Source organism: Cryptomeria japonica, chromosome 2, assembly GCF_030272615.1.
Source record: "Cryptomeria japonica chromosome 2, Sugi_1.0, whole genome shotgun sequence".
NCBI classification, from domain to species: domain Eukaryota; kingdom Viridiplantae; phylum Streptophyta; class Pinopsida; order Cupressales; family Cupressaceae; genus Cryptomeria; species Cryptomeria japonica.
Genome location: NC_081406.1, coordinates 57,237,201 through 57,381,379, shown reverse-complemented (window position 1 = coordinate 57,381,379; position 144,179 = coordinate 57,237,201). Strand labels below are relative to the sequence as shown.

Sequence of the window (144,179 nt, the reverse complement as noted above, 5' to 3'; positions counted from 1 at the left end):
ATGTTTGTCTCAGTTATTCTGGGTTTTCCCGGTTGTACTCTGTTTGAGGACCGGTGTCACTGTTTGTCTGTCAATGCACAGTGTCTGCAGACAAACCGGTTCAAAAGTGTGTTTTTATCTGTACTGATTCACCCCCCCTCTCAGTACTGGTTGGGTACTACTCGTTCATCATTATGTTATCAATTGGTATCGGAGTGTCCTCCAGGTCCTCTATATTATAAGCTTAACCGCTTGAGGTAAAGATCCTAGTCTAATGATGAAGAGGGAAGGTCCAAAGTTTAACAGAGAAAATTTCAGTATATGGAAAGACAGAATGAAGATATACATCAGAAGCAAGGGTGCTCAACACTGGAGCTATGTTGAGAATGCCTATGTTGCCCCTACCGGTACTCTGACAGAGGACCAGAAGAGAGAGATACAAGAGAATGGGCAAGTCATGGAAGCCCTAATTAGTAGTTTATCTGACATTGAGTTTATTGATGTCCAAGATAAGGAAAATCCCAAAGAGGTATGGGATACTCTTGAAAATATCTATGGCGGTGATGAGCATGTAAAACAAGCTAAGGAAGAAAGCCTTAGAGGGAAGTTTGAAGATATGTAGATGGTTGAAGGTGAGACCATTCAACAGTATGGAATAAGAATCAAAACCGTTGTTGGAGATATCAAGAGTGCAGGTGGTAAAATAGAAGATTCCACTGTGGTAAGAAAAGTCCTGAGATCCCTATTGTCGGTCTATGCAATAAGGGTTGCTGCTATTTAGAAGCTGAGATCAATAGACAAGACTAAGGTATCCCTAGACTCCATCATTGCAAAGTTGACAACCTATGAGCTAAATAGTTTTGATGGTAGTGTACAAAAGACTGAATCAGCTTTTAAAGCTTCTGCGATGCCATCCAGAAAAGGAAAAGAAGCTAGCACTAGTGGTGAACCAAGACAGAGCGAAGAAATGGATGATGAGGAGATTCTAATGGTATTTGAAGCTCTCCTTGCCAAGAAACTTCCTAAAGGAACCGGCAAATACAGAGGTAAGCTACCTTTGAAATGATTTTCCTATAACCGGATAGGACATATTGCTGTAAACTGTCCTAATGGCGACAACAAGGACAAACAGGAAAGGTTCAAGAAATTCAAAGGAGGAAACTGGAGAAACTGTTTTGTGACAGTTGATGAAGGTGTCACAGATGAGGAATCAGAGGATGAAGAAAATGAAGATATCGTGTTTGTTGCGGTCAAGGAAGATGTGTCAGACAAGAAGGCTCTTGTCTTCCGGTTCGATAACTTCAATGAGTGGATCATTGACAGTGGCTGTTCTCACCATATGACTGGTGACCGGAGCAAGTTTCTATCCTTGGAAGAGTATGATGGTGGTGTGGTTCGCTTTGGCAATGATGCACCATGCATGGTCAAAGGAAGAGGGTATATCTCTCTGAATGGAAAGAGTAGTGCTGACAATGTGTATTGGGTTGATGGTCTCAGACACAACCTTCTGAGTGTTGCCCAGCTGAATGACAATGGCCTCACTCTAGAATTCAAGAATGGAGTTTGCAGAATCAAAGGAAAGAATAGTGAATTGGTGGCCACCGGCATGCAGACCAAAGGTAACCTATTTCAACTAAATGCAAATATAAGTACATGTCTTATGGCTAAATTTGATGATAACTGGATATGGTATAGGAGACTCTGCCATGTAAACTTTGATAACATTGTGAAGGCTAGTAAGATCAAGGCAGTTAGAGGGTTGTCGGTGCTAAGCAAACCAGATAATACCTTCTATAGAGAGTGTCAATCGGGGAAAATGTCTTCCTCAACCTTTAAAGGTAAATCTTTCACTGTTGACAACTTGCTTGATCTTGTGCATACTAATTTGTGTGGTCATATGAAAACTAGAAGTGTGCAAGGTCATAGGTACTTCATGATTCTCACTGATGACTGCTCAAGAATGATGTGGGTCACATTCTTGAAAGACAAGTTTGAAGCCTTTGTAAAGTTCAAAGCTTTCAGAGCATTAGTGGAGAAGGAAAGCGGTAAAAGGATCAAGAGCCTAAGAACTGATCAAGGAGGGGAATTCACTTCCAGTGAATTCAACAAGTACTATGAAGAACATGGCATCAAGAGGCAATTGTCTGCCCCCCGGACTCCACAGCAGAATGGCCTAGCAGAGAGGAATAACCAGACTGTAGTTGAAGCTGTAGATAGGAAATTGGAAATCATCAAAGCAAATAGGAATTTGGCCTAGTTCAATCACGAAAACTAAAATGCAGTGACAAGAATCCTATAAACACTCAATAAAGACATGAAAACAAGACATCAATTCAAACGCAAACCATTGCAAACTTGAATGTCTCCTTCATGTGGCTCCATCGTCCTTCTTTCTCCTTCAAATAGCTCTATTTGTGGATCTCACCTACTAGTGCATAAGCATGATGTGAAAGCAAGTAGACAAGACGATAGTGCAAGAATACTAGAAGCGTGATTGATTCGACCAGGGACTTTGATTGAACAAATTCATCCAATTTATAGACAAATTGGAGAAAAGATCAGATTAGCATGAAAGTGATTCGAATAGAAATTCAAATCAGGAATAGCAAAATTATGACAAGTGTATGACAAATTGCTATGCAAGGATTTATGACAATTTATGACAATTTATAACAAATTGCTATGCAAAGATTTATGACAAGAATTTGAAATAGAAATAGACATTTAGGAATTTAGGAGAAATTAGAAAATTAGGTTAGAAATAATGACTTGGAAATTAGGAAATTGATGAAAATTAGGTAAATTAATTAATAATTTCTCTTTCATTAATTAATTTACAAAAATAGGAGGAATTAATTAGCCAATTAAATAAACATTTAATTGTGACAAGAAGACTTAGGATAAATAAATAAATCATTTATCCTAAAGAGAAAATGGAGACAAAATGACAAACAAGGTTAATTGAATAAATCATGAAACCCTAGAAGATAAATTAGAAATGCAAGGACGACAATTAGGTCTTGATGTAAGATTGATTTGATGTCGATTCGATCATGATTTTAACTTGATAAATGATTCATACTGATAAGTGATTTGATTGATAAATGCGCCAATTGACGAGGAACAATGACAAATTGATCCAAATTGACATGATTGAGAAGGACGACGATCGATGACAAATTGATCGCAAAATGACAAGATTGAAAATGACAATGATTGATGACAAATCAATCGCAAAACGACGATATTGAAAATGACCACGATCGATGACAAATCGATTGCAAGACGACAAGATTGAAAAGAGGACAACGATCGATGACAAATCGATCGCAAGTCGACAAGATTGAAAATAATAATGATCAATGACAAACCGATCGAAAGTTGACAAGATTGAAAAGAGGACAACGATCGATGACAAATCGATTGCAAAACGATAAGATTGATAAGAGGACAAAACCCTAGTTAGGATTGACGATGTCCAAAATGATGACAAATGAGCACGCACATTGATGCGACAGGATAAGATTGACCAAAATCATGACTGAAGATTGTTGTCGACAAGACCAAATTCGAAAGCGAGACAAATGAAGAATGCAGAAGAACGACTCGATGCTCGCAAATGATAAAGACCAAGTACGCAACATAGAAGAAATGTTAATGCGACGCAAAAACCCTAAAATAAGGCAATGCACAAAAGTTAAAGTATGACTCCGCAAGCGTTGACCAGTTTTAGATGTCTACATTTTGCCCCTCTTTGAGACAATGCGATTTCAAGCATTGTTTCAAAGAACAATAATGAAAATGCCCCAGACAATAACAATGACATATGCATGCCCCCTCGAGGAATTGACCGGAAACATCTAGAAAAGAGGCCAATTGATCGATAAGAATGATAGAACATGATAGAAGCAAACAGACTGACAATCGGAGACCAGATGCACGAAGGACAAGCAATTGAAGGTACAAAAGACCGTGACCAACATAAGATGGAGAGGGGGCACATCCGTCTATGCACTGACAAAGATCTATAAATGAGACAAAGAGAGTGAAAAGTGCTCATTTGCACTAGCCAAAGAGGAGGATTTGTTGCTCTGGAAAAGGACACTTGCAGAGAGATGGCGAACATTCCAATGGCAGATCACCTCGGGGAATGTGTACACACCTACAGACGACTGGACGATGCGGGAGCAGCGGTATGTATCTCAAAAACCCAGATTTTCAATTTCATGAATTTGACTTGCTTGCGGGACATTGTGGGGCCCACAGGGAATGCAGAAACTGACTTCTGTGCTTGCGTGAGCGCATCCTGCGCTTGTGTAGGGTATCCTGCACTTGTGTAGGGTACACAGGCGCAGGTTGTTGCTACACAGGTGCAGGACTTAGCACACAGGCGCAATTGTGCATTGGGAACCCTAATTTGGCCAAAAACAGCATGTGAATGATCCGAAAAGGGGGGATCAGAATAGGATAGGTCAAAATAGATGAGAGACACCCTGATTTGGACATGAAACAAGGAAATGTAGCCCGTAGGAGAAAATCCTAAAACTGACAAAATGTGCCCCAATTGTGATGCAGAGTCGACAATATCCATTGATCACGCGGGAGAACCGACCTGACTGCTTCATGTTACGACATAGACTTAGGAGCACAGACAGAGATACATTAGCAGGACTTGGAATATACTATATCACATTCATGCCCAAGATTAGGGCAAACACAGGACTACTAACCGCATTGGCAGAGCGATGGCATTCAGAGACTTCCTCCTTCCATCTGGCGACTGGAGAGGCGACTGTGACACTAGAGGATGTATGGCATATCCTCCACATTCCGATTCATGGAGAGATGATAGAGTATGACCCAGTAATAGGGAGAGATGCTTTGTGCAGATTATTTGAGTGCGACGCAGATGATCTGGATATCGTAGAGAGGGAGATTGGTTGGGAGACAATGGCATCAGAGTATGATCGACGATATGTGGTGATAGCAGTGGTGATAGCATGCCTACTAGCAGGGGACAGACGAGGACATGGATTCCCTATTGGATGGGGAAGAGTGATAGAGTGGATGGCGACAGAGGGGACTGTGTACACATGGGGACCATGCGTGCTTGCTATGCTATATTTTCAGTTGCATCAGATAGCATATCAGAGGGTTCAGACTTTGAGCTGTGGGGTCACACTGCTACAGGTATTGGCATTTGAGCACATAGCCATATGTCGACCGATCACAGAGAGACAGGTATTACCACACCGACCATATGTGTACAGTTATGGGGGAGCACTGAGACAGGGTCCTTTTGGATACATACTGTATTGGCGACATGAGCTAGACGGATTGAGAGAGTTCACATGGAGGCCATATCTTGATTGCCCTGGATGGTCAGATGATAGTAATGAGCTATCGTATTGCAGACAGGAGAGGTACCTGATTGGGCAACCAGTGAATCACCAGAGAGTGCTTGAGATGTACCTGCCAGAGAGAGTCAGACGACAATTTGGAGAGAGACAGGATGTACCTAGAAGGACTGCACACTTTGCCCGATCTCACAGAGAGATGAGTCAGTGGGGGAGAATGATTCAGCCACACATAGCATATGCCAACTTCACACAGCTACAGCAGAGACAGTGGGATTGGAGATCAGATGTGGTGGATGTCGGGATGACAGAGGAGTATGAGCGATGGTTTGCACGATGACGGCTAGTGCCATTGATAGATCCTGATATTCCGGTACCGAGGAGACAGGAGGACTTCCCACTCGTAGGAGAGGAGGGAGATGATGAGGATAGAGATGAGGATGAGGACGGGGAGGAGGATGAGGGGGATGACGAGGATGGAGATGATGAGAGGGATGACGATTATGAGCCAGATTCAGCCGATCAGGAGTCATTGCAGGATATACCCATAGAGCCGGAGACAGCTAGGATAGAGGAGATGGAGATGTGCAGGGCTACCATAGCGAGTCAGCATGATCATATTGCGACATTAGAGAGATAGAATGCCATCTTGAGAACAGAGCATGACCAGTTCAGAGCAGAGATAGCCAGACTTACAACGGCTCGAGATACAGCAATAGCCTAGGCACAGCGAGAAGAACAGAGAGTCACTGAGTATATTGGGTCGATTAGGGACGCCAGTGCACGTGAGATGGCACAGATGTTGGTAGAGACTGGAGAGGAGATACGCCATTGGAGGACACTATATGAGAGTGCAGTTCCACCAGAGCAGAAAGCATCATCATATCGGGCACGATCAAGGATAGAGAGCAGGGCATGCTCTCGGAGGTCAGTGAGCAGCATGGGGGTGAGTGGACCTATGAGACCACCACAGCCAGGACCTTGGACAAGAGGGACATCATCCTTGAGACATGGCAGGGATGAAGAGGATAGAGGGAGCACCCAGTGACAGAGGCACGTGCTCCTTAGGACAGAGACAGATGTAGTGTGACATTATGTAGTCAGCCTGCGGGCCATACTTAGGACAGACAGTCCAATTTTGTACTTCGATATTATTTGGTTATATGATATGATATGCATCGATATGATGGGATGCAATGTGTTATGACGTGTGTTTATTTTCCATGTATGGATGGCGTATGCACTGTTTATGTACCATTGTGGAACATGTATGGATATATATTTTATGTGTTTTTGATGCGTTGATAATATGAAATGGATAAAATGCTTGATATGATGCTCGATGTGATGTTTGATATAATGCAAATGTACTAACCAATGAATGTAGGATGCAGCATATGTGTTTGGGGAAATCGGAGCACTAGACCGAACTGACGGAAGAAATGTTAGTAAGAAGAAATGAGACAGAGGACGGTTAGAGACGAAGAAAAACTTGCTTTTAGTAATGCACTTTGTAGGTGAGAACCTTTATTTAATGTAGCAAAACGGATGCAGAGCATCATGGACCAGAGCTGAAACGCAACCCTTTTTGCAAAAGACAAACACATCGCAGACAAACAACAATCACAACAAAAAAAGAAAGGGACCATGAACCATCCCGGTCACTCTAAATCACTCAGTGACATCATCGAGCAACATAGGAACATGATCAAAGATAAATCAATAAATGATAAGACTCACTAATTTCATCAAGTCAAACAAACATTTTGATCTTCATTGTCAAAAGTTGAAACTGTTGATAGGACGATCATGCTGTATAAGACTCATGATAATGTGCCAAGGACGAATGATATTGATGTTGATTGATTGATATGACAATTTTAATCAGTTTGAATGTCTGGTTTGATTGAAAAAGTTCATTTGTGAATGCGTGATTTCATTAAAGCACAGTGTGTGATTGCACGTCGTTGGATGTATACTCAGTGATCTGGCTTATGCACCAAGAGGAATTTTTTTTTTGTTTTGCTTTTCGAGTGTGTACAATTTTTTTGTGTTCATTTTTTTCAGGACTTTATTTGACCTTTTAGGGATTTTGTTCAGGATATTATTTGATTTTTAGGGATTTTTTCAAGACATTATTTGATTTATAGGGATTTTTTCAGGACTTTATTTGATTTTTAGGGATTTTTTCAAGACATTTTTCAATTTTTTTGGATTATTTCAAGGCATTTTTTCAATTTTTTGGATTATTTCAGGACATTTTTCAGTTTTTTTTTGGATTATTGCATGACATTTTTCAATTTTTTTGGATTATTTCAGGGCATTTTTCAATTTTGTTGGATTTATTTCATTCGAAAGTTCCAGTGACTGATCATAACAAGGGGAATGCACCCAATGCACATCGGAAAGACATATATAGAGACTAGGACCGAAACATATGCACAAGAAACTGGAGTATGCAAAACAATGATGTTGACCAATCACAAGCCTGGAACAGAACATTGGGTGAGGACAAAGATAGACATGATAAACCTGCAGAGAAAAAGTACAGCTAGAGGTCGTGACAGATGATGGAGCAATGATCATTTTTACGCATGGCGCCTATTTGCCAGGTTTTCACCATGGTACTTGCCCAAAGCGCCTGTTTACCAGGTTTTCACTAAAGGGCGAATCATTTTTCTTGACTTTTTTTGTTCTTTTTCTTTGTTTTTCACTTTTTTCACTTTTTTTGTTTTTTTTTTTTGTTTTGATTTTTTTTTTTTTTTGAATTTTTTCAGGATCATACTTGAAGAAGTGCTAATAGAAAATTATGTCCAGTACTTACGAAGGTGCATGCTATTTACAGGATTTGACAAAGGTTCACCTTCTGGGGTGGCAAGCTGATATGCCCCCGAGCCATAGGCTGCAGTTACTATGAAAGGCCCAACCCAGTTAGGTTCAAACTTGCCTTTGATGACATCAGTAGTTTGTGCATTCTTGGGGTTTTCCTTTAAAACCAGATCTCCCACTTCGAAGTGTCGCCCTTTGACCTTCTTATTATAAGAGCGACGGAGACGGTTTTGATATGCTTGCAAATGTGTCAGGGTTGTCTGACGTTTCTCATCTAACATTTCAAGCTGATGCAACCGAGAGACTCTGTGTGTTTCATCATCAATCAGATGTTGCAAGGAAACACGCAAAGAAGGAATCTCCACTTCCAAAGGTGAAATGTCTTCTCCACCATACACCAAGGAATAAGGTGTTGCTCCAGTAGGTGTGTGGATAGAAGTGTGATAAGCCCATAATGTTGGATTCAACTGTACATGCCAATCTCAACCAGTGTCATTGACAACCTTTTTCAAGATCTTGATAATGGTCTTATTTGATGCTTCGGCTTGACCATTACCCTGCGGATAGTATGGACTAGAGAAATGGTGTTGGATATGAAACTTTTCATAGAGTTCCTTGACATCTTTATTCTTGAAGGGACGGCCATTATCTGTGACTATGGCAAGGGGAACCCCATATCGGCATATGATATAATTCAATAAGAATTTTGAAATTTTCACACCAGTGATATAGGTCATGGGGATAGCCTCGATCCACTTTTTAAAATACTCTGTGGCTGTAATGATGAACTTGTGGCCATTTGCAGATGTCGGGTGAATCTTGCCAATAAGATCTAATCCCCATCGAGAAAAGGGCCACGAAGATATGACAGAATGAAGCTCTTGGGTTGGTGCATGAATGTAATTCCCATGGATCTGGCATTTGTAGCACTTCTTAACAAAATCATGAACATCCTTCTCCAGAGTGGGCCAATAATACCCAGCACAAATCAACTTTTTGGCTAAGCTTAGACCATTGAAATGGCCCCCACATATACCATCGTGAACCTCGTGTAAAGCCGTTTGTGCTTCATCAGAATCCAAACACCTGAGGAGGATATGGTCAAAGGAACGATGGTAAAGAGTATTGGCAATGATGACATATTTGGCTATCTGTCGGATGAAGGCTCGGCGTTGGTTAGCGGAAAGATTAGGTGGTAAGGTTTGGGATTTCAAGTATTGATATACATCATTGTACCATGGGGAGTTAGGACCAACAAGAACGCACATCACATCTGCTGTTGGAATGTCAAAAGAAGGGCCAAGCAACTATTCGACCAAAAATTCACATTTGTCCATATTGTGGGGCATATTCAACATGGAAGCAATCGTAGCCATCGCATCTGCTGACTTGTTTTGAATTCTTGGAACTTGACTGAAATGGATAGCCATGAATTTTGTCTTCAAGAAATCTACCATATGCTTGTAGGGAATAAGCTTTTCATCTTTTGTTTTGTAGTCATCATTCACTTGACGGATGACTAACTGAGAATCTCCATAGACTTGTAAATGTGTGATGTTCCAGTGGACCGCTACTCAGAGTCCTGTGACCAAAGCTTCGTACTCTGCAATGTTATTGGTACAATGAAAAGTTATTCTGTAGGACTTGGGAATAGCATCACCTTGAGGGGTGACAAACAATATGCCTACTTTGGATCCAAACTTGGTATGGGATCCATCAAAGTATAACTTCATTCATTAGAAGATGTAAGAGCAAAGACTGATTCATCCGGAAAATCTATCAACATGGGATGATCATCATAAATAGGAGCCTCTGCAAGTTGATCCGCTATGACTTGTCCTTTTATTGCCTTTCGCTCCATGTATTCAATATCAAATTCACTGAGGATCATAACCCACTTAGCTAAACGACCCGTCAAAGCTACTCTGCTAAGTAAGTATTTCAAGGGATCAATTTTTGCAACCAGCAATGTTTGGTGATTTAACATATAGTGTCGGAGTTTCTATGTTGCAAAGACCACTGCTAAGCATGCCCATTCAATAGTTGAATAATTCAACTCATAGCCTACTAGTGTCCGGCTGATATAATAAATAGCTCGCTCTTTACCGTTCACATCCTGTTGGGCCAAGAGAACTCCTAGTGCCGTTTCAATTGCAGAAATATACAATATAAATGGCTTTCCTTCTATAGGAGGCATTAGAATAGGCGGCGACAGCAAATAGTCCTTGAGAGCTTGAAATGTTGATTGACATTGCTCAGTCCATTTAAAAGCGACTCCTTTATGCAATAAATGCTAGAATGGATGACATTTGTCTGCCAATTGAGCTATAAACCAGCGGATTGACTGTAGCTTTCCTTGCAAACTTCTTAATTGCTGGAGATTGGAAGGAGGAGGCATATCCATTATTGCTTTAACCTTGGCAGGGTCGACTTCAATGCCACTGTGAGAAACAATGTACCCTAGTAATTTGTCAGCTGTGAGACCGAAGACACACTTCTTTGGATTGAGTCTGAGCTTGTAGGTCTCCATTCGGTCAAAGATTGGGCCCAGGATGGCTAGATGACTATCTCTTGTGACAGATTTGCATAATAAGTCATCAACATAGTCTTCCATCAAAGTATGCATGAAATCATGGAAAATTGTCGTCATCGCTCTTTGATATGTTGCACCAGCATTTTTTAGACCAAAGGGCATCACATTCCAACAGTAGGTACCCCAAGCATAGGTGAATGCAGTCTTATGTTGATCTTCAGGAGCAATGCGAATTTGGTTATAGCCGGAGAAACCATCCATCAATGAGAGCATCTCATATCCAGCAGTCATGTCAACTATGATGTCTATATTTGGCAATGGAAAGTCATCTTTAGGGCATGCTTTATTGAGATCCCCAAAATCTGTACAGATTCTGATGCCCCCAGTTACTTTGCTAACTGGTACTAAACTTGAAATCCAGTCTACATAATCAATGGGTCTGATAAAGCCCACATCTAGTAATTTTTTCAGTTCTACCTTGACCAAGAGAGCCACCTGGGGATGCATCTTTCTGAGTTTCTGTTTGACATGCCTGGCATCTGCTTTTAATGGCAAGTGATGAAGGACTAATTCTGGGTCAAGGCCAGGCATATCTGTGTAGGACCATGCAAAACTGATCTTCTTCTCAAGAAAGAAATTGACAAAATCTATCTTTTCCTGTTTTGATAGAGACGCAGCAAAATGAATGACCTTAGGGTTGTCAGGTGTACCCAAATTGATTTCTTCGATCATTTCCACAAGCAATGTTGATTTATCCTGACTTGATAGGGGTATGTCCACTCTTCCACCTTTGGGTGCCTCAGAGAGGTTTTCACCCGCAGGTACGTCTTTTATTTTTACTTTTGTATGATCAGAGAGTGCCTTACGGTTTTCACTCAAAGACCTATCTTCTTGATTTTGTACTTTTTCTTTTCTTTTTTCATTTTGATGACTGGAAGATGGAGTTGACTCCCCAAAATATGCTGTGGAATGTAGATCAATAGCAAATCCTGCCTTATGATCACCTTGTGGTATGCCTTCCCGTAGTCCCAGGAATTCTGCAATTGCTTCGTCATTTTGAAAACAGTCCAATGTGAGTGGTTCTTGTTGGTCATGTTGGATAAGCTGGGGATAAATGAGAGGCATGTCATCATCGATTTTAAGGAGAGAGAGGGCCGAAATGGTAAAGATGTGAACATCCGTGGTATCACTGTCTGATCTGCTTGTATCTGATTCAGAGCTTGGGTCCCAGAATGACTCTATCCAAGCATTAGGACATGTTTTGGGAGGGGGAGTTATTTCATGTTTGTCTTCCATGGGCAAATCATCAGGGTCAAGGAAAACACTGTCAAGGGCATAGGAACTAGAGGAAAAAGAACTCCACTCCCATTCATTGGAATTAGTTTCGGGTCGGGTATCCTCAGGTGTTGTTTCATCATCAGAGTTACGCCCCTTTCTACACGTGGTCATTTTGGTAGACGAGGGTCCAATTCGCAATGGTACAAAACCTAACCCAAAAGTTGGAGGTCGCCTCTTGGGTATAATGGGTTCTAGCCTTCCTTTCTTGTCTGGGCCTAAGCCACTATAGCCATCATATCCTTTCTTCTGCAGCATAGTAAATCCTTTGCCGTACTGCTCCACTGGCAACCTGATAGGTGGTGTCTCAGTTGGATCCTTATAAAGCCAATCTATGACATCGTCGTCCAAGGTTTCTTTGTCAAGTTCACCCCATCTTGTAAATGTAGTGGGAGGCTGATATTGAATAACTACCTTAGGTTCCTTTTGCAACAAATGTGGTTTGCCATGTGATTTTGGAGATATTGGTAAATTCCCAATGAGGAATGTTTGAGCCATTGAATACTCTCTGCATCCTTGGTCCTGTATCTTCAATTTACCTTTGATGGCTTCTAACAACTCATTAGGATCCACATAACTATGTGAGTGAGCCTTTCTATTAACTGGGACTTGCTACTACGGGGAATCCTTTAGAGTAGCACAAAATTGAAATGGATTAGGATCTCCTGGAATTGTTATCTCAGTTCCATTATAAGGATATTTTAAACATTGATGATAAGTGGATGGAACTGCTTTCATTGCGTGGATCCACGGACGACCAAGAATCATATTGTAAGGGAGATCGAGGTCTAGGACCTGCAGGAAAGTGTTTTTTGTTACTGGACCAACTCTGATAGGCAATGTAATTATCCCTTTGGATGGGCGCTCAACATCATCATATGCTTTGATTGTTATTCTTCTAGAAGAATCAATATCCTTGTCTGTATAACCAAGACCAATGACCACTCTCAAGGTACAAATATTAAGACCCGCTCTGCCATCTATCAAGACTCGTCGGATTTTACAATTATGGACAAAGACTTCAAGATGTAAAGGATCATTATGAGGGAGCTTATCAGGTGAAATATCGTTATCAAAAAATGTAACGTGTTGGGAAACAGCTAGATGTCCTATTCGGGCTTGAAACTGGTCAACATCAATGTTTGTCGGGACAGTGGACTCAATTAAAGCTTTATCTAGGACTGCATGATGCATAGGGGACATTTTCAACAACTCAAGGATCGATATTTGTGCAGGTGTCTTTCCCAGATGATCTAGGAGATTATACTGACTTGCAGGAGTTGGCTTGGGAGGAACGGCAGGAGATCCTTTCAGGACTATTTTGGATCGACGAGTGGTGACTGCGCATGAAGGATCTTTTCCCTTTAGTCTTAGGGTGGAAACATACTCATTTGACGCTCGAAAACAATTGATGACATTGTTATAACCAGTATTTGCATAATTTGTTGTTTGAGTAGAGTTTGAAGAGGATGCTTTACCCTTGTCATGATCAAGCAAAGGAGTTTTGAAAATTGTATGACCAGTGTTAGAGGTCGCGTTGGGTGGATCTACCTCAATTACTTCTTGCTCTAACAAGTCTTGAATCATATGTTTCAATTGAAAACATGATGGAGTTTTATGCCCTTTTGACTAATGGTATTCACAATAGGCATTATCATTCCACCAATGTGGCTTTACCAATGGTTCTGCCTTGATATCTGGTAACTTGATAAATTTTGCTTGTATTAATTGTTTCATTACTGACTCAATAGGCTCTCCCAATGGCGTAAATTGTCGAGGAGGCCCATCCCTTGATCGGAAAGGTCTTTGTTGCTAGTTTTGTTGCTGACCTTGTTGTTGATTATATTGTTGAGTATATTGTGGAGGAAGTTGTTGGTATTGTGGCTGTTGAGTAACATTGCTCGCTGGTGTTTGATTTTGTTCCATAGTCGACATATTAGGAGCACTCAATTTCTTGATTGTGAACGGGGGTTGATTTGCATTCACTGCTCTTGCATCAACAACTCCATCATTAGTGACATTCTTGTTTTTGTACCAAAATCTATTTCAGTCCCCGGAATTGTTTGTGTTGTCACTGTCTTTGTTGAGCTTAATGATTCCTTTAGCTACAAGGGCAATTTCAATGTTCATCCCTTTCTTAATGAGTTTCTCAATAGTACTGGGACTTTTCAATTTGAGTTCATACATCATTTCTGGGACCAAATTTTGGATAAACAAGTTCACTTGTTGTTCTTCAGGTATATCTAGGGAAGAACGACTATACAAGCTTCTCCATCGTTGCAAGAAAGTCACAAATGGTTCACCTTGCTTTTGCTTGGTGTTGCATAAATCTGACATGGTCACGTCACTGTCAATGTTGAATGCGAAGTGAGATATAAACTTTTGAGCCAATTCCGACCAAGTCTTTATATTTCCTGGCATATGCGAATACCAATCCATGCCTTGTCCTGTGAGACTTCGTGCAAATAAGTGCATTAAATATGTTTCCTCATAACTCACTTCAGTACATGCCGCAAAAAATGCTCGAATGTGATCTTTTGGATTGCCATTCCCTTTATATTTGTCAAAATTAGGTGCCTCAAAATGCTTAGGGAAGGGAGGCATGTATAAGCTCTTGTCAAACGGATTAGGACATAAATCTTGATCGGTGTACAACTTCTTTGTTCCTTTGGTTTCTAATGCGTCGACTTGTTGTTGCAACTTCTCAAGTTGTTGCGCAATTGTGTCAGATTTTGGAGGTCCATCATTAATCTTGGTGGGTACTCTTTGTCGGTACATCGTGTTTCTGATCAGTTGTTGATGCTCTGAAATTGCCGTCTTTGGTGTCTCCGGCATATAATGTTCTCGGTACACCTCTTGTTGTTGTGGTTGTGCCATGCCTTGATATTGACCTTGTTGTTGTGCTTCTTGTGGTTGAATCATCGTTTGTAGCCTAGGTTGATATTGCAATTGAGGGTGTTGTTGATATTGCACAAACGTCAATTGCGGTTGTGAAGTATGATAGCTTGTTTGTCTTGGCACATATTGAGGCACATGTTGTTGTTGATGCTGATGAATCGGAATTTGCTGACTTTGTGCCAATTGTTGTTGTCGCGGTGTAAATCCCATCATTTGCAAAAAACTTTGTTTAGGTGGTTTTTGTTGTTTATCCTTAAGATGGGGTATAGCACTTGCATTAACTTGCTGTGTTGTTTGTCCAATCCATTGTGGTGGTTGCAAGTTTGCATTAACTTGTAATGGTGCAGAGGGCATTGCAACTTGTTGTCGAATGCGATATTGTTATTGTTGAGCATTGTTTGTTTGCACATTTGATTGTACCTTTTGTGTATTACTCAATTGTTGCAACATTTGTTGTTGGTGCAAACCACTATCTGTAGCTCTTTGTGTCGCCATGATCGAAGGATCTGTCACAATAGTCTGCATAACAGGTACGTGAGTGTTTGGCAAATATATTGAGCTTAGTGGGACATAGGAACTTTGTTGTATTGTGGAATTGTTTTGGAAATTGGTGAGATCAGGCATTCCAGTCGTGAAGCTTTCTTGCATCTTAGATTTTGATCCAATTTTATGCATGTGAGGAACCACTTCTTGTTGAGGGACAGCCATCAATATTTGTGTGGTCCTCATTTGATCTTGTGTTACAGGTGTTGTGTTAAATAATGGATTATTTATTGTCTCAAATGGTGACTTTTGAGGAATAGTCACTGTCAATGCCTTTGAAGCACATTTACTCATCAAGGTAGGTTGAGTTTCTTGTTGCACATGTTCTTCATTTAGATGCGGAGAGAAACTTAACAACTCACCGCCTTGTTGTTTTTGCACATTGATTTGTTCACTTCAGGAAGTCACATTACTCATCATGTCAAGATATTTTTGTGGGAACATCTTGAAGACCTTGTTCAAGAATTTATCCATCTTTTTCGTCAACTTTGGATCTTGAAGCAACATATCAACATCATCCGAGGTATCGGAATCTGATGAAGAATATGGTAAAATATTTGGATTTGTTTCTTGTTGAATGCCTTGATCTGAACCAAATCCTTGGGAAAGGGTTTGTTCCTCATATAATGTTTGAATTTCATGTTGCAGGTTCGGTTGATTCCAATCAAAAGGTGCATTTCCTCTTGGTGTTGGTGGAACACTCCCATGTCCTGGTTTCATGGGTACAAACACTAGTTCATATAAGGGAGGTGGTCCAAGTTGAACCATTCCATATGGTGGTAATGATGTGCTTGATGAACCTTCAATTTGTACTGTTTGACTAGTTTGAAACTGTGAATTTGATATGTTATCAATGGGTTGATACGTTGGTTCACCCATCTTCTTAGATTTTGACCTTGTCTCAACAGGCATGTCACTATGCAAATGCAATATTCTTGGAATTTTTCAAGGATAATGTATGATATGCAACTAAATGCAAAATAGATGAAAATGCAATCTATGGCAAAAATGCAACCTATGTTTTTGTTTGTTTTTCAAGATTTTGACAAACTTTTTGGAATGCAAATCTAAAAGAGACCCTTAGGCAATTAAAATGATGTCTAGACCACAAAGGACAAAAGGACCAAGTGACAAAAGGACAAAATGACAATGTCTCCCCTATATGCTTGGATACTAAGCTAGGTTTGACGAAATGACATTGATGACAAAAGACAAAAGTTTGATAAGGTCTAGACTTCTTAACAATGACTTAGGGTTTATCAAAGATTTGGATTACTCAAGTATGACAAAACCTAGTTTTGACACTATATGCAAAGGGACAATTACTATGCAAATGACCCTAATATGATATGATAATGACCTAAGCTTAATGAAGAGACCTAGGGTATGCACATGCAAATGTATGGCAATGTCAACCTAAGGCAAAACCTAAGGTTGAATTATGAAATGTTATTACTCTAATGCAAGAGGACACATGCAAATTGATGACCCTTATTGATATGCAAAGGAGTATGACCTAAGTGAAACCTAACCTTGCTAGTTGACAATGAATTTGCAAAATGCAAACCTAGGATGAACCTAAATCTAAGTGACATGAATGTTGAGACAAGATTTTGAAAAATGTTTGACAACTATGTTTGAAGGTTTTTGAAGTTTGTTGAATGCAATACTCTTGTGTTTAACCTTGTTTTGAATCAATTTGTCTTGTTTTTGAAATGAGACACAACTCAACTTTTGACAAGCAAAGAAGACAAGATACTTCAACTTAGACTCAAAACAATCATGCTCATTCACACATTTCTTATGGTAGGAAAGGACAGTAGGTACTTGAGAGGTAGACTCATTATGAGATTCAAGGAGAATACATAGATGCTTGACCCCACGGGCTCCCCTCCACGGCACTCACTTCTCAGGGCAGCCAAGCATCAGTCCCCATGGAAATCTCCCCATGGCGAACTTAGTATCTCTTCCAAGTATCTGAACTTGTCCTTCTCAAGCAACTAGAAGGATTTTTGGCCTCTAAATACAAGGTGTTTAGTCAGGATTTCTGTTAAGCGTTACTCCTTGGTGTCATGCAAGCGTGATTAAGACATTAAGCCCACCAAGATACCAAACAAATGTAGTCGTGCAAGCACGATTTAGACCTTAAGGCCCTACTTAGATGTTGATATGAGAAAGAGTCCAAGGGTCATCACTTCCCAAGTAACTACAATTCCCACGTAACCCTTCCTTCAAAGCTTTCGCCCATCACGTATTTATTTATAGTGAGTTAGAATACCAAGGTATTCTAGTTGTACTCACTTTGGGTCGTTCCCTTCTCACGATTGTCACTTGCTTGCAAAAGAAAGCAAATGGTCGGGAAGGCAGTCCCTCTAAAGGTAACAAACAATTCGAGCCATGAGAATGGTATCGAAGATCTGGATTTCTGATCACCCTAAGAAGGATGAGAGCATACTCTCCTACTCCAATGTCAAACTCGACAATCAAAGCAAACACACGTTCATTCCATCCTATTTAGCAATCATACTAGGTGCCTAATTATGAATTACAAACACAAAGTATAGTTGGAGAACAAGGCAACCTGCAAAACCACCAAGTCAGAAGTTTAATTTGCTTAGTCTTTGTCTAGCGAACCTGCATACAATGTGTTAGTAGTTTCATTTGTTGTCTTTGTCATGCGTAATGCCAAGGTGTTGCACAGAGAATCAATACCAAAAACCAAAAAGCAGAAACAGAATGCAAAACAAAGCAATTTGCAAGTAAAAACACTGCTTTTTACCTCTGTTTCTGGCCTTACATAGGTGTAGAATGTTTCACATAGGCGCGGAACTCAGTAACAAAGGCGCAGAATGCAGTAACACAGGTGCAGATCCCTTTGACATAGGAGCAGAAGTCCTTGACACATGCGCAGAATGCTTGAAACAGGCGCAGAACTCTCCTACACAGGTGCAGAAGTGCCCAGAAAGCCCTGCATTACCCTGTTTCTTGGGTTTTTCACCTGCAAATCAACTCAAAAGCACTAAAAAGCATGGTTAGGGGGTTAGTTCACATCGGGTTCACCAATTAATGTAGATAGGAAATTGGAAATCATCAAAGCAAATAGGAATTTGGCCTAGTTCAATCACGAAAACTAAAATGCAATGACAAGAATCCTAAAAACACTCAATAAAGACATGAAAACAAGACATCAATTCAAACGCAAACCATTGCAAACTTGAATGTCTCCTTCATGTGGCTCCATTGTCCTTCTTTCTCCTTCAAATAGCTCTATTTGTGGATCTCACCTACTAGTGCATAAGCATGATGTGAAAGCAAGTAGACAAGACGATAGCACAAGAATACTAGAAGCGTGATTGATTCGACCAAGGACTTTGATTGAAGAAATTCATCCAATTTATAGACAAATGGGAGAAAAGATCAGATTAGCATGAAAGTGATTCGAATAGAAATTCAAATCAGGAATAGCAAAATTATGACAAGTGTATGACAAATTGCTATGCAAGGATTTATGACAAGAATTTGAAATAGAAATAGACATTTAGGAATTTAGGAGAAATTAGAAAATTAGGTTAGAAATAATGACTTGGAAATTAGGAAATTGATGAAAATTAGGTAAATTAATTAATAATTTCTCATTCATTAATTAATTTACAAAAATAGGAGGAATTAATTAGCCAATTAAATAAACATTTAATTGTGACAAGAAGACTTAGGATAAATAAATAAATCATTTATCCTAAAGAGAAAATGGAGACAAAATGACAAACAAGGTTAAATGAATAAATCATGAAACCCTAGAAGATAAATTAGAAATGCAAGGACGACAATTAGGTCTTGATGTAAGATTGATTTGATGTCGATTCGGTCATGATTTTGACTTGATAAATGATTCATACTGATAAGTGATTTGATTGATAAATGCGCCAATTGACGAGGAACAATGACAAATTGATCCAAATTGACATGATTGAGAAGGATGACGATCGATGACAAATTGATCACAAAATGACAACGATTGATGACAAATCAATCCCAAAACGACGAGATTGAGAATGACCACGATCGATGACAAATCGATCGCAAGATGACAAGATTGAAAAGAGGACAACGATCGATGACAAATCGATCGCAAGTCGACAAGATTGAAAATAATAATGATCGATGACAAATCAATCGAAAGTCGACAAGATTGAAAAGAGGACAACGATCGATGACAAATCGATCGCAAAACGACAAGATTGATAAGAGGACAAAACCCTAATTAGGATTGACGATGTCCAAAATGATGACAAATGAGCACGCACATTGATGCGACAGGATAAGATTGACCAAAATCATGACTGAAGATTGTTGTCGACAAGACCAAATTCGAAAGCGAGACAAATGAAGAATGCAGAAGGACTTGATGCTCGCAAATGATAAAGACCAAGTACGCAACATAGAAGAAATGTTAATGCGACGCAAAAACCCTAAAATAAGGCAATGCGCAAAAGTTAAAGTATGACTCTCCAAGCGTTGACCAGTTTTAGATATCTACAGAAGCAGCTAGAACCATGTTGATTCAAGGAAAGGTAGCTCACACCTTTTGGAGAGAAGCAGTCTACACAATGAATCGGGTACTCATCAAGAAAGGTAAGGATAAAACTCCTTATGAGTATTGGACTGGTAAGACACCTGTGGTTAGCTACTTTAGAGTGTTTGGTAGCAAATGTTACATCAAGAGGAGTGAACACCAGTGCAAATTTGATGTGAAATGTGATGAGGTAATATTCCTAGGATATTCCACCAAGAGCAAAGCTCTCAAGTGTTTCAACAATAGGACTCAGAGAATTATGGAAAGCATCAATGTAAGAGTTGATGAAACCTCTGAGAAAACTGAGGAAACCGGCAGTGAGCAAGCAGTAAATGAACCGGTTGTCAGTCAACCAAGTACCAGTAACAGTGTTCCTACACCGGTAGATGTAGATGCTGATACTGTTGGAGATGAAGATGAAGAAGAAAAGCAAGAGGAATCTATTAAGACCATTCCTCGGTATGTCAAGCTGAATCATGATCCTAAGCAAATCATAGGAGATAAGGATGCAGGAATCCTTACAAGAAGAAAGGTCAGAGAAAACTCATGTATGATCTCTGAATTTGAGCCTAAATCATTCAAAAATGCTCATAAAGATGAAGACTGGATCAAGGCAATGGAAGAAGAACTTGACCAGATAGACAAAAATGGTACATGGTCTTTGGTACCCAGAACGGAGCATAAAAATGTCACTGGTACCAAATGGGTTTTCATAAATAAGTTGAATGAGGATGGCATAGTGATTAGGAACAAAGCCAGATTGGTGTGCAAAGGATATGCTCAAGAAGAAGGAGAAGACTATGGAGAAACCTTTGCTCTTGTAGCCAGATTGGAGGGAATCTGTATGCTTCTTGCATATGTAGCTTTTAAAGGTTTCAAAGTATATCAAATGGATGTAAAATCTGCATTCCTAAATGGTGTACTTGAAGAGGAGGTGTATATTGAGCAACCAGATGGGTTTGCCCTATCTGAAGACAGTAACATGGTATGTAGGCTACATAAAGTCTTATATGGTCTAAAGCAGGCACCTAGAGCATGGTATGAGCATCTGCATTCCCATCTTGTGAAGATTGGATTTGAGAGAACAAGTGAAGATAGCAATATCTACTTGAAGTCTGAAGGAGATCAGATCCTGATCTGTGAGGTATTTGTTGATGACATTATCTTTGGTGGAGATGACAAGATGAGTCATGAGTTTGCTGATGAGATGAAGAAAGAGTTTGAGATGTCACTCATAGGGGAGATTAAATTCTTCATTGGACTGCAAATCCAACAGATGAAAGATGGAATCTTTATCGCTCAGTCCAAGTATGTCAAAGAGGTGTTGAAGACCTTTGGCATGGAAGATAGCAAACCGGTTGGTACTCCGATGGTGACCGATTGTAAACTATCCAAAGAAGATGACTCAGCATTAGTCGATGAGAAGGAATACCGATCAATGATTGGTAAGTTGCATTATGTAGTGCATAGCAGACCGGATATTGCACATGCAGTTGGCATTACTGCAAGATTCTAGAAAAGCCCAAGAGAATCCCACTTGGTTGCAGTCAAGCGGATTCTTAGGTATCTGAAGGGAACTATTGACTATGGATTGTGGTATCCATATAGCAAGGATTTCAACTTGAAAGTATACACAAATGCTGATTGGGCAGGCAATATAGATGACCGGAAAAGCACAACCGGTGGTGCATTCTTTCTCGGTGGTAGACTGGTCTCATGGATGAGTAAGAAGCAGAGTTGTATCTCTCAGTCTACAGCGGAAGCAGAGTATGTTGCAGCTTTCATGAACTGCACTCAGACAATTTGGATGAAGCATGTATTAAATGGCTTCAAAGTTCCTGTATCTGAACCGGTACATATATTTTGTGACAATACTAGTGCAATTAATATCTCCAAGAATCCGGTTTTACATTCTAGAACCAAGCACTTTGAGCTTAAGTATCATTTCTTGAGGGAAAAGGTTCAGAACAAAGAGATTGCACTGGAACATGTTTCCAGTCAGGAGCAATTAGCAGACATATTCACCAAGCCTCTCCCAAAGGCTACATTTATGTACTTAAGAGGTGAATTAGGGGTGTTGCCCCTTCAGGAGGTAAACTAAAGGTATATGTTCCACATCAGTCAGGTATTGCATAGTCAAATTTTTCTTCAGGATTGATGTGTTGAAGGATGCTACTCCTTAGGGGGAGCAGCATAATGGAACAGGGAAGCTTGTGCCTCCACTTTGGCATTGTTGTCAAAGGGGGAGAAGATGTGAAGCGGAGAAGATATCTGCAGAAATTGGGGGAGAAGATGCGAAGCGGAGAAGATGCAAAGCGAAGAAGATATCTACAGAAATTGGGGGAGAAGATGTGAAGCGGAGAGATATCTTTGTATATTGCCATCAATGCCAAAGGGGCAGATTGTTGGCATTATGTGAACCGGTATGAGGACATAATAACATTGTATGTTGTCATTGATGTCAATATGCTAAAGAGGTGAGAACTGGCATATGTGAGAACCGGTATAACACTGTGAACCGGCATTTGTGCCAAAGTGAAGCGATATGTTTGTTCAAGGTGAACCGGCATATGGTTATGGGAACTGGCACATGGAAGCATTGTAGGACTACCGGTTGGTAGTCTCAACTTCAAGATTTCCGGTTGAAGTGCTTCAAGCCTATGTGGCTCAACCGGTGACTTTGTGTGATGAGTTTGCATGGTAACGAAGAACAGATCGTGTTGCCATGTAAGCCTTGTGCGCGTGAAGGATCTTGCATGAAGGAGATTGTTCTTATCTACCTCGAGAATGTGCGAAATCTGTAAAATAGTGATAATGTGTGATGGGTTATCAGCCGCCATGAAATCAGTGGAAATGGACGATGGAGAATGTCTTGAGATTGGATCAAGAACTGTTGCATTTAATGCAATGTGCTCGACGGTCAAGATTGAACCGTTTGAATTCCTTAACCTAACAGGTTTAGGGTTTAGGGTTTATGCTATCGACCTATCTGTTTTCCTATAAGGTCGATGTTGTGTCTCTTTCTGAGGTTGTTGGCAAAAGTTGTGTGTGTGTATCCAAGAGAAGGGATACGTGATTCTTGTGAGACCAAAAGGAGAGAAGTGATACCTGCAGAGTGTAAGTGCAGAAGGTGAAGAGGAGCTTAAGCGGATCGGCATTGGCATTGAGTGTTGTTACCAGATCATTGTAATACTTGTTGATCTCTAACCACTTCAACAGTTGAGAAATCCCTTAACAGGGTAGATTTAATAAGCTTGTTGTAAATCCTTTAACAGGGTGACTCAAAACCATTGAGTTCTTGAAATCCTCTAACAAGGTAACCTTTAACAGGGTTTAACCCTTAACCAGGTATTCTAGCCATCCCTTAAATGGGTGATCCCTAACAAGATCGGTTCCTAACAAGACCTATTGTATCAATCTTTAACCGAACAAGGCTTCTAACAGAGCAGACTTCTAAAGAGTTCAAAAACAAGCTTGTGGGTATTCATCCCCACCGTGGTTTTTCCCTGTTGGGTTTCCACGTGAAAAATATGTGTTATGTGTGATGTCTTCTTCATGTGATGCTTTGTTGTTTTCTGTCAAGCGGTGAATCTTGTTGATCTAGTTGCTCATATGTATATCTTTGATGGTAGATTACTTGTTCATGCATTCGGGTGAAAAGGAAATGAAGTGTTAAATTGTATGAGAAGATAAGTGTTAGCCGGTTTATGCTTGTCTCAGTTATTCTGGGTTTTGCCAGTTGTACTCTGTTTGAGGACCGGTGTCACTGTTTGTCTGACAATGCACAGTGTCTGCAGACAAACCAGTTCAAGAGTGTGTTTTTGTCTGTACTGATTCACCACCCCCCCCCTCTCAGTACCGGTTGGGTACTATTCGTTCATCATTTTGTTATCAATTACCACTATAAGCAGCCACTAACTCCCCATAGTGTGATTTTAAAATTCCTCCACCTATGGCGAGCCCTAGGGAGTGTCTAGCAACACTGTCAAAGTTTAACTTGAAGCAACCAGGGGAAGGTGGTATCCACTTAGTATTCATTCTTATCAAGCGCTTAGAATTATCAAAGGCTGCAAAAGAGCATAGGAGGTTCTATTGAAGAGCTACCTCAGTGTCACTAACAAAGGCATGGTTTAACAAGTGTAATAGAGATGTTCTCCAAAAGGAGCTTGAGGAAGGATCTGAGAAACTGCCTCAACGAGGGCTTCAACATCATAGAAGATCAGGTTATTCCTCTCCTTCCAACTAATCCAACCCAGGTGCGGTGGTATTTACCTCCATAGCTAGTGAATCGGGGGATTAGAAGTTGGACGCCACCATTCCTGCATCAGGTGAGTCAAATCATAATTCATGGTCCAATAAAGATTAAACTTCTGACAAACCATCCCCAAAAGGGCTCTAGCAAAAGCACAATGCAGGAATAAATGAGCAACATTTTCTTCATCCAAATTGCACATAACACATTTGTTAGGAAATTGGATACCTCTTTTGGAGAGGTTGTCTTGGGTAAGGATTTTGTTGTGAAGGGCAGTCCACCAAAAGAAATTGATTTTAGGGATTAGGTGGGGGTTCCATACCTGCCTCCACCAATCAAGAGAGTTGTTGTCTATAAGAAGACTGCGGTAAGCAATTTTAATTGACAAATCCCCACTCGGGTTCCACCTCCAAATGAATTTATCCTCCTGGGGGAAAAGGGGTAGTATGACCTTACCAAGCATGTTTTGCAACTCCTAAGCAAAAGGCCAAAGGGGGGGCTAGTTGTGACAACAGGCATAAATATCCTTCCAAGTGTTTGCAAAGAGATAGTTGCTAACTCACTAACCAAAGAAAGCAATAGCACAACCTTGTAATCTTCTGAGGGAAGGTATAGAAGTCAAAGGTTTATCTCCTAACCAACAGTCCTCCGAGAAGCAAATATTTCTTCCATTGCCAATGATAAGTATTGTACTTTATTTTTAATTATTAGTGTGATACACTCTTCAATCAAAATGTTTAAAATACATTATATTTCAATGATACGATTTTCTCCCACCGCACAACTATTAATTTTGATTAATTTTATTGACATTTCATAAATACCATGCTATAAACTATTATATATAATTATTACTACCTTAAACTAACATTTCCAACTATTATCTTATATAAACTATTAAATTTATTTTAAACTATATTTCAACTTAATTCTATAACTATTTACTCCTAATCCAATATTTTGAAAAGAGAAAAAGCTCTAGTTTGAAAAGATGCACTTGTCTTCTTAAGGGAATTTTAAGAAAGAAAAATACAAGTTTACCCTCCATCAACCATTCTTAGAATATGATTAATTTAAAGTGGCATGAACGCTATGCCTTGTGCCATTAGAGGACAAAATCAAAATGAGTCATAGGTAAAAACATAAAGCCTCAAATATCCATGTGTAAAATACAATAAATATTTGAATCATAATGTGTTCATGTACAAAGTATAATTTAGTTGTGAGCTCCAAGAAATTAAAAAAAGTCTAAGAAAGAATCTATGCTTATTAATTTACATGGCAAGCATTATAAGTAAATGCTCAAAAAAGGCTTTTATAATTGCAAATGGTGAGAACATGTTTTTGGGGGACCGAGATTCCATATAACAGAGACTTTGTAAGGTTGATGACCGCACTTTGAAATTTAGTAATGAGAACGTGTAACATCGAGATAATTTTTTGTGAATATAAATTATTTGGATCGAATCCCCACGATTAGATTTATTCATCTTGTCTTTTCACGATGACCACCGGGCATTTGGCATTGTGCGAACAGTAATCGCTTACGCTCCTTCCAAAAGCCCTGAAATCACACAATTAAGATATAAAATATCTTAGTTTTTTAAATAAGTGATGTATTGGATGAAATGTGTGATATGTTTGTTTATTTAAAGTAATGTTGGAATAATTAATTTAATTATTTGACATATCTAAATGTTGAATCGTTTTTAAAGTTTCACCTCTGAATCATTATTTAAAAATCAAAATGAAGAATCTAATTAAACAAAAGTTAGATTTGTGTTGCAATGTTAATAGAAAAACGTATTGTAAAATGAAAATTAAACTTTTAAATATGATAAAATTTAATTACTATATTTGAAAATGAATGCATTTAACTTTAAATTGATGAAAGACATTGGAATTTGCATAAATATAGCATTATTTTATTAATTTATGAAACAAATAATAAAAAAATTTAAAAAATAAGTATTTTATCTTTTATTAAATATTATTTTCTTATTCTTAATTTTTAAAATATTTTTTAAATTTTCATGAATCCTCAGTTTTCCTATCTTTAAAATTAATAGATGTAATATTTATTTTCTATTATTAATTATTTAATCACAATTTCTCATATTTTCTTTATTTCACCTATCCATATAAACTAAAATGGGTTCCAATATAATAAAAAATAAATTGCATTTCATAATGTTAGCTCACAACCCTTTTAATACAAAATAATGTCATTACTAAATGGGACAATGAATAGAATTAAAAAGTGATATGAAAATAATTGTTAATATAATCAAAAGCAATAGAGTTCAGAAGAGTCTATCGAGACAACAATTAATTATGAGACCAATAGCTTGCATCAAACTAACAAGACCAATCACAACTATTGTCAATATAGAATGATAGATAAGTAATTTTAATAATTTGAAACAAATGTTAGAAATAATATACGTTCAAAAATCTAATCAAATTATTTTTATTTTTCTCATTGGTTGATTTGTTACCAACTAATAGAACTTAATGAATGGATTAGTATTCTTGCCCCTGTAAGAACTAATAAGTGATAGTAAGAAGTATTAAAGGATGTATATCAATGTTACATTAGAAAAGTTAAATGTTAAAGGGTTTGTATAATTGATTATTAGAATTATGATCAAGATAAACTTTGATGATTTTAAGGTGTTCCAAGATGTGTTTAATGGTCAAATGAATGTTTTTAAATACACGACATAATGAATCATCCCACAGATGTCTAATATCCTATATCCAAATTACTATGACAAAAGAGTGAAAGTTGGCAATTTTAATTTTACATTTTTTTATTTTAGGTCAAATCGACACAATGTGGGTTCACTCTTGCACTTCATAGAAATATTGTAGGATAAGGAATATGAAATCTTAGAATGGAGAATAAATGAATGAAAATCATGGCTAGTAAATTGTGTGAATATACGAATTAAGTGTGGATATTGCAATAATAAGGATGAAGGTGTAGAAATGTATGTGAGAAGGAATGGGGATGGATAAGGATTGGGGAAGGAGCCACACCAACCAAAAGTTTCTCATTTCGCTATGTAATCCTATTATGACATTTTCTCAAAATGGACCCAAAACTAAATGGGGATTTGGCATGGATATGTATATTTCACCATTATAATATTCACTCAACCAAGGAAATAGGAAGACACATCCACAACTCTTCAATCACTCAAGGCAATATACACATTGTTCTTGTTCATAGGCTCTCTTGGATCATGCATAGAAACAACCTTAATGAGGGAAACGTCAACTCAACACCTTGCTTGTTACTTGGCATGCTTCATATGAGGTTTTAATGACCAAATTCAATCTTACAAACACTGTAATTAACTTGAAACACATCAACAATTACCCTTTTCCTTCATGGACTGCTCTAAGTTACAGAACTAGACAATCACTCACAACTTTCCTATAGGCCTTCAACACAAGACTGTGACAACACTTTTGGAATACCCTTCTTACGCCCTTAAAACATATCAAAAACTTAGTGAGGGGTCTTTGGAATATTTATCACAAACTGAATTGTGGCGTGTTCCTTTAGGCCTAATTAGGTTTGTTTCACCAAGGGTTTCATTGGAAATAAACATCCCTCGCACTCTCCTGTCTTACTAGCCCTTCAAACACAATTCATTAAGCCTACTCATTCTTACCAATTCACACTACACACTTCCCCACTTGTCTTTTTCAACTAAACCCTCACTATTACTGTATTTTACCAGTATGTGACCCCCTTTTGCAGTACCAAGGCATCATAAATTCCCACGAAAATCTCAGAGTTTAATTAAACCATTTGGAAATATAAAATAAACCAAACAATGAATCATTTCACCAATATATAGATCATTTCACTGGGGAATGTAGGAGTTGTGGGATTTTAAATGCTTACTGTTTACCTTTAACTGGGGTTTTGACAATTTTTACAAAAACCTTCATAAAATGCTCACAACTTGATGAAAATTCCTCAAACCAAAGCCAAAAGGAACTTAACACTTTATTCTATTGTTCCCAATCAATAACATTCTAATGGTTGTACCAGGTCGTTCAGTACCGAGACACGGCATGGAAAGATAAAATATAGAAAATTTGAATTCTTACATTGCATTCTTCACCACCACATACTGCTCTTCCTTTCAAACGGCCACATCAAGCATATTTAACCATGTTACAAGGCTTTCCAATTGTTTTTCCACCTTCCAACTACTCAACTACCTAATAACAACCCTTTACCTTGTTGGCATTATTGTCATTGATGTCAAGAGGTTGCAGAGAAGCAGGTAGCAAGTGTGCATAACACGAAAACAAGTGATGTGCATAACACGCAGGTTATGCTATACAACTACACAAATGTTGTAGGTTGCAGATGAAATGTGAGTGGGCTACATAGTGCAAGTTAGTATTGGTGTTGATCTATATATGTCACATAGTGTGATGGACCCATCGGGTTTGATCCAAGAGGACTGCAAACTTAGTATGGCGGTTTGACTAAACGACCTCAGTCACTTATTAGGGCATCGTGTTTTATTGGAAAGAGCATCTTGGATTCGAGGGGTCCCCATTTGTCCACGTGTTAGTGGCTCAATGGTTTGTTTATGTTGTGTTGTGTTCATGTGGGACCCGTCATGTATGTGCAGGCATCTCGCTACCCCGCGGTGAGTTGGAAGGTTGCCAAATGACCCTATGGGATAACGAAATAGAAGGAAAATGGTCTATCTTGCCATCCCGCATCGTGAAGGGTGAAAAGTGGTTATCTCACGAGTTAACACAAAAGGCTAGACGAAAGAGGTCTCCCGTTATCCCGCGTCGATGAAGACCAAAGAAGAAGGGTCGCGTGGGGTTAAGAAAAGATAATGTGGTTGCGTCCCCCGCTATCCTGCAACATGGATGACCAAAGCAAATTGGTCATGCAGGAGAAAAAGGTAAAGGGAGAGATGTCTCCCGCTATCCTGCACGAAGAGAAGCCGAAGTAAAATGAGCTCGCGGGGAAACAAGAGATGATGTAAGGGATGGCCCCTGCTATCCCGCACCATTCAAGATGGATGGGCGATGGTCACGCTGTTAGGCCCAATATGGAAAGCTAATGTATTGAGAGGGGAGGGGTGAATCAGTACTTCAAATCCTTTTATCAATAATATCTTTACTGTTATGCATAAACCAAAAACTGTTGTAACATAACATAAAGCTAAAACAAATAAATAACAATCATACATGATTCACTTCATAACACATATATTTTGGTTACGCAGAAACTCTTTGTTAGAGAGAAAAATTGCGGTGGGGATGGCACCCACAACTTCACTACTACAATAATAAAGATTGCTCGGTTAGAGCTACATGTTTAGCTATTTCTGATAGCTTACCCTATTAGGAGTCTCAAGATCTGTTAGATCTACCTTGCTAAAGGATTTTACAACACTTAATCTAAATGTTGCACCTGGTTAAAGGCTTTACAATTTATAGACTTGGTTAGAGTCTTTTACCCTGTTAAAGGTTTCTCTTACAACTTGAATATTACAATGAAATCATTACAAATGTCTGCAACTTTACATCTGGAATGTTATAGCAGATTCTATGTGCTCAAATAAGATTACCTTACTTATAGCATACCTCGGTAACCCATAAAGTAACTCGGTAAACCCTTCTATTTACTCTGTTCTTTGACTGTTCTCTGAAATCCTTCTCGGTGACCTTTGTGTCTCTGTAACAGTCATAACACTTAGTGCTTTCTCATGTATCACACATGTCTTGCTTCATACACCTCTGTATATCTCTGTCTGTCACACTTTTATCCTTAATCCATGCTATATTAATAGATCTCTTATGTCGGTGATCTGATTCATTGCTTCGATCTTACAAACATGATTTATCGAATGAATAACTAAACAAAATATTTCATTGGATAAATGACCTCGAAATCATACACAATCTTTAAGTGCAATTTCCAATGTGATAAAGGTTCTATGTTCCTTGATCTTGTAACACGTTTTCATATGTGTGTCCAGGTTCAATGAATCTGGTAACACGTTTCACTCGGTGTATCATCTTTGCTGGTCGGTAGACATGGAATGCTACTCGGTAGATAGCTCGGTGCATACTGGGCTCTGTGACTACTTTCTTCTATAACCGACTGTTTTGTGCATACCGACTGAATATTTCAGTAGTAGTAACCGACTAAAGTATATAGAATGACTTTGGATATAAAACTAATGACAACTTGATAAGTAGTAACAATCTCCCCTTTTGACATTAGTTGAGATGTTTGACAAAACTACTTTCAAAATCATAACTCAATAATCTACTTACTTACAAAATTTGACTAAACACACAGTATATACTTTAGTCAATGAAATAGTATATTCAAATATACTCCCCTTATCACTATTATGTACAAAAATCTGATTTTGTATGCTTGGTGATCAATTTTTTGTGATAACTGTTCGGTTCACTGCTCAGTTCTCTGTATTTGAATACTCTGTTTTGTTGGGTATATACTCCCCCTGTATACTACACTCCTTTTGTTTGATACTTTGATGCTTTGATACTATATCACTCCCCCTTTTTGACAAACATCAAAATTTAGTTACCATTCGGTGGTGGCAACTGGTCAAAAATGGATTTGTACTTTGTTCAGGCATCGGTGAGAGCGGCAGAGAGGGCATCTTTAACACTGTCCATGAGTGAATTCTGCGCTGTAATGTCAGCTAACAGTGAAATGAGTCCATCTAATGTGCTTCCCTCTTGTTGAGTGGATAAGGATGTAGCCTTGTTGATTTGTTCTTGGACGGAGGAAAGATGAGGAAGGAATAATGTCTGAAGTGTCATTATGTCCATCCTTATCTTGTGTTCTTCATTCCTTAGTTCCAATTGTTGAGCCATGAGTTGTTGTAGCTTGGTATAAAAATTCTGAATGGAATTAGGCTTAGTGGTCAACTTATTAGAGGGAACGGTGATCTCTTTCTCAATCACTTCAATTTTATTCTTGATATCTTTAATAAATAAAGAGAATGTACAGAGTTTCTGAAATAAATAAAGAATGTGCTTTAGTTGAGGGGTCAACTCAGCAATAAATTTGACAAGTTTAACTTTGCCAATAGCTATAGCCTTCTGTACCTCGTCAATCATCTTAGCAGTGAGCTCTTTGTCCTTTAATTTGCTCAAATATTCCGATGCATCTACTCCAAATGTCTCTATCTTGGTTAGGAGTTCATCCAGTTGTACATGGATGGTTGCATCTGTTGTCACTGTAGCTTCAGGTAGCATATCGGTTAAGAGTGCTTTCACCTTCTGAAGTACTTTATTTTTCTTTTGAATAGCCATTTGCTTCTCTTGTTCGGCTTTGACTTTGCATAGTTCACCGAAATCAATGAGTGCTTGCCCCTTTAATTTGGATATATCAACATTGGGCAACACTATTGGTTTTGACAAATCTACTTTGAAACTATGCTTTTTCATCTTCTTTTCTTTACCTTTCACCGATTGAACTAAGACAATGGCTTGTGAGGCTTGATGACCCTCGGTAGGTTGCTCGGTAGAGGCAACACTTTGGTCAGTTTCTTTAGCCTCAATAGTGTCCTTTGGCGTCTCTGTACTTGGTGTCTCGGTTGCAACAGTTTCAGTGCTAGAAGGTGCTTGTGAGGTCTGTTCTTGAGAAGTACCTTCTCCTGTTGTAGACTTGTGACCTTCGGTGCCTTGTTCTGTATCCTGAGGGGCCTCGGTTGAGACAGGTTGATTGACCGGAGGATAGGGTTGAACTTGTTCCAAAACTGATTCATTGGATACAAGTTGGGCATAAGCGTTCCCTTCTATCATTTCTTGTTCAGGTGCCTCTGTATCCATGATATCTTTATCTATTTGTATGGTGTCAGCAGGGTCTTTCTCGGTGACATCAGGATCTTACTCGGTGACATCAACTATTTCAACTGTAGCTTGCTCACCAGCATCCTTGATGCGAAAGATTTCCTGCCACTTTTCCTTGGTCTCTTTCTCCACTTCCAGATAAAGTCCATTCATCAATTTTAAAGCTTTTTGCTTGACTAGGAAGTTTTTGTGGTAGTTTGTCAGATTTTCTTTGATTTCATCTACCGACATGTCTGGAAAGAGATGTACCAGACTTCTTTCTCTAATTTGTTTTTCCGAGTCCATTGCATATTTCCACCTGTTATCAATATGCACATACAATTATTTTGGAAGAGAATTGGATACTTCCAATGGGACCAATCAAAATTTCAAAAGTGTGCAGATGACAGCTTCTTCTCTTTGTCTCTTTTCGGCATCATTTCTGGATTCATACTTAACATATCTGAATGATCCAAATCCACCATATGGCTTCAGATTAGCATAAAAAATTTCAACACTATGTACATTTACCTTCTTGCTCTTGACAATCTGAAATTTGCTTGCATCTTTAGATTCGGTGTCACTACTCTTTTGCCAAAATGAGTCTCCAAGTAGATTTCTTGGAAGTTTTTGTTACCTTGGGTGCGGCAACACTCTTTGTTTTCTTACTCGGTGAAGCTACAGATGCTCTTGTGTTAGGTCGCTTTGCTGGAGGAGTCGGTGAGGCCTTTGATGTATCTTGTTTCTTTCTTTTCAACACTTTTCCCTTAGGCAATTCGGTGCTCAGTGTTATAGCTGCCTCTTGGACTTCAGATTCCTCTTTGGTAATGGCTATAGTGCCTTTGACAGGTGTGGAGGAAGAATCTTCTCCAAATTTCTTGGTTAATGCCTTTATCATCTTTGTTGTCTTCCTTGTACCTTTGGGTACTACAATGCTCATTTTTACTTTTTCCTTCACTTCTTCACATGTTCCATACCTCAACTCGGTAGCATGCCTTGGTAATGTAAGAAATGCATCTATTTGTTGTTGTGTGAGGTCAAAATCAATCTCATAACCCATAGGTGGCAAAGATTGAGTTCTTGGTTCCACAACATTCACATAACAATAATCAATGTCCACTTCAAAACATATGTCATCTTTGTATTTCTCCACTAGCTTGGGTGGAATCCGGTACCTATTATGCATCCTTTCCTGAAACTTGCTGAAATAATCATCCATAATATCATTAAAATTATCACCTAGCTTCTTGATGAAGTCAGTGATCTTATGGGTGATTGGTCGATGTAGTTCCCAAACAACTTTACCGACTGATGGAAAGAATTTTTCAAAATAGAAAAACATGCATATTAACAGTGATCCAAACTTTAGTGTACTGGCCGAATTGTTCTTCTTTGGCTTCCTTATGGTGTTCAGATTCTCAAACAGGTTTTTCAGCAACACCTCACATAAATCAATTTTCATGCCTTTCTTCACAATTTTATATGCTAAGTCTATTGTTGCACAGGGTACACTGTTTTCCCTTGCCGATTGGAAGAAACAGTAACCTATTACTCTAATGGCAAACTTTAGTTCTGCATCAGTGACATTGTTCAATTTCAGTCCTCTGCAATCTGATTCTACTTCGGTTAAACTGATCAATTCCTTCTGTGATATCATTTTCTGAGCTTGAGCATGATCATAAATAGGGTAATCGGTGATCAAATGAATGATTTCCTTGGTGATCTTAAACGGTTGCTCTTCTAGCCACATGAAGTCATCATGAACTCTGCTCAGAACAAACTTGACCCACTGGGGTTTGAATACACGAGGATAGGTTAGGGCTTCAGTCAATCCCTTGATCTTAATGTGCTCATACTTGCTATCCATTTTACCATCGGTGCACAATTCATCATATGTGTCTTTGATTTCAACGTGACCTAGTTCTTCAACTCGACATTTGGTGAAGAATCTCACATCCTCGACTAATAAAACTCTATCCGGGATGAGTGAAAATGCAGTTTTGTCATCCGGTTCAAATGCAATTTTGGGAGTTAAAGAGTATTTCAGTGAGGGCTTTTCGATGTTCTCAACAACAACGAGATTTTGGATCTTAGGTGCCATTGCAGATTTCAGATAAGAGTTAACAAAAGATCCTTCAAGTTTGAAGATTTTCAAACGGCAGACGCTTCACACTTAGCAGATAATAACAACTTGATATGATCGGTAAACCAGCTTAACAATGCATTGAGATTGATGTAAATACCTTGAATTTTGCTTTCGTGGAGGTTTGATCGCCTTTGATTCGCATTGCTCTGTTCTCTTGAAAACTTGGTGAGTGAAAAATGACCGCGTAAATGCTTTAAGTACACAATATACCTTATCGGGCTCCGTGCAGGTTAGGTCAAAAACATTAAATGCACTCGGTTCCACTAAACCTTCTTTCCTTGCGCTTTAACCGAGTAACCAAACTTCCTTCATTTACCGACTTGACAAGCTTCCTGTATTCACCAACTTGAAAGTCTTCCTGTATAGTGCTCCAAAAGACTTTGATAGAATTTCAAACTTACGAATATATCTTAGCTATGCAAAATTTGAATTAAGTACATAACAAAATAGGAACTGTTAAGATTTGACCTTTGAGAGAATGCACTCCCTTCATACCTTTACCAATTAATTTGGAATAGGTGCACCTAACTCGGTAGGTAAGGTGCTTTCTTCATTAGACACAATTTCCTTCTTTTTCCAAATCATCTGTAATTTTTCTTTTATTTCCTCAGTGTCTCCTCTAGGTTGATCTCTGCAATCTCTAGCCAAGTGTCCAACTTTGTGACAATGAAAACATGTCATACCAAGATTTCTCCATGATCTTTGGTTGTTCATTCCAAACCTTATAAAGCAGTTGGAACTTATATGTCCATATCTTCCACAACATTCACACCATATCCTTGTATTGTAATCCCATGGTACTGCAGAATATTGTCGGTAAGGATCTGTGTGAGTTCAGTAACCTCTAGTATTTGCTCGGTGTGCAGACCACATATAGTTCTTTTGCTTAAGCCAACACTTCTCGGTACTATGACCATATCTATTGCAATTTTTACAAAACCCTTTGAATTTTGCCTTTTGATAATTGTTAACAGACTTTGTCCTACATTGGTTAAATGTGTGACCATATTTATTGCAATTGTAACAATAACCATTAGACTTAGTGACATTCGGTTGCTTACTTTTTCTGATTTGGCACATGTTAGCAGTATGACCTTGATTTCCACAATAGTTACAAATAGGCTTCTTTCTTTTGATGTGCTTCTTGTCTCCAACTTGCTTTGATGATTCCCCTCTCTCGGTTGTATGAACTCCCTTCTCCTTAGAGTCTTTTCCTTTGTAACCGAGTCCTGCTTCTTTGTTGGGTCTTCTTGTATTCAGCTGCTCATCCAACATCTTTGATGCTTCATAGCTCTTCTTCAGTGTTTCCTTGGATTTCTTTTATGTTTCAAGTTCATTGGTCAACCTTGATATTTCAAGTTTTAATGCTTGATTCTCATCATTTTTCAAATTTGCTTCATGATGTGCATAACCTAATTGGTCTGACAGATTTTGTTGAATCCCGGTTAAGTTATGATTTCATCATTCTTTTCAGATACTAATGCTTCAAGTTGTTGTTTTTCTCTTTCTAGATCTCTTACTTTATCCTCGACTGTCCTCAATGCATCAAGATTTTCAGTCATCTGTGTGCTGAAATGTTCATGTCCTCTTTTCATTGCTTTTAGCTGATCAATCAGTGCTTTGTTATTTTCTTTCAATACTCCAATCATTTCTTCAGTCTCTTCAGATATACTGTTCTCAGATGATGTCTCAATTTGTTCCACTAACTTCCTGAGAGTCCTGCAAATCATCAGATAATCTTCTTCTCACTTTCAATGATTTTTGCATTTGTCTTTGCATGTCTGCAATCACTTGATTAGCATGATCCAACTCTTCTTGTAGATACACAATTCTCCGAGATTGTTTATAGTCTTCCATTGATAAGATCTTTCTCTTTAGGTTGTTAAACCCTTTTTCCAAGACTCAAGCTCTAATACCAATTGTTAGGCCCAATATGGAAAGCTAATGTACTGAGAGGGGAGGGGTGAATCAGTACTTCAAATCCTTTTATCAATAATATCTTTACTGTTATGCATAAACCAAAAATTGTTGTAACATAACATAAAGCTAAAACAAATAAATAACAATCATACATGATTCACTCCATAACACATATATTTTGGTTACGCAAAAACTCTTGGTTAGAGAGAAAAACTACGATGGAGATGGCACCCACAACTTCACTACTGCAATAATAAAGATTGCTCGATTAGAGCTACATGTTTAGCTATTTCTAATAGCTTACCCTGTTAGGAGTATCAAGATCTGTTAGATCTACCTTGCTAAAGGATTTTACAACACTTAATCTAAATGTTGCACCTGGTTAAAGGCTTTACAATTTATAGACTTGGTTAGAGTCTTTTACCCTGTTAACGGTTTCTCTTACAACTTGAATATTACAATGAAATCATTACAAATATCTGCAACTTTACATCTAGAATGTTATAGCAGATTCTATGTGCTCAAATAAGATTACCTTGCTTATAGAATACCTCGGTAACCCATAAAGTAACTCAATAAACCCTTCTGTTTACTCTGTTCTTTGACTGTTCTCTGAAATCCTTATCGGTGACCTTTGTGTCTCTGTAACAATCATAACACTTAGTGCTTTCTCATGTATCACACATGTCTTGCTTCATACACCTCTGTATATCTCTGTCTGTCACACTTTTATCCTTAATCCATGCTGTATAAATAGATCTCTTATGTCGGTAACACGATTCATTGCTTCGATCTTACAAACATGATTTATCGAATGAATAACTATACAAAATATTTCATTGGATAAATGACCTCGAAATCATACACAATCTTTAAGTGCAATTTCCAATGTGATAACAGTTCTACGTTCCTCGATCTTGTAACACGTTTTCATGTGTGTCCAGGTTCAATGAATCTGGTAACACGTTTCACTCGATGTATCATCTTTGCTGGTCGATAGACATAGAATGATACTCGGTAGACAGCTCAGTGCATACTGGGCTCTGTGACTACTTTCTTCTATAACCGACTGTTCTGTGCATACCGACTGAATATTTCGGTAGTAGTAACCGACTAGAGTATATAGAATGACTTTGGATATAAAACTAATGACAACTTGATAAGTAGTAACACGCGCGGGATAAGACAATGAAGCAAGTGAAGGATCCCACTATCATGCAACCTACAGAAGGATGGAAAAAGGATCTTGCGAGGTAAGTTAAGGCAGAAAGATGATGCATCCCGCCAACCCGTATGAGTAAAATAGGTATATGAACGACAATGCAAGGCAAGTTAAAAGGCAAAGTGGCGTGCATCCCACCATCCCGCAACAACAAAGTTTAAGGTCATCATGACCATTAGAAGTGTTTTTGTTGACATGGTGGCAGTGCGATAAGCACAATTATCCACGTGGAGGTTGACCATGGTTGACCAAGTGACTTCGATGCTGATTAAGAATATTTTTTAAGGCATATGTGCATACCTATAGGCACAAAGGTTTACGTGGACGCTGATCGACTTTGACCATATAATCTCACGAAGGAAGTGAAGACATATGGCTCCCTGATTGTAAATGAGAACATGTAATGTGCAAAAGTCAGTGACGGTGGATCTTAGTATGGTAGATGTTGATCTTGTCTATGTAGGTCGATAGAGGATGGAGAATGCATTAATGGCGACCGAGTTGCAGATGGTTGATAGGCTCCAGGAAATCAACAGAGGGAAAATCAAATTTGTTAGACAGATTGGGGTTGCTAAAAATAGCAACTTAGTATAAAGAACTTTTAGAAAAACAGATAATAGTCATTTAATGCCGATGATTGATCCAAGAAAGAAATTCAATCTACTGCAGACCGAATCCTAGAAAGGCAAATGAATTAATTGCAATATTAAAGGGAAAAACATTCCTCGATGCAGAACTAATGGTACAGGACTATAAATGTGATTCGACATTGGTAGGTGTGAACATTGAGACTGAGAAAGAGGTGGAAATAGAAATATCTCACCTAGTCGACTGTGTGTTGTGTGTTGTATAAAGTTGTGTTGTTGCTAAGAGAATTAGAGAAATCTACAAAAGTGAAAAAGTTGGAACAGAGCATTCAGGAGAGTAATGTTGTAGCAGAGAGAAGAAGATAACGACAAAGGAAGGAGGAAAAACTTCAACAGGGAGAGAAAGTCATTCTCAAGCTATGAGAATTTTGTAAGTGTTACAAAACTCATTTGTAACAAGGCTTTATCATTTGCATTGTAAACTTGATCAATCACTGTAAAACTCTTAGTGGGTGCTCAGAGCAGGGGTAGGTGCTCCTTTGAGTAGGTGCTCCTTGGGTTGGTGCCCTAAAGTTCAAGGGTTGGTACTCCTTGGGTTGGTGCCCTAAACATTGTAAACTGTTATTTATTGTGAGGCTGGATTGGAGCAGTAGACTCCAGTAGCTATTCTCACTGAGGTTTTTCCCACATTGGGTTTTCCTCGTAAATCTGGTGTTGTGGTTTTTTTTTTTGTGTGTGTATATTCTTGATTAATTTGCAGTCTCAACACACATAGTTAAAATTTTAAAATACACTGATTCACCCCCCTCTCAATGTCCATTTGTGTTCTTCAGACCTTTCATATTCCTAATATGACAACTTTTCATTTTTGACAACTTGACAAATTTCTTGACAACATTGTACCATGGACCCAAAAAGGACTTCCCACTACATTGAATGACTACAAACCATTACAAAATGGTCCATGGGACCTTTATTTGACACAAAACAAAACATAATTTGAAAGTTTGCCTCATGAAGGCATGGCCTTGGGTGCTCGTGCATCAATTTCTATTATATATGGTGAAGAAGTAATCTTCAATTGTGCAAGTCCTTCATTTGTAGCTTGCGTCTGCAAGTCCGAAGTAATGATCTCCCTGGCCAGTGGCATAAACTTTGTAAATAGTTAAAATATATATTGTGTGATTAGAATCAACAAAATTTGATGATGAGGAAGCTTCCTAAGTTTGAGATCAGAGATGTGCACCAGATCAAAATGTGAAGACATGATGTGCTACCGGGATAGAGAAGGAAGAGTTAAGATGATGAGTTTGCCACCTTGGCAAACCGGTTGTGAGGAGAACCAGTCAAATGAAGATAAGGCTTTGCAGTTGTACACATGGAGTTACCGGGATGCAGATGGAAAGTGTTGTTGCCACAGATGCATAGCAGTTGGAGATGGATGGCATGAAGATATCATGCACATTACCGGTATGAAGGCTGAAACATGTCAACTGATAAACAAGGTGGATACTGGCATACAACTAAGTGAACAGAGAGACAAAAGTGAAGTGCTCTCAATTTGATGAAGATGCACATGGTGAGTCATCCAAGATAGCTGTTGAGGACCGACATGGTTGATGATCAGGCAAATGTGATAAACTGGCAAGACATAGAAGGCAATGGCAAGAAGGTTAACCGGTAGCACCGGTTAAGTTTTGGGTCGGTGATCCTGTCTGAACCAGCACAGAGGTCTAAGCTGATATGGATACTAATAGGGATGCCACGTGGAGTTGAAGTGGCAAGCATGCAGAGGCCGGTGAAGTATCGTGTCGGTGAGGTAGTTGGTGGTTGGTCAACATTAAATGTTGACTGCGACAATCACGGAGGATAGCAGAGGTTTGTGGCACGAGATCAAATGAACATCAGGGATCCAGGACAGACTGATTGAACAGATTGGAGTGGGTGAAGGAAACCGCATCATGCACCATGATTGACAAGACACAAAGCCAAAAATCATGTTGCAAACGGCTAAACATAGAAAGTTTACGTTGGAAGGACAAGATAATGGCGGTGTTGATTGATGAGCTACAATTCATCAATCAAGGAGATGAGATCCAATCAGATTTGATTGGATATGGTATGCCTCATTTGTTAGTGAAGAAACCCTAGCGCGCCAAGATTTAAATTTATGTTTTGGCGAGAAAACTTGGCTATAAATATGTAGACTAAAGGTTGAAGATGGGTGATGCTGGTTGGTGGAGTTGAGTGATCTCGAGCAAAGTAGAGAGCTGATAAGACTGAGAAGAGTCAAGTAACTGAGGATCTGAAGTAGAGAGCCAGCAAGAGTGGTTAAACTGATAAGAGGGTTTAATTGTGAGCTAAACCGGTAAAGCCCAAAGTAACTGCTAAACAATAAAAGAGAATAAGTGCAAAAGTGAATCGGTGGTGCTCAAACCAACAAGAGGATAGCACAGAGTGTGGCGGTTGTGAGTGTGTTGCAGAGAAGATCCGACGGGCATAGAACAGGGCAAAGCTGAACCGATAAGCAGAGCAACCGATATTCAAGTGCAGAACCTGTTAGATGAACAACTAGTAGGGCTTGAGTCGGCAAGTGAGCAGCAGAGACAGGATGAGGCAGCAGTGAATGAAACAAAGTGTGAACCGATAGAGAGGAGGCTGAGTGGAAGATAGAAGATACTACCGGTAAAGCTGAGGAGAAGGGAAACCGGTAGAGAGATTATTCATAAGTGGTTGCAGAACTCTTTTGTAACCAGGCTATTACTTTTCCATTTGATGATATTTATTGTAGATCACTAAGTTCGTGCTCAATTCAGGGGTTGTAGATCCTTTGGTTTGGTGCCCATAAACTAGCAAGGGTTGGTGCTCCTTGGGTTGGTGCCCTAAATCAATAGGGGTTGGTGCTCCTTGGGTTGGTGCCCTAAATCAATAGGGGTTGGTGCTCCTTGGGTTGGTGCCCTAAATCATTGTAACCCAGTGTTTTTATTGTGAGGATGGATTGGAGCAGTAGACTCTAACAACATTTCTCACCGAGGTTTTCTCATCTTGGGTTTTCCTCGTATATACCGGTGTTATGTGATGTGCCTTCGTGTGGTTGCATTGTGTTGTCTTGCTTTATCTTACTAGTAGGTTAACTTGCCATTAGGTTTGATAACCAGTAATCACTCTTAGTGTTAAGAGGTTAAGAAATTGGAAATCACTAATTCACCCCCCCCTCTCAGTAGCATCTTGTGTCCAACACTCCTCTCCCTCCATAGGGTGACAAAACTTGTTAGGATAACTGGTGGACAACTAAGAGGGGGGGGGCCTGAATCAATTGTCAAGAGATTATAAAAATTTAAGCACACAAAACCTTTTACAAAAATGCATAAACCAAATACTGGAATAGCAGATATAACAATTAAGTATAAACATAAATCACAGAACAATTACCAACCATCCATAACACAACACCATGATTTGTACGTGGAAAACCCAATAAAGGGAAAAACCACGATGGGAAGCCTACCCATAATCAGATAATACTTCTGCAGCAAGTATGTGATTACAGTAAGAGGGGTATGCACATACAGGAAGGCCAATAGCCTAGAGCACACTACTCATCACAAAAGGAGCCTCAGTGACTACAAAATAAATCCAGACTACAATCCAGAAAGATGAATGAACTACAAGAATAGCATCTCCTATGCCTGAGTACAGTTCCAGTTAAGCTCAATATCGGAGGTCTTAAACCTCTTTTACAAACCCAATTCGATCACCTATGATCAACAAAAACCTCTGCATATGATTACAACTTTATTCGCACGCAGATAATCCTATAACCTTAATCCTAGGATCTACAAAAAGATCTTACATTATATTTATACCAACCCGGGACCTAAACAATTAGGTCGGCCACCTAAAAGATAATACAATAGTTATGTTACATAATCCCGCAAACCAATGATAAACCAAGTCGGCCTAAGACCGAAACAACATAAACCAAACAATAAATCCAACTAGTGATGCATTGGGAGCATCAATCAACACGTTACATAAATCAGTCCATAACCTAACAGAATAACACCGGACCCAAAATAGGTCGCCATAAGCCAAATGAAACACCATGAACAATTGGAACACGAACATGATAACCATCAGCATCCTGATAACCTTCTAGAAGCCGCACCAACACCACTTATCGGATTCACCAAAAGATCTTCATCAAAGCGTTGCAGGTAGATCCCTTACTGGTAACCAAAAGGCTTACTAGAACATATGATAGCATCCAGATCATCAAATCCCAAACCAACCGAATGTCATACACAGCAGGAACACATGACTAACCAATCCAAACCAATTCCAACAGTCGGACCAAACCCAGAGACAAATCTCCAGATCAACATGATAATCCAACCACTCTACCAGAAGTTGGTAGACAACAAAATCGCTAGTGTTGACATCAATGACAAACATCAATGCAACACATAATCAATTCCTCCAAATAGCCAACAATCTCCCCCTTTGACATTGATGGCAACATTAGATGTGAAAAACATCCAAGTGCCAAGAAGTGTCAAACAAGTCTTCCCCAAAGGAAGACATCCAACAATCTCCCCAAAATGATATGACAATGAAGTTCTAAACCAATAGACCAAACTCCCCCTGTGAATGATATCCCAGTTAAGCTTTGTTTTTCACATAAATATCTCTCCCACTTTGACATCAATGTCATAAATCTAACATAAACATCAAAGAAAAGTCATAAAACCTCTGAACCACACAGCTGACTACTCCCCCTGAGTAGTATCTCCACCACATTAATCCGGAAATGAATAATAGCCCTGATAAATGCATATCGGACTGATGCCAATTAGCATCACTCAAGTCTCTACCAGAGGGGCAGAAACTCCCAATCTGTCTCTGAAGTACTCAAATTATTCCTTAGGCAAAGGTTTAGTGAAGATATCTGCAATCTGCTCTTTAGTGTTCACATAAACCAGTCTGACTTCTTTTGCTTCCACCTCCTTCAAAAAATTATACTTGATAAAAATGTGCTTAGTCTTATAATGAAATACCGGATTCTTTGATATGTCAATAGCAGCAGAGTTATCATAGTGAATAACTACCGGTTCGTTACAATCCACCCTTATATCCTTCAACATTTGCTTCATCCATATAACTTGTGTACAGTTAGTAGCTACAGCAACATACTCAGCTTCAACAAAAGATAAAGAAGTACATGTATGTTTCTTGTTGATCCATGAAACAAGTTTCTTTCCAAGAAAGAAAGCTCCGCCAGATGTGCTCTTTCAGTCATCAACATCTCTAGCCCAGTCAGCATCTGTTTATGCACATAGTGTAAAGTCATCATTTTTAGGATACCACAAACCATACTCAGTTGTTCCTTGCAAATACCTGAAAAATCCTTTTCACCGCACTCTCATGATTCTCTCGAGGATCACTCTCGTATCTTGATACAATACAAATTGCATTCATTATATCTGGTCTAGTCTGAGTCATATATATCAAACCTCCAATCATAGATTTATACCTTGTAGAATTTATCGAAGTTGATGCATCATTCTTTGTCAATTTCTTACTTGTAACCATAGGGGTACCAAACAGTTTGGAATTTTCCATACCAAATTTCTGTTGGTAGTGGGCTAGCGTCCCTCACGGGGATTCGCAACATGGTTTAACAACCTCATGTGGATTTTATAAGTCTATTGGTCATATCAGGCATTGACAGGTCAATCTTTTGGTGCAACGACAACCCTAGCTTGTAACAAGTGGTATCAGAGCTTGGTCACAGGTTCGAATCACGCAAGTCGCGATGAGTGACGCTGGGAGGGGGATTGTTGGCAGTGGGCCAGCATCCCTCGCGAGGATTCACGACATGGTTTAACAGCCTCCTGTAGATTCTATAAGTCTAGTGGTTGTATCAAGCATTGACAGGTCGATCTTTTGGTGCAACAACAACCCTAGCTTGTAACAATTTCTTCAACAACTCTCTAGCATACTTAGTTCGACAGATGAAAATACCTTTATCATTCTGAGTAATTTGCAAACCTAGGAAAAATTTCATCTCCCCAATCATAAACATCTCAAATTCATTCTTCATATTTTTAGAGAATTTCATATATAACTTATCCTCACCTCCAAATACGATATCATCAACAAAGACTTCAACAATCAATATGTCATCATCAGTAATCTTATAATATAAGTTAGTGTCAACATTACCTTTAGTGAAACCAAGCTTCAAAAGATATTTGTCCAATCTAGCATACCAAGCTCTAGGGGCTTGTTTTAATCCATATAAAGATTTTCTTAACTTGCAAACCATGCTTTTGTCATCTGAAAGTGAAAATCCAGCAGGTTGCTCAATGTAAACTTCCTCTTCAAGATCTCCATTAAAAATTGCACACTTACATCCATCTGATAAACCTTGCATTTCTTATGAGTAGCATAAACAAGAAATAATCTCACAGCTTCAAACCTAGCTACCGGAGCAAAAGTCTCATCATAATCAATTCCTTCCTTATGAGAATATCCTTTACATACCAATCTAGCCTTATTCCTCATAACTTGTCCATCATTATTCAATTTATTCCAAAAAACCCATTTAGTTCCAATAACATTCTTATTTTTAGGTCGGGGAACTAAAGTCCATGTGTTGTTCTTCTCAATCTGATCTAATTCCTCTTCCATAGCTTTCATCCAACATTCATCTTTACAAGCTTCAATAACTGATGTCAGTTCAACTTAAGAAATTAAACATACCTCATCAGTTGCCAACCTTCTTGTCATTACTCATTTGTTCTCGTCTCCAATGATCTGATCTTCTGAATGATTTAACCTTACATACCTAGGAGTCTTCTGACTTTATGTTCCTCTGCTCTGATCTTCAATTACTGTTGAATTTTTTTATATTGTCGAGGTAACTGGTTCAACATTCTATTCCAATACAAGTGCTACCGGTTCAGTTATGATCATCTCCACTACCGATTCTCTCTCATAAGTTCTGATTTGACCTTTGTACAACTCATCCACCTTGACATTAGCACTTTCCACAATTATCTGCAATCTTTTGTAATAACATCTATATACTTTGCTTTCATTAGATTAACCAAGAAATATCCCTTCATCACATCTAGGATCAAACTTTCCAATGGAATCATCTCTTTTGATATAGCATTTACTACCAAAGATTCTGAAATATTTAACTATGGGTGTATGACCAAACCATAACTCATAAGGTGTCTTATCGATGTCTCCTTTGATATGAACTCTGTTAAATGTGTATATCGTCATGCTCACAGCTTCTCTCCAATAGATATGAGGCAAATTAGTTTCCATCATCATAGTTTTGGCCGCATCCAAGATAGTTATGTTCTTTCTTTCTACAACACCATTCTGATGAGGTGTCTGGGGAGCAGACAATCGTCTCCTTATCCCATGCTTCTCACAATAACTGTTAAATTCATCGGGTGTGAATTCACCACCCTGATATGACCTTAAGCATTTAATCTTCAACCCTATCTTTGTCTCAACTTTAGCTTTAAAGATCTTAAACTTTTCAAAAGCTTCATATTTCTCCCTTAGAAAAGTAACCATCATTCTAGAATAGTCATCAATGATTAACATGAAATATCTATCACCCTGAAAACTCTTTATTCTAATAGGACCACACAAATCAATATGAATAAGATCAAGAACATCATTAAATTTGTCTTGTATACTCTTAAAAGAAGTTCTGACTTGCTTTCCCAATTGAAATTCCTTACATACCAGATTATAGGGCTTCACAATCTTAGGTATATCTCTAACAGCCTTAGTTGAACTTATCTTTACAATTCAATCAAAATTCACATGACACAACCTCTTATGCCATAAGCAACTCTCATCAACTTGTGCAATCAATCATGTCTTCTCACTGGAGTTCAAATGAAAGATGTTACCTTTAATCTGTGTGTACCGGTTGCAATCTCCAATCCAAATATGTTAATGATTTTGCATTTTTCATACTTGAACTGTAATTGAAATCCCTTATCCACCAACTATCCTACACTCAAAATATTATGCCTTAAACCTTCAACATAATAAACATTATCAGTGTTATGCTTACCATCCAATGATATAGTTCCTCTTCCTCTGATCATACATGCTTTGTCATCTCCAAATCTAACCATTCCACCATCAAATTCTTGCAAAGATAAAAAAATCTTTTTATCTCTAGTCATATGATGTGAACATCCACGGTCTATCACCCATTCATCCTTGTCTTCAATTTTAGAAGCAAGGGCCTTTTCCTCATTTTGAACAACAGGTGTCGAAGCATTTTCCTTGATAGCCAAAAATATTCATTCCTTTCCATTGCCAAATCCACTAGTTGAATCTTGTGCCGGTTCATCATCAGAATCAATCACACCTTCCTCATCCGCATAGTAACATGATTTGTCTTTGTTTCTCCTGTACTTATGCTTGTTCTGATAATCATGGTTAGGCCTAAAATATCTTCTAGCTTTTTCTTCAAATCTTGAATTCCTTTCAGGACATCTAGATGCAAAATGACCTATCTTATTACATGCAAAACATTTAAAAGGTGATTTTCCTTCATACTTACTTCTTGTCGGACCTTTAGGTACTATTTTAGCAAATAGGGCTTCAAGTTGTTCAAACTCATCATCTTTTTTCTTCCTTTCCTCCAGTTCCTTCACATATAAAGCTTTCCAATCACTCTTATCGATTGATGATGCAAATGTGTGAAAAACATATTCAATCTTTGCAGCTCCTTGAGGACCAAATTCTTCAAGCTCAAAAGTAGATAATTTTCCAACCAAAGTATCCCTATTAATAGAAGTGTTAGCCATTGTTCTCAGCTCATTTATTGCAATAGCCTTCATCTTGTAAGGCGGTGGCAAAGCTCTCAATACTTTATAAACAATCTCATCTTCGCTCAGAGATCCACCACAACACTGAATTCCCATAACAATTTCATTAACTCTTCCATAAAAGCAGTAATCCTTTAATCTTCTTCCATCTTCAGATTCTCATACCTTACCCGATAACCATCAAGTTTAGCAATTTTAACAGTAGGGTCACCTTCATTCAGAGCCTCCAACTTATCCCATATAGCCTTCGCAGATGATTGGTCAGTTAATCCCATAATTTGCCGATCAGAAAGTGCACTTAAGAGTGCTTCTCTAGCTCTACAATCATTCACAATATCCTTATCCAAGGTTGTCAGAGGAGGATTTCCAGATATCGGATTATGAGGAGTATAGCCTTTCTCTGTGACCTCCCAAATCTCTTTCCTAATACATCTCAAATGAGTTTCCATCTGAATCTTCCATACCCTTTAATTTGTCGAATCAAGCTTAGGGTTTCTCTCAAGAAAACAAATGTAGTTGAACTATTAGTTGCCATAGGATCTTCCTCAAGCGGTTAAGCTTCTGTAGAGAGGACCAAGCTCAGATACCAATTGTTAGGATAATTGGTGGACAATTGAGAGGGGGGAGGGGGTGAATTAGTTGTTAACAAATTATAAAACTTTAAGCACACAAAACCTTTTACCAGAATGCATAAACCAAATACCAGAATAGCAAATATAACAATTAAGCATAAACATAAATCACAAAACAATTACCAACCATCCATAACACATAAGACCATGATTTGTACGTGGAAAACTCGATAAAGGGAAAAACCACGGTGGGAAGCCTACCCACAGTCAGATAATACTTCTGCAGCAAGTATGTGATTACAATAAGAGGGGCGTACACATGCAGGAAAGCCAACAACCTAGAGCGCATTGCTCATCACAAAAGGAGCCTCACTGCCTACAAAATAAATCTAGACTACAATCCGGAAAGATGAATGAACTACAAGAATAGCATCTCCTATGCCTGAGTACAGTTCCGGTTAAGCTCAATACAGAAGATCTTAAACCTCTTTTACAAACCCAATTCGATCACCTGTGATAGACCAAAACCTCTACATATGATTACAACTTTATTCACACGCAAATAATCCTATAACCTTAATCCCACGATCTACAAAAAGATCTTACATTATATTTATACCAACCCGGGACCTAAACAATTAGGTCGGCCACCTAAAAGATAATACAATAGATCCATTACATAATCCCGCAAACCAATGATAAACCAAGTTGGCCTAAGACCGAAACAACATAAACCAAACAATAAATCCAACTGATGACGCATCGGGAGCATCAGCCAACACGTTACATAAACCGGTCCATAACCTAACAGAATAACACTGGACCCAAAATAGGTCGCCATAAGCCAAATGAAACACCATGAACAACTGGAACACGAACATGATAACCATCTGCATCTTAATAACCTTCTAGAAGCCGAACCAACACCACTTATCGGATTCACCAAAAGATCTTCATCAAAGCGTTGTCGGTAGAACCCTTATCGATAACCAAAAGGCTTACTAGAATATATGATAGCATCCAAATCATCAAATCTCGAACCAACTGAATGTTATACGCATCAGGAACACATGAATAACAAATCCAAACCAATTCCAACATCCAGACCAAACCCGGAGACAAATCTCTAGATCAACATGATAATCCAACCACTCTACCGGAAGCCGATAGACAACAAAACAGCTAGTGTTAACATCAATGACAAACATCAATGCAACACATAATCAATTCCTCCAAATAGCCAACAAAAATAATTTACTACAAACTCCTTAAGACTTCAAATTAGTTGTTTATTTTCTTTTCTGAAAAATATATTTCCTTGAAGTCGCCTTCTTATTTTCTATGCTATTGCATTGTCTTTATATAATGAATATGCGTGCAACAAATTCTCAACCATTTCCTAGTCTCACGCATAGCATATTATTGCATTATTTTTCCAATGCTTTTCTCTACCCTCTATTAGATTTTTTCAACCCCATTTTGTAGCATTTTCTCCTATTCTTGTAGTTATTTGTTGTGGATTGGAATAAAACTAGCTATAAATATAGGAGTTTGTTTTGCCATGAAAATAGCAATTCTTTTGACCTACGTTCATCACAATTTTATTAGTTGCAATAGCAATTAATACATACTATTTCATGTCATATGAGTATAAAAATAAATTATTTGTTGAACATCATAACAAGATAACTAATATTAATTTTGTTCTCACCTCGAATAACATGTTGCAAATTATTTTCTCAACATAATGGTAGCAAATATTAGCAAATACAATCTAATAATTATTATTCATATATTTTATCTAAAAACTAAATTAAATACTAATAATATATTTTAATTATATGCAACATAAAATGGTAAAATGGTATGGTAAGATATGAAAATGGAATATGTGAATGGGTGTTAAGGCATAATTAAAAGGCTAAAATATGGTATAAAATGGAACGTGAATGGATCTCATTAGAGACCAAGTCAACATTTGGCTTCTTACAAGAGGAAACACTTTGGGAAGCAAGCTCACAAGCCTTGGCATGACATCTTCATCAACATTCTCTCACACTATGATTTTACTTGTTATGACTTAAAGCTTGTGTGGATGAAGGTTGGGGATCACTCAACATAGGTTTCTTTCCTTCCTTTGTGGAAGGAGGAACGAAAGAGACCTCACTAGGTTGAGAGATACAAGATGTTGGGCATGTCTGTCTTTATCCTTTATAAGATTTAGGAGGTGGAGTTGTAGCACATATAGGAGGAATAAAAGCAGTGCTTGAAAAAGTCTAGGCCCAAGATGTGGAGGCAGAATATCCATATCCATAGGTGAAGAATCATTAGGTTTACTTAAGGCCAATATCCTTTTAGATTTGTACTTTTGATAGAATATAAAAAGGAAACCTTGATGAGGTTGCGAAGGTTGAGGTTTTTGAGGCCAAAAGCAATCAACGGAAAAAGTTTCCACATTTGGCTAAAGGCTAATAAAGACTATGATTAATCGTTATAACACATCCATTGTGAGGAAACTTCGAACACTTATGAATAGTAGAAGTTATAGCTTTCATAGAATTGAGTCAAGGGTGTCCCAACTTCACACAAAATTGGTCTGAGGTAGGGATAATGACAAAGGTAATATCTAAGCACTTAGTACCAACTTCCACAGGAAGGGTGATGGAACCTATAGTGGGACAAGTGAAATCATCATGCACCTTTAGAGAAATTCTTAATGTATATTTAATTGCACCAAGGTAGGAAGTAAGGGTAATTAAATCAAAAGTGATCTTTTCCACAATTGCAAGGTGTAAAGTGGAAAATTGGAGGCTTTAGCCAATTCACCACTTGAAAGGAGGGGGAATTTACTAAGCTCAATTTTCACTTGGGGAACTTTACATTCAAAAGAGGGGATGAATCTATTATATCCAATCCCAAAAGGATACAAGGACTGAATGCTAAGTAGATTAGTTGAAATTGGAATGTATTTGACCCTCTTTTGTAAGTTGAATAGGTAAAGTGCTGAAATTGAAGATGAAATAGGTAAAACAGTGAGCTAAAAATTTGGGATTCGGTCGTGCACGTGGATCTGAGAAGTTTGAGATGATTCGGAGCTGCTCTGCGAAATCGAACAAAAGTTGCAAGGACTGTGTGTCCGGACAGAGGCGCCCTCCTATCGGTCCTCCGAACTTTCCGTGCGTCAAAAAGGTTTTTTTCGTCTCTGCGAATAAAGCTTAATTCCAAAAGTACAGTTGCGCACCTGCTTCTTGTACATAGAAAGAAGAACAAAGGGGTTGGGAATAGGGGTTTGCCTAAGTCAAACCTCGGTTTGGAATCAACCTTGGATGAAATACTGCAATTATTTTGAATAAATGATGGAAAGATATACCTTCATATTTGCAATAGATGATGAAGATGATTTGCTTCTTAGATGTAATCACATATGTTATATGAAATGGCATGAACATGACAAAACCCTAATACACACACATGCTTGCAAATGTATGATGTTGTAGTGTCGTAAATTGTACGCACTTGCTAAAGCAGTACAATTTCACACCTAGTTTAGCACCCGCCTTGGCGCAGTTTGCATTTTGCATCGCATTTCTCCTTTAGCACTTAATTAATCAAATTAATTAGGTCTAAGGTCCTATTTCATCGTCCTCCACATCATAAAGTTGGGCCCTTTCATTAAAATGTGCCCCCTTTCATTTTATTCCTCCAATACATCATTTAATCAAAAACCCTAATTAAGTCCTATTTTGAACTTGGGGGCTTGATTTCGAGGGTCAAAACATCTCGAAATCACCTGTAACTTCGGAATTCTCCCTAAAATCATCATATTTGACGGCCCTGAAAATTTGGTGAAAAGTTGTCGGGACCATGGCGCCCGGAGTGCACACTGTCCCGGACATTTTTCCCGAAATTTTAGGAGCGCGATCCAATCATAAAATAAAGCTTAACCCCAAGAAATTGGCGGGAGATTCAATCTCTAGGTCGGCCAAAAGTTGAAAGTAAGACCTAGGGTTTCATACATAAGAGTTCTCTTTCTTCATTTGAAGGGATCGGAATTTTGTTTTCAGGAACCTCATATGCAGCGAAAGAACAGATCTTTGAAGACTTCAGCAACATTCAACATTCATCCATCAAGCATTCATCAATTTCATTCATCCACTTAGGGCTTTGAAGGCATTGAAGAGCAATAAGGGATCATCGACTGAAGATTGGCTTGTACCCCTCCCTTGGGGTTGGGTATGATTTCATGTTGTTTTCATGTCTTTGCATAAGTCTCATTATATCACTTGCATTCATGCTTTAGATCACTTTGCATCTTGATTTGGAGCATTTACATTATCATTTACAAGCAATTAGGGTTTACTTTCTAGGTTGCTCTAGTTTGCTTACTTGCATTTTAGGATCTTGCACACACACAAGGTCTGCACACACATTACTTTTACAATACAACTTGGCTATTCGTGGAGGTGGAAATCACCAAAGCGGGGGTTTGACTAAGGCAAAACCCTATATAGCCGCCCAAAACACCTTTTCAGATATAAGTGCAGATTTCGGGATTCAGACGACGCCGCAAGTTGCAGATCCGGAAGAAGCAGATGGAGACTGAACAACACACCAAGTTTCAGAACAAAAGACCAGGACAAGGGCGTGGGACGCCCTGGTCCCTGGGACAGAGGCGCTGGGCGCCCTGGTCCCCCTGTCAGACAGCAAGTTTTCGGCAGTTCGGACAGTTTTCCAGGTTGCAAAACAACAGTTTCAGGAGCAGTTTCAAGGGCAAAATCAAGACAGTGGCGCCCGCGCCCCGGTCCCGAACATTTCCACTCAAATTTTGACTCCGGGTACGCATTTGCATTCTTGTCTTGTCCTTGTGTTTACAGCTTTTCATAGTTTAAGTTCAATTTTGCAATCTTGTTATTAGTTCATACTTGCACTTTGGGGTTAGGGATTGAACTTGCATCATTTTATCTTTCAATTACAACAAAGGAATAGAAATCCTAATAGGTAGCCCGTGGCTCTCTCTTCCACAAAAAGAAGTAGCCAATTGTGTGATACCTCTAGGCTCTTTCGTATTCCACAATGTGTGTCAAAAGGTAGGATTAGGACATGTTAGCCTAGTCTCGCTTTTTTTCCCCTACACATTTTGGTGAACCCGACGTGAATCTTATTATTGCTTTCTCTTGCATTGCATTTGTTAGATCTAGATCTAGATTTAGTGTGTCTCATTTTCAAAAAAAAAAGAAAAAAAGAAAAAAAAAAAGAGTGTGTTTCTTTGTTTCTTTGTATTGTGTGTTTAAATTCTATGCAACTTTTATTTCAAAATGTCAGACTTTTATTTGCAAGATGTTCATGTTTATGATGATGTATGCAATTATGTTGATTATGAGTATAGCCAAGATGAATTAGATGAAGCTTTAGATGAGTTTTTGAATCTTAAACGTGTCAAACCTTCATTTTACCAAAGACTCATAAACCTTGTTACTATGCCATTTCGTTGTGATGAGAAAGATAAGTCGAATGGTTCCTCTCAAGGGTACATTCCTATCAACTCTTCCACTGAATCTAGTAACATGGTTGTTTTCAATAATCCCCTCTATGAGGAAATGTCTCCTTTTGAATCAAAAGATAAACCTTTTGATAGATATGATCATGCTTTGTTGGATGATGCTCTTGATGACTTTGTGGCTTTATCGAAATCTCTAAACAAGAACAAAACTTCTAAATTAGTTAACATGATAAACCTGAATGAGCATAATAAGCCTCTCTTTGAAGTCCAAGGTGCTTGTCCTTCTCCCACCTTTCAAGTTCCTAAATCACCTCTCCTTACTGTCCAAGGAGGGTATGGTCATGATTCCTTTCTTACTTCGAATAAACCTATCATCACTGTGCAAGGAAGAAAACCTATAAGTCCTTATAGTTATGCCAAGCAATTAACTAGAGAGAGTTATCATGCGGTTGCCCATACTTATCATACTAGAAATAATAGGCAGCCCAATCCTCCTCCTGTGACTCCGATTTCTCTTCCTAATCCTCAACCAACTCTTCCATAAGCTCCGCGTATTTCACAAGTTCTTGGCAAGGAATATAATCTCATAGAACAACTTAAAGCTACCCCTGCTAAGATATCCCTTTGGGATTTGATTCAAACTTCTTCTGCTCATCACGAGATGTTACAAGATGCCTTGAAAGATTTGAATGTTCCTCCACCAAATACATCTAGTAATATAGTGTCTTTGGTTAACTCTATGATGAATCCTAAAGCTCAAATTGTGTTTACTCAAGACGAGTTGCCTACTAGTGAAATTCAACATCAATATGATCCCTTGATGATTGTGGTTATCATAAATGATACTGCTATAAGACGAACACTGGTAGATAATGGCTCTGGCCTTAATGTGTGTAGCATTAATCTATTGCATAAGATGAACGTGGATACATCCCTTATTGAGCCTGACTCTCGTCCTATTCGAGGCTTTGACAATGTGGCTAAGAATTCATTAGGTATTATCACCTTACCCCTCACAGTGGGGCCTGTTACTTTGCCTACTCCTATCCATGTTATGTCGGGAAATCTAACATACAACTTGCTATTAGGGAGACCTTGGATTCATAGTATGCAAGCTGTCCCCTCTACATTGCATAGACAAGTTAAATTTATTTATAACAATAAGACATATACCTTGATAGGTGATACTAATTTCCAAGCTTGTTTACAAACATCTACTTCCAAAGGGGGTTCTTCTAAGCCTTCCTCGTCTAGTGATGACTCTTTAAACAAGACACCTATCGATGAATCCTCACCCTCTGATGATCAAAATTCTTTGGATGAGTCTGGAGCTCCTGAAGAAGATTCTTCTCGACTTGAATCTACACATAAGAAGGATTTTGATCCTAAGAAAGTTCTCGCAGAAGACGATTGGGGATCTCTTGATTTTAATCCCACCTTTGTAGGTGAATATAAGGTTCCTTCTAGAGAGCTTAAAGTTGAAAAGAAGGAAAAAGCTAAAAATCAATCAATCTTACCTGAACCTATGAGCAATAATTTCGTGGCTGCTTCTCAAACTTCTTCTCCTCACACTTCTAATTCTGAAGAATTTGATTCTTTGTCTTATGAAAAACCACCTTCTCTTTCTGAAATGGCTGATCGTTATGGTCGTGGTTTTCATATTCTAGCTAAGCATGGGTATAATGGAAATGGCTGTGGCACTCACGAACAAGGAATAAAGGTTCCTCTAGAGAATAATCTTTATGATATGATCTTTGGACTTGGTTATAATCCCTACAAGCGCACCAAAGCTTCTAAGAGACCATGTATTAGTGTTAATGTCATTTCTACATCTCTACCAATGCGACACCCTGAGTATATTGATGGGGATCCTTCGTGTGCCTGTGCTTTGGATGTCTTTCCTACCGATGATGCTTTAGCTGAGTTTTTAGGAGCATATGATACTCTTCCTCGTTATCATCACAATAGGGGATTTCCTTATTGTTTGAACACTGAAGCCTATTTTGGAAAAGAGACTGATAACGATGAGATTGTGAAAGAATTCCCTCAGTTAAAGGATACTCCTCAACAAAGTAATCTTCTTATAAGTGACACCATTGATGTTAAGATGGATCCTTGCAATGAAGAAAAAGCTATTAGAATTGGAAAATGTTTGGATGAAGAAGAACAAAGACAATATGCAGATTTATTGCAGGAATTCCCCGAGATCTTTGCTTGGACATATTCTGACATGCCTGGTATAGATCCTAAGATTGTTACTCATAATATTGTCTTAGTTCCCGATGTTAAGCCTGTGAAACAAAAGATTCGAAAAATGAATCCTAAGGTAGCTTTGCTTGTTAAGGCTGAGATTGAAAAATTATTGGAGGCTAGATTTATCCGCCCTATTGATTATTCCCCATGGATTTCAAATATTGTCGTTGTGGCTAAACCAGATAATAAAATAAAAATGTTTACTGACTTTTGAGATTTAAATAAAGCTTCTTTGAAAGATGATTTTCCCCTCCCAAACATTGACATGATAGTTGATTCTACAGCAGGACATGCTTTGTTATCCTTCATGGATGGTTTTTCAGGATACAATCAAATTTTCATTAATCATCAAGATCAATTCAAAACTGCTTTCACCACTCCTTGGGGTACGTTTTGTTGGGTAATGATGCCTTTCGGACTTAAAAACGCTGACGCAACTTATCAACGAGCGATGACCCTTATCTTTCATGATTACATGCATAAGATTTTAGAAGATTATGTTGATGATATTTTAGCCAAATCCATTCTCCGTATAGATCATATTAAGATCCTTCGTCAAATCTTTGAAAAAATTCGTAAATATCACATGCGCTTGAATCCCCGAAAATGTGTCTTTGGTGTGGATAGTGGAAAACTATTAAGATTCATAATTTCGCATCGTGGGATTGAGGTGGACACTAAGAAAATAGATGCTATTATCAACATGCCACCTCCTAGAAATGTGTCTCAACTCAAAAGCTTACAAGGAAAGATTCAGGCTATTCGTAGGTTCGTATCTCAACTTGCGGATCGTACTTTTCCTTTTACTCAACTTCTCAAAAAAAATATCACTTTTCAATGGAATGAAGATTGTCAGCAAGCATTTGAAGATTTAAAGGTATATTTGGCTAATCCTCCTATCCTTCAACCCGCCAAACCTTCTAAGCCCTTTCTTCTTTATATAGCTGCTTCCTCTCATGCTCTCGCAGCATTACTGGCACAATATGATAAAGAGGGTAAGGAGTGTCCGGTTTATTATATAAGTCGTACCTTACTCGATTATGAGACCCGATATTCTGCGATAGAAAGACAATGTTTGGCCTTGGTGTTTGCGACTCAGAAATTGAGACATTATCTTTTAAATTCAGAAGTCCACGTCATGGTAAAGTTTGATCCTCTGAAGCATCTTTTCTCTAAAACTGATTTATCAGGGCGCCTAGCTAAGTGGGTTATGATGTTAACCGAATTTGACCTTAAATTTGTTTCACAAAAAGCAATTAAAGGCCAAGCGTTGACCGATCACTTAGTTGAGGCCCCTTCACCTTTTTCCTTCCCTAACCTTGAGTCTTTTCCTGACGACTTCATTCTATGTACAGAGAAAGATGAAACTTGGGAGCTGTACTTTGATGGCTCTAAGTGTCATACGGGATCGGGGGCAAGTGTTGTTCTAATTTCTCCTACAAAGAAATCCATTCCCTTATCTTATCGTCTCAATTTCCTATGTACCAATAACATTGCCGAGTATGAGGCTCTTATAGCAGGAATAAAAGCAGCCTTGGCTTTGAATATAAAACACATACATATTTATGGAGATTCTCAATTAATTATAAGACAAGTAACAGGACCGTATCAAGCAAGACAAGACAAACTATCACAATATAAAGACCTTGCTATCTCTTTGTTACAAAATTTCGATTCTTATACCATGGGACCTGTTCCTCGAAAAAATAATCGACATGCGGACGCAATGGCATGTATGGCTTCTCTTGTATCTTTAGAGGACCCTGTGGTTGATCTTAAATTTGTTATTCACAACCTGATTTCTCCAGCTATTGTAGATGATTCTAGCCTAGTGACATGTTGCGACTTTATAGACTCAGATGAACGGTATTCGCATATCGTAAGATACTTGACCGATGGTACCTTTCCTGATTCCGCCAATAGAAATACTAGGGCTAGAATCCGCAAGTTGTCTGCTAGATATATCATTTTTTCTAATGTTCTTTACCGAAGGGGTTATAATGGTCTTCTCCTTCGTTGTCTTAACAAATCGGAAATCCCTGTTGCTCTTGAAGAGGCACATTCAGGTGCCTGTGGGGGGCATTTTGGAGGCAAATCCTTGGTTCAAAGATTGCTTCGTATGGGATATTATTGGCAAACTATGCAGAATGATTCTTTTTCATTTGTTAAGAAATGTCATCAATGTCAACAACACAATAATCTGATTCATGCTCCTGCCCAAGAACTCCGTTCTCAAGTAGCCTCTTGGCCTTTCTCTGCATGGGGGTTGGATCTCATCGGTAAAATCTCTCCTCCTTCATCTCAAGGACATACTTTCATTATAACCGCAATAGATTACTTTACAAAGTGGGTAGAAGTTGTTCCTCTTCGCTCTACTACTGTTGACATGATTTGTCGATTTCTTCTAGAAAACATTATTTCTCGATTCGGGATACCTTCTACTATAATCTCAGATAATGGGACATCATTTAAGAACAAAGACGTGAAGAAATTCCTCGAGAAATATCATATCAAACATCGATTTTCTACACCATACTATCCTCAATCAAATGGTCAAGCCGAATCATCCAATAAAATAATTGAACAAATTCTTCGCAAAACCGTGAATAAGCATGGTAAGGATTGGAGTACTCAGCTAATCTATGCTCTTTGGGCCTACCGAACGAGTGTACGAATTGCTACAGGAACTACCCCTTATAATCTTGTTTATGGTGCTAATGCTATTATGCCTTTAGAATTAGAGATTCCATCACTTAGAGTTTCTCTCAAAGGTATAGTAGATGATGACTCTTATAGAGAGCAAAGACTTCAACAGCTTGAGATGCTAGATGAACAGCGTATAAATGTTCTTGAGCATATTCAAGCGTATCACAAAACTCTACAACGAAGCTATAATGATAAGGTTATTCAACGTTCCTTCTCAGTAGGTGATTTAGTTCTCTATGAGAATCAGCGCAATGTGAATGTCTTACCTGAAGAAAAGGGAAAATTTAGTCCTAATTGGCTCGGACCGTATATTGTTATTGAAGATTATGGATCAAGTGCTTACAAAATAGTGGATGTAGACAGTACGCCTCTTAAAGAACCTATAAACGCTATGCACTTGCGTAGATACTATGCTTAATTCCTCATTCCTTATCATTCATCTATTTCCTTTTCAATTCTTCAAAATTGGATAATACGTTAGCATATCTTTGTTAGAGCAATTAAAATTAAATGATATGTTGTTTAATCTATATTGCTTTGTTCCTGACAAGCGTGTTTCTTTACTCTCTAGTTTGTCTTGAATTCATTTATGTAAATTGCAAAAGATTTACATTTTCATTATGTTGGCATATTATACAATGTTTTTATGTGTTAAGTTGAATTGTGTCATGTTGTGTTTAAATTCAAATTAAATCACATTAGTTATATGATTCTTAAGCTTAACACATATTTCTTCCCTATCATCAACGTAGTACTTGATCAAATATTTTAATTAAGTCACACATGTATCAATTTAATCATGGAGCATTGAGAAATCAATCACATGGAAATTAAATTCAGAACATACATGTAAATCTACCAAATGTGTTAGCCTTAATCAAAGCAAAACACACATTGTTTTAGGCTTTAAAGATAACACGTTTGAGACAAAGAAGCATGTATATATATATGTGTGTGTGTGTGTGTGTGTGTGTGTGTGGATCAATATACAAAGGTAGGTCACTATACATCCAAAATGTGACCTACCCTACATCATAAGATCATCTCCTATCCCTAGGGCTAGTGGCTGGAGAGTGACGACTAGATGCTCCCTCCTGATCTGGCCGTGAAGGTGGACCCATAGGTGTATAGCGTGATATAGATCGTGAGTGACTCCGAGAAGAACTCCTATGATCCCTATCCATAAGAATCGCGCGATACGAGGTAGCCTCAGCCTGAGCTGCTGTTAGATCACGCTGTGCCCGCTGAAGGTCCTCTGATAGAGCTCGCTCTCTCTCCCTCCATATTTCCACTTGTACTCAAAATGGGAAAAACAAATTATCATGCCGACCCGCGTTCCCTTGAGGTCTATAAGCAACCTGTGAGGAACTAGGGATCTGTGTCGTCATGGAAATATCTGTCACTGCTTGCTGGATCAAGGAACACCACTCCTGCACATTAGCTGTAGCAGTAGAACAGATTTTGTGTTAGTACCATTTTATATTATCAAAACATTAATCAATCAATATAAACCTACTATACCTGGATCTCCCTCACGCCAGTAAGGATCGTGATATGGTAGCATCTGTGACTGGGAACTACTAGGCTCCCCACGCTCGAATGATCTGTGCACGATGGGTACAGGTCCCCGTATCGCCTCGTGTTCCCCCTTTTGGGGAATAACGGGAGGATCTAAGGCTATGGTATCATCTCTTGAATGGTGAGGAGTTGCATCTGACTCCTCCTCATCATCTCTAATCTCCTCCTCGTCATCCTCGTCCTCATCCGCATCCTCGTTCTCCTCATCATCATCTCTATCTGTGTCATCCTCCTCTCCTTCCTCCTCCTCCTCGACACTAGGCCGATCTCCTATGGGCGGATCAGGACCTCCTACCTCCTCATGACCCTCTCTCTCCTCTGGCTCCTCCGATCTGGATCCCTAATCCTCATCTCGGTCTCCATGTCTCCATGGACCTGGATGGCCTGTCAGGTGATCTGGTGGAAAGATAGGCCCCGGGTATGTCCTCACAAACCAGGAAAGATACTTGCGCTATGCTCCGAGATCTGCGGCATAATCAATAACCACATCCTGGTCGGACCCCTCTATATCTGTGATCTCGATATCATCTATCGTAGGTCTCGCTACTGCTCTGGGTCTGGGAAGGACTCGTGAGTGTCGAGTGTAGATGGGTACATCGGCTGGAACACACTGCTCTAGCCCAAACTGCCTCCATACTCGGTCAAAATAGAATGGGACTATGATATGTGGATATCGTCCTCTCAGTAGGCGGTTCCTTTGTAAGCATGCTAGCTGTCTCTCCATCCCATCCCATCTGTGCATCCGCAGATATGGTCTCCATATAGTCACCTCAACTGTCAATCTATCAAATGTCAATTTCCAATACAGTAGATCCCCAAATCTCCACTCGCTAGTAAGTGGATAAGCAAATACCCTAGGTCGCTCGCTAGCCGCACTCATCGGATAGCCGACAGGCCTAGTGCATGTAAAGTGCTCAAATATCCACACCTGTAGAAGTGTGCATGTCATCAAGATGCAACCCTATCCAAAAACATATTCCTCGAGGTCCTGATAGAGATGTGCAAGCATACTCCGACCCCAGGCATATACTCTCCTATGTCTCTCCATAGCCCTGATGCACCATGTGAGACCCCCATGCATGTGCGTACCTCGCCCGTTAGGGCAGATAGCTAGTGCAATTATGGCAATCATAAGACGTCTCATGAGGGGCACCTCTCTTGTAGGATGTAAGAGCCAACTGACCATGATGCGACCTCTCGTTTCACTCGGCATGACTATCCCTATGCAGTATACCTGCTCCCTCTGATGATCCTCTGCTGACCGATCGGTCGCATATGTCACGGTAGCTCCTCTGATCGGTAGGCGAAGTATGCGGTACACATCCTCAAGTGTCACTGTCATCTCCCCTACTAAAAGCTGGAATGTGCATGTGTCAGGATCTCATCGCTCCATAAGCGACATCAGCATCGCAGGATGGAATCGAATGGCCAGCATAAGGATCATATACCACAAACCTACTATAGATAATGTGTCTCTCTCTGCCTGAGTCAGCCAGGGAATCTGATCTCGCAAACTGCGAAGAATCTGCCTCACCGTATGCTCTCTCATGTATGGGAGACCCTGCAATGCAGAAAACATCAATGTAATCAATAATCAATCATCACAATCATTTGTGCCAAAAGCAAAAACTGTCGAACATCGAAAGCTCACCCTCGCCAAGTCCTGATTAGGACCATGGCGCCCTGAGAGGACCATGGCGCCCCACAGGGACCATGGCGCCCTGAAAGGACCACGGCGCCCTTCAGGGACCATGGCGCCCTGGGTGGGACCCAGGGTCAGATTCCAGGGCCCGCATTCGATCACAGAAAATCAGAGTCAACGAAAATGCAGAAAATCAAAGTCAAAGTTTAGTCCACTCACCTCGTCCAGTGGCTCGTCGTCGATCACGGCTTCTCGCATGATCTCAATCCTCGTGGGACACTCCGGTCATCGTGAAGGCATGATGATGGCTATGTGGGCTTCGCTGCAATGAACAATACTCAGAAATCAACAAAGTGACAAATGCAATAGTCACTTTCAAGGTATATACTTTCATTCCTTTACCTTTACTTTCAAAACCCTAATTTTCCTCTATCACTCATTTCATCATAACTTGAGTTTGGGAGATGCGATTTTCGAACCGTTTGTTGTGTAGGAATAGTATTTTCGTTCCCTTACTCCCTTGATGTTCCAAAATGTGCTCTGATGAAACCTTTGTAGTGAACATCTCTCATCAATAATCGCTCACACAATTTGTCGTAAGTAAACATGCTACCCTGTTTCACCTCCCTAATAAGCAAGCCGCAACAGGGGGGCATATAGCTACTCGCAAATTTCATCGCTTTCCTTAATAAGCATTAGGTGATTTTGTGATCTAACGTGTGTTTTGTAGGGTGCGGTTCCTAACTGTGTACTACAAATACCGCTGGGGGCTTCGTTCGACAGACTTATAAATATATCCTTTTTCAAATAATGTTTACTTTCCTGTACTTTAGCTTGCATATGCACGTAGTACTCATATGACCGCTAAAGTGGGGGCTAAATGTAGCGTCGTAAATTGTACGCACTTGCTAAAGCAGTACAATTTCACACCTAGTTTAGCACCCGCCTTGGCGCAGTTTGCATTTTGCATCGCATTTCTCCTTTAGCACTTAATTAATCAAATTAATTAGGTCTAAGGTCCTATTTCATCGTCCTCCACATCATAAAGTTGGGCCCTTTCATTAAAGTGTGCCCCCTTTCATTTTATTCCTCCAATACATCATTTAATCAAAAACCCTAATTAAATCTTATTTTGAATTTGGGGGCTTGATTTCGAGGGTCAAAACATCTCGAAATCACCTGTAACTTCGGGATTCTCCCTAAAATCATCATATCTGACGGCCCTAAAAATTTGGTGAAAAGTTGTCGGGACCATGGCGCCCGGAGTGCACACGGTCCCGGACATTTTTCTCAAAATTTTAGGAGCGCGATCCAATCATAAAATAAAGCTTAACCCCAAGAAATTGGCGGGAGATTCAATCTCTAGGTCGGCCAAAAGTTGAAAGTAAGACCTAGGGTTTCATACATAAGAGTTCTCTTTCTTCATTTGAAGGGATCGAAATTTTGTTTTCAAGAACCTCATATGCAGCGAAAAAGCAAATCTTTGAAGACTTCAGCAACATTCAACATTCATCCATCAAGCATTCATCAATTTCATTCATCCACTTAGGGCTTTGAAGGCATTGAAGAGCAATAAGGGATCACCGACTGAAGATTGGCTTGTACCCCTCCCTTGGGGTTGGATATGATTTCATGTTGTTTTCATGTCTTTGCATAAGTCTCATTATATCACTTGCATTCATGCTTTAGATCACTTTGCATCTTGATTTGGAGCATTTACATTATCATTTACAAGCAATTAGGGTTTACTTTCTAGGTTGCTCTAGTTTGCTTACTTGCATTTTAGGACCTTGCACACACACAAAGTCTACACACACATTACTTTTACAATACAACTTGGCTATTCGTGGAGGTGGAAATCACCAAAGTGGGGGTTTGACTAAGGCAAAACCCTATATAGCCGCCCAAAACACCTTTTCAGATATAAGTGCAGATTTCAGGATTCAGATGACGCCGCAAGTTGCAGATCCAGAAGAAGCAGACGGAGACTGAACAACACACCAAGTTTCAGAACAAAAGACCAGGACAGGGGCGTGGGGCGCCCTGGTCCTGCCAGGACAGGGGTGCTGGGCGCCCTGGTCCCTGGGACAGAGGCGCTGGGCGCCCTGGTCCCCCTATCAGACAGCAAGTTTTCGGCAGTTCGGACAGTTTTCCAGGTTGCAAAACAACAGTTTCAGGAGCAATTTCAGGGGCAGAATCAGAACAGTGGCGCCCGCGCTCCGGTCCCGAACATTTCCACTCAGATTTTGACTCCGGGTACGCATTTGCATTCTTGTCTTGTCCTTGTGTTTACAGCTTTTCATAGTTTAAGTTCAATTCTGCAATCTTGTTATTAGTTCATACTTGCACTTTGGGGTTAGGGATTGAACTTGCATCATTTTATCTTTCAATTACAACAAAGGAATAGAAATCCTAATAGGTAGCCCGTGGCTCTCTCTTCCACAAAAAGAAGTAGTCAATTGTGTGATACCTCTAGGCTCTTTCGTATTCCACAATGTGTGTCAAAAGGTAGGATTAGGACATGTTAGCCTAGTCTCGCTTTTTTTCCCCTACATAGATGTAATGTTGCTCCAATGGATAGATGAAGAATATGCAACATTGAGAAATGCTAGATGATGAATGCTTGATGTAGTCTCCTTACCTTGTGATCATTATCGTGTTCTCACCTTATGATGATGGATTCTTATGCTCAATGGGAGAGGAAGACCTCCTTATATACTTGCCTATTGTCAAATATTGTTTAATTTTTTGACAAAGGCCGACATAGGGGATTCATTTCCTGCTCATATTTGAGATAGGTCCAAGGGAGAGGGGCTAAGATAGGTCCCCTTTAGGGGATCCCAAGGCCCCACGCCCTATTTTGGGGCAGGAACAAGGTGGCCATGCAAGGTACAAGGTGAAAAATGAAGTTTGATTGCATAAAAGAGGCATAAACAGGTCCCAATCAAGCATAGGGATGAGACCGATAAGGTGAGGACCCAAAATGTGGTCAAAATTGCAAGGGGTGCAATTTTAGGACGCTACACAGGGAAATAACAAGAAATTCTAAGAGTACTAGGCTATAAGAAAGGGATTCTTGCCTGCTCTTACCTTGGGATTCCTTTGGACAAGGGAGTGAGATCAAAAAAGTTGTGGGGTAATCTCTAAGAGGAGAATTCAAATAGAGCAACCTCTTGGAAAGGTCGGTGATTGTTATGCACGGGGCATATCACAATGTTGAAGGCAATCTTATCCACTATCCATATATATATAATGTCATGCCTCTCATTATTTGTAGGGGCTAACCAAAAGATAAATCATTCCTTGAGGAAATGTTTTTGGCAAGGCAATTAAGAAGAAGACAATATTGCACTCATTGTCTGGGATAAAGTTTGCAAATCCAAAGAATTAGGGGGTGTTGGCATTAGACAACAAAAAATTCAGAACATAATAATGGAAGCTAAACTATTATGGAGAATATTTCTTGAGCCACATCTCAATCGGGCTTGAATCCTGCAACAAAAATATTTAGAGGATAATGAGGATTCCAACATTTTGACCACTACAAATGCACCCGGGGCACAATAATTTGGAACTTTATGCAAGACTACAGATCCCTCATTTCAAACTATCGTAATTGGGACATACATGATGGAGCATTAACCATGTTTTGGGAAGATTCGTAGTGCGGTAATGCTTGCTAAAACAATATCTTGGAAATGGAAGTAACAGAAAAAATTCTCACCAAAAGCCACATTATATATATATATATATATATATATATATATATATTGCAAATCTAGACCATTTATCATTAGGTCATAAATCTAACTATAAAGATTATGTTGGTATTTTATTGCCCTAGAAGGCAAACCCCTTTATGTGTAGGTATTGTATTACATACTTTGTATCATAAATGGAGAATGTGATAGAGAGAAGAGGAAGTTATAAAATATGTATTGTAGGTTGTATCCCTTCATTTTGTTTGATGGAATAGAAGAAAGGACTAACGGTTCCATTGTGGGTGTAGCCCATATTAAGTGAACCACATATATCTGTGTTTGTGTTTTGTGTTATCTTTATATTTTATTTTTACATTTATGATATGGTATAATGTTTTTTAATCCCATTCCTAACAAAAAGATCCATTTGGAACCTAGAAGAACATCTTAAAGCATTATCTTGAGCATTAACACCATACATCATTAACTTAAATCAACACCTTAGACATAATTGCACATTTGCTTACTATTTTAGATTATTTGCACCAACAATTGAATCCACAACAATGGTTTGAACAAAGAAGAACATTTCTTGCCTAGCAAACTCCTAAACATTGTTTATCAACACTATCCATTTAAGTAGCAAATTCTAAACATCAAGACAAGCAAGTTCTAAACTTTTTTTTTTTGTGCAAATCATTTTAGACATAGGTTTCAAATTCACTAGCAGAGTTCAAAGTTGTAGTTATCATAGTCAATTTTGCATATGTGAAATTAAAGCAAAACATTAAATAGAAAATTGAATGACACTAATGCTTGTCTAATAATTTCTAGAACACTAATAAATTGGCAAATCAATTGACTATATTTATCACATTCTTATAATCAAGTTGAGAGCTAAGTGTCATTATTCCTATTTATTTAAATTTAAAAGTAAATAATATTATCAATCTAAACTTATTAATTATATGATTATTAATCATTTTGATTAAATATCTATATACTATATTTTTTTATTATTTATTTTTCTTTTTAAATTCAATATCACTATCCCTTATCTTAACCATTCTAAGTTTTGTTCGATTATAAAATTATTCCTCTTAATAGGCTATTTCTTAGAAATGATATTTTTCTTATGTGATGTTTTTTTATTGACTCTTATTCTATTAGTAGTGGTTCTCAAGAACTCATCCCTCGTGAATATAAATGGTCCACTTAGCACTTATTGCATCTAAATGACACTCACAAAAGTGAAGTATCAAGACTTTATAGTAAGTTGCTACTACTTCTACCCAAACGCATTTAATGAGATGATTCATAACAACTCATTCTTCATGAGTATGACATGAGTGGTCCACTTAGGACTTATTCAATCTAAATGACACTCACAAAAGTGAAGTATCAAGACATTATAACAAGTTATTAGTATTACTTTGACACAAATACATTTAATGAGCAATGGTTCGTAACAACTCATCCCTCATGAATTTGAATAGTCCACTTAAATGACACTTACTAAAGCAAAGCATCAAGACTTTTTGGTAAGTTACTGTAGCACTTTGACCTAAACACATTTAACTATAAAATTTCTCCAAACATCAAGTTTAGGTATCATAAAAAAATATATAATTAAATCCTAATAAAACATCAAATTGACCTGAACTAACCACCATATAAACTTTCCTAGTACAATGAAGGAAGAAAAATAAATAATGTAAGAATTTATGGCTGTGAATTTGTTTTGTTACTGTAAATCTGTACGTCATATTACAAATATGTTGGTATGTTTTGAAAGAAAAAAAGCTTTGGACCTACATCTTTGCCTAACATTAATCACGGACAGAGAAGACTTTCTAATAGTCTTTCATCTACTTGGAAGACGTAAATAAAATATAACAAAACAAAGGGAAGAATATCCCAACCTCTTAATGGCTCCATGACTACGGCTTCCTACCACGAGTAGATCCACCCGCATTTGGTTAACCGCCTCACATATCGCATACTTGGCTTCTCCTTCAACCACTTTACTCTCCACTGCAACCTGAAATTCAAACAAAAAAGGGGGAAAAAAATATCCTTAAGACCTGAGATTTCTCCAAGCACTGAAAATTTAACACAGACGAAATCGATTCCTCGTACATTTCTTTTCTCGCAAATTCCTTTGGCACGCGTTAAAATTTGCCTGGAATTGGTAGCCTCTCTTCTCTCCAGTATGTCCAAAACATGACCTGTAAATGCAACTGCAAAGCCCAAACAAAACTGAAAATTCTTAGGCAAAGGCAAAAGAAAACAAATACAGAGGACAAATACACATAAGAAAGCTAAAACTTTTACATTACCATGGCCTGTAAATGCAACTGCAAACCCCAAACAAAACAGAAAATTCTTAGGCAAAGGCAAAAGAAAACAAATACAGAGGACAAATACACATAAGAAAGCTAAAACTTTTACATTACCATGGCCTGTAAATGCAACTGCAAACCCCAAACAAAACTGAAAATTCTTAGGCAAAGGCAAAAGAAAACAAATACAGAGGACAAATACACATAAGAAAGCTAGAACTTTTACATTACCATGGCCTGTAAATGCACTGCAAACCCCAAACAAAACTGAAAATTCTTAGGCAAAGGCAAAAGAAAACAAATACAGAAGTTAAATACAAATAAAAGAGCTAAAACTTTTGCATTGCCATGGCCTAAAAATGCAACTGCAAACCCCAAACAAAACTGAAAAAGTTTCGGCAAAGGCAAACGAAAACAAATACAGAGCATAAATACACATAAGAGACCTGAAATATTTACATTACCATGACCTGTAAGTGGAGTATTTGCTCCAGCAGGGAGTTGTGCGTGCATGAGAATAAGTTTGTCAGAGGCTGGAGAATCCCCTGGAATTATGAGGTGATCCAGAGCCCACTCTAATGCGTACATGCTCTCCTCTGTTTCATCAACTGCTACCATAACTTTTCTTCCAATCTTTACTTCTTCCATTTCAGGCTGAGCGAAAAATTCTCGATTGTGTTGCAGAAGAACCCTTGACTAATGATCAGAATTTAAACGGCTTTAAATGTCGTTATGGATGTTTTATAATTCTGCTCATAGATTTGGTCATCGCTGTTTTTGTTTTAGAGAATATTCCGGAATGTGTTGATTAAAAAATTTATAGAAAAACTTTGAAAGTTTGTACCTGCCTTACCTACCCATTGGAAGCGAAGTTAACAAAGTAGGTAATGAAGTCATTTTTGTTGAATATGGTGAAGGGATTACTATGCATCTTATTAGTTTAATGATATTTGATTTTTTACTGGGTGAGTATCTGGTGAAAGGATTACTATGCATCTTATTAGTTTAATGATATTTGATTTTGGTCCACATAGGTGATGGCTATTAATCATATCATTATATTTAAGTAATGTCTATTTAGCAGGTTGATGTATCATTGAGTATGATCTGAAATATGAAATATTGATATCAAAGTCATATAGTGTATCAATCTAAAAGTAAACATCATTTTGATGTACATTTGATTGTTACTATTAATTTATTAAATTTAAAATTATATTATATTTTAATTTTTAATTAAGAAATGTGATCAAATGAACATTTAGCTGTAATTATTAATTTATTAAATTTAAAATTATATTACATTTTGAGTTTCACTTAATTAATCAATGTGATCAAAATTCATTTTGATGTGTACATTTAATTGTAATGATTAATTTATATAATTTAAAATTATATTATATTCTGAATTTTAATTAATCAATAAATGTGAACAAAATATATTAGAGTGTTGGAGAGACATTAGTACATTTAATTCATAATTTCTTGTTGAAGAATATAATATTTGAATTTTATAATTAGATTTTTTATTTTTAAATGTCTATGCTATAATTTTTATCTTTGTTTTCATGATTGCATGCTCATGGATTATTTAATTATTTACTTAGAATTTAATCCTAGATTTATTTTGTTACTTTTCACATCTTTTCATTATTTTGGTATATGACTCATTTTTATAGTGCATGTCTTAATGTAACTAATTGGATACTTTTCTAGGAGTATGGTTGGCTTGTGATTTTAATCTATCATCCTCTACTATAATTATTTATCAAGAAATATTAAGAATTCACCTATGTTTTTTGTAACATATTTTATTTTTTATTTTTTGGGATAATTTCTTGTGATGATATTGTTCTATTATATAACTTGATTGGATATGGATTTGTTGTGGAAGTGAAAGCATAAACTCATAATATAATAAATAGTATAGCACACATTAGTTGCAAATAAATATTGAAAAAAAATGTGATACAAAAATAAAATAACAAATAAGACACACATTTACATGGTAAAACCTTGATAATATGTCAAGGAAACATCTACTGAGCAAGGTATAAACGTTCTTATTGCTCAAAGAAAACTAATTATGATAATATGTCAAGGAAACATCTACTGAGAAAGGTATAAACATTCTTATTACTCGGAGAAAACTAATTATGATCTTCAGAAATGTTGCTATCATAGTTGTAATTGCAAATATAATTCAATTACTTTTGCTTCAAGGCAAAAGAAATATATGATATTCTCAAGATAACAACCACCATCAAATATAGAAAAAATCAGTTTTATTCCTTTAAAGAAATTAGGAATTTCCTCTTAAAGAAAAAAACTATTTTTCTAAAAGATAAGATCGTGTTTGTTTTTTTCTTAATATTATCTTGTTGTCATTATCCAACTTTCTCCACCTTGACAACAATTTACCTGATACCTACCCATACCCATTCATCACCTTTTCTGCAAGTCAAGAGAAGTCAAACTTCAACTCAACTTCTCTAGTAGTACTACTTTAGTAAACATATTAGCACAATTTTTTAGTGTATGAAATTTATCAAGAGTTACTCCACCTATATCGATACCTATCTTACAAAATGGTACTTAATTTCAATATGCTTGGTATTACTATGATAATGTGGATTTTTAGCCAAATGGATAACACTTTGACTATTGCAAAATATAGTCACTATGTCCTGAACTTTTCTAAACTCACCCAAAAATCCCTTGAAACAAATTGTATCTTTACATGCATGTGAGAAAACCATATACTCTACCTCAGGTGTGGATATAGCAATTGTTTCTGGAAGCTTTGGCATCTAACAAATAGGTCCTCCTACAAGGGTAAAGACATATGCTAAAGTAGATCTCCTTTTGTCTGAGTCACTTGCAAAATATGAATCAACATAACCACACATAAAATCACTACAAGTATTATAGGTGATACAATAATCACTTGTTCCTCTAATATACCAAACCACTCATTTCACCATTGCCTGATGTTCTTTAACTCAATTTGGCATGTATCAACTGACAACACCAATTGCATGTGAAACATTTGGTCTTGTACATACCATCACATACATTAAACTTCCTACTACATTAGCATACAACACATGAGACATATATAATTATTTTCTTCCTTATTAGTAGGACATAAATTTGAAGAAAGCTTAAAATGGGGAGCTAAAGGGATATGTGCCAGTTTCACATTTTTCATACTAAATCTTATGAGGATCTTCTCCACATATTTTGGTTGTGATAACCAAATCTTATCATGTACTCCCTATCTCTATGTATTTCTATGCCCAAAATTTTTTGTTGCTCCTAGATCCTTCATATCAAACATCCTAGCCAAATGAGCCTTTAACTTACTAATTTTAGTAATGATTTTTCTTGCTACAACCATATCATCAACATAACACCAAGGTAATGAATAAAATATTTTTCAAAATTTTAAAGTAAACACAATGATCATACTCACTTCTCGTAAAGGTTTGGCTCACCATGAAGGAATCAAACTTCTTTTACCATTACCTAGGTGACTACTCCAAGCTATACAATAACTTATTGATTTTGCAAGAAAATTTTCTATTGCAATCTTGAGCAAACCCTTTTGGTTGTTCGATGTGTGTGTGTGTGTGTCCCTATCCAAATCTCCATGTTAAAATATTGTTTTAACATCTAGTTGCTCTAAATCAAGATCAAGCAACATGCAACTATTCTAACACAGCCTGAATAGAAACAACCTTCACAATAGGTGAATTTTTTTTATGAAAATAAATACCTTCAGGTTCTGAGAATATCCTTTTTCTACCAATCTTGCCTTGTACCTTTCAATTTTATCATCAACACCCTTCTTCAATTTGTAGACCCATTTGCAACCAACAACTTTCCTACCCTTTGAAAGTTCTACCAAGTCTCATATTTTGTTCTTCTCTAAGGTGTCCATTTCTTATTTTATTGCTATTTTCAATTTAGTATTTTTAGTGCCATCCATCACTTCCTAATAATAACTTGGTTCCCCATCATTAAAAATCAAAGCAATTTATGAAACAAAATGATCATACCTTTTAGGAGGATTTCTGACTCGTGTAGATCTCCTTAGAGATGGTTGTGGTATTTTCATATTTTTGTAGCGTCCTAAAATTGCGACACTTGCAATTTCAACTGCATTTGGGTCTTCACGATGGCGGCGCAACACTGAACCTGAATGGAGACCCCGAAACTTGATTCATGACATCAAAAACTGCATTTTTCAGCACCCTGGCCTGATCCTCCTTGCACCCTGCTGCCCCTAGAAGTGGGACCATGGTGCCCAGCGCCCTGGTCCTTCAGGACTAGGGTGCCCAGTGCCCTGGTCCCCAGGACCATGGCGCCCAGCGCCCTGGTCCCTGGGTCCTATTTTAGGCCCGGTCTCTTTTGGACTTCGGGTCTTTATGTTTGCAAATTGAAAATTAACTTTCCTAGTCGGCCTAAGGTCGGGAAAATCAGTCTATTAACCCTAATTGGCAAGTATATAAACTACATTTGCCTCTCCCATTGGGTAAGAAGGATATATGATGGAAAAAGCGTGGAAACTATACTCAAGCATTCAAGCATTCAAGCATTCATTCCAAGTCTCCATTCAAGGCTAAGTGTTGCATTCAAGACAAGGATTCAACCATTGAAGAGGAGATCACTTACAACACATTACATGCTACAACATACAACATACAACAAACAACAACATCTATACCTTCGCACATAAGGATACAAACATCCTTACAACAAGGTATTAGTACTTGTTTTACATTACATACATTTACATTTACATCAATTTCTCATTTCTTGGTTAATTCCAAAACCGGGGTTTGACCTAAAGGCAAACCCCTAATCCCTAACCCCCCATTCGTCTTCGCTTTTCTATGTGTAGGTTGCAAGTACGCGGCTGAAATTGAAGATCTGGAATCCTCGTGCAGAGACGAACAGATCCCCCTTCGTTTCGCGGATTTTTCGGAGGACCGTGTGCACGTCGGGCGCCATCGTCCCGTCAACTTTTGCTCAAATTTGCAGGACAGCGCCGTATCGACATTTTACTGCTAATTCCAGGTCCACAGCTTCATCCTATATCCCTATCTCAGTTTATAAGCGAATCTTTGTCACTTTCTATGCATTCCTAGCTTAATTCTTCTATCAACATTCTTTACAAAAGAGGGTAGCCTTTCTTTCTTAACCCTTGAAACACATTTAGCATCCAATCTTGCATTGTGTGGGATTGGATCTTGTGGGTTTCAACCCCTCTTTTGAATGTAAAGTCTCTCCCTTAAGTGAAAACCATCAACCCTAGTGAATCTCCCTTCTCTCTCCTTGGAGTTGGAAGAGGGGAGAGCAACTAGGGTTCGATCGCGATTTTCCGCTTTACAATTTTCTTATATATTTTTTGCATCCACATCTTAATCTTTAGAAGCTTCTTCTTGCTCCCTATTTTCTAAATATGGATGAGTTTCCAACTGAAATTGTTGATATTGTGGTGCTTGTTCCTATTTCATATCAACTTCTACAATGTCTAATTTTGTTAGAGAAGATTCATCAAATACTACTTTTCAGCTAATGATGATTTTGTGGATAGTAGGATCTCACAATCTATATCCCTAAAATCTATCGCCATATAAATATATATATATATTTCTTAGATTTGGGCTCTAATTTAGAATTTTGATCCTTAGAAATACAAGTATATGCATCACAACAACAAAAAATTCAAATTCAAATAATCACAAGAGTGACCTATTCATAACTCTTTGAGAATCTTACAATTTGAAATGAATGAAAATGGATTCTAAGCCTAGAAGGTAAACTAGAAACTTATTCATTCGTCATTTTCAACATTCATTGAGGAATAACCAATTAGGTCCAACTTTAGCCTTTTAGGAGAATTGGGCACTGTGGTTGATTATTACCCTTTTGATTATTGATAATTGGATAATGATTTAGATGAGAAAATGCAAGAATAAGGTAAAATGCTAGGAAATTGACAAAAAAATAGCATAAATAGATAGCTATAGGGCTAGAAGTTAATTGAGGATTATAGAGATGGAAATGAGATGCATAGAGTAACCTATGATAGAAAGAAAAACTCAAAATGGCTAGATACTAAAGCTAGGTGCCATACTCCTGATAAGTGTCTAGGTGGAAATAGATGTCAGATATAGGCTCAAAAGCCTTCAAATTGCCTTCCCTCAAAGTTCCAATTCAAACAAATAGGACACTAGCACTGAGCACCATAGTCCAAGCCTTTTCTAGTAAAATTTTCTGGGAATCACTATCTATGTATGCTCAGTGCTCAGGTGTACCTTCAAAATTTATCGAAAAATTGTATTTGAATCTACAATGCACAAAAAATGAGGAAAATGTTGTTGGTTTGTCTAGGGCCTTGCCTAAGGGTATGTGTAGGATCATGGTGTGCCAAAACAGGCCCTTAAGTGGCAATGAAATTTCAGAAAAATCAAAGTTATGCAATTTGACATGAAAATTTGGATAAGTTGTGAACATTATTTTTAAAATATGTAAGAAGAGAATATATAGAAAATTGAATGTAGTTTCTAAGCTACTAGTTGTTTTTTGGAAAAAAAAAATCCTATTTGATGAAAATTTCAAATTTCAATGCAGTGGTACTAAAATTTTAGGAAAAAAATAAGAAGTAGACGTGTGTCTGACCACCCTAATCACAATCAAATCTTAATATTTTTTTATAATATTTATAATATAAGTATTAGACTCATGTCCGGATGTGACACATTTTTATTTTTTATTTTTTATGAATTAAATAATTATTTATGATTTTTTTACTACAACTTTTCAGAAATTCAAAAACTCCTACGTCTGACCACCTAAACTTGGTCAAAACCTTACGAAATTTTTATTTTTATTTTATTTTTCCCTATAGTAGACGAAGCATAGGATGTGATGCATGTTTCGGTTTCAAAAAATGTTATACCATTTGAAAGTTATGAGTGTTTTTCAACCAGTATATCAATCAGGACTATTGTCAGAATTCAATTAGAAAATAAATAGTAATTATTTACTAAAGTCAAAATAAGACAAGCCTTATATTGTTGGAAAGCTGGGAATGTCCTTAAAAAACCCTTTTCGTTTTATCAATTTTGGCTACAAAAAAAGTCGTCAGCCACCAGTGTAAAGTCTGAAAAATCAAGGAATATTGAAAAACACGTTTTTTCAGTTGACTTTCCAGGCTTGTTACTTCCAAGCCTAATACCAAAGCATTCCTGAGCCGAAATTTGAAAATTTGAGTACAAAAATCGAATATCGGATAAAATCAGATATTGTTCAAAAATTTGCGTTCCCTAAAGAATTTCCCTTTGTCGCCATTTATGAAGTAAACTGCCACATGGTAGAAATCATCGGATATCAGATTTTATTGGTCATATTTTAGAGAGAGAGAGAGAGAGAGACGAGGAGAGGGAGAGAGGGAGAGAGAGAGAGAGGGAGGGAGAGAGGGATAGAGAGAGAGAGAGAGAAGGAAGGAGAGGGGGAGAGAGAGAGAGAGACCATATGACCCCTAACGACACAATTTGGTGTCTTAAGGGGTCCTATGGTGTTGTTAGGGGTCATATGGTGTCTTGGGACCCATAACTATGACCCTTAATGATATTTATGTGATATGGTGTCCCATGAACCCTTATGACCTCTTAGGACACCATATTGGGTCGCTTTGGGTCATATTGTGGTCTATGACCCCTTAGGACACCATATGACCCCTAACGACATGATTTGGTGTCTTAAGGGGTCCTATGGTGTCCATAGGGGTCATATGATGTCTTGGGACACCATAGGACCCCTTAGGACACAATATGACCCCTTGGGACACAATATGACCCAAAGCGACCCAATATGGTGTCATTAGGGGTCATATGGTTTCCTAAGAGGTCATAAGGGTTCATGGGACACCATATGACCCCTAACGACACCATCAGACCCCTTAAGACACCAAATCATGTCATTAGGGGTCATATTGTGTCCTACAACCCCGTAAGACACAATATGACCCCTAATGACATGATTTGGTGTCTTAAGGGGTCCTATGATGTCGTTAGGGGTCATATGGTGTCTTGTGACACCATAGGACCCTTAAGACACCAAATCATGTCGTTAGGGGTCATATTTACACCATAGGACCCCTTAAGACACAAAATGACCCCTTAGGACACAACAATATGGTGTCATTAGGGTCATATGGTGTCCTAAGAGGTCATAAGGGTTCATGGGACACCATATGACCCCTAACGACACCATAGGACCCCTTAAGACACCAAATCATGTCGTTAGGGGTCATATTATGTCCTACGACCTCGTAAGACATGATATGACCCCTAATGTTATGATTTGGTGTCTTAAGGGGTCCTATGGTGTTGTTAGGGGTCATATGGTGTCTTGGGACACCATAGGACCCCTTAAGACATAATATGACCCCTTAGGACACAATATGACCCAAAGTGACCCAATATGGTGTCATTAGGGGTCATATGGTGTCCTAAGAGGTCATAAAGGTTCATGGGACACCATATGACCCCTATGGACACCATATGACCCCTAACGACACCATAGGACCCCTTAAGACACCAAATCATGTCATTAGGGGTCATATTGTGTCTTACGGGGTCGTAGGACACAATATGACCCCTAATGACATGATTTGGTGTCTTAAGGGGTCCTATGGTGTCGTTAGGGGTCATATGGTGTCCATAGGGGTCATATGGTGTCCCATGAACCCTTATGACCTCTTAGGACACCATATGACCCCTAATGACACCATATTGGGTCGCTTTGGGTCATATTGTGTCCTAAGGGGTCATATTATGTCTTAAGGGGTCCTATGGTGTCTTAAGGGGTCCTATGGTGTCTTAAGGGGTCTCTCTCTCTCTCTCTCTCTCTCTCTCTCTCTCTCTCTCTCTCTCTCTCTCTCTCTCTCTCTCTCTCTCTCTCTCTCTCTCTCTCTCTCTCCCCCTCTAAATATGACCAATAAAATCTGATATCTGATTTAATCGGATATCGGATTTTTGCCATGTGGCAGTTTAGTTCATAAATGGCGGCAACGGGAATTTTTTTGGGGGACCACATATTTTTGTACAAAAATTGGATATAGGATAAAATCCGATATCCGATTTTAGTGCTAAAAACCAAGAAAAAAAGGGTTTGTGGTCCATTCTGTAGGTTCCAACGGCCGACAATCTGGGTCCTATGTTTTCTGTCGAGGATCACGGGGTTTCAGACAACTAGAGACAAATTTGTGCTTTTGGGAGATTCTTAAAGTGAAAACTTACATTGTCAATCATGAAGGAGCATATGTGTGGAGGGAAATGGGGAGTAGTAGTCGTCGGAAGTCTAAACGCAAAAGAAAACTTTCAAATGACCAAGTTGAAGTGTATAGAGAAAGAGATAGAGAATGTCATAGGAGGAGAAGACAAGGTATGTTAAATATTGCTAATGTTATTTCAACTGAAGAGGAAATTGAAATTGAAAATGTGCCACAAGTTATTGAAAATGAAAATGTAAATTTTGAAAGTGAAAATATTGAAAATTTTGAAAATGTTGAAAGTGATAATGAAAATGCTCAATATGTGGAAAATTTTGACATAGGAGGTGAAAATGTGGAAAACTTTAACATTGAAGGTGGAATTGCCTCACCAAGTGAACCATATGTAACACCTAATTACTTTAGAAATGAAGACCCTCTCATGGATGAAAGACAAATTCCAAATCCAAGACCTTCAAGAACCCCAAAATGGTTATTTGAAATCGATGAGAACATTATTGCGAATCTTGAAGGCAAGAGGTCAACAATAACCGTTCGGTTGTGGGCTACAAAACTTTTCAACCAAAATTTTAGCAATAAGACATTGACCGAGCAATGCCAACTCTTTGTTCAATTTCTAAAGATGATAAAGATGAGACCATTGCTAAACAAATTGAAGATTTGTATGAACAAGAAGACGGAGAGAAATTCTATTATTGCAAAAATCTATTTGACGCTCTCAATTCTATTGGAAAGAATACCAAAGAAAGAGATAAGAGAGCCGCTCGAAGAGTGATTACAACCTCCTTAGTAAGCCATCAATTGAGGAAGGCTTGTCAAATGAGACAAACTTGTGTTGATTTTAACATAAACCATAAAACTTTGGATAGAGCACTTGCACGAAGACAAAGACTTGACGATCCACTTCAACAAGATACATGGGCATTTGGTGGGAGGCTTCCACGTGTTGATAGAAAGTTGACTGAAAATGTGAAGGAAGAGATTCAACAATTTTGGCACTCTAATTCTAGAGTGTCACCCAATGTAAAGGACGTTTTGAAATTAAGAATCGGCAACCGAGACCGCACACTACATCCCAAACATTTCTTGGAATCAAGCTAAACAATGTTGTACAATTTTTTTTGTGAATTACATCCAACTTTGCAAATATCACAAAGGGCCTTTGAATCTTTGAAACCATTTTATTGTGTTCCTCTTAAGATTCGCAATACCTGTTGTTGCAAGTACCATGTGGAGTTTTCAATGTACCATGAACTTTTATGTCATATTCATTCTATGATGCATACTAATGAGATGTTGCAGGAGTGTGGTGCAATGCTATTTCCGAGATCATCAAGAGACTTGCAAGATCTGTTTTTATGCCCTAGAGATGATGGTTGTTATTTCTATAGAAATGATTGTTTGAATGAGAAGTGCTCAGAATGCGGTGGGTTGTCAAAGTTTGTTTCATGTTTTCATGAGGGCAGCGAGCACGAGTTTGGAAATAATTATGTTGAGAAAAAAAGATACGAGACAGTGAAATATAATTTGAAGAGTGGAGGTGAAGGTTCTAGATGCGAATTAGTCTCAAGAGAAGTGAGTATTGCTGATTTTATTTTGGATTTTAAGGAAAATCTTTTCTACAAGTATGCAAGGCACACCCATAGGTCTCAGTGGTTGGATCAACAGTTCAGGATGTGTAAGAACTCTTTCCTGATTGGCACTATTGTATCGGTGGTTGATTTTGCAGAGAACTATACATTGCAACCACAGAATGAGGTACAATCTTAGTACTACAATTCAGTCCATATTGCTATTTTTGTTCACATTACATATAGACATGCTCCTGATAGTACAGAAGAGGACAGGAAGATAATCAAGGAGTATCATTTTTATATGAGTGATGATAGATCACACTCCTCCAAGTATGTGCAACATTCTTTCGAGAATTTTTTTGAGTTCTTGCATGAGAAAGATATTGCAATTGACCGACATATAATATGGTCAGATAACTGTATGGGTCAATTCAAGATTTCCCGTATGTTTTATTGGTTGAGTAGAATGCATGTGGAGAGGCGTATACCTCATATTTGGTGTTTTTTTGAGGTAGGGCATGGGAAGGGAGAGCATGATGGAGCAGGTGCATGTTTGAAGAGAGCTCTAGTTAAGGAGAAATTGAGGCTTTAAGGTGCAAATTTCTCTGATGCATGTTCTATTGTTGATTGGTGTAGTTCAACATTGTCACATGGAGGTACTCTTAATTCAGCAGTGAGCAGATTCTTTTGGTTGGTTGAGGAGGGAACAGTGGGAGATAGATTGGATTGTCAAACAATTAAAGATTCTTCAAAGATGCATTCATTTCTCAGCTCAGATGCAAGTACATGGACCATTTGGACATGAGCGTTGGCTTGTTTTTGTCAGAGTTGTCTTCAGTGTGATTGGGATCAGTGCAAGTCAAGTGAGTGGGTTGATACGTGGGTTCCCCACTATCTAACTCCTTTATCTCAAACAGTATCCTTGTCAAACGATGACATGGAAAGTTCACTTAAGTATGATCGTCTATCAAATCTTGTACAACCAAGACATGTTTTTGCAGTTGTTGCACTGCAAGGGAATGAAGAGAGATCAGAATATTGGTTGGCACGATGTGTACAGGGAAAACAAAAGCTAACACAACCAGTGACAAATGATGATGGGTTCACATATCCTAAAGGTTCAGTTGTTGTTGTGGGAACTTGGTTGCAAACATACATGATTAGAAAGAATGGCATACCTACATTTGAAGACTATGAGAGACACAAAACCATTATAATGTATTCACACCTTATTATAGCTACAAATTTCAAGTTGTTGAAGCATCAAGCAAAATCGAAGACCAAAGAGCTATGGACAGTGACTATTGTTGATCATGAAGCAATATTGGATACTCTTAAACAAAGAGATGACCCTTCAGGCACACTTGAGTAGTAGGTCTTTAATGGTGTCTTATTTTTTTATCATGCATTTCATTTCAAACAATGATCATTAAACCTTAATGTTCAAGTTTGTTAAGTGTATATTAAGGATGTGTTCAAAATGCAGGTCTATTGATGAACGTTTTTTTTGGGCAACGTGGTTTTTGCATGCACATAGCGAGTACACTCAATATAATTGGAAGGGACGTATTTTTGCAACACCACTTATGTTCATCCATGCAATTTATGTGTAGACTAACAATTCTTAAAAACACAGGTTCATGCTAGCTCATTCATCGTTGACAAGGCCCTCTCTTGGTGACGGTACATATTCCTTTGTGCATTAATGAGATTAAATTGTGGGTCTTTTTGTGTTTATTATCATGAAGATGATTCAAATGCATGTGGCCAGGACACATCTGCAGTGGATCAAATTATCATGACAGATGATCTATTGAATCAAACATTTGACATTGACTAGTCAAGGTGGTCATCAAACTTTCACTCAGGTAACCTTGTCTATTTTTATTCATTAATGGTTTATAAAATAAAGTTAGTTAGATTTTGGCAATTGAATAACATTCTTTCATTTTCAGATGCTGACATTAGATGCACCTAATATTCTCTCCACAATGGAGCATGGTGTTCTCTAGCAGTAGCATCTTTGATGCTTTTGACAGTAGTATGAGTCAGATTAGTAAATTTCTATTTTGATGCTTCCCACAGGGCTTTGCAACTTCACATTGTGAGTGTGCCCCTGTTACAAATGAATTGTACTTTAATCGACATAGATGGTCTATGATGGCTTTTTTGTAAGACTATATGGTTTTATTACATATATTGTACTTTAATCGACATATAACAATATCCAAGTGGTGGTTGGCATGAGCTTGAATATGGTAAGTTGTATGCATCTTGAAGTTGAATATGATATGTTGTATACATCTTGAAGTTGAACTTTGATTAGACTTTGTCAGCATTTGATGAATCATAAATGTCATTTCATTATTAATCTTGTGAGTGTGAGGTGTAGGAATAATAACTAATTGAGAACATCAATTCAAATCCATAATATAGAGGATACTAATTTATTTATTACAGTTTAGTGCAGAACTTATTTATTTTTTCTAATAATGAAATAGGTACAACTGTATTGAGATAAAATGAAGCTTTTCTCTCATATGAAGATGTCACATTGGCAAATTGGTCTATATTATAATACACAAGACGTAAGTAAAATCAAAACACTCTCGTCAAATCCTTCCAAATTCTATGTATGCTGGGAGAGGGAAGAGTGTGTGGCTTCGAGGTACAGTTTTGGACTTGAACCATATTGCATAAATCTCAAGGCTTCAACTTGATTATCATTAAATGTTTTTGATTGTTTACAAAATATCCTTTCATATCCCTTCATGGATGTCACATGCGTAGGGTATGACCCCGAGTGTTCGATCGAGTGGGGGGGCAAAATAGGAGCATGCGTAGGGTAATAATGCCTAACTGGACATGTCAGAGCTGACGGTTTGTCATCGTGACAAGCAGAACGAGAAATCGGCCACGCGACAACATTCCATTGAGTGAGACTGACGATTTTTTCGCCAACCGAAAAATTGTTGCCCTAATAAAACTGTAGGGAAACTTGAAAAACCGAGATAGGCTTTCGTAGGGACCCCTCTCGTGGCCCCGTAGGTTCAAACAGAATGTTCGTAGGTGCCACAGATTCCGAGTTAGGTCCCGTCAAAGTTTGACAATTTTGAGCACTTAGGGCACTCAAGGGACGACGCCAATAGGGTATGACCCCGAGTGTTCGATCGAGTGGGGGGGGGGAATAGGAGCATGTGTAGGGTAATAATGCCTAATTAGACATGTTGGAGCCAACGGTTCATCATCGCGATGAGCAGAACGATAAATCGGCCATGCGACAACATTCCATTGAGTGAGACTGACGATTTTTTCGCCAACCGAAAAATTGCTGCCCTAATAAAACCATAGGGTAACTTGAAAAACCGAGATAGGCTTTCGTAGGGACCCCTCTCATGGCCCCGTAGGTTCAAATAGATCATTCGCAGGTGCCACGGATTCCAAGTTAGGGCCCGTCAAAGTCTGACAATTTTGAGCACTTAGGGCGCTCAAGGGACGACACCGGTAGGGTATGACCTCGAGCGTTCGATCAAGTGTGGGGGGGGGGAAATAGGAGCATGCGTAGGGTAATAATGCCTAACTCGACATGTCAGAGCTGACGGTTCGTCATCGCGACGAGCAGAATGAGAAATCAGCCACGTGACAACATTCCATTGAATGAGACTGATGATTTTTTCGCTAACCGAAAAATTGCTGCCCTAATAAAACTATAGGGCAACTTGAAAAACCGAGATAGGATTTCGTAGGGACCCCTCTTATGGCCCCGTAGGTTCAAACAGAACATTCGTAGGTGCCATAGATTCCAAGTTAGGGCCCGTCAAAGTTTGATAATTTTGAGCACTTAGGGCGCTCAAGGGACGACGCCGGTAGGGTATGACCCCGAGCGTTCGATCGAGTGGGGGGAAAAATAGGAGCATGCATAGGGTAATAATTCCTAACTAGACATGTCGGAGTTGACGATTCGTCATCGTGACAAGTAGAACGAGAAATCGGCCACGCAACAACATTCCATTGAGTGAGACTGACGATTTTTTCGCCAACCAAAAAATTGTTGCCCTAATAAAACTATAGGGCAACTTGAAAAACCGAGATAGGCTTTCGTAGGGACCCCTCTCATGGCCCCGTAGGTTCAAATGGATCATTTGCAGGTGCCACAGATTCTGAGTTAGGGCCTGTCAAAGTTTGACAATTTTGAGCACTTAGGGCGCTCAAGGGACGACGCTGGTAGGGTATGACCCTGAGCATTCGATCGAGTGGGGGGGGAAAATAGGAGCATGCGTAGGGTAATAATGCCTAACTGGACATGTCAGAGCTGATGGTTTGTCATCGCGACAAGCAAAACGAGAAATTAGCCACGCGACAACATTCCATTGAGTGAGATTGACGATTTTTTCGCCAACCGAAAAATTGCTGCCCTAATAAAACCGTAGGACAACTTGAAAAACCGAGATAGGCTTTCGTAGGGACCCCTGTCGTGGCCCCGTAGGTTCAAACAGATCATTCGCAGGTGCCATGAATTTCGAGTTAGGGCCCGTCAAAGTTTGACAATTTTGAGCACTTAGGGCGCTCAAGGGACGACGTCGGTAGGGTATGACCCTGAGTGTTCAATCGAGTGGGGGGGGGGGAAATAGGAGCATGCGTAGGGTAATATTGCCTAACTAGACATGTCAGAGCTAATGGTTCGTCATCGCGATGAGCAGAACGAGAAATCGACCATGCGACAACATTCCATTGAGTGAGACTGACGATTTTTTCGCCAGCCGAAAAATTGTTGCCTTAATAAAACCGTAGGGCAACTTGAAAAACTGAGATAGGATTTCGTAGGGACCCCTCTCATGGCCCCGTGGGTTCAAATGGATCATTTGCAAGTGCCACGAATTCTGAGTTAGGGCCCGTCAAAGTTTGATAATTTTGAGCACTTAGGGCACTCAAGGGATGACGTCGGTAGGGTATGACCCCGAGCGTTCGATCGAGTGGGGGGGGGGGAAATAGGAGCATGCATAGGGTAATAATGCCTAACTGGACATGTCAGAGCCGACGGTTTGTCATCGCGACGAGTAGAACGAGAAATCAGTCACGCGACAACATTCCATTGAGTGAGACTGACGATTTTTTTGCCAACCGAAAAATTGTTGCCCTAATAAAATTCCGAGCGTTTGACTGAGGTGGGGGGCAAAATAGGACCATGCATAGGGTAATAATTAATTGTATCAAGTATTGTTCATTAAATGAATTGTATTGTATTGTTCATTAAATGAATTGTATTGTTCATGAAATGTATTGTTCATTGAATGAATTTTATTGTATTGTTGATTAAATGAATTTTATTGTATTGTTCATTAAATGAATTATATTGTTCATTATAAAAACAACACTTATGATGAAATGAAATGAAATGAATTGTTTGTTCATTAAATAGCCATTATTAACCATTGTTAATTATTGGAATGAAGATTAAAGATTTCCATGATAACACCATGCACAGATGAGCAACAATTTATATGATCGAATATCAACTTCTGTATATATAAAAATGTCAAATGATTACAAATGTATGTCCATACACAAATATGGCATAAATGCCAACTGAAACAAAATGTATGTCTAAATACGTGAATGTATGTATGTCCATATACAAAATATACATGCCAACTAGACATGTAAGCATCCCAAAACTATTTATAACATCCTAAGTTGCTGATGGATCATCAAAATCGATCCTCTTCGCCACATTGCTTGGCTCTGAAGGATCCTACACAAGAAAAACAAACCACGATTAATATTAGTTATATTATATAATTCACATTCGAAAAGTTAACATAAAAATGAACTATAGTTGAACTATTCATGTTTACCTCATCTCCACGTTTTCTCTTCAGCTTTGTAGGACTCTTGATGTATGTCTTCGATAGAGGAGGTATGTTTTGAATATTTTCATAAACAACCTACATATGTTCAGAAGCATGACATTGATACAAGTTAGCATATAATTGTCACTGATAATAACAAATTATATCTACTAATCAAAAAATAAAATAAACACTCATCTACTCGAGGCATCTCTTCTTCTTCTTCAGGTATACTGGGTGTAGTCATCAAGGATGTGAAGCTAAGGATTCTCTGTATATATACACAACAATTATATGCAACTATCAATCTATGTCTAGACATTTATAATCACTATAAGTTATTTAAACTATTCATTCAATCATATTTGCATTCAATTACCTTTCCCTTGTCTCCAACTGCACTACCAAATCCTAAATCACACTGCTCCGCACTCATGCTGCTTGTGCCCTACAAGAGTAAAATAAGATATACATGCAAGTTACTACATAATCTAATTAATACCAATATAAATGATGAGCATGTATGTACAATAAAATACAAATGAATAGGTGCAATAATATATGTACCATCAAGCTATCAAGGCCAAATGAAATGGCTGACAAGGTGCCCTCCTGAATCTATCTCAACTCATCCTTGGTCATCAACTGTTAAATAGACCATGTAAATAAAAATTAGTACTTAATATTATCTAATTTATAAATATTTAATTAAAATATAACATGAACTGTGAAAATACAAATCTTACCACTACATCATCAATGTATGATGACGGTGCCTCCTCGCCTCTAGCATGTGAAGACTCCCCAGGGTATCCTCCAATCCGTGTAATAACATCTGGTGCATCATGCATCTCATGCACCTCATAATCTGCACTATCCACAGGATGATCGATGGGCTGTCCTACTGGACCCAAGCATACGTGCCCACACATGACACAACTATGGGGCACGCGTGTGGAGCCAAGGATGACGTGTCAACGCCACCGGATGCACTGCTACCATCAACAGTAGGCTGAGCTACTGATGTGGCCTGAGAAACCAAAAGGCTACTCAAAGAGTGAATAGCCGATATGGTCTGTGAAGCCGCCTCACGAATGATATCAGGATGCTGCACTGCAGGTGGGGGATCAATAGGAGGAGGGGGGACATACGGGCCCTGGACTACTCTGAGTGCCCCAGGTCTATTTTGGGGCATACCTAAACCTACACCTTGGAAAGGTTGGATGTCAAAGTAGTTCACATGTTTGTGTAAAACAAACTCAGCATACAATTTTTTTATAAAATAGAAGGGGATATCAAGATTGTTGTTGGATGGTTTGTCGAAAACCATCCACCAACGATCCCAAATTTTTTTCACAATCCCATCATTTGTGCACCATTTAATAGAAAGTTTTGTTTTTTTGGGATCTACGGGTTGACCAGTACGGGGATTGACAAACAATGAGGCGATTTCGGCTTTGGATATCTCAAGATCCTTGATATCCTTATACAACAAGCCATCTGCATATTTTTCCCTCATAAAATCTCGCCACAAAAGGGCGGCATCATGCTCCTCAGTCATGGTTTCCATACTTTTTATGATCGACGTGAGAGGATCAAACATTGGGTTTAGACGAGGGATACTACGATATACTTCTGCAATCCCCCTCAATTCATTCAAATTTTGTGCAATCAAATCCTGAATTGAGGGGGGGTTTGGCAAATCAGGGTATGGCTGTTGCAGTTGTTGTTCGTCAGTGTTTTCATTGTTATCCCCCATTTTTAACCTAATTGAATGTAAACAATTAAATTTAGTTAACAAACTTAAACAATTAGGTATTTGATTTAAAAAAACCTAGTTTCCATAAAAAAAAACCATATTTTCAATGAAAATCAAATAAACATTAACAAAAAATACAAAAAATGAATGAAAATGATTCAAAACGATAAAATTCTTACCTCTGAATCTATCTTTTAGCAATTTTTTGTCAAAAAACCGGATATCGGATGGAGCAGATATCGGATTGTGATGAAATCGCATGGCCCGTGAGTTAAAAATGACTCACGAGCTGCCACTGTCAAAATATAAAAGTCTCAGAAAATCGGATATCCGATTTTTACACTTAAATTATTTTTAAATAACATATATAATATATTATATAATATAATAATATATTATTATATTATATAATACGTATTGTATTATATTATATATATTATAATATATAATATAATATAATATAATATAATACGTATTGTATTATATTATATTATATTATATTATATATTATATTATATTATATATAATATAATATAATATAATATAATATAATATAATATAATATAATATAATATAATATAATATAATATAATATATAATATAATATAATATTATATATAATATAATATAATATAATATAATATAATATAATATAATATAATATAATATAATATAATATAATATTATATATTATATTATATTATATTATATTATATTATATTATATTATATTATATTATATATTATATTATATTATATAATATAATATTATATATAATATAATATAATATAATATAATATAATATAATATAATATAATATAATATAATATAATATAATATAATATAATATAATATAATATAATATATAATATAATATAATATAATATTATATAATATAATATTATATAATATAATATTATATTATAATATCATATAATATTAGAATATAATATAGTATAATATGATATTATAATATAATATAATATAATATGATATTATAATATAATATAATATAATATAATATAATATGATATTATAATATAATATAATATTATAATATAATATAATATAATATTATAATATAATATTATATTATATTATAATATAATATTATATTATAATATAATATTATATTATAATATAATATTATATTATAATAATATATATAATATTATATTATATTATATTATATTATATATAATATTACATTATTATGTTATATATAATATAATATAATATTATATATAATATAATATAATATTACATTATTATATTATATATAATATAATATTATTATATAATATAATAATAGATTATATATTATATAATATATAACATATAATATATTTTTTAAATTAAAATTATAAATAACAATCGGATATCCGATTTGCATAGGTAATTACCAGGCCAAGGTGTATTGATACCCAGGCCAAGCAAAAAGTCAACACGGATTTTTCGTGTTTTTAGGCGAGTGAAGAAGGCTATTTTTTTCACATCGCCACTTTTTGGCCCCCCTTGATCCTGCACTAACCCCTAAGTTAAATCCCAAGTAGGTATTATCCTCCACTACAGCAATGATTAATTAGAAGAGAGCTTACCTTGTTAGAGAAGAGGCTAAATCTGAAGGAAATATTGAATTGAAGTGTTGAAATGAAATGATTATACCTTTGATTGACGATGCAATATTCTTTAGATAATTCGTCTAAGTGTTGATGCAATAACATGATAAATCATAACAAAATCCATCATGAAAACATATTTGAAGACACCTTGTACTCAGATCCACTCTTGAATGAAGAATATTTATTCTTGAATTGAAATGATAGCTTATGTAAGGATGTCCAAATGATTTAGAGATGATTCCTTATATCTAGGTTTCTCAATATATTTAATATTTTGGCTAACTTCTAATGGTCATATCCGAATTTTGAGACCAAATTCTATAATGTTAAGGCCAACAACCTCTCAAATATTTAGCAAACCAACGTTAGTCTATGTAGCTAACTTATAGTGACCCGACAAAATAGGCCCCACTTTAGTGGGAAGTGATATAATAGGGCCCTAGTACTAGATCTAGAATTTAAATTTGGATTGACAATATTTAAGTGTGGAATAAAAGTTCCTTGAGATTTAAGATAGGATAGAACCCAAATAAGCTTGAAATGAGATAGGAAAGGGCACACTAAAGTAGGGGCCCAAAAGGAGTATGAAATTGTAAGGGGTTATAATTTACAACACTATAGTTAGACCCCACTTTAGCGAGAGAATAATCTTACACTTGTACTCACAATAAAGTAGAAATGAAGAGATTCTAATAACAAGACAAACTCAGGATAGGATGCCACTAATTTTGACGGATGTGCAAAACCCCAAGCATCGGATCCTATCAATCCATGCAAAAACATTTAAAGAAAAAAATGTTAATACTAAATCAAACAAAAGGTTCCAAGTCAACTAGTTGAAGAGACTTCAATGTCAAAAATGTCTCAACCACTAATATAATTCGTGACATGTTATTGCAAGAGCACAATTGGACTTATAGAAATAAAAATGGTGTACACCAATTGATGAGATAAGAAGGCATGAATTCCACTAGCCAATGAGATAAGTTATATTGAGTGGTTCAAGTTAAAGAAGATTAAAAAGAAAAATCTTTGTTTGCTAGATAATCTAAAAATATGACTGCAAAACAGGTGTTGTAGTATGCACTGAAAACAAATATTACAAAATAAAACCTTTGTTTGCAAATTAATCTAAAAACATAACTGCAAAATGGATTTTGCAACATGCACCAAGCAAAAATTTGATATGAGACTACAAAATGGGTGTTGCAGTGACACCAAAGATATGATACTGCAGCACCCATGTTGCAGTATGCACTAAACACAAACAACAAGGATGTCTTATATGGCCCCCTTAACATGTCAACATATTCCCATGTTGATATATTAAGGAAGATAGAGATCTACATCAAGGATAAACGCCTTCACCACCAAGGAGACATCCTTAATAAAAATGCATGCATTTGAAGTTAGGAAGAATATAATATTTAAGCAAGGAAGAGATAGTTGTAAAAGAGATATCTCGCAACAAGTTTAAAGGGATCCTCATCAAGGATATGTGACTATCAAAGGGAGAGGAATATATATTTTTCTTTAGATATCTACCTCCATAAAATAGAGGATATATTTATAACAAATATGACATCTTGAACTAAAAAGGGGAAGGGGATCAATAATAACCACCTTCCCTATTGCTAGGAGAGAGATTACACTTTCTATCACCAAGGAGGGATCATTTATATATACATACGCTTTCAAGCAAGGAAGAGATCCTAATCAAGGATACACACCTCTAAGCAAGGATAAAATATTCACAAAGGACACACAATTCTATGTAAAAAAGGATATTATAAAATATGCAACTTAACATAGAGAAAATGGATCCTTAGGAAGGATAAATGATTGAAAAAATTGCTTCTCCCCTAGTATAGAGCCAAGAATCAATAGGCTATTATCTTGCTAGCCAAGTATGATTTATGCAAAATAGCCTAGGTCAAACATGTGGACCCTCCATCTTGGGTGCCATGGCCCATATGGGCAACATGGACCCATCTAGGTATCATGGTCCCACAAGTGTGCCATTTACCCATCTAGGCACCATGGTCCCACATGGCTGCCATGGTCCACATTAGTGCCATGGACCCATCTGGTTCCCATGGACCCCATAGGGGATCTCAGACAAGTCTTGAATTTACTGTTAAAGTTGTGAAATACAACCTCAAAAAACCCAATGAACACCGTTATGCAAATAACGTGTCACAACAATGGAAGATTCACACAAAACACAAAGATTGCTTTGAAAACCTAGAGCACAATAATGCAATAATAATAATCAGATTGGTTAAGGATTACGAACGGATCAATCCTTATAAAAGGAGATCAAAACCTAAAAACATAAACCCTAAAAGCAATTAATAATTAATAATGAATTAATTATTAATATTCTTAAGTTTAGCTTCCTAAATTTAGCTTAAGTGAAATAGAGAAAAGGTGACTTAATTATTAAATTAATATGATTTAATTAATTAAGTAAACTAATATCTTTTTCTCTAACATTTACTCTTCAAAGCTTGAAATTCATTTGTGGAATGGCCATACATTTGATGATACACACAAACAAAAGAGTTTTTTTGATTTTATTTACATTTTTCTCCTTCATTTAGGCAAAGAGAGATTAATCAATTTGTCTTGAATAAGGTCAAACAAAATACTCTCTTGTTTAGATGAAAAGTTAGGAGAGGAAAACATAGATGCACTAGACAATGGGGGAGAGTATGTCAACAAAGGAGGTTGGGAACCTAAACCTTATTTTTAAAAATTAATGTAGATTATGAGCCTCAATACTTTGTTGCACACATCACAAACCATATATATTGCATCCATGTTTACAATCAAATGTGGGTGTTTAAATGTTAGGAGAAGAGAGTTTACTCTTAGTTTCAATTGGGTTGAAGTCTAAAGAGCCCCAATCATCATCAAGACATGTGTTAGAAAAGGCATTTGGAATACTTTTAGATGAAGCTTGGATAAGTGAAACACAAGGATCCTTTGAGGCTTTATACCATATTGCAGATGAAATCATAGTGTTAAAGAAAGATATGCTTCCTAATTCTTCTTGAATACCATTATAGGGATTAGGATCAACCTTGATCATGTAAATTTCTTTGTCATTTATGAATTTGATTGTAAAGTGAAGGGGAGAAGGGGTTTCTTGCATAGCATGAATCCACAGTCTACTTAGAAGAAGAGTGTATGTGAGAGTATCAGGCATGACATAGATAGGCGTGGGCGAAGTCAAGAATTCTACCATATAGATAATATGATTATAACTAATGACTATCTACCAACATTATCAAAGCCACAAGTAGATAAATAATCAAGTAATGGAGGGAGGTATCCATATTGATCTTATTGTAAAGTAGGAAAGTGAACCACTTTGAAAGGTTGTCAAGCTCCTAGTGGACTCACTAACCTCCTCTCCACTTATAGAAAAACTTTGAAGTCCTTTTACCTCCAAGTCTACTCACTAGTATGAAAGAAAAACACAAAACCGGCTAATGCTAATAGACAAACGTATTTCAACCACATAACCTAAAAGTACCAGTCATAGAGACTATCTGGTAGACTCTGTGAGCTCTCTATCTAGGATGCATGTGCGAGATGAGGATGACATCATGACATGCTAGTGTCTCATATAGACGAGACACAAAGGTCATACCAAAATATACAAAAGTGACCAAACACTCGAGATTTACACACTAGACATCATAGAAATATGAAAAAGCAATGAACATGATTAAGCACACAAATAAAAGAGTAAGAATAAGAGAAAAATTACAAAGGTCCAATGGATGAAGCTTATAATTAATGCAACACTTCCCTTTGACAAACTTGCCAAAGTCAAACCCCCATTTTGGTGTTTCCACCTCCATGCACAACCAAGATTGATAAATTGACAAAAAATAATGATAAATGATAATATAATATATTGAAATATGATATGCTAAATAGAGATAAACAAATGAGAAGTATAAAAATTAAGAGCGAAGAAACTCCCTTTCAAATACTAGGAAACCAGAGGCCTACTGTAGTGAAGATGAACACAAGACCCTCGAAAGTGTGAAGCTACAATGATGGCGAGGACACAACAAACAAGATGTAGGAAAAATCAATTGAATGAGTGTTATAGAGCTTTTTGAGATCTTGAGAGCAATTAGAGAGTCGAGTAGAAGCAAAAATGAAGCAAAAAGGCAAGAAATAGAGCCCAGAAAGGAATCCCAATGTCAATGTGCATAGAAGGAGGCATTACATTGCTAGAATTAGTAGGTGTAACATCTCAACAACCTCCTTCGAATTGCATATTTGTGGGATGAACGTGCGACATGCATGTGTCCCATAATAAAATAGTCAATATAATCAAGAATTCTAGAGCAATTTCAATCGCATAATGATGCCTTAAAAAAATCAATCTATCATACAAAATTATGTAAGGTATCAGGTATTAATAGAGCTCACACATAAAGAGTAGGCACCCATGGTGTCCAAAACCATCTCCAACACCTAGGTGGTAAAGTGGTGTCCAAAAAACTAAAATATCATAAACAAGACATGTTAAGCATAGAACTTTCTAAAACTAATACCTACCTCTTCCACAACAATCAAATTGCCACATGCAAGACACATTCTACATAGCAACTACTAAATTCAAGAATAGGTATTTCTATTTGCACATAGCCACCTATCAAGAATGAACTCTTACACATTTCTAACATGAAGTAGAAACTTCCACAATTAACTCTTACAACTCATAAAACTATAATAGAATATTGTCATGGTTTGTCATAGAACTGACATAGAAACTTATCACACTTGCAACCCAAAATATAGGTCCTCCAAGGTGGGAGTTAAATTCCTAGAAAATAGGAACTTTGTCATAGTCCTCACCTGCCATGTACGATTCCACCTCACCAAGAGGTCCCACAAAGTAATATGACAAAATAAAAGCATAGGATATAATAAATATATATATGTATATGTTAAACACACCACACAACTAAGAGTGGGGTGAATCAGTTTGAACCTCTAAATACTTAATTTTTAATCTTTAAACTGTCAATCCACACTACATAATTTAATCAATTTAAATCATGAATGCACAACACACAATAAATACATAAACACAAGCTTTACCTGGAAAACACTAAGCAGGGAAAAACCATGGTGAGAATCACACTCACAATATGAATATAATTCATTCCAATGTTGCCTTTGGAACTCACTACTCTTGAGAGGACTTGTAGAACTAAGCTGCACAACCTTAGGGAAAGATACAAACATATGCCAAGAGAATTAATGTCTTTCAGTAGAGAAAGGAATATCTAAATTATAAAAAAATAGATATCATGATCATGAAATTGTTCTTAAACACTGTGTCAAGTGACTAAGATCATGGCAAAATATCTAACTTCAAACACTATCTCAGAATAGTCACACTAAAGATATCATCATCAAAGATCTTCATAACTGACTTTCACACATCTCCAACATAAAATCTACTTACAAATCATTCACATTCATTGCTTGTCAATTCACACACATCCCATGCATTCACTCACACATCCACACTCCTGTATATACAAAATTAATCATTCTAACCCTTAACTAGGTCAGCTACAGATAGAATAAACAATATTACATAAATTCGGCCACCTGAACCTAAATTATACATTATGGTCCACTCCAGGAGATAGAAAAGGCCCAAAAAAATCACAACACATCCTTTCCAAGTTGTTCCAATCAACCACACATGCTAACACATCCTCCAAGGTCCACATCAAATGAAACGTGTAGATGAACATTTAAGCATGTTAACCAACTGGCCTAAAACTATCCTCCAATGTAATTTACATAACGTGGATCTCCACACACCAAGGTGAGACCCAAAACACTAACCAAACTCATTCTCCAAGAAAACCTAGACCAAAAGAATATGATCCATGTAGGATACATCACCACAATCAACTGAAAATTGGACCGACAACATTGAACTTAGAACATCATAAATCTACTTTCCAATCAAATCAACACTAGAAAATTAAACCGTAACACTATAAAAACCACATCAATATGTCCTCTAAATGCAACACTTGAATTCACATATTCGGAAGCCACCAAGCATTCTTCGGACCAGTTCTGACAAACAACCTCAGTATTTAAAACAACAACAACCAACTCTATCATCTAAGCAATAGAGAACTGAAAACCTAATAGTGCAATATACACAAAACATAAATATTATATCTAGAGCCACAACATGTAATCTTCACATAATAGAGGAATGTAAGACATTCTTCCACTGAGAGCTTAAATATTGTTTCCTGCATATTGAAACTTCCACTACACCAACCTTTCAAAAACACCTCAACAACTTCACCAGAACACACAAAAATACCATAATACTCACTTTCGGACATAGTGACATTAATGACAACACAAGATACATTGACATCAATGACAACACAATGCAACAACTCAAGTTTCCAACATTATCCCCCTTTGTCATTGATGGCAACACCACCAATAACAAAGAGCACATGTAACTGATCTCTCTCCCAATTTGTATCTCTCCTCCCCTTTGACATCAAAGACAAAGGGCACTCTGTTAAACTCTCCATCTTTCTTAATGATAAGTTTTGTTAACTACAATACTCATTTCTCCCTCGAGAGCAACCATTATTCTATCCAGGAGCAAAAGAGGAACCCTAGAACTCCCCCTGGATGAATGCACCACCTAAATGCATCTAGTTTCAAAAATAATGTGCAATGACCCCCAACTTATATCGAAGATACTCAAAGGTATCCTTTTCCAACACCTTAGTAAAGATATTTGCAATCTAATCTTTAGTAGGTACATACTCCAATTGAAGTTCCTTCTCTGCAACCTTCTCTCTTAATAAATGATATTAGATTACAATATGTTTAGTCCTTGAGTGCATTACTGGATTCTTTTATATGTTAATATCACTTGTATTATCACACAAAATAGGAATTGCCTCATCATATACTACCTTGATATCTTCTACATTTTATTTCATCCACATGACTGGAGTGCAACAAGATGATGCTACAATCTATTATGCCTTTGCAGTAGATAATGATATTGAATCTTATTTCTTACTCAACCAAGATACCAATTTGTCTCCCAAGTAAAATGTGCCACCACTTGTACTTCTTGTATCATCTACACATCCAACCCAATCAACATCTATATATGTTTTTAGTGTGAAATCATTATCCTTCTTATATCAATACCATAATTCAGAGTCCCTTTCAAATATTTGAATATCCTCTTCACTTCTTGATCATGTGAATTCTTAGGACTAACTTGATATCTAGCCAACAAACAAATAACCTACATAATATCTAGTCTTGAAGTAGTCAAGTACAACAATCCTCCAATCATAGATCTATACCTTTTCTGATCAACATCCAGAGATCCATCATCCTTGCTTAACTTACAACTAGTATCCATGTGGGTGGAAACCGGTTTAGAATTCTCCATCTCAAACTTCTTTAACATCTCTTTGATATACTTGGTCTAAAAAATAAAAATGTCTTTTTCTAATTGAATAACTTGTAGACCAAGGAAGAATGACAACTCACCTATCATAGACATCTTAAATTCCTTTTGCATCTCCTCTGAAAACTTCCTACATACCCTATCATCTCCTTTGAATATGATATCATCAACATACACACAACAATAAAAAATTTCCCACCATCAATTTTGAAATAAAGATTACTATCTGTAGTACCTTTCCTAAAATTTTGCTGCAATAAATACCTATCCAATCTTGCATATCAAAGAGCTTTCTTGAGTCCATATAATGCCTTATTCAATCTTCAAACCATATCCAAATCTTCTTATAGCTTGAGCCCACCTGGTTGTTCAATGTGTACCTCTTCCTCAAGTTCTCCATTTAAGAATGTTGACTTGACATCCATCTGATATACCTTAAAGGTCTTGTAAGCTACAAATGTAAGAAACATCCTTATAGCTTCCATCCTTGCTACTAGAGAAAATATCTCCTCAAAATATATGCCTTCAACTTGTGAATAGGCTTTGTAGACCAATCTTACCTTGTTTATAGTGAGTTTTCTATCTTTATTCAGCTTGTTTTGAAACATCCACTTGGTTCCTATCACATTTTTATCTACCAATCTAGGTATTGATTCCCATGTCTGATTCTTTTTTATTCCACTCAACTATTATTCTATTGCTTTTATCCAAATCTCATCTTTACTAGCTTTTGCATAGGTGTTTAGCTCTACTTGAGATAGGAAATAATAATTTTATTGTTCACTGGATTCTCCAAGTCTTCTTCTTATCTAAACATGTTTTCTCTTCTCTCCAATAATATGATCTTTAAAGTGATTCTTCCACACATACTTTGTTGGTGTATTAGGAGCTAGTTTAGGTTCTTCTTCTTTTGTATTAGTCTCCTTTTCTAGATCAACTTTCTCGTTTGCAACATCTGGCATAATTAATATCTCAGTCTAAGGTTTAGATGCAATCTCAGTCTAATTCCATTCTTCATAAACTTTCACATTTTTACTTTCCACAATCTATTGTAGCCTCTTATTATAACACCAATGAGCCTTGCTATTTGTGGAATATCCTAAAAATATTCATCTTCTCTTGCATTGAACTCGCCTAGATCTTCTTCATCTCTCTTTTATGTAGGACTTGCTTCCAAATATTCTAAAGTACTTAACTATAGGAGTCTTCCATTCCAAAGTTCATAAGGTATCTTTGTGTGATTCGTGCTCTGAAATGTACCTTGTTAAGAAGATAAGAAGCAGTATGCACAACCTCTTTCCAACACGCATTAGGCAAGTTAGCATCTTTCAACATAGTTCTATCCATCTCAACAACAATCCTATTTTTCCTCTTGACTACACCATTCTGGTAAGGAATCCTTAGAGCAGAAAAAATCCTCCTAATACAATGTGAACTTCACAAAAATTGCAAAATTCATTTGATGTAAACTCTCCTCCTCTATTAGATCTTAGACATTCAATTCTACCATCTATTTGATTCTCAGCCATTGACTTGAATACTTTAAATCTATCTAATGCTTTAGAATTTTCTCTCAAGAAAGTAACCCATGTCATTATAGATTAATAATCAATAAGTAACATAAAATACCTTTATCCTCTTAATCCTCTTGTCCTTGTAGGTCCACACAAATCCATATAAATTAACTCCAAAGGTTGTGAAGTAGCCTACTCCTTGTTTATGAACTCTTTATTTTATTTCCCACTGAGATTCCCTGCACACAGTATCAACAAGTTTGATAATCCTCGGTAAATATCTCAAATCATCATTATAACTAATCTCCACCATATTATAAAAGTTGGTATGCTCAATTCTTTTGTGTTGCAACCAAAATTCACTTTTCAGTGCCAACAAACATCTACTTCCATTTTTATCCTTCACATAGTAAATGTTTCCATTAGTCCTAATACCTTTTGCAACAAGTCTTCTAGACCCTCCTTTTCTAATTTCACATCCAGTTCCATGCAATATGACCTTATAGCCTTTAATACACATATGACTTACACTCAACAGATTATGTCTCGGTACTCTAATATTATAAACATCATCAGTTTTATGCTTACCATCAATAGAGATACTTCCTTTCCCATAAATAGGTGCATCTTCCTCTCCTACAAACTTAACTTATCCACCATCATACTTCTCAAGATCAAAAAACTTACCTCTATCACCGATCATATGATTTGAACATTCAAAATCAATGATCCACACTTTTGATTCCACTTTTTCATGTATTGAAGTATTCACACTTACTAGTTTCTCAATGTTCTTTACATCTTTCAAACTTCCAAACCGCTCATTATTCTTTTCTTTTATAGCTAGGAACAAAGATTCTTCATTTGAGTCATCACCATCTTCTTCTTTAGATGAGTAGGTCTTCGTTGAACAAAAACTCTTCTTTTGCTTGTCTCTGTCATCTCTTCTCATATTTTTGTTATTCCCTCTATAGTTCTCCTTCCCTTTGTTATCATCATTAGGTCTTTCACCATAATCCTCTTTATACATACATCTAGAAGCACAATGACAAATTATTTCACAATTAAAATATTTTAGGGGTAACTTACCTTTGTGCTTTCGATTTCCTCTCTTCAATCTTCTCACAAAGTTTGCTTCATTCTTATCCATGGCTTCATTTTCTTCTGGTTCTTCTTCAAGCTTTTATGTAACTTTCCTTTCCTTATTCATTTTCTTCTGGTTCTTCTTCAAGCTTTTATGTCATCCAATTCAACAATCTCAAAGGTAGAGAGTGAACTAAGGAGCTGATCCACAGTGTACTTATTCATATCATGAATTTCCTCAATAACATACTTCTTAGGTTTATAGCTTTTGGGAAATGTTGCCATTATCTTCCTTACAACTTCACTTTCTTCTAGCATTCTACCAACACCTCTAAGAGAATTTACAATTTAATTCACTTGATGAATATAACCTTCAATATTTTCATCATCAGACATTCTCACATTCTCAAACTTGTGTTTTAGATTTGTAATCTTGGCTTGCTTTGTCTTTTCATCACCTTCAAATACACTACTCAAATCTTCCTAGATTATTTTAGTTGACTTTGCACTTGTAACTTTGCTAAATACTACATCATTCAAACAAGTGACAATTGCAACTACAACCTTTGCATTATTCTAATATGCTTTGATTTCATCTAGAGTTGTAGGACCATTCTGAGGAGAAGTATAGCCCTTAATGCTTTTCCTTAATTCAACTGGCAAAGTTGCTAAATGATATTCCATCCTTTCTTTCCAATAAGCATAATTTGTGTAATCAAACTTTGGAGCCTTGTAGGTGAAATACTATGCCATATTGGATTGTTCTCAAGCAGTTGAGTCAAAAAGAACCTCACTCTGATACCAATTGTTAAATACACCACAAGACTGAGAGGGGGGGGTGGGGTGAATTAGTCCAAACCTCTAAATACTTAATTTTTGATCTTTAAACTTTCAATCCACAACTAGATAATTAAATCAATAATAATTCATGAATGCACAATGCACAACAAACACAAGATTTACATGGAAAACCATAAGAAGGGAAAAACCACGGTGAGAATCACACTCACAATATGAATATAATTTATTATAATGTTTCCTCCAAAACTCATTACTCCTAAGAGGACTTGCAAAATTAAGGTGCACAACCTTAGGGAAAGATACAAATGACTTTCAGTATTGAAACACATTGTCTCATGACAAGATACAAAAAGTTGACAAGAGACTCACTATCTTCTAGTAGAGAAAGGACCTCCTAATAATTAAATTGTGGTATCATGACAAATATATTTGACTTCAAACACTATCTCAGAAACATGATCACATTAAAGATATCATCATCAAAGCTCTTCACAATTGACTTTCACACATCTCCAACATCAAATCTACTTGCAATAATTCACATCTACTACTTGTCAATTCACACACATCTCATCCATTCACTCACACATCCACACTCCTTTATATACAAGATTAATCATTGAAACCCTTAACTAGGTTGGCCACAGACAAAATAAATAATATTACATAAATTTGGCCACCTGGACCTAAAATATCCATTTTGATTCACCCTAAGAAATAACGAGGACCCAAAAACATCACAATACATCCTTTCCAAGTGATTCTAATGAAATGCACACAATAACACATCCTCCGAGGTCAACATCAAAAGAAACATGTAGATAATCAGTAAAGCACATTAACTAGTTGGCCCAAAACTATCCTCCAATGTAATTTACACAACGCGGATCTCTGCATACCATGTTGAGACCCAAAAAACTAACCAAAATCATCCCCCAAAGAAAACCTAGGCCAAAAGAATATGATCCAAGTAGGATACATCACCACAATCAACTAGAAACCAGAATAGTTGACAACACTGAACTTAGAATGTCATAAATTTACCCGCCAATCAAATTATCACACAAAAATTGAACTATAACACTGCACAAACCACATAAACATGTCCTCCAAATTGCAATTCTTGAATTCACATATCCGAAAGCCACCAAACATTCTTCATATCAGTTTTGATAGATGACCTCATTGTTAGGATCAACAACAACCAACTCAAACATCTAAGCAATAGAGAGCATGCAAACCTGATAGTGCAATATACACAAAGCATAAACATTATATCCAAAGCCACAACACATAATCTTCACATACCGAAGGAATGAAATACATGTTCTTCCACTACGACATTAAATACTCTTTCCTGCATAAATATTGTTTCCTACTATTGAAACATCCACTATACCAATCTTTCGAGAACAACTCAACATCTTCACCAAACCACACAACAATACCAAAACACTCACTTCTGGACCATGTACAACACATATTGACATTAATGACAACACAAGACAAGTTGATATCAATGACAATGTAGGACATCAACTCAAGTTTCCAACAGTATCAAATAATTAATTAAATCATTCTTAGGAATCTAAGATTAAGACACCTCAACAAAATAATCCACTCAACAAGAATAGAAGCCACAACTAAAAATCACAAAGAAAATGGTAAAGTTAAAACATCGTTCAACACTCAAGGCAAGAAGCACAAGCACAAGCTATGCATCCCCCGATACATAGTTGATAAACTATGTCAAGATCTAGCCATCTCTAGGCTATAAAGGAGAAGGGAATTACAATCATAATATCATTTTCCTTCATAATAACCAACATAAGATCATCATGTAATAGGTAGAATACATAAAGGTTGTTACAATAATAAGATTAGGGCTTAACCTAACACTTTATCAAAGGGGTTCTAAGCATCTTATGATTTTTTTAGGCATGTAATATTGAATAGAATGGCTTGGAAAATAACAAATGCACATAATGATATGGATGGGAGCCGTATAAATATAATATTGATCCTAATGGATAATAATGGAAGTCATAAGTTGACTAAAATGAAGAGAAATGAGTAAAATATATAATTAATTTATATGATCTAATACAATGATTTAAAACCCTCATTTAAGATTTAGTTGAGATTGAGTAATTTTGAGCCATTAAGTAATTAAAGATATAAATATGTTAAAACAAATGAGATGGGCTATCACTTACTAGAAAATTGATATGGTGTTGGATTTGAATGTTGCTTTTTTTTATAGAGATTTAAATATCTAAATATGTAATTAGATTAGTGATCAAATGCCTTTGATGATGGAATATTGAGCTTCTTAGATGTAGGTACAAGATTGTGCTCATGGTCTAATTTAACTAGGTGTTTTGCATCCTATGTGCACAATTTTGTCTTTAATAATTGTTTATCTTTCAAACTAGTTTATTAATGTGTGCAACTACATCTAAGACATCATGGTTCTAAAATAGTACCATTTAAGGCTTGTTGTGTATAGAGGCAAATCCATTCATTTTTCTTTGAATACGTGGACAGAAAAGCTATAAAAGGACAAGCAATTGCAGATCAACTGGCAGATGCTCCCATGATAGATGATGCTCCTCTACAGTCAGAATTTCCAGATGAGTCAATTCTAACAATATCACCTGCAAAGCCATGGCAATTATATTTTGACGGCTCATACACATAGCACGGGGCAGGAGCAGGTATACTCTTTATAACTCCCCAAGGCGATTCTATACCAAAGTCATACTGCTTATCATTTCCTTGCACTAACAATATAGCGGAATACGAGGCATTAACAACTGGGCTAAGAATTGCAGTTCAATGGAAGATCCAAGAACTTCGTGTTTTTGGGGATTCTCAACTTGTCATCCGTCAAGCAACTGATGATTATCAAACAAAAAACGAAAAGCTAATGCCTTACAAACAGCTGGTAGATGATCTGAAACAACACTTTGCAAAGATAGAGTTTGAGCAGATACCAAGAGAACAGAATCGCGCTGCTGATGCCATGGCTACTATTGCTTCGCTCATTGATCTACCGCAAAATGAGACCTGCTATGAGTTCTTGGTAGACAACCTGCTGATTCCATCATATGAGATCACCCCTACGGAAATGATATGTGTTGTTGGTCCTGAATCCCAGTTATATAGTCCCATATTCACATACCTTCGCGACAATATCTTACCTCCCGATCTATCGAACAATCAACGCCGCACTTTCATTCGCCAATCCTCTCGATACGTCATTTTAGCAGATATCCTATACCGACGAGGTCTAGATGGCACCCTTCTTAGATGTTTAGAGAGTGACGAAGCTCAGATTGCGTTACGAGAAGTGCACGAAGGGATATGTGGTCCGCATACTAGTGGTCCTACCTTGGCCAAGAAACTCATCAGGACTGGATATTACTGGCCTACTATGGAAAAAGATGCATATCAGTTTGTCAAGAAGTGTAAGCAGTGTCAAATTCATGGAGACCTTATACATGCACCAGCACAAGAACTACAACCACTTGCGTCTCCTTGGCCCTTTTGTCAGTGGGGACTTGATCTCATAGGCAAGATTCACCCTCCTTCTTCTAATGGACATAAATTCATTATCACAGCCACAGAGTATTTCACAAAGTGGATTGAAGTCGTGCCTCTCACACAAGTTACTGGGAAACAAATCACTACCTTCATCTTGAACTACATCATTTGCCGATACGGGATTCCTACTTCCATTATTATTGATAACGGGCATCCTTTCAAAAATCAGGATGTTCGTGAACTCTATGAGCGCTTCCATATCTCCCATCGTTTCTCCACACCATATTACCCCCAAGGTAATGGCCAAGCTGAGGCGTCTAATAAAACAATTCTCAAAATTCTTAAAAAGACAGTCGACGACGCTGGCCGTAACTGGCATATCCAACTCAATCCTGCACTCTGGGCCTATCGTACAAGTGTCCGCACACCTACAGGAGCTACACCCTACTCACTGGTCTACGGCGCTGAAGCCATCTTGCCTATTGAGGTCGAGCTACCTTCTTTACGGGTCTCCTTGAGAAACATAATCAACGATGAAGACTACAGGGTCTTTCGCTTACAAGAACTAGAACTGCTGGAGGAACGAAGGCACACTGCTTTTAATCATCTCAAGGCTTACCAACAACGAATGAGTCTCAGTTACAATCACAAAGTCAAGCCTCGCACATTTGAGGTAGGTGACTTAGTCCTCAGAGAGAACCCCAAGAATCAGCAAGACAGAGATAAGAAGGGCAAGTTCGAACCAAACTGGCTTGGTCCTTACATCATCACAGCAGTATATGGATCTGGGGCATATCAGCTCTCAACTACAGAAGGTGAACCCTTGGAGGATCCTATCAACAGCATGCACCTTCGCAGGTTCTACACATAGCTCGTTGGAATATCCTAATTCAAAAATACAAAAAAAAAATCAAAAAATTCAAAAATACAAAAAAATCAAAAAATTCAAAAATACAAAAAAATTATAAAACAAAAAAATCGTTACTTGGTGAAAACCTGGCAAACAGGCGCCTTGTGACACAAAAAAAATTGAAAAATCCAAAAAAGTAAAGAGAAATAATTTCGTCCAACGGTGAAAACCACTTCGGTGGCGCCCTGGGCAAGTACCATGGTGAGAACTGGGTCACCAGCGCCATGCGTAGAGACTTTGCTCCTCCCTCCTTCAGGATTCTCTTTCATCCTTTCACTTTGCACACACTCACAACCTATTCGTTCACAATAAACTTACCTTGTCCCATCATGGCTTGTTATTGATCTACCTAAGATTGGTTAGCCATCCATAACCCTCCCTTTTCACTCCCTTTCCATCCATAATAAATTAGATCCTATCTGTGACTACGGCCAATCCTACGTCTAGTAATGGGTGTGGAACTGAGAACATCACATGTTTCGAGGAGTACAGTTTCTTCCAGCTTTCTTCAGTCTATCCGCGCATAGTCCGCATTAAAGCAACATTTGCATCACAGATCTGCAATAAAGTTTTGTTTTCTCCGCAATAAAGTATCAGTTTTATGGATTCAGTCAGTTTTAGATGAGACACAGCAGCAACAATGGGCTTCAACAAATCAAATCTTTCAACAGACTCAGACAACATATGGTTCAGTGCTATCTATCCTTTTTGTGAAAGTGAACATTGTGACCACAATCAAATAAGACTTAAACAAGTGACAAGAGACACTAAAATTGAGGACTACAGTGGATGTTGGTGTCGAGTCTTGGTTTTCTTTTGATTTTATCTTTTGGTGACATGTCTTTTAGCTTTTCCAGGATGTCTTTGACTAGAGATTCTATCTCCAGGATGTCTTTGACTAGAAAGGCGAGGATGGGGTATCGTCACCTATCTGCATTTGCTGTCTGTGGATTGTCTCTTAGTAATGCTATGACTTGTCCAAGGATATGAGGACATTGTGAGTCTAGTATGAACTGGGGCATTCCTTGTTTGTGACTGTCTTATCTCCGTGCAAACAGGTACAATGACTTTCTGGGTCGAACAAATGCCTCGATTGTCATAACCTATTTTGCCATAAATAAGCTCAATGATGATAACGCACAAGAAGCTCTTTCACTTTCACATCTTCTGTCTTTCATCCCCCTTTCTTGATTGACTTCCATCATCCTTCTCGAGTCCGCGTAGCCCGCTGTCACATGACTGAGTATAATGACACACCAAAAATATTTGCATTTCATATAGTTACACCTGCATCACCACATATAAGCATTTCATACATACATATAGATATCATAAATGCATCACATCCTGCATACAACACATGTTAGCACATCTCACATTTTCATTATGTAAATAATCATTTGCAGTATCATATTCATTTGCATTGCATACATTCACATTTGCATCATGCATCATAAATACAACATAAAAGAACAAAAATATATTGCATTACATCATATAAGCATCCATTCAAATAAGAAACATCTCATCACATAAGGTACACATGCATATAGCTGCCGCAAAAATGGATCATCTCATATATATAATCAAAAGTGTCATGATACAATGATGTCAAAAGAATCATATGGCTACAAAATCACCCGCAGGTGTCTACAATACAAAAAAATGATACATATACTGATACAATGGAGAGCCCTCTATGGCTATGATGAACTCCCTCCCTCAGAGCTGCTTGGCCTCGACGGAGTCTGAGCTCTAGATGGTCCCGCTCCAGGATCCCCCTGTCTCTCTGGTGGTGGTGGAGGACCCATAACCCCACCGTTGGATGCCTGCCTCTTGCGACTCCCTCCCGTAGCCGTCGCTGTGCGCGACGATCTATGGAAGCTCCTCGCCCGCTGATCTGCTGGCACGACAGCATAGTACAGATCCCTCCAATAGGCGATCTCCTCTTCGGCTCGCAGCACATATGCGTAGCCTGCCCCTGCATCCTCTGCTGCCCGCCTCCCCGCCCTCAAAGCTGTCTCGGCCTCAGTATCTCTGGATGGCCTGGTCCCTCTCTCGCTCTGTGTCCCTGAGCCTGATCCTGAGGTGATCCCTCTCCCGCACCAAATCCTCAATCTCATCTGCCTGGCCCTGGCAGATCTCTCGCAGCCTCAACAGCTCATCCTCCTCAGGATCTCCGCCCTCAGCCTCTGCCTGTGGCTCCTCCTCTACAGGTGCCTGTCCCTGTGCCTCTGCCTGCACCTGTCTAGGTGCCTGAATAGGTACCTGTGCCTGTATCTGTCCCTGTCCCTGCACTTGTCCAGGTCCCTGTGCTGCTAGTACCTGTAGGGGTACTCCACCCCGATCCCTCACCACCACCTGGGCTGGTCTCTCCTATCCTCCCTCCCTCTGAGGTGCTACTCGCCTCTCCCCCACCACTCCTCTTCGCCTCCGTCTGCCCCTGCCTCCATCTCCTCCACCATCATCATCATCATCCCCCCCCACCTCTCCCTCCAGCAGCTCTCCCGGATCTGTCAATCTCGAAAAGGGATGCTCTGCCCAATACGCAGAGTACTCTGCGTCCATCCCGGCATCCTCTACCTCCGGCCACATGTCCCATGGTAATGGCATCATCTCCGCCAGTTGTGTCACGGCCTGATCATATGATAGCAGTGGCCCAAACTGTACCTGATCTCTAACTGTACGGGCATACATGCCTGAGCCTCGTGGCATCCGCTGAATCCTGCCAAACTGCCTGCATACCCTATCAACAAGCTGCCTCTCCAGAATATAGGGCGTCCGCCCAATCAGATACCTGCTCCTGAATGCATAGGGTAGCTCCAATGCGTCGTCATCCCACTCCTCGCACCCCAGGTACGGCCTCCAGATAACCATGTCTATGTCATCTATGACGCGCCTCCAATGCTCCAATCTACCAATCTGAGGCTGGGATGTGATCATGTCGTATAAATGCACGAAGCTCCGTCCCTGCCCTCTGCCTCTGAAATGGATCGACCGTGTGATGGGAAGGTGCTCATATGCCCACACCTGAAGGAGAGTAACGCCGCAGCCCAAGCCCACTGATCCGTGGTAAACAAACTGATGCAGCTCATAGTACAAATGGGCCAGGACACATGGCCCCCATGCATACCTAGTGTGCTCTATCATCAGTGTCTCCAATGCCCCTCCCCAGCCAACTGCCAATCCTCGTGTGGCTCTGTCCAGACATAAATACCCACTGATAGCTCCCCCAATAACAGCCGGCAATGCTAAACCTGTGGCGGTCATGGTATCCCAGGCCACGTGACCTGCTCGCATCTCCAAACCGGGATCCTGAAACACCCGTCTCAATGCCTCCCTGTCACCGTCACGATCGTATGGAATCAACTCTCCATCGATCGGGATATGCAGTATCCTGTACACATCCTCCAATGTCACTGTCATCTCACCCATCGGTAGGTGAAACGTGCACGTCTCAGAGTGCCATCTCTCAGCCAACGCAGTCAGCAACCCCATGTTTGCCCGAAACTCAGGCACAAATAGCACATGTGTAAGACCCATCTCCTCAATGGAAATCCTATCCTGGATCAACAACTCTGGTCGCAATCTCTGTGTCGACGGGAATCTCTCCCGTGACTCCAGCATAGGCAGATACTCCTGCAGTCAACCAATCAATCATATCAGTTATCGTGGCATTCACTGTTTATCACAAAATGCTACTTGCTACCTAAATGCATACGCTTACCTATCCTAGTGACACTCACTGTTCATCACAAAGTGTTGCTATCTATCCTAGTGACACTCACTGTTCATCACAAAGTGTTGCTATCTATCCTAGTGGTACTCACTGTTCATCACAAAGTACTACGTGTGTGACATTCCCTGTTCATCACAAAGTGTTACTCACATTCGCACTCCCTGTTCATCACAAAGTGCTGCCTATCTCGGTGCTCCCTGTTCATCACAAAGTGCCTTGATCTATCCTAGTCTTCCTAGAGGACCTGCTTGAGTGTATCCTCTCAGCAGCTTATCCAATCGACAGCGTATGTTCATCACAGAACTGCCGATTTGACCTAAAAGACTCAACCATGCATTTTGACACATAAACGCGCTTTAAACTCCTAAACGCGCTTATAGACTGCACAAACACGCTTCTGCAACACAGACGCGTTTTCTGAACACAAACGTGCCTATACCATGCACAAACGCGACCAGGGAACACAGACGTCCCTACATGACATAAACGCTCCTACAAAGCACAGACGCTTCTACATTTCACAGACGCGCCTAGAACTGACACAAACGCGGTTCCGCGTTTTTGCATATTTCAACTACCCTATTCCTAGCGCATTTATTGCTACTTAGCATGCATTAATGAAAAAACTCAAAATGCGTGAAAGTATGAGGAGGTTTTTGGGTACTTACCGGCTCTCCTGCATCGGTTGGTCGCTGGAATCGGCGAACACGGTCGAATCTATGAATGGAAGCCATCGCTGCTGACTGCTGCTGCTCTTTTCTCGCTCTGCACTGTGATCTTCTAAGGGTGTGGATGACAATGAGGATGTCTTTTGCCTGTGGTCTATCTTATAGCCTACCCTAGCCCTCGCCCTCATTTCCCGCGTCAGTATGCTTCATCCTGTGACTTTGTCACTCTATCCAGTCAGTCCATTCTAGCCTTTCTTTCTTATCGAGAGATTGTCTGCAATCTTTTCAGACATTTTCATCCAATCTCTCGAGGGGGCATATAATTCCCATCTTGGGGCAACTTTGTATCAGTTCATCTTATCTTTTTTGAAACAACGCGACAAGCCGCATTGTCTCAAAGAGGGGCAAAATGTAGACACTCAAAATTGTCATGTCTAATTAAATAAATATTTTATTTATTTAATTATCTAAGCCTAATTCCTCTATTAATTAAATAAATCTTTATTTATTTAATTAATTCATTTATCCTCTTCTAGCCTTATTTCTCATTTAAATAAATACATTTATTTATTTAAATTATCCTTTTCCTAAATTAAATAAATATTTTATTTATTTAATTGTCCTTCTTCTTCTATTAATTAAATAAATCTTTATTTATTTAATTAATTCATTAGCTTTTTCTACACATGACACATGTCATTCATCTCTTAATTCCTACACTACCTACCTCTTTCATTATTTTGGTATTTCTTATACCTACCCTCTAATCCTAGCCGACCTCTCTTTTTACACCTCTCAATCTTATCCCTCCATTTCATATTGTGTCTTCTATTTAAGGAGATGCTTTCTTCATTGTCAAACCCTAATGAAGCAACCCTAATGACTAATGACTGATTTTGGAGTACTTGGCTACACTACGATCCTACTTGCAACCACATTCCGTTCTTTATTGAGCTCTTGTGCATATAAAAATCTGAGGGCAAATATATCAAGCAAGATCAATGGAGATAGGAAGAATGGAGATCAAAACCCTATTGGACATGTGATAGTATAATCTTTGTGATTTTGAGTTATTTTGCATTGTCTTAGGTTATCTTCATATGTTATGGTGGATCTTTGTTCATTGTTAGGCTAGGGTTTTGGTGGTTGAATTCATTTAGCCTTTCAATATTGTTGTTTATTGTTATCCATTTTCACCATACACAGTAATCATACCCTGAGGTTGATCTAACAAGATTGAGATATAGAAATAAAGAATGCTAGACAATGAGTAAACTAAAGATGAATAAGTTGATACTATGCTATGTATTGACTCTTGTGATACAAGTGTTCAAATCTATGAATGAGAAATGCTGCTAATCAATAAAGAAACTAAACTAATCATATACACAATCCTAGATGTGCAATTCAAACTTTTGGCATGGACAATGATAGGTAATAGTCATAACATAAGATTATTGACCTTGAAAGAAGAATTTGAAAAGTAAAACTAGAGGTCTAGATTGTGGTCATGACCTAGTCTAGAGATGTGATTGTAGGTGCTATCCAATCTAGAGGCAATGATTTTAGGAAATGGGTTAGTAATATTTTGAAGTTGAGGATTTAGATTAAAAAAGTAATGGATTCAAAATTAGGATAAGAGTCAATGGACTCTTAGTTTGTTGGTGAAGTTGAATGGTTCTAAATGAGATCACCGGGGATTAAATCTTGTTGAGTGCAAGGCCCCCCAAGACCTGAAGGGGTGAGGTAGAGATTTTGCCGCACACAAATTTGGCAGAATGGAGACCCCTGAGTCCTTGTCTCTTAGTCGAAGAGGTTCATTCTATAGCTCGTGCACTTGTATAATAGATTGCTAAACAAATATGGGTTTGTCTAAAAACCCTCAAATAAAAAACAAACAAAAAAAGAATAAGTGAATACACCAAAAGAATCAAATAAATTTTTAATACTATACTACATTAATGACATCTACACAAAATGACAAAACATAAAAATAACATTATTAAATATAAAGCCCTCTCCTCCGCCCCTTAAAAACTAATAATATTTTTTTCTCTTCTAAACATTTATACACAAAGTATCAATTGAGTAACATGTGTAGACATAAATAGATAGAACATAATTCTTATATTTATTTAAGAAATAAAACTCTATCCATATTGCAAACACTAATGTGCTAATCTGCTGTAATTGAACTTTGTAATATTATTTTTCTTTTTCCAATTAAAAAAACTCTATCCATATAAATGGATAAAGAAAGAACCCAAAAATAAAATAACTGAACCACTCTTCACCTTTTTGTGGTTGAAAGTAGTTGAGTGTTAAATAAGTCTTCTCATCTTTGAAAAATATATAAAATTATCATAAATAAATAGTTACTCATAAAAGTCATGATATGGTTTTAAAACATTGAGTTAAAATGAAACATTAAAATTCTAAATCTATATTGATTGTGAAAATATCAAAGTGTTTGTCGCATGGGAAACCAGCAGAGTACATTATGTTAATGCAAGAGCCATTACCTCTTGTCGGACACAATGAAAAAAAAAAATCATGATGTGGGTCTCATGTGCTGCTGCAAAATCATCAATACACTCAATAAAAATAATCATTGGTAATCTTTATACATCTGAACAAAATCCAATTCGCCCACAAGTGAAAAAAGACTGCACGACAAAAGGCGTCAGTTTAAAATTTGAGAAACGTTTGCAGTCAAAGAGATCATCATGATTTGATAAATGAAAGTGTTTGTTAAAATCCCTAGTTGTCATATAGAAAGTCTATGCCCTTGATTTCCTTTGGGGCTGAACATGCCATTTAGAATGGGACACATTTTCCTTTTGAAAAATAGGGGAGTGACACAAGTTAATTTTTTATTATTCATTTCTCCGATCCTTTATGTTCATTTGTGTCAATGTGATGTGTAATGAAGAATAAATATCTTATTTTGTATTTAAATTCGATTGTGTATGTGATTTTTTAGCATCATCATTTCACATTATATTCTTGATTCATCATTAGGATGTTAGAGAGTCCAATAAGTGAATAGCTAGGTTTAAATAATTAATGAGCTTACATAAGTAAGTTGGAATTGAAATAATAATAATACTAAATAAATTTAAATATTATATGATATTAAATTTTAGAGGAAAATCATGTTGAAGATGTAGGGAATTGATTTGTTACACAATTAGAATTCTAACATCTACTCTAGGTGTCTTAGACTTTGCATATAGAATGTGTTTTCCCGTAGATTAGATCTACAATTATGGAATTTTTGTGGTACCTAGATTTGATTATATACTTATAAAAATGACTTGGAATAAAATGGTTTGACACAGATTGTTTGCCTTAGCCTTTTGATATCTAAACCTTGATAAGGACTAGTATTGTTTAGAAACACCATCGATGGATTTATTGAATCATGAGTGTCATGTTCTCCTCAATTAGAAACTTAGTTGGACTAATTTAATGACTTTAGAACAAGGTTTGAGGATACCAAACAACCATATAATGGACCTAGGATGATGCATGCCAATGCAATGATTTGAATGCATTTCTACAATGCTATCATAATACTCTATAATATTCTCTTCAATAAATCCTAAGATATTTTGGATGCTGTTTAAATGAATGAATGGATGTAGTTGTTTACAACAATCTAGCATAGAAATCATGAAAAACATGGGATAGGTAAACTCACAATGGCTAGTGAAAGGTTGGTGAAGTGTATATTTGAATTTTGAATTTTAAAAGTCGAAGGTTCAAATTTACGAATTTGGAGATGCCCTAGGTCAAGTCTAAACCTGTAGATATTATCTAGGGTGACAAATGGGGGATCTAGGGATCACGTGGCAACTTTTTGGGGAAGATTGGTGATGGGATCCAACTATGGTCATGATTTTGTTGGTGTGAATAGAGTATATTACCTAACTAGTTTACCAGATAGGTTTTATTTACAGTAGGTTAGTTAAATTTACTAAGGGAACTTTTTTTAGATTATTTAATTTGTGTCTCATGTCATATGATTGTGACACATGTCATAATATTGTGACCTCATCTTCTCACCTTGCCTACATAAGCAAGACCTCTCTTGTACATCATTCATCATTCATCTATACGATCATTGTACTATTTCACATCTGTAACCAATCAATTCATTTCTTTCTACTCTCTTATGGAAGACATTTATGGTCTCAATCAAAAGTACAATTTTTGGTCTTTTATTATACCTTCTATTTTGCTATGGATGTCTTAGGTGATGCTTTAACATGCCTTCTTTTGAGACATTTTGTGATTATTTAACTAGAAAGAAAGATAATCTTATCTAGTTAGATGCACTTCCCAAGAGTTAGGAATTTGTGGCCCAATCACACAAAAGAAAATGAAATAAAAAACCAAATAGTAAGGTAAAATATAATGATCCTCCCACCTCTTCTTAAGAGGATAAACCTAAGGAGGAAAACCCAACATATATATATATATATATATATATATATATATATATATATATATATATATATTGAAAAAAATAGGGGCATGATATAAATAGTTATAAGAAAATAGATTGGTGAGTTGAAACACCTTTTTTAGAAAAAAAAATACCTCTTTTCCTTTTGGGTAATCGTACGGATCTGTGTCGCAGTTTAGGATAATAGTAGCTGTTCTGGTCGGAACCCTTCCGGCCGGACTGACTTGGTGGCCACGTAGCGCTCGCATGGCAATGGATTTCCAGCTGGAAATGTTTCAGCCGGAACGGTTCCATCCTTTCAATACATTGCACTATTGAAAATTCTTAAATATTTTGAATAGTTCTGGCCGAAACCCTTCCGACCAGAACGGTTCTGCCCGAAACTGTCTATGTGGAATGCCAAGTGGCAGCCACATCAACAAAAATGATGATTTTCTGAAACTTGTCACTTTTGCAGTAAAGTTCAATAGGTAAATTAAACTTATTAAAAAAATAATTCCCTTTTGTAGAGATCAAAGTCACGATTCTACTCATATAATTTTTATAATGTTTTGATTATATTTAATATATAAAAAATTAAAAATACTACGACTAGGTATTCTTTTGTTCTATAATAGGCTGGTCTGAAAAAAATAAAAAAATCTAATCACTTCAAAAAAAATTGAAAAAAATATCGTTCACTAGAAGAGAGAGTCTTCTCCAAAAGGGTATTTTTAGTTTTTTGATTATCATAAATTGAATAGACAAATTATGGTGGGAGACAAAAACTATCAAATTCTAGCGTATTCGACTTCCAAATGCTGTAACAAAGAAAATATACATCAATTTTTTTTTCATCCACTATATATATGTCATCTATAATGAATATCAAAATCACAAAAAAAAAAGTTGATTTACATTTTCTTTTGAGGTGGGAACTAAACCCCCCGATTTTCAACGTTTTTCAACAATAAAAAATGGACTTTAAAGCTAAAAAAATCATATAAATTATTGACAATTTTTTTTAAAAAAAATAGTAGACTTAAACTTCAACAAATTTTATACATTTCATCAGTTTACATCATCTTCAAATTCAAAATGCTAGTGACACTTTTATGGTGATGAAATTGAACAGTTATTGTTGTGTTAACCTTTTCCTTTGTAAAAGTGTGACACAGGTTTATGCTTTTACCCTTCAATAATGTCTTTTGGTTCATTAAGATTATTCTACACCATCATCATCCACATAGTCAATGACAACTGAATTGGTTGATGGTGTTGATAAGATGAAAAGTAAGGCACTCTTTGCATCTATAAGTCTTAAGTAAGTGAGATGACTTCTTGATTTTGGAGCTTCACAACATATGAATTCATCGAAGGATATATTCTCTTCATTTGAGCCTTGAAGCTTCACATACATCTTTTATCATTTAAATGAATGATTATAATGGGAGAAGACACATTTCATCATGTAATTTATGTTCCATCCTTGTCAACCAATCTCCTTTTCATATTTCTTCCTAATAATGATGCAACTCATTTGATTGGTATCTATAAGATCATACATCTAATGTGGATAATATTTTTGAGGATAATTTTGGTAGCTTGAATATTGGTTTTGTTGAGAGTTGGATTGCATTTTTCATATCCTTCACATCATATGAATTCTTTAGAGTTTAATGTTGTTTCATCTTCTAGCGATTTGATCTACTAGGATCATTATACTCTTTCATATTTAGCTTTGTGGAATGACTACGTGACGTGTTTTAATTTTTTTCATGAATATCATATTATAGTTTTGGAGGACACACATGGGGATATGCACTTCCTCTTTGATGAAAGTTACAACACACTTATTATTGTACATCATCATTAGCTATAGAGATTGTTCTTCATGAGTTTCCATGTGGTATTTATTTACCATCTACTTTGATTGAGATCACATCTTCTATTTGTTTTGAAACATTTTCCTGCACAGAGACACTTGAGCAACTTTTAGAGGAACCTATCATGATACTCATTTTTTAATCTCTTTTCTTTAAAGATTTGGAGTTTCTTCTACATACACCATTGTCCTTATTTCTTCCCAAGGGGATAAATGTTGTTTGTTGATCTTGGACACTCTTTAACATTCATGTTTGTGATTTATTATTAGAATATGCACTACTTTATTATTGGGGGATCTATAGTCTAACTCTTTCTCTACTATTGGGGGTTATTGATTTTATATTTGTGATGGATATTGTACATAGGGGGTCTTGTTGAATCTTTCCTTCCTTTCTTAAACATGTTTATTTTTATACATTCTCTCTTTTGGATAGGGTTTTTCATATTGGTTTTTCTCCTTTACTCTATTTGTGAGAAATATTTTGTACATGGGTACCTAACATGGCCCAGTACCTAGGACCCATAATTGCATCCATGCATTTTTTAATTTCCTAAATTAGACTTAAGGGGGTTGTTGGTGTGAATGAGGCATAACTTACCCTACTAATTTATTTCCTAGGTCCTCACACTAGTTTAGTTTACTTAGGGAACTTTTAGGTTATTTAAATGTTTTCTCAAGTCACATGATTGTGACATGTTATAATATTGTGATACTCCATCTTCTCACCTTTCTTATATAAGTAATTTCATTCTTTTATATCATGCATCATTGATCCATTTGATAGTTGTATCATACTATATCCATAATCAAGCAATTCCTTTCTCACTACTTTCTTATGGAAGGTTATTTATGGTTTACATATGTTTTTGTAACTTGAGTCTTTGTGTGAATTAAAAATATAATTTTAATTCATTAAAAAATTCCCTTAGATTGTAGAACTTCTATTGCATTAGGGACACCTTATTGAAAATTGACCTATAGTATAAGGGAAAAGGACATGGGTATGCAAGTTTCACAATTGCATTTCCCCCCTCTTTAACATGCATGGAAAATGTCGACAATATGAAGGAATTGATTATGTGTTGCATTGATGTTTTGTCATTGATGGTAACACCGACTATTTTGGTTGTTTACCGGTTTCCAGTTGGTTCCGGTAGATTGTTTGTATTACGATATTGATCTGGTATGCTTTGGTTGGTAGAATTGGTTTGGATTGGTTATTCACGTGTTCTGATGCATATCACATTTAGCTGGTATTGACTTGATACTATCTTATGTTCTAGTAAGCCTGATTTGTAGGTCCGGTAAGGGTTTCACCGATAGAGCTTTATTGAATATCTTTGATGTAATACATAAGTGGTGTTGGTGCAACTTCTAGAAGGGATTTGGGATGTTGGTGGTGATTGTGTTTGTTCCTCGACTGATTGGTGTCATTTCTTTGGCGTGTGTGGATCTAATTTCAATCTGGTGCTATCTAGGTTATGGACTGGTTTCATGTAACATGTTGGTGGATCCTTCGATGCGCTTCCGACATGTTTTATTGATTGGATGATGTTTGTTTGGCCTTAGGCCGACATGTCCTATGATTTTATTTTAGGATTATGTATTGGATCTATTGAATTATCATTTGGGTGGCTGACCTAATCGGTTAGGTCCCGGGTTGGTATAAATATATGTAAGATCTCATTGTAGATCATGGGAAAGGAGAGAATAATGTAATAATCATTTGTGCAAAGGATTTGGTTGATCATAGGTGATCGATTTGGGTTTTTGTAAGAGGTTTTAGATCTCCAGTATTGAGCTTAACCAGAACTGTAATATAACATGTTTGATGCTATCATAGGCAGTTCTTCCTTCCGGATTGCTGTCCAAATATTTTGAGGTGGTTGAATTCTCTGTAGTTAGTGAGACTCCATTGCGATGAGCTATGCGCTCTAGGTAGTGTGCCTTCCTACATGTGCATGCCCCTTATTGTAATATTTATTCATCTAATCAGTAGATAGATATTGTGGGTCTCGAATCCCACTGTGGTTTTTCCTCTTTGAGGTTTTCCACATATAAATATATGATGTTATGGTGTTCATCTTTGTGGTTGCATTGTTGCTTATTGTTATATGCTTTTATGTTTACCGGTTGTTGAGTTGTTGTATTAATAAGGTTAAATTTCTCCAATTTGGTAGAATACTGATTCAACCCCCCTTCTTAGTGTTATTGGATTCCAACAAAAAACTACTAGGTGGATTCATGTCAAAATAAGAAAAGTTATCAACACGAATATTAAATATCTTTTAAATACTTAAAAGGTATATATGTGCCTATTAACCATTCTTATTTATACACCTTATAATTAGTAATCATATAAAACTTGGAGAAGAAAAAAGCATGCAATGAGTATCATCTATCATATATTTAAAATATGCACTAACTACAACTTGCTCTAAAAAATAACTATCCTTGAAAAGCTATTTTTAAAAATGGAGAAGGGTAAAATATTATGTCTAATATAGCAAATGGTAGGGATCTTACTAAGAGGACACCTAAGATGCCAAAATAGAGAACATGATAAAGGCTATAAATACATGAAAAAATAATCTAATTAAAAATAATAATGAAGGTCTATTTGATACTAGAGAATAATTATAATATCATAAATGTATCATTGCAATCACACTCATGAATAATCTTAGTGATAATATATGTCCCACCTCCAATTCAGAGGATAGAAGAAAAATATATTATTATAGGTGATATTTTCCCCTAAGGCATTAAAACATAGTAAAATATTGTCATGTAAGAAGAAAAACAAGATATAATTATGAAATCACATGTGTAATGAGAAAAAGGTGATATGTCCACCTAATGGTTTCTATAGTGAAGGTAGTTGCTATGTCAAAAACAACCATAGATTACACAATAAGAGGTATGTACGCATATAAAACATATAAAAGATATGGGCAATACAAGGACCATAACTATAATGAATTGATCATAGTTCCACAAATCCTCCTCTAGTACCTTCCTCCATGTTCTTAAATTAACTCTACTTGTGGCACATAGTGCTCATGCATATACGTGGAACACTATATTCATAACTATACATACAATGTTAGGATTCCCAAAGATACTGAGACGGGTTGGGGGGGGGTGAATCGGTATCTCGCCAGTTAATGGATTTTCAGAACTTATTAAATGAATTGCATCTCAAAACAGTATACCAGTAAACAAGAATTAATGCAGTAAATAAGAACAACAACCACAACATAGAAAGTACACCATAACACAATATTTTTAACGAGGAAATCCGATGTGGGAAAAACCTCGGTGGGATTTGTGACCCACAATATTCACTCACTGGCCAATAAGTGAATATTACTGATACAATAGGGGCCTGCATATGCAGGAAGGCCAACTGCCTAAAGCTCATTGCTTAAATACAAAAAGAGAAGTCTCACTGACTTACAAAAATGGATTAAGTAAATCCAATATCATGTATTGCTTCGGATCAACATATGCTATGCCAGGTTTAATACTGGTTTAAGCTCATACAATAATCATAAACCTTATTCCACAATCTGCCTTAATTTTCGCACATATTATCTACATCGCATATTCCTATATCAGATGTTCTATAAGATCTCATACTTATATATGAGCCTTATTACAATTTGCCTTGGCGGCTTACAAAAAGATTTTACAAATAAATACAAAATACTTGATAGACAAAATCTTGTCAGCCAGAGTGCCGGTGAACACCTTTTTGTTGCTAGTGAACTGTATGCCGATGTAGAGTCCGCCGATGTCGGTGCCTGTTGGTGCCATAGGATTGTAAGGTTGCCATCAATGACAATACCTTCAATCACCTACAATTTCTTGTTGGAGTGTGCATTTGCCAACAATCTCCCCCTTTTGCATTGATGGCAACACTCATGAGAAAAAGCCAAAAGTGTATCCAAAACTATTGTCCAAAACTATCTTACAAAAACTGTCAAAACTGTGTGCTCCCCTTGAGCAGATGATCTCTCTTATCCTTATTTCTTTTTCTCATCCTCTACTACTCCCCCTTTGGCGTCAATGACAAAGGCTGTCATGCAATGTCAATTGAGTGTAGTTTGTGTCTTGATCCTTGTTGGTTACAATCTGATAAAGTTCCGCTAAAGCAACATTCAGACTTTTGTAGAATCTTTCATTGTCCTTCAGTGCTGCTTTAGTCCTTTGAATTGTACCGGTGAGAAAGTGCATTTGTTCTTCCAGTGTCTTAAGTCCTGGAACAAGAGCCTCAAAAATCTCTTTTCTTAAAGAGATGAGGATATCCAGTTTAGGACTTAGTCTGCACTTCAGTTCTTATGCCTTAAATTTTAACCTTTCCTTGTCTTTCTCAAGTTTTTTCTATTTTCTCTTCAAATCCTGCAATTTCCTATTCTATTACCGATATTGAATCCGATGAACCTATCAAGTTGTCAGCAATATCGTTGATTTCCTTTTGAGCTATGCTGATCTCTTTATCTATATCTTTTGTCAAAATGTTTGTTTTGCATATATTTCTGTACAATTTCTTGAAGTCCAAAATTGTCTTGCCTAGTACCGGTAATAAGGTATCCATATGTTCCTTATTCTTCTTGACTGTCTCCTCAAAGAATTTTTCCTTCTCTTTATTCTTTTTCTCTTTGAATATCTCCTCATTGATTTGATCAATTGTTAGTAGGTTGCCGGTTATGTACTTAGACAATGTGTCTAATTGGCTCAACGAATATTTATTCTCTATATTACACTTAGGTGCTATCAATTTCAAAATTGGTAAAGTGTCATCTATAGCATTATATGCTAGTGCATTACAGTCTGTTATTTTCTTGATAGAATCTAGTAATACCTCTGTCACATTGGTTGGTCTAAATTCAGTCATAGAGGTTTCAGATGACTGTCCAAATACCTTCACAATTTGTAATCCATCGGTGGTAGTAATAGCTTTTCTTTCCTCTTTCTCTGGAGGGTCAGTTTGTGTCTGCATTTCCACTACCAAAGGTTTAGGTTTAATAGATGTAGCCGGTGGCACTGTCTATGTATGTACCTGTGAATCTTGTTGCTCTACCTATTTCTCTGTGTGTGTCTCTGCCAGTTTCTGTGATGGTGCCTCTGTACTGTCTACTGTCGGTGACTCAATAGGTTTTTCAGTCTCATTGGTTGCCGGTTGCCTAGTAGATACATCAGTATGTACACCTGTGGTATCTACCTTTCCTGTATCTAGGGTATCATTTGATGTTTCAGTTTGTTGCTCATTCCCAAATTCAATGTCTTCAACTGTATCTTCAACATTTGTCTCAATTGATGTGTTTTCTACCAGTGGCTCAGTTGCCACATCTCTTTTCTCACTTGATTCCTTATCAACCACAATGTTTACTTCCTGTGTGTCGATATTCATTGTGTACAACACTTCTGAATCAGGATTTTTATCTTCATGTGTTGTCTCCATACTCTCTGTTGTCGGTGGAGTATCAGCAGTTTGTGCCAGTGGAGTATCAGAGGAAGGTGGGGGTAAGTTGTCTGTCACCTTTATGCTCGAAGGTCCACCTACCTTGTCTTTCCCCTTATCCTTTTCCTTTTCTTTTTGATAGACTTTAAAATTCTTTGGTCTCTTAAGCTCTTCTTGTTTCTCTTTTTCAACAAAGAATATTTCCCACTTGTCTGCAGTTTCTTCTGATATTTCATTTACTCTGTCAGTTAAGTGAAGACTTAACTCATCTGTCGGTAAAGAAGTGATTTAACTTCTCACCATCAACCGAGGGTAAATTAGCATGTTTTTCAATTTGTTGCCATACCCCCAAAGGCTTATTTCTCAGTTAGATGAAGAACCTCCTGCTGGTGGAGTGATACTCTGTTCTACCGGTGAAGGAATAGCTCCACTAACACTTTGATCCAACTTTATAATCCATTGCTTTGAGAATTCTTACTTTACTTCTTCAACCTTTTCTATACCTTTCAAACTGGGTCCTTTGTTATTTGCTAGTGATGCCTTCTACAAAATTTTGCAATATGTCCAATTTTGTTACAAGCATAACAAGTCACATTGTTTTTCGGAATAGCTTTTCCATATCCTATGCCGGTATGTGTTTTGCATTGATTAGATAAGTGTCCAAATCTTCCACAAACATAACATCTTATATTCATTCTGCAATTTTCTAAATTATGTTGAAGTTTGTTGCATTTAGAACATTGACCGGTGGGTGTATTGTTGTTTTGATAGTTTCTAGATCTACACTGATTTTCTCTATGACCATACTTGTTATAGTTAAAGAATTTTCCATTAAATTTATAAGCATTAGGTTGTCTTACTGGTTTGCTGTGATCATGTTTGTTTGCAGTGCCAGAGCTTTCACCAACTTCAAAGCCAATTCCATTAGTGTCTCCATTAGGTTTCTGATTTTTCAGCATGTCATCAAGTTCTTCTAAACTTTTCTTGAATTTCTCCTTGTGTTGATTTGCAGTAGCCAACTCATTTTCCAAGAAATTCTTCTATCTCATGAGTTCAGTTTTATCATGTTCCAAGTGAATCATATCTTTTTTTAACATATCATTCTCATGACTGAGTCTTATATTTTCATTTGCAACATCATTGATTCTTCTAGCCAAGTCATCTTCATTCTTCTTTCTATTTTTAGCATCTTTACAAAATCTCATGGTCATGTCTTGCATCTCATTTCTCAAAGACATATTCTCTTGTTTCAGTTTGCTTACCAGATCATTAAGAGTCTCTTTTTCATCATCATCACTCTGTATCTTCTCATGAAGTTCTCTTCTTTTGTTCCTAGCAATAGTAAGATTCTCCTGAAGTCCTCAAATGATTTCCTGTGCAACCTTCAAATCATCTTCAAGTTTCATATTTTTTAACTTTTTTGCATCATAATATGCAAGAGATCTTTCCAGTTTCTTTCTCAGATTATCCATCTATACTAGTGTCAGAATCTTCCTCAAGTTGTTAGGCTTTTGAAAATAGAGGACCAGGCTCCGATACCAATTGTTAGGATTCCCAAAGATATTGAGAGGGGGGGGGGGGTGAATCAGTATCTTGCCGATTAATGAAATTTCTGAACTTATTAAATGAATTGCATCTCAAAATAGTATACAGATAAACATGAATTAATGTAGTAAATAAGAACAACAACCACAACATAGAAAGCACACCATAACACAATATTTTTAACGAGGAAACCTGGTGTGTAAAAAACCTCGGTGGGATTTGTGACCCACAATATTCACTCACTGGCCAATAAGTGAATATTACTAATACAATAGGAGCCTGCACATGTAGGAAGGCCAACTGCCTAAAGCTCATTTCTTAAATACAAAAAGAGAAGTCTCACTGACTTACAAAAATGGATTAAGTAAATCCAATATCATGTACTGCTTTGGATCAGCATCTGCTATGCCAAGTTCCGTACCGGTTTAAGCTCATGCAATAATAATAAACCTTATTCCATAATCTGCCTTAATTTTCGCACATATTATCTATCTCGCATATTCCTATATCAGATGCTCTATAAGATCTCATACTTATATATGAGCCTTATTACAATTCGCCTTGTTGACTTACAAAAAGATTTTACAAATAAATACAAAATACAATAGACAAAATCTTGTCGGCCAGAGTGCTGGTGAACATCTTTTCACTACCGGTGAACTGTATGCCGATGTAGAGTCTGTCGGTGTAGGTGCTTGCTAGTGCCATAGGATTGTAAGGTTGCCATCAATGACAATACCTTCAATCACCTACAATTTCTCATTGGAGTGTGCATTTGCCAACATACAATTCTGACATGTAATTGCGCAACATTGTACTTATACACATCTTGTGGTCCTACACATGGAGAAATGAACAACTAGATCATATTATGTAAGATATGAAACATCCAGGGCCACATGTTATGCTTTCATGTATATGCACACTTGTGGTGTATGCTATTTCTAGAAAATGTATGCCATGTGATGCAGATTATCTCTTATGCTTCTTGCAGTGTTGATTTCCCTTGAGCATGTTGTTGTCCTCGATTTTCGCATGGCTAAAATCATGAGGCAACCCTATGAAAATTGTCCATTTCGTACCTCATGTCCTTCGAGAAAGGTTGATCGACTTCATCGGTTAGTTTCTTTTTACTTTTCGTCATTTGTTTTTCGTCATTTTTAAGTTATTAGATTTCGCAGTTTTTCTTGCAGGTCGGACTTTAAAGTCTGATCTGCAGGGTGCTTCTAGGTTAAAATTGCACATCAAACTTCAAAGTCTGATGTGTAGTGTTTTAAGAGTCTTTCCTATAGATCGGACTTTAAAGTCCAACCTGCAAGGAAATCTTCCCTGCACATCAGACATTGAAGGTTCGATGTGTAGTGTTTTAAGAGTCTTTCCTACAGATCAAACTTTAAAGTCCGACCTACAGGGAAATCTTCCTTGCACATCAGACTTTAAAGTATGATATGCGGTATTGTTAGTAGAAAGATGCACGTCAGACTTTAAAGTCTAACTTTCAAGAAGTTTTTTCATTAATGTCTTTTTTAAAGGTTATTCATTGGTTTTTTGGTTTGTTTAATCTCATTTTTAGCTAGTTAAGTTGCTTCTCTCGTGCTCTTCGGCTCTCTTTTCACGATTTTCTCCTGATCATGTTGCCAATTTCTTCTTCTTGCCAATCGACATTTTTGAGGTAGGGTTTGTTGACTTTTGGGTTTTTCTTTTTAATTTGCATGCTCTTTTTGTTTCAGTTAGGTTTTTTTGGTTTTTCTTCTAGGTTTGTTGTAGAAATTAGGGCACATCGGATTTTAAAGTCTAATGCCCTAATTTATTCCTCCTTCCTCTCTTTCTGCCCTCACGTGATGGGTTTCAAACCCTGACATGCAAGGTGTACATGATTTTTTCCCCCTTCCTACATGTCGGATTTTAAAATCCGACATGCAGGAGATGTTCTTCCCTGCTAATTGGTCAGGTTTTAAAACCCAACATGTTAGCAAAAAGTGTTTTGTTTCGCCCAACATATCAAAATTTAAAGTTCGATATGTTCACACTGAGTCTTATCCAGCCGACATGTCGGGTTTTAAAACTTGACATGTCAATTGTTTCTCTCCCACCTGCACATCAGACTTTAAAGTTTGATGTGCATATTAATTTTACATATTATTACTGCATATCAGACTTTAAAGTCCGATATGCAAATATCAATCTTCCCACCTGCACATCGGACTATAAAGTCCGATGTGCAAGTTTTGACTTCTAATGGACAGGTCGGACTTTTTTCTCCGACCTGCCAATTTTCGACAATATTTTTCCCAAGTCCATTTTAGCTCCGGATTCTTGGTCCAGTTGATGAAATTTGGTTTTTTGATGATGATGATTGTCAAAAAAGATAATCCTCAGTGTTGGATGCAGTACTTTACAAATGTCAAAGCCCTCTCAAGACAAATCAAAGCCTTCCTCAAGTCAATTAGAATTCTCACCAAACAAACCATCGGTAAAAAAGATGAAGTACAAGTATGATAAATACTTGAACATGTATCCAAAAAGCTCAGTTGACTCCAATATAAAGGAGATAAAGGATATAGAAATTGGTCATGTGAATATGCAAGAATTCATTGATCAAGTTGAGAAAGCTCCTTCACACTTGTCGAACTTGATCAAATCAGAGTGGCACAAATATGCTTCCTTGCCAGTGGCAACTCATGATCCAGACTTTGTACTTGCAGTGGCAGATCATTTTGATCCAAATACAAGACAAGTAAAATATGCTAACCAAAATATTGTTATGACATTAGACAATGTTTTCTTCAACAGTGTATTCAAGGGCTCTCCAGTTGAGGAAGTAGCTGGCATTACTTAGGAAAGTGTTCAAGAATATTTTGAGAAACATGAAGCAAAGTGTAGGAAAATGATTAATATAGTTTTTCTCTTCTGCTAGGAATTCCACCACTTCAAGATGGCCAAAATATTTTCATAGAAGTGACTTCAATGAGGAATATAATGATATGGTTACCATGTTGGCACGAGTAAAAGGACCAAAAGATTCTCATTATTTTCAAAATTGGATGTGTTATTATATGAATATAATCAGGAAATGAGCTACCGAGATAGATTGGGGTGAGAAGATCAGTGATGCACTTTATGCACAATTGAAAGAGGTCAAAATAACACTAACATTTTACATGACCTCATACCTTATATATGTAGCCACCTCCATGAGGCAATATCCACGCTTGTCTACAAATGGTGACAGGAGATTAGTGCATGTTTCGAATTATTATGATCAACTCACAATCAATAATCAAGGAAGTCATTTCTGAAGAGTCAATGATGCATTCTTTGCTATATGGAAATGTATGTTTGATAAGGACTTACAAAAGAAGAGACTTTCAGAGGAAGCATACAATAAGGTTTCTCATTTTGGATGTGTCTTTCTCCAGTTCCCCATATTCACTTACATCCGCATAGGATGTTTCACAGGAAAACCCTTCATTTTACCAAGATATCCATCTGATAAAGTTATACTCATGAAGTTATGTCGGCAATTGATTTATGTACATGAAAAGAAGTCACTGGCTCATAAGACTCTCTTAAAGTTTCCAAAATCTATTGGCTGATATTCAGTTATGACCAATCCCAAGGCCAAGAATATGGAAGAAAAGATGCAATGGAATACTATGAGGAGATTCAAAGCCCAAAATAATTTTAATTTTTGCGGAATGGAGAATAAACTCAAAATAAGTTACACTCATGTATTTAGGTTTGAAGATGTATGGGCTGATTGTTAGGATGAAGTGGATGCGAGGAAAATGGATTTTAGTTGCCTTACATTGGAGCAAATTGAAAATATGGATTTGGCCAAAATCCCGATGACCATGGAGGATACTAATGACATAGTAGATCCATTCTATTTTGAACGAAAGATTGTTGATTTCCCAATACCACCTGTTCAATGGTCAAAAAAGGAAAATAAATCCATTACTCAAAGAATTGCTCCTATTTTGGCCAATACTAATGTATGGTTATTAAAGAAGAAGATCAAGATGAAACAACTTCCTGCCAGTTCTGGTGATGATGATAATAGTGATGGTCCAGTTGGTAAAACGACTACAATTGAAATGAGGACCAAAAGCAAAGTAGATGTGCAAGCACCACAATCAATCCCTTCAATGCAATCTAAGGGAAAAGGACCTAAAATTAAATTCACAATCAAAGGGTCGACAAAAGGTGAATCTTCTTCAACAGTACAAGAAACACTACCAAAGGAGTCAGAACAACAATCTTTTGAAGAAATTGAGAAAGAAAAAGAATGAGAAGAAGGAAAGATTCCTCGTGAAGAAGAAATATAGGTTGAAGGATCAACTCACCAAAGGGAGAGCACTACTCCCACCATTTAACAAGTATCAAATCATACACAGGTTATCATTCATTCTATTTAATCTAATTTAGATCAAGAAGATGAGGAATATAATGATGAAGAGTTGAATATAGAAATACCACAATCAGAGGGTGCTCAACAGTATTTTACATTGTCTAATTTCTCCAGTTTGGATGATATTCCTTCATCCACTATTGAATCCTCAATTTTGGATTTTATTGAAGCTATGGAGCAAGCATTTGCAGAACAATAGATGGTGCCTTTACCTTCCAGAACAATCATAGCCGAATTTATACTCCATGTCAGTATTGTAGTTACCACTAGTGCACCATCCACTCTTCCATCCATAGTTGTTACAAAGGAGGCATCAATAGAAACTACTATTGCTACATCAGTTGGAATATCACTGGACACAACAACCTTGATACCAATGATTTCATCCACAACTGCCGCAACTTCAAGTCACAATGCTCCTCAAATACCGGTTGATACTTAGTAGGAGGCCACAAATCCATTCACTAACACAAAATTACCACCATGGATGGATGTAGTAGGACCTAAAAGAAAGAAACGGGTAATTTCACTAGATGAATTTTATTTTGAACAGTTGGCTCCTCCCAAATCCAAAAGTACTAAAAATCCAAAGACTCTTTCTCGGGTACTAGTGGATCTGACTACCAAAAGGAAATATGTTGAGGTTATGGTACCATCTTCAGACAAGAATAAGGATAATATACAACCTGGGGATTATACTATATAGACTCTAGAGCTTGGAGTGGAGACACATGAAAGTGTCAAGTTAGACTCCCAAACTGATTTCAATTCTATGGTGTGAAGATTTTATCAAGAAAGAGATGAAAAGAATGAATGAAAGCAGAAATGCAAGCAGTTGACTAGTGTGCTCCTCAAAGTCACACAGTCTTCCCAGGAAATCAAGCCAATTGTTTCCTCAATGGATACCGAGGCTCTCAAGAAGGTAGAATAGGTGGGCATCAAGGGCCAAGTAGTGGATGAGTGTATTTCTCAATTGAAATCAGAAGGTTCCCATCATTTAGATTCAATGATTAAGTTGTTGAATGATTTTGAATTTATCCAAAGTCAAATGCAAGGTGTTAAAACTTCTTTATCTTAAGAGGTCGAGGATATTGAAAAAAGTGTAGCTCTTTGGAGTAAAATGGAGGATTTCAGAATTGATGTTCTTGTGGAGAATAAGGTAATTCCAACAAGAGAGAAATATATCCAGATTTTGTCATTATTGTCTCATAAGAAAGAAACAATAAGGTCAATGATTATGGAGCTGGATCAAGAAAAGAAGGAAGGTGATGATGACATTGATCTTATCTCATCAAGAATAGCTGATATTCCTTTCTATTTGTATGATGATAATCAAAACCTTGTGACCAGTAATGCCATCATACAAAAATTTCTTTCCTTAATGGATCATTGTACATAATAGGATTTCTCATTGAATGCATTTGATAAACTGCTAGAAATACAAGTCAGTTTTGAAGTCCTTGCATCAATGTTGAAAGATGGAAAAAAAAATACATAAAGGCTAAAGATGCAGTTTCCCGTGTTTGCATCATCACCAACTCTACCCCAATACCGGATAAAACTGAGAAGGAAGCAATTTTGGTCAAGTTCGAGGAATTTTAGAAGATTCAATGAGGAGGAGAAAAATGAATAAGGAGTCCCCTTTTGATGCTTTCTTTTCATGTAGTTGCATTGTTAGATGCTGCAATTTTTCTTGCAGCTGCATATTTTCTTTCTGCTATAGTTATATTCAAGTGGGACTATGCAGTTGAATTAGTCAACTGTGCCCACATTTTTCTCAACTCTTTTTCTATATAAAAGGGGACCCTAATTTGTAAATATTTATCTTTGATATGCTTAGCAAAACTCTATCGAAATTTTGTGCCAACTAAGACTGTGCTTTTTGTTGTAAAATTCGATTCAAGGAAATAAAGATAGCAATTAGCTTATTTCCAAACTTTGTGTTGAATAGAAGATTGTGATTGTGATTGGGATTTTTCTTATGTTTAATTCTCAGTCATTCCTTACGTTCTTGAATCTTTTGGTAAAAATTGTGAAAGTTAATGAAAGAGCTTTCTAATTTTGGAAATAGACTTTGTGTTGTTTACATATTTGGGAAATTTTCTGATGTTAAGTAATTAGTAGTAGGATTTGTGCTATTACTTGTAGTTTAAGGAATTGGGAATTTATACTTGAAGACTTTGAGCTGCAAGTTAAATTTCTTATCATTTGTAATCTTTAAATACCTTAGTTAGAATTAAATTCAAGAAAGACTTTGTGCTTCTCAATTGTAAGGTTTGGTGTTATTTTTTCATCTCTTTAATTATCACATGTGATAGGGAATTGTAACAATTGGAGGGAAAATACATAAAATCTGAAAAAAGAGAGTTATATGCCCGAAACTTACCCACGAATTTTAGTTTCTTGTTAATTAGAGAAGAAATTTCAAAGGGAACCTCCATTTGCTGAGAGGAGAGATTAATTTCTCAACATAGCTGTGTGTGAATCATATATTTTATCATTGGTATGCTAGTGACAAAATATTCACCCAATAGTTATTTGGCAACTCTTTGGGTTGTAGTACGCTTTTCGTTTTAATACCCATATTGCTGATTGTTTCAAGGTTCTAATCTGGCTGATCCAAGTTATACTTGTGGACAATGAGCATGAAGTATTGTTGATCCTACTTTTGAGTTTTTACAGCAACATAATTTTCCCTTTGTGACACCTCCACCAACACGAATTCCTTTGCAGCAAACACAAAGTTTTCCTCCTACTGCACAATGGTCTCCCATACCAAGTGAGGTGTCAAGTTTGCAAGTTTTAGTTGTTCCACTTGCAAATCATTTTGTAATACTGTCATATAATCCGTCAAGCATGGTTGTTGCTGGTCCTTGGGGTACTTCTTTTGGTCCTTTGAGCCTAATGACACCTTTACATGAACTTCCAAAATGCACCAGAAAAAAATTGCCTAAGTTTTTGGGAGATGGTGCTCAACACCATGATTAGCACATCACTTCTTTTTATATTGCATATGGTGTTCTTAGTGTTGAACATGAAGATGTTTCTGTAAGATTGTTCATTGAAACTTTGCAAGGCGTAGCTGCTAATTGGTTCTATCATCTTCCGAATAATTGTATTACAAATTGGGCAAGCCTTAGAACACTATTTGAGGCAAGGTTCAAGTCTGCTAAAGATCATGATCATGCACTTCTAGTGCAACTAACGCAAATAAAAAAAGAACCACAAGAGCCTATGCAAAAATTTGTGGCAAAGTTCAATAAATTACACAATCGCATTGATGCCGCTTCGCAACCCACTGCTGGAAATTTGAAATGTTTCTTTATTAATGCTCAATTGCCAGAAGTGAGTTTTCTTTTGCGTAGGGATAATCCTGTAGATTTGGTTGCTGCAAAACAGATGGCCATATCAGTTGAAGATGATCTTATCCTTGCTGGTAAGATAAGAAAGGATCCTAACAAGGTTAGGAATAATAAAATTTATGATTCATCATTTCCTTCAACAAATTTTGTTGATCCCATGATTCAAAAGCTAGCAAATGAGTTGTTATCACATACGAAGCAAATCTACTCACACAGAAATACTTCTTATCATGATTTTCCAAGAAGGACTTATCCAAATAACGCTTCCAATTATGTTGCACATAATCAGAACAAGTTACCTCCTACTCCAGAGAGACTTGCCTTGGAAGCACCGCCTCAAAATTCAGCTACAGGTTATTATAAAGCTGAACATAATGATCTTCCTCCATTTGTTGACGAAGATGCCAATTTTCTTCAAGGAGATGATGAAAAATTGACTGGAGACTCTAATATCAGGTATATGCATTACAAAGAAGATGATTTGCCAGATGCACATGATGGATATGTCTTTGCAATGTTCACCCATTTGTAAGCACAAGCAACACAACCGTCTATCAATGCGAAAAGTGATGATTATAGAGAAGTCAAAGATTCTTAATGCTTTCCAGTTACTATTGCTAAGCATGGAACTCCTTTACCAAATTCATTGAAAGATAACTCCATCCTGAAAGACAATGTGGAGGATAAAAGTGTAAGTGCTCCTTTGACTACTGCAAATTTTTCCGCACCTGTCAATTCTTCTACACCTTGCATCAAAGATCAGTGCACCTAATGTTTTAAGTTCTCAAAATGAGAACCTTACTCAATCTTTGATGAATTCTTTTCAGTCATTTGATATTTTAGATCATGTTAGGAAGACTAAAGTACAAATGTCCAAGGTAGAATATTTGAGATCCAATTTGGATCAATTTGATAGTTTGATCAAATTTGTGAAAGAAAAAGATATTTCCCCAAGTGATCTTCCTAAGTCTAATAAATCCCAAAATAACTTAGTGAGTTCTCCTTCTCTTGTAGAAAAGATAGAACCATTTTATATCTCCTTGTTGATTAATGGTTACATGCTAAGTAATTGTGTAATTGATTCCGGAGCATCTGATAATATTATGCCAACAAAAGTTGCCAACACTCTTGGTTTAAATTTAACTAAGACGTTTGGTAGATGTTTTTCCATGGATAATAACCAAGTATCTTTAATAGATCAGATTAAGGATGCACAATTTGCTTTTGCCACATTTCCAGACAAGAAGATCAAGATGACAGTATTGGCCGCCGATGTGCCGACTTCCTACAATATACTATTGGGAAGAAATTTTTGTAGAGATTTGGGAGGAGAGTTAAACATGGATATGACTGAAGCTCGTATTCCTATCAAGGGAGATATCCAAAAGTTGCTTAAGAAAAAGAATCACAATACACCGTTGTGAAATCTAATGATCAATAGGCTCAAATTCTCTTTGAGTCATAAGGTATGGGTAACTATTTTCTATATGTTGATGATGAGTTTGAAGTTGTTCTTGAAAATGGGGATGTCATTTCATGTGATGAGGATTCAAGTGATTGTGAAAGCATTGTTGCCTAATCCGTAGGATCCTCAACTTCACAAGAAAAAACTCCCAGTTTTGATACTGTCAGTATTGGTGGTCCAAATGAGGTTTGGACATTAGAGTTTGATGGTAGTTGTTCTTCCACCAGATTAGGAGTCAATATTGTATTGATATCTCCTGATGGTAAAAAATTTCCATTTTCCTTCAAGTTACAATTCGCCAACACTAATAATACTACTGAGTATGAATCTCTTCTTTTGGGGATGAATGTGGCTCAAAAGAAAGGGAATAAGAATTTGCATGCTCAGGGTGATGCTGAATTGATTGTTTGGCAGGTTAGAAATATCTACCAAACAAAAAGCGATAAGCTAAGGCATTATTGTAATCTTGTGTGGGATTCAATTGAGGCATTTGATGCCTTTGATTTGTCTGTTGTTTCATGAGAATTTAATGATAGAGCAGATTCTTTAGCAGTGTTCACAACTTCTTTGGTTCAGCATAAGGATTTTTCAGGATCAATGTATATTATTGAAATGATTTTTCGACCGAGTGTTCCTGATAATTCTAACAATTGACAAGTCTTTAATGATGATCATCATGTAATCAATTTCTTGTAGGCTGCTGATAACTTTGATGACCTATATTTTGATGGTAGTCAATATCCTTCAAAGGATGCCATTGAAAGTGTTGATGAAAAAACTGGCGAAAAATTTCTATAATTGAAAGGCAATAAGATTCCTAAGGGTCTTGTTTCTCTTGAAAAGTTGTTTGATAAGCATGGTCGTTATGTTAAAAGGCAACATAAATCAACTGCTAGCTCAATGGAATATGAGCAAGTGAATATCGGGATTGAAATCAATTCAAAGATGATCAACATTGGAAAATGTTGTTCACATGAAGAAAGGTAGAAATTCATTGCATTATTGCAGCAATATATTGATGTCTTGGCCTACTCATATGATGAATTGAAGTCTTTCCATCCTGAAGAGCTTCATCATGACATTCGTTGAAGACAGGTGTTTCTCCTTTTCATCAAAAGAAAAGGCAATATAAACCGAAGATTTTCGACACCATCTTTGCTGAAATTTAAAAAATGTTAAAGTCAAGGATAATCTTCCCTATTCATTACTCCACTTGGATAGCTAATATTGTGCCTGTGCGCAAGAATAATGGTGAGATATAGATGTGTTGATTTCCAGAATTTGAACCAGGCATCCTTGAAAGATAATTACCCTTTACCTATCATGGATCACGTATTACAAGTTGTTACTGGATTCGAGATGATGTCTATGTTGGACGGATTTTTGGGTTACAATCAAGTGGAGGTTCTTGAACAAGATCAACATAAGACCGCATTTACCACGCCTTGGGGTACTTTTGCATATCATAGGATGCCTTTTGGGTTGATAAATGCAGGAGGGACTTTCCAACGTGCAATGGACTTGGCTTTCCAAAGTTTCCTTGGTAAGTTCATTGTAGTCTATTTGGATGATCTGACTGTTTATTCTAAGAAGCGTCAAGATCATTTCTATCATTTGTAGCAAGTGTTGGAGAAATGTCCCCAACATGGAATTTCCCTTAATCCCAAGAAATTTGTTTTTGGGGTAACTGAAGGTAAGCTGCTTGGGCATATTGTTTCAAAATAAGGTATCAAAATTGATACTGAAAGGGTAAAAGCCATTCATAATCTTTCTTTGCCAACTAGTAAAACTGCTATGCATTCTTTCTTCGATAAAGTAAATGTTTTGCGAAGGTTTATTCCAGACTTTTCTGAACAGACTCATCACATAGTTGACATAATGAAAGGTAATTCTCTTTTCAAGTGGACTCATGAAGGAAAGAAAGTTTTCCATGAAATTAAAGAAGTCATGGCAAATACCCCAGTTTTGGTATGCCCTGATTATACCAAAGAGTTTATCATGTATAGTTATGCATCATATCATACTTGCTCGGCTATACTGATGCCGAAGAATAATGAGGGTGTAGAATCACCCATTGCATTCATGAGTTACCCTTTAAAGGCTCATGAATTGAAATACTCAGAAATGGAGAAGTAGACCTTTGCTGTGGTAAAAGCGGTAAAACATTTTAGATTCTATATTCTAAATTCACATGTCATTGCACTTGTTCTTGATGCTATTATCAAGACAATTCTCACACAACAAGAGTTTGGAACTAAAAGGGGCAAATGGATTGCTAAGATTCAGGAATATGACATGAAAATTAAGCCTACTAAGTTGGTTTGTGGAAAAGGTTTGTGTCAGTTGATAGCTGATAGAAAATTAGTTGATGAAGTGGTGTTGGAAAATGAAGGTATGAATCAAGATCTTCCCAAGGTTCTGTTTGTTAGCACCACTGATGAGTGGTATTCTGACTTGGCATATCTCTTAACATATGGAGATGTCCTGGGCACTTGTCACGCAATGAAAGGCAGAACCTAAATCTTAAAGCAATGAATTTGTCTTATGGGACAATGGTTTGTATAAGAAGGGTTTAGATGGAAATTTCTTGCGTTGCGTTGACAAGCAACATCAAGTAAGGTTACTTCAATATTTTCATGATCTTTCTTGTGGTGGACACTTTTCTGCCCCTATCACTTCACACAAAATTTTGCGTGCAAGATACTATTGGCCAACATTGTTTAAAGATACATACAGTTGATAGTTTTGATACTTAATGTAAGTACAGATCCAATAGCCAACAAGATGAGAGGTGGGGGGGGGTGAATCATACAAACTTAATCATCCATAAAAACATCAGATTCAACATCGGTAACATATATATCAATCATATAACCAAAACTGTCAAACATGCAAACTTAAAAGCATATGAACAATATAAACCTCATAACACCAGATTTAACGTGGAAACCCAAATAGGGAAAAACCATTGTGGGATTTCGGACCCACTAAGAAATATACTCTTCTAGAGTATGCTCAGTTAAAAGCAAATCCTGTTAAAGATTACAAACACATTGCTAGATGTGACCCGGTTAAGGGATTTCCCTCAGATTTGTTAGGATCTTCACTTTGTTAGAAGTGACCTTGTTAAAGGATTTCAAACACTCAATAAGAATGTCACCTTGCTAGAGGATTTACATATAAGACTGTTAAGTCCACTCGGTTAAGAGATTTTCTGCTACTTCTCAAACTAACAGTAATAAAAATATGTCTGCAACTTCACATCTAAAAATGCTAAAGCATATTCCTATTTGCTCAATACAATTTAGACATAGAACTAATCTTGTCTATTTGCTGGGCATCTATACTCTGTTATCAAAACAGGTCTTCAAGCTTCTATGCTCGGTAATCACTATGTAGCATCCCTGTACATACACTTGCCCTCATACATTGTTTATCAACAGTTTCCTATTTATAAGAAATCTTCTAACCACTTAATCTCCTTGATCACATTTCCCATGATCAATCATAGCCATCAAATCTTCAATCTTGTCCAGGTTCAATGTATCCTTTGATCTGAAAATGTTTTACCCCACCTTGGAATTTGCATGTTCACCTTGGAACTTGTGTTAGGGTATTGCGGTTCAATCTGAGCTGTAGATCTTCCTGCCGACCTTTCTTTACCATAGATTCTTTAACAATCTTCATACACGGCTTACCAATCATTTAATTCACTCTAGCTCATCAGCTTCCTTCATTAAATATCACATGTAAACATTTAATGCATTCTGTTATAGCTCGGTTGTAACTCGGTAAATACTAAACTTCACTCGGTAGACATTTTGCCTTCATTAACCGATAGCGAAAACCTTAGGGTTTACCGACTAGGTTCCTTAGGGTTTACTGACTAGGTTCTTTGCTCGGTAACATAGTATAGTATTAACCTTTCAAACAATAGCATATGTAGGATATCAAAACAATCTAAACATCATGATCTCATCATTGTCTGACTCGGTAATAGTTTCCCATTGAATAACTTATCCCCTCATTCATCATATTCCTTATGTGTCTTTTACCAACATCTTTATACTCATCAAATCATACTTCTTAAGATATGGCAACATCATACTGAATTAGAAAATCAATTTCTTGACATCAATGACAAAATAATAATATTAAGACAGTAATCATCCTTAATTAGTTATATCCATAGTCATCAACAACCTTCTCAATATCCTTATTGAAATGCCAACAATCTCTCATTGTAATTAGAATGCCAACCTTCTTCTTGTCTATTATAATGCCAACAACAGTTGGGTTCACAAATGTGAGCAATGTCAGTAGTTTGTTGGTAAGCCTAAGCTAGCTGCACTTCCTCTTAAGCAAGCTGTAATTGAAGAACCTTTCCAACAGTGGGGATTCGATTTCATTGGACCTGTCAATCCAACATCTAGTGCAGGTCACATGTATATTCTCACAACAACAAATTACTTCACCAAGTGGGTGGAGGCAATTCCAACTAAACAAGCTATTTCAACAATAGTTTGTCAATTTTTGAAGGAGAACATTGTTTCAAGGTTTGGTGTTCCTCATAAGATAGTAACTAATAATGCTTCATGTTTTTCATCTTATGAGATCATTGACTTTTGTTTCAATTATGGTATTACCCTTTCACACTCATCTAACTATTATCCGTAAGGAAATGGCCAGACTAAGTCAAGCAATAAGAACCTTGTTACAATTATCAAAAAGCTTATTGATGAGAGACAAGAAACTTGGCACAAAGCTCTCTATGATGCGCTATGGGCGGATCGTATAACTCCTAAGAGAGCAATTGGCATGTCACCTTTCCAACTTTTGTATGGATTGAATGCCAATATTCCTATCACCTTGGAATTCGTAGCATTAAAGCTTTCCAAGTTCATTGAAGATGAAACTTACCAAGGTTCACTTGATAAGCGAATTGTGTTTCTTTCTCAAATTTAGGAAACGAGAGCAGAGGTGGTGGATATAATTGCTCCACACTAAAGCTAAGTGAAGGTATTATTTGACAAGAAGATGACTCTCGTGAGTTCACAATTGGTGATCAAGTCTTGTTGTGGGACAAGAGGAGGGAACCAAAGGGTTTACGCGGGAAATTTGATTCCCTATGGAGAGGCCCCTTCACTATTCACGAAATATGTGGCGACCATAGTTACTTGCTTGCATATGTAGATGGTACCCCATTCTCACTACCTCATAATGGAGAACATTTGAAGCTCTTTACTCAATAAGGAGCAACGTAAAAGGGAAGTTGTACATTTTGTAAAAAAATGTATAGTATTTTATTTTTTTGAGTCTTTTTATCACCTAACTCTATAGCCCAATGGATACAGGAACTCAAAGTTCTAGATTCTATAAGCTTCAAGTGGTGTAGCTTGCTCCCCAATTAGAGCCAACTATTGTCCTCGATTTCAGCATGGCTAAAATCGTGAAGCAACCCTACGAAACTGGTCCATTTGGTAACTCATGTCCTTTAAGAAAGGTTGATTGAATTTTTTGGCTAGTCACTTTTTACTTTTCGTCATTTGCTTTTCTCACTTTTGAGTTATTAGATTTCACATTTTTTCCTGCAGGTCAGACTTTAAAGTCTGATCTACAGGGTGCTTCTAGGTTAAAATTGCACATTGAACTTTAAAGTCTAATGTGTAGTGCTTTAAGAGTCTTTCCTGTAGATTGGACTTTAAAGTCCAACCTGCAGGGAAATCTTCCTTGCACATTGGACTTTAAAGTCCGATGTGTGGTCTTGTCAGTAGAAAGATACATGTCGGACTTTAAAGTCTGAATTGCAAGGAGATTTTTCTCGCATGTCAGACTTTAAAGTCTAACATGCACGACGCGCCTTACCATATGTTGTCATTAATGTCTTGTTTAAAGGTTTTTTATTGGTTTTTTGGTTTGTTTAATCTCATTTTTAGCTAGTTAAGTTGCTTCTCTCGTGCTCTTCGGCTCTCCTTTCACTATTTTCTCCTAATTGTGTTGCCGATTTCTTCTTCTTGCCGATCGACATTTTTTAGGTAGGGTTTGTTGATTTTCGGGTTTTTCTTTTTAATTTGCATGCTTTTTTGTTTCAGTTAGGTTTTTTTCGGTTTTTCTTCCAGGTTTTTTTGTAGAAATTGGGGCACATCAGATTTTAAAGTCCGATGCCCTAATTTCTTCCTCCTTCCTCTCTTTTTTTCCTCGCATGTCGGATTTAAAACCCCAACATGTGAGGTGTTGATGATTTTTTCCCCCTTCCTACATGTCGGATTTTAAAATCTGACATGCAGGAGACATTCTTCCCTGTTAACAAGTCGGGTTTTAAAACTCGACGTGTTAGCAAAGAGTGTTTTTTTTCCAACAACATATCAGACTTTAAAGTCTGATATGTTCACACCGAGTCTTATCCAAGTGACATGTCGGGCTTTAAAACCCGACATGTCAATTCGCTTTATCACCTACACATCGGACTTTAAAGTTCGATGTACATATTATTTTTACATATTATTACTGCATATCAGACTTTAAAGTTCGATATACAAATATCAATCTTCCCACATGCACATAGGACTATAAAGTCCGATGTGCAAGTTTTGATTTCTAATGGACAGGTCGAACTTTTTTCTCCGACCTGCCAGTTTTCAACAATATTTTTCCCAAGATCATTTTAGCTTCGAATTCTTGGCCCAGTTGATAAATTTGGTTTTCTAATGATGACGATTGTCAAAAAAGTTAATCCTCGGTGTTAGATGCAGTACTTTGCAAATGTCAAATCCCTCTCAAGGCAAATCAAAGCCTTCCTCAAGTCAGTTAGAATCCTCACCAAACAAACCATAGGTAAAAAAGATGAAGTACAAGTATGATAAATGTTAGTGTAGGTTTTTTTATTTTCCTTATGTTAGGGGGTATTTATTTTTCCTACACATATATTATTAAGCTTGCTTAGGTTATTAGGTGTGGTTAATATGAGGACACGTGGCGGAATACATTAGCTACATGTGTAACTCTCCACCTCACATGGGTAGTTGAGTTACACACCCTCTTTTGGCTTGTTGTGCCACCTCTCATAACCACTATTTTGTCATTTCCTAAGTGGGTTATGGGGTAGTTGGGTTTCTCACCCTCTTTTGGCCTTATGTGCCACCTCTTATAACTCCTTTTTTGTTTTCATGTAAGGAGGTTATGCCACATGTTTTGGCATTTACCAAGTAGGTAAAAACCTCCCACCTTTTATGGGGTAGTAGGTAAAACCTCCCACTTTTTATGGAGGTGGGAGTTAATGCACCTCTTGGTTGTATATGCTATTATTTTTCTATATAATAAGCAATATACTCTCACCTTCACAAGGAAGTGATAGCTCGGTGAGAGTCTTCTCTAAATTCTCTTCTTTATCTCTATTTTTCTCTCATATCAGATTTATCTTCATTCAGCTATTTTGATCTTCGATCATCCGTTGCTTGGAGTTGCATGTGATCTATGACCGACATCAGATCCTGGCTCAATTCTTGCTTCTCACAGAATTTAACATGGTATCAGAGCTGTGTTGTCTGGTATAGCTCATTGCTTTTTTGATTTATTTGAGAGATTTGAGATTGTTAGATAGCTAATATTTTTCTTAAAAACCAAGTATGCTCTTCTCCTGCATTTTCGTGTGATCTGGAGAATCAGAACAGTTTAAAGGAAAATAAGCTTCTAGTTAAATCTGGTTTTATATATGTGTTCTTTGAGATCTGGGTGATTACAGCATTTTTGGTAATATTGGAGGCTTCTTTAGCATTTCCAGAGTGTCCAGAAGGCTTGTGAAAATCATAAGTGACTTTTATTTCACCAAATTCAGAGTTTGGAGAACACAGTAAAAAAATCAGAGTACTTGACGCAAAGCTGGAAATGAGCACTCTTCATAATTGCAGGTCTTATTGAAATATTCTACCCTTCTTTGTTAGATATTGCAGGTTGAATCAGCTGCATGTTTTTTTTCCCTTCTATAGATCATATCTTTCTTCTCACAACTCTATTTTACAAAAACGAATAGTTGTTGGAAAGGTATTAAGATACATTGAGCAGCTATAAGGCTAATTTTTTCAGATTTCGTGTTAAATTTATATGTATTTAAACTTTCTATTTTGGCCATTAAAGCCTTAGAAAGCATTGTAATCTGATAAAAGCCTTGTAAATGCACTAATTATAAAGTGCCAACCTTGTAATATTTGGGGGGGGTGATTTCAAAGACTAGTGAAAAGGGGGGGTGTCTCTTGTGTCTTCTTTCTTGTACTCTTCTTGACTCTTTGCAATCTTCTTTTCTGCTATCATGGATGCATCTACAGTTCCACTTTTAACACCATATAATTACTTTGAATGGAAATCTAAGATGATAATATATCTGAAAAGACATGGATATCATCGTGTTACTATGGGACTTGAAACTGAACCTCAAGATGCTGCAGAAAAGATTAAATGGTTTAATAAATGTGATGAAGCTTTTGGTACATTGTGCATGTCAGTCTCTCCTGACCTTCTTTTTCACATTGAATCTGCTACTACACCAAATGCAGTATGGGCTACTTTGGGAAACCTCTTTGGTAAGTAGGATGAACTAAGAGGTCATCAATTGGAGAATGAACTCATAGGGTTGAATCCAACCAATTTTGATACTATACAAGACTTCTTCACTAAACTTAAGTCTATAAGATTGCAGTTGGAACAGTGTGGAACTAAGAAAGATGATAAGCAACTAATCTTGAGTATTCTTTCTAAGCTTGGTCCTAACTATTTAGTGTTTGTTTCTACATTCTATGCTACCAAATGTGCCCTAGGTACCACATTCAAAATGCCTTCTTTAGATGATTTTGCTACAGAACTCACTAGGGAGCAGGACAAATTGGTTCAAATGGGTACAATAAAGCCCTCTAAGTCACATGCCTTAGTTGTAAATCAAGGCATAAAAGAACAGAAAGGGTCTAGTAAGCAAGATAAGAAACAAAAGAACCAAGGAGAGAAGAAGAAAGATCAGAAATCTGCTACTTCAAAAGCAGACAATGAGACCTCTTTATCAAAAGGTGAACAACCTAAGAAGGAGAAGGTCAAGTGTTCTTATTGTAAGAGGCCTGGTCATGATGAACATAAGTGTTTAAGGAAACAAATTGATCACCTTTCAAATCTTCTTGAAAAGAATAATATCAAGGTTCCTGATTCAGTCAAACAGAGTTCATCGGAAGGATCTTCTAAGGACATAGATAAGAGTAAGGGGAAAGGAAAGGGTAAGGCCCTAGTTGCTATTGCTTCACAACCAAATTCTTGGATAATTGACTTAGGTGCTTCACACCACATGGCTTCTTCAGAAGATGATTTCACATCTTTAGAGCCATGTTCTATGCCTTCCATCCTAATGGGTGATGACACTCCTGTTGAAGTCCACGGGAGAGGGTCTGTTGATGTGGGTGAAGGAACATTTCAAGATGTCCTTTGTGTTCCATCTTTATCAACTAATCTCTTATCTGTTTATCAGATCACTCACATTGGTTCTGGCAAGCGAGTTGAGTTCACATCAGATGCAGTGGTAATCAGTGAAATGCATAATGGGTCTACTGTTGCTGTGGGAAAAGCAGATCATCATTCTAGATTATATCAGTTTTCTCACTTTGTTCCTGACTCTCCTTCGACAGTTTTACTCACTCATGCAGATGAGGTGAGTTGTTTGTGGCATCAACGGTTTGGCCACTTGAACTACCGTTACTTGCAACAACTTAGTCAACAAGAAATGGTTTCAGGGTTGCCTTCTATTCAATTTTCTGATGGAGTTTGCCAGGGGTGCATTCTTGGTAAGCATCCAAAGGAGAAGTATGATAAAGGTAAAGCTTGGAGAGCTACACAACTATTGGAGTTGGTACATAGTGACTTGGCAGGACCATTTCCACAACCATCTTTCAGCAAGGCTAGATATGTCTTGACATTTATTGATGACTTTTCTAGATATACATGGGTTTACTTTCTCAAACAAAAGTCTGAAGTCTTTGAAAATTTTCTAGATTTCAAAGCTTTTGCAGAGAAACAATCTGGGAAGTTCATCAAGATTCTGCGTACAGATAATGGGGGTGAATATGTTAATAATCAGTTTGAACAGTTTTGTGCTTCAAAAGGTATCAACATGCAACACACAGTTCCATACAGTCGTCAACAAAATGGTGTAGCAGAACGAAAGAATAGGTCCTTGAAGGAGATGGCTAATTGTATGATTCACTCCAAGTCTTTGGCACCTCAGTATTGGGCAGAGGCCATCAACTGTGCGTGTTACATCCAGAATCGAGTTCCTCATAAAGCTATGAAGGGGGTAACTCCCTTTCAAGCTTGGACTAGTTGAAAACCCACAGTTAAACACTTTAGAGTGTTTGGTTCTCTTGCATGGGCCCACATTCCAGCTGAAAAACGCAAGGCTATGGATCCGCAGAGTAAGCCTTGCATATTTGTTGGATATCCAGATGATGTCAAAGGGTATAGGCTTCTCCATCCCACTACTCATGAGTTGTTCATTGGGAGGAGTGTTCGTTTTGAGGAGAGTTCTTCTAGTTCTTCTCATACCACTTCTCCATCCACTATCACATTGGAGAAATTGCATTATGATGACAGTTCTTCAAAGGATCATAATCCTCCTAATCTTGATGAGGAGTCTTCTTCCTCTACTTCAGATGGTGACAGTGATGATGAGGATTCACATTCCTCTCATAGTCATCATTCAGAGGTTGATGATTCTCCCCCAGACTCTCCAGCCTCAGTGCCTCTTTGGGCTCGACAAACATTTGAGTCAGCAGGAGATTGGCTTGGTGATCCATTAGATACTAGAAGAACAAGGTCACAATTTCAGCAAGCTCCACATCTCTTCATTGCTTCAACTTCTGATCCACAGTCCTTTCGAGAAGCTTCAGGTGTTCCTGAGTGGGATGCTACAATGCAAGAAGAGTTCAATTCCTTGGAAAGGAATCACACATGGGATTTAGTTCCTCTTCCTAAGGGAAGGAAACTTGTTCGATGCAAGTGGATCTATCGAACAAAACCTGCAGTGGATGGGTCGGTTGATAAGTATAAGGCTCGCTTGGTAGCAAAAGGTTTTTCCCAAGTTCCAGGGGTTGATTACTCTGAGACTTTTGCTCCAGTTGCTAAGATGAATTCCATCTGGCTTGTTCTTGCTATAGCTGCAGCCCATTGTTGGGAAGTTCATCAGATGGATGTGAAGAGTGCATTTCTTCATGGTGACCTTCAGGAGGAAATCTACATGGAGCAACCACAGGGGTTCGTTCAGGATCCTTCACTTGTGTGTCGACTTCAAAAGTCCCTCTATGGCCTTAAACAGGCTCCTCGAGCTTGGTATGCCAAGATGGACTCATTCCTTCTGACAGTTGGTTTCACTCAGTGCCATTCTGATCCGAACGTATACATTCTGCAACAGGATGAAACTCTCACATTTCTAGTTCTCTATGTTGATGACTTGTTACTCACAGGGAGTCACTCATCCACCATCAAAGCAGTGAAAATTGCTCTACATGATAGATTTTTGATGTCAGACTTGGGTCTTCTGCATTACTTCTTGGGAATTGAGATCACTCAATCATCTTCAGGAATCTTCCTTGGACAACCCAAGTATGCACTTGATATGCTCTCCAGATTTCACATGGCTGATTGTAAGCCTGCACCTACTCCATTTTTGTCAGGAGTCAAACTTGAGGCTAAGTGCTCTTCACCCTTGGTTGATGGCACTTTATATCGACAGCTTGTTGGAAGCCTCATTTATTTGACTCATACGAGACCCGACATTTCTTATGCTGTGGGCATGGTCTCTAGATTCATGCAGGAGCCACATGAGTTGCATTGGAAAGCAGCTAAGCGGATCCTCCACTACATTCAGGGTACTCACAATTATGGAATTCAGTATGTAGCAGGTGTGGATATTGACTTGGTAGGATATACGGATTCAGATTGGGCAGGTGATTCTCAGGATCGCAAGTCTACTTCTGGGTATTGCTTCTCACTTGGTTCTGGTCCAGTTTGTTGGTCGAGCAAGAAGCAGTCTGCAATTGCTCTTTCATCGATAGAGGCTGAGTATCGAGGGGCAGTCAATGCCACCACTGAGGCTATTTGGCTTCAAAATATTCTTACTGAGCTTGGTATTCCAGTCAGAAAGCCTACCATCATCTTTTGTGATAATCAGAGTGCTATACAGATCTCAAGAAATCCAGTTCATCATCAGAGGATGAAACACATTGAGATACATATGCACTATATTCGGGAGCTCATTCAGGAAGGCATCATTGATCTTAAGTATTGTTCTACATCAGAGCAAACTGCGGACATCTTCACCAAACCTTTCACTGAAAGCAAGTTCCTTCATTTGCGATCTTTGCTTGGGATGCAAAAGGTGTCTACTTCAGGAGGGGCTTCTTAGTCCTTCATTCTTTCTCTCTCTATTTAGGGGGGTCTATTCCTCTTATGGGGGGTCTTCTTCTTTTGGGGGGGGATATTTATGTACATGGGTACCTAACATGGCCTCATTTGCTAGGACCCATCTTTTCACCCACCTAAGCTACGCTTAAGGGGGGGTGTTAGTGTAGGTTTTTTTATTTTCCTTATGTTAGGGGGTATTTATTTTTCCTACACATATATTATTAAGCTTGCTTAGGTTATTAGGTGTGGTTAATATGAGGACACGTGGCGGAATACATTAGCTACATGTGTAACTCTCCACCTCACATGGGTAGTTGAGTTACACACCCTCTTTTGGCTTGTTGTGCCACCTCTCATAACCACTATTTTGTCATTTCCTAAGTGGGTTATGGGGTAGTTGGGTTTCTCACCCTCTTTTGGCCTTATGTGCCACCTCTTATAACTCCTTTTTTGTTTTCATGTAAGGAGGTTATGCCACATGTTTTGGCATTTACCAAGTAGGTAAAAACCTCCCACCTTTTATGGGGTAGTAGGTAAAACCTCCCACTTTTTATGGAGGTGGGAGTTAATGCACCTCTTGGTTGTATATGCTATTATTTTTCTATATAATAAGCAATATACTCTCACCTTCACAAGGAAGTGATAGCTCGGTGAGAGTCTTCTCTAAATTCTCTTCTTTATCTCTATTTTTCTCTCATATCAGATTTATCTTCATTCAGCTATTTTGATCTTCGATCATCCGTTGCTTGGAGTTGCATGTGATCTGTGACCGACATCAGATCCTGGCTCAATTCTTGCTTCTCACAGAATTTAACAATAAATACTTGAACATGTATTCAAAAAGCTCAGTTGACTCCAATATCAAGGAGATAAAGGATATATAAATTGATCATGTGAATATACAAGAATTCATTAATCGAGTTGAGAAAGATCCTTCACACTTGTTAAACTTGATCAAATCAGAGCTCCACAAATATACTTCCTTCCCAGTCGCAGCTCATGATCCAGACTTTGTACTTGCATTGGCTAATCATTTTGATCCAAATACAAGACAAATAAAAGATGTCGACCAAAATGTTATGACATTAGACAGTGTTTTCTTCAACAATGTATTCAAGGGCTCTCGAGTTGGGGAAGTAGCTGACATTACTCGACAAAGTGCTCAAGAATATTTTGAGAAAAATGAAGCGCAGTGTAAGAAAATGATTAATAAATTTTTTCTCTCTTTTGCTAGGAATTCCACCACTTCAAGATGGCCAAAATATTTTCATAGAAGTGACTTAAATGAAGAATATAATGATATGGTTACCATGTTGGCATGAGTAAAAGGCCTAAAAGATTATCATTATTTTAAAAACTGGATGTGTTATTATATGAATATAATCAGGAAAGGAGCTACCAAGATAGATTGGGGTAAGTAGATTAGTGATGCACTTTGTGCACAATTGAAAGTGATCAAAATAATACTTAAATTTTACATGACCTCATACCTTGTATATGCAGCCGCCTCCATGAGGTAATATCCACATTTGTCTACAAAGGGTGACAGAAGATTAGTGCATGTTTGGAATTATTGTGATCAACTCACAATCAATAATCAAGAAAGTCATTTCAGAAGAGTCAATGATGCATTCTTTTTTGTATGGAAATGTATGTTTGATAAGGACTTAGAGAAGAAGAGACTTTCAGAGGCAGTATACATTAAGGTTTCTCATTGTGGATGTGTCTTTGTCTAGCTCTCCACATTCACTTACATCCACATAGGATGTTTCACAAGAGAACCCTTCATTTCACCAAGATATCCATCTAATAAGGTTATACTCATGGAGTTATGTCAGAAATTGATTTATGTACATGAAAAGCAGTCACAAGCTCATAAGATTGGCTTAAAGTTTCTAGAATCTATTGGCTGATATTCAGTTATGACCAATCCCAAGGCCAAGAATATGGAAAAAGAGATGCAATAATACTATGAGGAGATTCAAAGCCTGAAATAATTTTAATTTTCGCGGAATGAAGAATAAACTCAAAAGAAATTACACTCATGTATTCAGGTTTGAA

General features: G+C 37.3%; 1 protein-coding gene across 2 annotated transcripts; it reads right to left on the bottom strand.

Annotated features, from left to right (window-relative positions):
• Nucleotides 1-25,367: 25,367 nt before the first annotated feature.
• LOC131060542 (universal stress protein PHOS34) lies at nucleotides 25,368-68,008 on the bottom strand. Of its 2 annotated transcripts, none has more exons than XM_057993793.1 (4): nucleotides 67,681-68,008; nucleotides 67,008-67,108; nucleotides 66,791-66,909; nucleotides 25,368-25,863 (listed from the first exon to the last, which is right to left on the bottom strand). In XM_057993793.1, the coding sequence occupies exons 1-4, from the start codon at nucleotides 67,856-67,858 to the stop codon at nucleotides 25,782-25,784; spliced, it is 480 nt and encodes a 159-aa protein (XP_057849776.1). In that variant the 5' UTR covers nucleotides 67,859-68,008; the 3' UTR covers nucleotides 25,368-25,781. The 2 variants fall into 2 exon arrangements, with proteins under 2 accessions (XP_057849776.1, XP_057849777.1); XM_057993794.2 differs by having other exon boundaries at nucleotides 67,675-68,007.
• Nucleotides 68,009-144,179: the final 76,171 nt, after the last annotated feature.

Bases quoted from the DNA above. Each gene is read 5' to 3' on its own strand.
- LOC131060542 (XM_057993794.2), bottom strand. From the start codon at position 67,858: ATGGAAGAAGTAAAGATTGGAAGAAAAGTTATGGTAGCAGTTGATGAA. The intron at 66,910-67,007 runs GTACGAGGAATC...TTTGAATTTCAG, and splicing joins GAATTTGCGAGAAAAGAAAT to GTTGCAGTGGAGAGTAAAGT. The intron at 25,864-66,790 runs GTTGGGATATTC...GTGTGATTTCAG, and splicing joins AGTCATGGAGCCATTAAGAG to GGCTTTTGGAAGGAGCGTAA.